We start from the raw sequence: 144179 nt of genomic DNA on the forward strand, positions 1-144179 counted from the left end.
TTTATTGACGGTCTGGATGAAACAATTTAAATACTACAAAACCATGTTTAGTTCCTGTTATTGTTGATGACAAGGACATCTGACAACGAAATCTGAACAAGAACAGGTCAGGCGGAGCAATGTGTGGGTGAAAGCACTTCCTCTACCCAGAGCGGAGTAAGACAGACTGTGTGTAAACAAGTGATGATTCATTGTCTTTTCTTTGAATGAAAGGAGCTAATTTGGCTCTAAATTCTCCGTGCTTCAGTTTTGAGTGAAGAACTGATTCTCCGGCACTGTGAGATGCCTTCCTGGCAGACTGCAGCTGTTTGGACCCTCGGAGGGGACCAGACTGAATAAATCACAGATCCTGCTTTGCTGCTTGTTCTTTGCTTTTATTTAGATTTTATTTTTCTTTCAGGGACGGAAAATAGATCTTTATAAAGGAGTCTCAGGGAGGAAAAAATAAATTAATACATTTAAGGCAATCCATCTGATTTGAGCTGTTCATTTAATAGAGAGGAAAGAGATTAAAAACAAACTCTCCGAAGGCTGGCTCTGGTAGATCAAGGAGGTAAGACTTTATCCGTCTCTGCTTGTCAAGAGCTGATGCTATTAGACTCCATGCTGCTATATAACACATATGTGACATTAGTGGTTAAGGGATGGCTATTATCATTCATTTAGATTACAGATCAGGTAAGAAACTGATGGCTGAGTTTCTTTTCTGGAATACTTCTGAACTGCGAAAATCACTTGTAGCAAAAATAATTTTAATTCTCATCCTATAAATGTAGAATTATTTATCTTCCTGTTAAGACAACGGATGGGAGCAGTGGAATAAGGAGCTTTGCGGTGAATTTCATGTCTAATAATGAACTGCTTTCTGATCAAAGGCAACTCTCCTAACTGCTGTATGCCACAATTTCTTTGTCCTAAATGGAGCTCTTTATAAAGTACACCTGCCTCATGGGAAGCTGCAGGAGAGAGCAGAACTGTATATACTGAAAATACTGCATTAGTGCTATTATAGCTGATATTCAGGTTGATATTTTCTAGCCTAAGCATCTGAAACACTTTCCCCATTATTTTTTTTTGTCCTTATATGCGGCCTGTCCAGGCAGAATCAGTCAAACATTGACACTGAAAGAAACAGAGGTGTTTATGGTACAGTCACCAAAAAGACCAAGGTTTCTATATAAATATATATTTAAAATCATTTGTAGATTTCATTTTTATAAGGCTCTGGTATTTGCAGAATGTCTGGAAGAGTTTTGTGCTTCCCTATATTTTGTCTATCTCAAGGTGTTATATAGGATGTAAATGTACAAGCTATTTTCTGAGATTCCTGGACAGTCACAACATAGGGCAAAGGCCACTGTTAGTTACACTGGAAATGTAAAAACTTGTTGGCCTCTAAGTATTTGTTTAAGTAAGGAAAGTTTATGCACCTTATGGAAGAATAACTCTGCAAGGAAATTCAATTTCTGTAGCTTTTTTATCTCATTTCCTCAGTTACCCTGTCCTCCCCTGAGTTCTACCCTTTCTTTAGGAGCCCAGAGCAAACAGGGAAAAGTGTATTGAATTTAATGGTTGACTTGGGAAATTCTTCCAGAAAGGAATGTTTGTCCATTATAAGCGGCTGTGTGCCGCATTTATTTTATTTTATTTTGTTTTACTGGCTGGAAGGACATGGGTACTTAAATATCCTCTCTTTCTCAAAATATTGTGGTTTGGCTGAGTGTTTCAGACTAAACCGAGGGGTTATATCGGTACTACAGATGAGCATTTGTTTTGGTCCTTTCACCTGGGTGTTTCAGGCTGCATCCCTAACGTGAGCATCAGCTCTGCCAAGCAGCGAGTGCTGGGGCACGAGGATGTGCTCACTGCCTCTTCCTCTGCCCAGACCCAAAATCATCCGCAAAAGCTGCCACGAGGGGAAATTTGGAGATTGGTATTTCTGTGCTGCTTCTGCAGAATGCTTCTGCATTGTGCCTGGTGATCTCCTTTTCCCTCCCAAGTTCTCAATGTGTATGTGTTCATCTTATGCAATAGGTTTAACATTTTATACCTGGTCCATCATCCTAATATCTGAACTAGTGAGCACTTAACCCTGAAGCCAAATTTTCCTATGTATGAATAAGACATGCATAGTTCCAGGATATATATCAAATGTAGAGGTGTCTTCTCTCTCTGCCTGCCTGAGCTGTATGAGATGTATCTGAAGTTTACGGTCATGTTTTATAGCAGATATATTTTATCTCCTCAGATTCAGTAAAAATGAATACAGCAATCAGTAATCATATTTGATTAATCATTTATATCCCAAATGGCAGCACTGCATCATATGGAATAGGAGGCAACATACCTAAAAAAGAAAAGCCAAAGTAAATTGCTTCTTGTATATATACTATTTATTCTAAGTCTGTCCTAGTGCGAACATCCCTCTTGAACGCTTTCTTTTATCAGACATACTGATTACATTGTTCATTCAGCAAGCAGTAAATGAATGGAAGTGTTATTAAACTCATTTGTTATATCAAAGCATTCGGATGGCGATATATCTTCTCTAAAAAATGAATGCTGGGAAGAACATTTTTTGAGTAGCAGCGAACAGATGAACTTTGCAGGAGAAGTTTGACTTTCCAGCTGGACGCAGATGCGATGCTCTGGCACTTTGGGGCTCCCTGAATACCCGGGACAAGGCTGGGATGCCTGCTCAGTGGGGTCAGGGCATTGCAGGGGGCGAAGCAAGCCGCAAGCAAGCAGGCGGGTAGGGTTACCGCCTGCTTCCTCTCATTCCCAGAATTAGGGTCAGCCATGTTCCACTGACTTATTTGTAGGAGAGGAGTTAGGGAAATTCATTTGCTAATCCTGCCCTCAGCCTCCCTCTTCTTTGGCTGCAATCTTCCCATAATTTCCGGATATAGGCTCTACCTCCCTCTCTACAGCTGTTTTTCGTATTTTTTATTTTTGCTAACAAAATGCTGCTCCCGAAGGCTGATGCTCAGACTATTGTTTCTTCATCAAATCCACTTCCACCTAAAGTACGTAAAGGATTTGTTCCTAATACACGAGAATCTGTAAAATAAGACACTTGTGCTGGATTTTTCCCTGTCTAAATATAACTGTCAATTTAATCTGAAGAAATTAGACAGTTGCTCAAATAGCACACCAAATGTTCAAGAAAACTAGGGGGAATAGGAAGGTTGATTCTCCAGTCAGTCGCGAATGACAAGCATGCACCTTACTTTCCAGTAGCTGTGAAACAGTTGGCAGAAGTCATTTTTGGGCAGGATTTCTTACCATGCTCTCGCAGGTAATCAGCAGGGACAAGGTGGGGGCAGTGACTCTACAGGACATTGCTTTGGCTTCCTGATTGCATAAATGGAGCTAAATGACATGCTTAGGGCTGGACCCAATGAAAGGCTTAAGTGACTAACAAAAGACTCGTGTGTTATTAAGGTGCCTACACTCAGCATCCAAATCCACGCCTTGCTGTCTGACTCCAGGACACCGCCAGCTCCGTGCCCAGGATGTCCCTGATGCTTTGTCTCTGAAGGCAAAGGCAAGATTTATGGGGCCAGAGTACGGGTGTGTGGTGTCATCGTTTAATGTACCAGGCCCTCACGTGGAAAAGAGTCAATAAAATGCACGTGAAAACAGAGATGGATCCTAAGATGCCCATCTGCTCATCCGCAAAACAAGTTTGTGCTCCCTTCAGTTTGGCTGGAGGAACAGGGGTGGGATCTTCAGGAGATCCCTGTGCCTCCAGGAGCTCCCTGCAGACAGTGCTGGCTGAGGACATCCTTACTGTCACCCTTTGCCCCAAGGATTTGGTTTCACAAGTCCTGGGGAGCCAAATAACCACTTGGTGACCCCAAAGCCAGAGATCCCACCCATGGCCACCGCACAGTCCCACTCGGCATCTTGCAGTGACGCTGGTGCTCGTGTGTCGGCTCTGCACTTGAACCACTTCAGTTCAACAGCCTGGAAGAAAACAAAGCAAACAGCAGCAAACCCCGTGCAGATTTGCGCCTCACAAATGAGTCAGTGAGGAACAGTTAGGATGATGAACCAGGGGGACAGAGATGCCAGCCCTCTCCCCTTTCTTCTGAGCCGAGCATTTCGGTGGCTGCATCCACAGCCTCGCACCGAGGCTCCGACGTGTGACGAATGTTGGTACAACTTTATTAAAAAAAGATGAACGAGCATTTTCCTGAATGTAGGCAGCTGTCCAAGTAGTGACATACGGCCTAGATGGCGGCTGCTGGGGGATATGTCCGTACTGGATACGTTCCCTCCGAGCTTCAAATAAACTTTTCATCCCAGAGTATAAACATTTACAATTTAATCTAGGAATTAGCCCTAGGGAAACCACAAATGTCTAGAGTAAAGTTTTCATTTGTTTCAGATAATCAATTGTTGTTGGTCAGCAAATAATTAATCTGAATTAAAGAGGACTCGGTGTATTTGGGCTGAACACACGGCTTTGCACTGCTGCAGGAAAAGAATTAGGACCAAAATACAGCTCTGAACAGGGCAGGCTGTTCGGAAAAGGAAAAGGAAAAAAAAGAAAAAAGAAAAAAGAAAAAAGAAAAAAGAAAAAAGAAAAAAGAAAAAAGAAAAAAGAAAAAAGAAAGAAGAAAAAAGAAAAAAGAAAAAAGAAAAAAGAGAAAAGAGAAAAAAAAGAAAAAAGGAAAAGGAAAAGGAAAAGGAAAAGGAAAAGGAAAAAGAAAAAGAAAAAGAAAAAGAAAAAGAAAAAGAAAAAGAAAAAGAAAAAGAAAAAGAAAAAGAAAAAGAAAAAGAAAAAGAAAAAGAAAAAGAAAAAAAAAAGAAAAAGAAAAAGAAAAAGAAAAAGAAAAAGAAAAAGAAAAAGAAAAAGAAAAAGAAAAAGAAAAAGAAAAAGAAAAAGAAAAAGAAAAAGAAAAAGAAAAAGAAAAAGAAAAAGAAAAAGAAAAAGAAAAAGAAAAAGAAAAAGAAAAAGAAAAAGAAAAAGAAAAAGAAAAAGAAAAAGAAAAAGAAAAAGAAAAAGAAAAAGAAAAAGAAAAAGAAAAAGAAAGAAGACTGTTGTGAGTTAATTCTTCAGCCATTTTCCTCTGTTTCTGAGCTGGCACTCCGTGATAGCATTTCCATTATGTGCTGTCCCTGGTGTATTGCTATCAAAGCACACAGAATTTTCCCATTGAGTGGAAAACTGGCAAGGCTTTCTTGTTTACAACTGCAAAGGTAACAACTCTGATAAAGTAATGGCCATAGTTAGGCCACTTTTAGCCAAATTGTGGGAAAAATAACTTACCCTTCTGTTAGCCTGGCCAGTGGAGCTGAATGTGTTGTTCTCAAAACCGGGATGGATTTTGCTTTTCAGAGATATCACCACTCAGAGGGCTGCACTCACTTAGTGACTTCCTGGCTCCAGCACATCAAAAAGCAGAAGGGGTTCCCCTGCAAGCATAGTTCAATTTTTTCACTGTAATCGGTGCTCTCCATAGGCTCGGCTTTGGCAGAAGAGCATGAAGCTGACTTCATTTCTGCACCACATGTTGAGGCAGAAAGTGAAATGTTGGGCTAGAGGGTGGCCAGGTGGTGGTAGAGATCTCAGAAGACTCCCACCACAGTCCCTTCTGGCCCTGCTTTCTGTTCCTTCTTCAGACCTAGGCTATTCAAAAGCACTTGAAGAAACACAGCATTGCCATTCCTTCAATGCTTTCCCTTTGTGGATGTCAAAGTGCTTCACGGACATTTGTTGAGCCTCAAAACCCTGCTGCAAGGGGTTAAAACATCGATGCTCTAATGATGAGCTAATGCAGTTTCTGGGTTTCCACATGGAGATACCTGGAAATTCTGAGCAACCAAACACCCAGACTGTCAACCACCACTATTCGGAGCTCATGACCCCAAATAAGCACTGTTAAAAGTGTGATGGGGGACTTATTTTTACTTATCTCCTAGTAAAAAAAAAAAAAAAAAAAAAAAGTGCCAGTGATGTCCTGCACCTGGCAAAGAACAGCGTGGGGGCCAGCTCTTTAGGTCTCCATAAACAATACCATCGAGACCCAAGGCACAATTCATTCCCTCCAGCCTGGCTACCTCCCAGGAATTCCTCTCCTGTGGGTATTTTGGTGGGGAGGGCCCGGTGACTGGGAGGTTTGGGGCAGGAATGGGGAGAATGCAGCCACTCCCCGTTATCGTTTTGCCTGCCCGCCCTCCCACGGCGTGAAGCCTTCCTCCCACAGGAGCTCCGGCATCGGCAGCTGGCTACGGCTGTGCTGACAGGGATTTTGGGGACTGGGGGGGTGGGAGGGGGTGCTGCAGAGGCAAAGGACCTCCAGCTCTCTGCAGGTTTCCCTGTGGCCTGCAGGGAAGCTCCCGTGGTCAATGAACCTACTGCTTTGTGGGGTGTGGGGAAAGGACACGGGCTGTTGGCTGATTGATCTGAGAAAGAACCATCGAGGCTTATTGGTATTGATATAAAGTAAACGAGCTGCAATTAAAGTTGCTTCACAATGTGCCCTGCCAGCTAGGGACCTCACCAACCACGGCTAAAACCCCAGGAGAGCAGAACGATACTGTGGTGGCGAGCTCTGCAGAAACCCCTCCAGCAGGCCAAGAGGAAAACACCACGTGGATGCTTGTGAGAAACAACTCACGTCACGTACATTTAAATGTTAACGGGTTGGTGACTGAAAACTGAGAATAGACCCAGTCATTAGTATTAGGTCAAACAGATCCTAAATGCATTGGACCATTGCATTTTCTTTCTGGTGTTTTGAGTATTGCAGCACCTGCTCCGTGTCCCTCCTGCCTGATGGCTGAACCCACGGTCTCTGCTGAAGAGGAGTTTGGCACTGAAAGAGTCGTGGTATTTCAAATCGGGAATCTGCAGAACCATGTCGACCATTTGCCCAGAGTTGCCTATTTCTTGCCAGCAGCAGGATTTGTTCTAAGGAGCGCTGTCAGCTTCTCCTCCTCCTTTGGGAGATGGCAATGGCGCAGACGCACGTCCAGAATCTTCTTGTTTCATGCGCCCATCTAAGTTCACACGCTACAGTTCAACACAGCTTGACTTACATTAGTATGACAAAAGTATTTGCCTAATGAGTGTCAAAACTATAAATTCAAAAGATCCACCCCATATTTTTTTTAAAAAGCACCTGATACACATCAGCTGAGTGCAGAAATTTTCAGCTAAATCAGAATTGACTGAGCTGCTGCAAGTCATAACACTAAAATATACTACCTGTATACAACACCCGCCGTGCTTTACATCTACAAATTAGCCCTCCATCATCCCAGTGAACTATAATCATATAAAAGAGCGCTCCTATATATAATCATATAGGAGGGCTAAACTGCCAAAGCTTTACTGACTAAGCTAAAGCTATACAGCAGTTTGGTGACAGTGACAGATAGAAAACAAAGCCCAGGAACACTGATTTCTGAATTATTTCTCTTGTCTCTAGACAATACCTGTGTGTAATAGAGATCAGCTAAAAGAATTGTAGTGGAGCAGATCTGAGGTTAGATATGCTCAACCATTTGCTGTAGCCAGGTTGCTGTCTCTGCAATAGCTGTTGAAAAATGGATTGGTTTAAAGCTAAAAAAAAAACGCCCACAAACAACAACAGCAAAAAAAGAAGAAACCTGTAACCACATTTTGCAACCTGATTATTTTTTCCAGCTCTTTTGTGACAACTAAAAAATAAATTTGTTCCTTAAAATAATTAAGCATACAGAGCATGAGTTCCATTTAAAATACAATCAACATTTAAAATAAATCTTACTTTGTCTTGATTTCAGTTAACAACCTATATTTATCATTTTGTATAGCTTAAAAGTCTCACCATAGTCAATTTAACAATTCAGTGTTTCTAGATTCTTTTACATAATATTTGTATTTGACCAGTGATTTTTACACTGCTGTCTTGTATTCAGTTTTCCTATTATGTATAATCATTCCGCAATTTAAATTATAACTGATGGAGTCACAGGACAATTTCTGCTTCAATCGCGTTAGTTCCTTATACTAGTTTTCTTTCAGCTAATTCTAATTTTAATTAGTTACAGCAGCAATTGATTGTGCTGATGTACTATTCAATTAATTCCGCAGTGGTGACTGAGGTTATTTGCTGAGTGACAGCAAAATACCAGAGTACACAGTATTTGACAATAATTATGTACCAGTTCTACTGGAAACAGCAGTATATCATCTTGTATATCCAAGTGATGCTTTTAAAGTCACACCTAGTTACACTCACTTCGAATGTTTCCCTGTGTAACAAACCTTGCTTAAAAACATCCTTGACAAAAGATGTGACAGACGTTACATTTGTCATACATTGTCTTCCTCCAATCTTTTAAAACAATTTTCTCATTAGAAAACAAGGATGACTTCATTTGTTAAGTGTGGAGATTGTAAGCTCTGTAAGATTAAGAAACAACTTTAAAAACTGGCCAAGCGATTCATCTTGAAGTCAAGTTTTTCATCAGAGGCAGGTGCAGTCTTGGTTTGTTACTACATATCCCTGGTGTTTTAGCTCTTGTTACTATAGATCTTGTAGATGCAGGGAAAATCATACTTTCCACTATCACCTTACAGTTACGGGCTTTTTGTCTTCTCATTCTAGATTGAAATGTAAAATATAGATTGCAGTTTCATATTGCCTGAATCAGACAAAGCAGATATGGCTATGACCTGTGCAGACCCTAGATGATGTTTGACATGTGTAGATCTGTGTGGATCGCAGACTAAAACGCTGTGTGCCATTTGGTAACAGTCCGCGTTACACGTTCAGATACAAAACGTTGCATGAAGCTAAATTTCATAGCCAGCCTGTAACAGCAGAAAAACACTTTCACTCTCTGACCTGATTCAGAATCACCAACCTCAAATACTCAAAAATTCAGTCAGGACACCAACCATGAGACCAACATAAAGTCCTCATTTAAAAGCCCATTGATTTTTCTTCTTTCTACAGGTTTCTAAGTTCATAGGGATATTAGGTTTCCAGACTTACCCTGTCAGTCATGGAGGATAAAAATATTTTTTGAAAGTTGAGCTTCTCGCATACCCTTATGCTTCTTGGAGCTGGGGCTCTAGGAGACACCAAATATTATGTATAACAATGGCAATACTACAATTGGTGATGCAGTTTTCAAAGGCGGGGCCATCATTTTTTATAAAAGACATGGGAAGGCTAAGAAGGAGTATTGTTTTCCGTCTCTGCAGTCTAAAGGTAAAGCTAAGGCCGAGTCACCTCACAGGAGTGCCCAGTTGCCCTCGCTCACAACCTGCAGCTGCTTTTCCAACCTCTCGGCCTGCACCGCTGCCACCATCCCTCTGCTCCGCGTGCCTGGGGCCCTGAGGTGACGGGACCAACCAAGGTATGTATGGACCTGCCATAGCCCTCCTGCCCAGCCCACAGCTGCCACACCAAAGTTAGGGGGGGCAGAGAAGTCCTTCCCATGCCCACGGCTGCTGCAGGGCCGCGGCTGGTGGTCCCCGAGCAATCCGTGGAGGGGGGGAGGCTTGGCAGAGGCCCACCACCAGCTTGCGCTTTGCCCTCCATCAGTAGGGGTACGCATACACACACACGCTGACAAATAAACGCTCCTTGCAAAGAAACGCACCGCTGGGCACATGCAACCTCTAGATCAGTCAGGCAGCCTGCTGGGGCTCCGAGTGAGGTGTGACCTGCTCTGTTTCTCTTCCGTTGCTTCTCCCTGCCTGTTTTTCCCCTCGAGAAGGAACTACCAGCCTCCGGCCCCAAGAAAAGTCCAGCGTCCACCAACATCACCCACCTTGGTGGCAGGGCTCCACGTCCCGCGCAGCTTGCTCTCGACTCTTGCACGGTGCTGCCACGTGTCTGGGTCGTTCTCCTCCCTCGAGAGGAGGCTGGAAGATGCAGCGCCCGGGTCGCTGCAGCCTGCCGAGCAGCCAGCTCCGGACAGGACTTGGTATTTAAATGCAAAGCGGAGATTACGCTGCAGAGTCAAACCGTTTAGCAGCAGTATTTTGAATTTCAGAGCTATATGAAAGATCAGTTTTAACCTTTGAAAGGAGTTCAAAAGGCATCCCTCAGCGCGCTTCCACTTTTAAATAAACAGTGGAATCAAGGGCCCTGACATTTCCAAAGCCCACAACACGGGTTTGTTTTCCTTGCAGAAATACACTGAATCTTAGCAACTGTCTACAAAAGATAACGATAGAATTTGTCATAATAAAATGTGATCTGCTGATAGATTTAGCTTGCAGTTTTACAGCACCTTTGGGTAGCTTTGGTCCATTGAATAGAAGAATTTGGATGTATGTGGAGCTCTGAGGACACGTTTTCCCCCTCAATGTTTTTTGTAAATGTCATTGAAGATGCAGCAGTCATGCAGCAACTGCGAAAAGCAGCCGTGTTACTGTCAGGCTGAATTAGAATCATTGTGCAAATACACTTAAGTGACTCAGCAGTAACTAATTGAGTATTTGGGATCTATTCTCCCTTGGTAGTGGTCTTGTAATTCCTCATCATGTACAGGGGAATCAAGCAGATGCTTCAAGTAGAAACTATGATGTGTAGCAATGTAAACCCTTTAAAGAGATTTTTTTTTTTGAGGGAGAGAAAACACACTGATATTGCTTTCAGTATTTTAAAATTTACTTAATCGTAAGCTGGTATTTTTTCTTAAAGGTGTTATTAAAATGAACCTTATTTTCTTTTCAGATTACAGAGAATTAGAAGCCACCCTGTGGTGTTTTTTTTTTTTTTTTTGACAGAGTACCTTGTGCTCCTTCACCTCTCCATCACAGTATTACAATACTGCATGTATATATGGAGTTTACTAAAATACTGTTGCCTTTAAAAGGCAGTTTTGTAAATCAGGAGTAACAGTTTTTGAAAGAGGTATACTTGGATTTAAGTGTATTTTCTCTGCAGTGAACTAACAGAGGGGCAAAATGCCTTTGCTGTCCATATCTGATCTGGGCTATGCCGTTTTCCAGATTTTAACAGAAAGTTCTTCCTTCTGACATCCTCACACGAATTTCTCACACCGGCCTTCAGGAACATGTATTAACTCAGAGTCTAGACTGGGCAGCTGAGAACCGAAGTATCTGGGTAAAGGGTGAGTGACTTGTGCAGAACGAGGAAGGAGACTTATCTCAGAGACAGCAATCCCATCCATGTCTCTCTGAGTTGTAAATGCATGACATCTGCAGGATTGGAGTTCGTGGCAGAGATTACAGCTGCATCACAGTCCTGGGGAACTTACGGCTCTGCTGGGCAATACAGCACAGGTAGCATTACACAGGGAATGAAAATAGGTGGTCAAAAAGATAAGAAAGGTAAATAAAAAAAATTAAAAAAAAAAAGCAAAAAGAAAAGAATATGGTTTTCCAGTGTCTTGTGCAAATCACTGCCATTAAGTAGTCACCTTTAGATCTGTAGTTTGCACGTAACCCTATTCTGAGTAGTGTGAGGCAGACTGCTTCTTCAACCAAGATGGAGAGACATCCTCCTATTGCTTAACCATTTTTTCTTTTATTTTTACTATACAGTTATAGCCTTAGGCTGGGAGAAATATTCATGCTGTTCTCTCCTGTGTATATAGTTTCTAAGGACTGCGCCACTCTTATGCATATGCAAAAGTATATGTTTTGCATATTTACTTTCTTTATACAAAATAGCATGCCCACCGCATCATGTACTGCTTTCACTTCTGTGCGCATTCCCCCAAATTTATCATCTTCTCATATTTAGAACATAATTCTCATTAGAATCACAAGCAGTCAGATCTGTTTAATAACAGTTATTCCAGAGATAAGAGCTAATTATGATATTTCAAAAAGTGTACATTAATATTTCAGTAGGCTCAACATTTTGAAATACTACTCAAAGCAACATCATGGTCTTTTTTTGTTGGCGAAACAAAAGGATACTTCCAGCAGGCAATCTGAGCACCCTTCAACATACCACTCCTATCCCTTTCTACGGTGTCCTCTGTTTGTCATAAGCCACAGTATGGAAAAACCAGCTTTAATGGATCATTTCTTAACGTAATTAAATATATTTAACAACAGTATGCTTCAGAGTCCTCAAATTAGTCCTTTGCCTGAAGACAATGTCTTCATTCAAATCCTGTCTCAGAACATTTTTCATCCATAAATCCTATTAGCATTAATCTGCCTGAGCTAGGTGTGCTTCATCGTTTTTATTTTATTTTTTGTTTCTTTAGGTACCTGGGAAGCTTTGAGCTCTACTGCCCTACTCTACTGCCACACTCTACTGGTGTGTTATGCTGCTGGACACTTTTGGAGGTCTCTTTTGGACTGGAGACTTGGCACCGTCCTGCCACCCTCCCCTGCACAGCCTCAGCTCGGCGGCATTGTAGAAAAAATGACAAAAAAGGAGATTCTTGCATGATGAAATTAGCAAGTTGTGGTAAGGAGGGACAAAACTAAAAACAAAACAAAACAAACAAAAAAACCTGATTGTGCATTATAAATGTGAACTAGAGCTGGGTTATTCACCTCTCTACTATTGCCTCTACAGTGTATTTTATTCCAGGAACAAAAGACGTGTTTCCAAAAGTACTTCAACAGCCAGCCTCATCTAAATTTGGTGTAATCCTTCGCAGGCTGAAGCCTGGAGGGAGGCTGGAGCGAGGCCTCACCTCATGGTGAGGTGGCGGCTGTGGAGCAGAGTGCAATTCCCCTTCCTGGGACCCCAAATATTTCCCAGCTCTCAAAAAGCAGGGTCAGATTATTGTTCAGAAGGGGAGATTAACAACCCTCTGAATCAGTCAAATGTGTGTACAAAAGGGCTTGAGTCTTTCTGTCCCTCCCTGAGGTGCACACTAAGTCTTGGAAGAAACAAGAGGCCACGCTTTTCTTTCGGTTTTATCTAGCAGGCATGCAAAAGGCAACCAGGGCTGCCAAAACCATCAATTAAACGCTGTAAGAACATGTAAAAGTTAAGAAGGGGAAGAGGGAATTATTCAAAGATTTCTGAAATATTTCAAATAGAAACACAGGTCAGTCTCGGGACATGTATTTCTGTAACTGGTATATGTAGAGTTGAAAATCTGCATGAGGTTATCCCCACTTTTTTTTTTTTTTTTCCTTGGTCGGGGAAAGCAGGACAGCGGTTTCTCGGCACTGATGAGTGTATTTTGGATTTGCATGTGGCTTTCTACCTGCTGGACCCGGTGGCCACCTCCACAAGGCCAAACCTTTCGTAGCTCACCACCTCACAGACCCACCCAGGGGTGGAGGTGCCCCATTTCTGGAGGTGTTCAAGGCCAGGCTGGATGGGGTCTTTGGGCAACCTGGTCTGGTGGGAGGTGTCCTGCCCATGGCAGGGGGTTGGAGTTGGGTGATCTTCGGGGTCCCTTCCAACCCAAATTACTCTGTAGATCTGTGGGGGTGGGATGGGGCTGGCAGCACGACAGAGGCCGTACCTGGCACCGCCATCTCATCCCTCCACATCACCCTTTCGACATCTGTGGGACCTCCCACGTTTGGCCACTGGTGGATGACCCACACCACGGTGTGCGGCGGCTTTTGGGATGACCACAAGCCTGCGGCTGGGGCTTTTTTTTTTGGCCAAGCCCCCCTCAACTTCGAGGGGGTGTCGGGGCGTCAACTTCAACACGGGGGGGGATGGTTGGGGGGTGCGTGTGCCGCGGTGCCCCCCTCAACTCGAGCGCTCCCGGGGGGGCACGGAGCTGCCCTGCCCGGCTCGGCACGGCTCGGCACGGCTCGTCCGGGCCTTCCTGCGGGGGGAGGAAGGGCGGCGCTCCCGCAGCGCCAGGGGGAGCCCGGGGAGCTCCTCCCGCGCCATCCCGGCAGCGGCAGCGGCAGGAAGGGCCGGGCGGGGGCGGGGGCTGGGGCCGGGGCTGTGCCTGTGCCGGGGGGGGGGCGGGCGGGCGGCTGCCGGAGGAGGGGCCGGGGACGGGGCCGCCGCCGGGCGCTGCGGGCAGGGAGCGGAGGAGCCGGAGCCGCCGAGGGCCGGGGCCTTGGACGCGTCCGGAGGAGGAAGAGGGAAGGGGGGAGCCGGCCCCCAGCGGAGCACGCAGCCCGCATCCGCTCCGGGGAAGGGAAGAGGGAAGCGGAGGGGGGGGAGCGAGCGAGCGGGCACCGCCGCCGAGGAGACAAAGAAGCGGAGCCCGCCCGGGCTGGGAGCCTCCTCCCCGCCCCGCTCCGCTCCGCTCCGCTCCGCTCCCCGCCGCCCGGGCCGGGCCGGGCCGAGCCGAGGTAAGCGCGGTGGCGGCGGTGCGGGACGGGCCCCGCGCCGCAAACTTGTGGCGAACGGGGGGGGGGGGGGGGCATGGCGGCGGGGGGAGGGGTGGGTGTCACCCTTGGGGGGGCAGGCGGGCGGTGACCCCCCCCCCCCATCCCAGTCCTAATCCTAATCCTAATCCCAGTCTCCATCCCCCGACAGCCGCCGCTTTGTGTCCGGGGGAGGCGAGTGGAGTTGGCCCGGGGGGGTTGGGGGGTCCTTTGGGTGGGGGGCCGGCCGCCGTCCCCCTAAAAGTTCCCGTGAGGGGGACCCCGATGGGGCCGTGTCCTCGTCCCAGGGGTGAAAGGCGGCAGGCGGTGGGGAATATTCTCGCAATGCCCCCCCCCCCCCCCCCCAGCCCTCTCTCCATCCCCTAGCTTCCACTTCAGAAGCCCGAAAAAGCAATGAGCGGGACAACGTAAGACCCAAAACCGTGGGGTTTCGCCGTGAGCGGGACGACAGAAAGCTTTAAAACCCCAAAAGTTAACAGCCCCCCCCCCCCCCAGGGCAAGGCACAAGCAGGGTGCCCCACCGCCTCGCTGGGTTTTGAGGTGCCTCCGTGGATTAAATGCGGCACCCGCTCACCGCCGTCTTGTTCTTTTGTTAGTTTCAAACTTGATCGCTTCCCAGCGTGCCTCCCCTAGCCGGACTCCGCTCCTTTTGTGTGCCGTGAGGCAATATTTGCTCCCCGGGAACACGCCGCCTTCGTGGCCGGCCGACGGAGGAGAGCTGGGCTCGTCGTCCACGAGTGGCCTTCATAAACACGGACCTCCCCGGCCTAGCCACGCGTGCCTTATGTCATCGAGAGCCGGGGCCGGGAGCTTAACATGGAGGAATCTGAAAGGGCTGGCAGGGCAGGAGCTCGGCAGGAATGTCTCCCTGAGAGCGCTGCTTCTCCTCCTGCTTTTGAGGAATCTTCAGCAGCCAGCACCGCGTAGATGGTGGCAGGGGCACAGCGTGTGCGGGAGGGAGGATTAGAGCTTCTGGAGGAAAATTACTTTGTAGCTTCTCGGAAATACCCGGGTTTACAGCTCTGGATATTGAAGTCTCAGGGCTGGCCCCGGTCGATTTAAGCGGTCTTGTCCTCGTAGCTGACTTTCTTGAAACTTTGACAGAAGATGTCGCTTTTGGGAGCAGCGAGTAAACGTAGAGACAGAAGGCACCTGTACTGCTAAGATCAAGACAGTAATTAGCAAATATTTTAATATAGGCCATGAAACAGATATAGACTCATTGCAACGTTAGCTCTCCTTGCAGCTTTTCTGTCACTGCGCTGTTAGCTGCTGTACTAGCCTTTTACCTCTGCTAGATGATATTTCTGATCTCTGTTGTGGTACAGTGGGACTCAGGATCTCTTTTGCTGTTTTTCTCCAAAACCAACAGCAGAGTTAGTCACTGATTGAATGGATGGTTGATTTTATTATGTCCTTGCTGCTGAATATATGATAAATCCCAAACTTCAGCCTTTGCCTTGCTGCTGCAATGAAAAGGGAACTTATCCCTTTTTTCTCCTTCCTCTCTTTTCTCTATAGTTTCCTGCCTAGCTGCTTGGGAGCGTTAAGGAAAGGTATTTGCTCTCTTATGTGTCACGTCACATCAACTGTGTGCTAAAGAAGAAGGACAAGGTCAGCAGCATCTGCTTTGTTTCCAGCCTTTGTATTTTTTTTTATCTTGGTGTTGCTATTGACATTTGTTATTCCTTTTCTCATGGTGCTCATGGCTTTCCTTAGCAGTTACAGTAGTGACTCAAAAGCGATGTTTGGGCAGTATCGTTTGCTGGTCATAGCCTCGAGCAGCAGCAGAACTACCTGAAGTGTCCTTCTTTTTCATGCCATACAAGCATAAAACCTGCTCCAGACTCACAGAGGCAGGTGCTCTATCAATTTACTTGCTGCAGGATCAAAATCAAAACCAAGATGTCTATGAATCTGATGGTTACGGATGTTCTAGAAAATGATTTCTGTTTGAGAGGACTTGTGGTTTCTCAGCCATGGCTCTTCCCTTCCCTCTCCTGTCCCCTGTGCTCTCCGAAAGGGGGGTTGCTGGCGGGAGTTAGCAGAGATGTTTGAAAGAAGGTACCAACAAAACCAAGATGCTGCCGTATTTTGGTTAGTGTGGTCAGACCTGAGGTAAGGTGCTGGACACACCGCTGAGCTGAAGTAGGTCATTGCGCGTGGTCTGGTCTGCCTGTGCTGTGAGCTGAGGCGCGCTGCAGGCAAGCTGCTGTCTGCTTCTGCTGAAATAATAAACTTACAGACAATACCCTTTATCCTTCTATTTACCAGGCATACAGAAATGTTGCAAAACGATAGCTCCCCCAGAGCCTGAGAGTCAAGGATCCCTAGGAGTTCCTGGATTGGAAGGCCTTCACAGACAACAGGGGTGGCGTTTGTGATGTGGCAGATAGGCAGATAGCATTGTTTCTTCCTCCTAAAGCACACAGATGAGGCCTATACAATTAATTTAACTAGCGTACTCTCATGTGGTCTTTTGAAAAAGATGCTGGATGAGACCTGGTGACTTCTGCCTTTTGAAAAATAGCTTTTCTGTTTATTTTGCTTTGCAAGTACATGAAGGTTGGCCAGCCCAGGTATCCTAAGCTGTTTCCTGTTTTAAGGTGCTCCATTTAATTTTTTTCTTGCCTATTCAATTAGATCCACTAGTTTCCTCATCGTAACGTAGTCATCGGTGTTCTGCCCAGTTAAACTGTTGCTCTGTTTAGTGGTGGGTAAAGCGATTCTTTCAAGTGTTGTTTTTTTTTTTCTAGAGTAATCTTTTTCCCCTGTCATGAGGATTCTTAATTATTTCATAAATGCTAATGAAGTGAGTAAATTGGAAGTGCATTGACATATGAAATATATATTTTTATATCCCATTAAATATATATGACGCAACAAATGAATTTGTCTCTCTCCGTTAACAAACTGAGTTCCTGTTTTAAAACCAGCATAAATAACTTGGTGTGCAGTGAGGTGGCTTGGCGGCGTACATTCTTAAGCCTTGGTAGAGTATTGTAAATTTAGGGAATTCCTACGCAGAGAAATAAATCTTGATTAGAGAACAGCGACCCATTGCATTTTACATTATTACAGGTATTGCACAATAAACCGCTGTCGGTGAAGTTTTAGAAATACTCCTGTTGAGAAAAACGTCTGTTAGAGTGGAAGCTCAGACGTGGCAGCATGTCCAATATCTGTTCAGAGGGGTAGAAACACACTGCGTGGCTTAGAGGATTTTTCCCTCTATAGGTTTGTTGCCCTGCTTTTGGTCCTGATCTCGTTAACAAGTGTTAATATGGTAACATGTAACTAATGGTCATTATTCTCCGAAGCACAATGGAGTGAACGTGCTGGAAATTTTGCTAGATACCTGAATTGTGAAAAATGTTGCATCTCTCTTAGTCATGAGAATACAGATGAAAAATGAATGCAATACAGGTGCATTTTTAATCTAAGCTGACGAAACTTGATCCAGTTTTACTCAACCTTGACTCATTTAAGTTATTGTCTGCAGACAGCTCACAGCTATATAAATAGCTATGGAAATGTGAAAACAGGTGCTGAGAGATACCACAGGTAGAGTGTAGCTGAAACTTTACTATAGAAAACCTACTATATTTAGGACGTTTACAAAATCTGATAGTAACGTGAAGCAAAAGTCAAACAAAATACATTTTTAAAATTAAAAATGGTTTTGGAATGAAAGTGCAGTTAGATGGTAGCTCATTACCTCATAGGGTTTCAGGAGGCTGTGCTGAAACACATTTGATAGGTAGGACATTTTCTTTGTCTGTCACTTAGCAGGGACCTAAAGCATCATCTATGGAAGAGTGTGGATAATGTTTGCTGTGTCAGGGCCGGAGCGTTTAGCCAAAATGGATTAATAACCAAAAATAAATGAGCAGGCCTTCAGATTTTTTTTCCTTTTGTGGAAAGTCAAATTTTAGCCTTAACCCTTTTACGGTTCTTGAGGTCTAGAGTGTTCAGAGTATTTGTGGGGGCTGTAATAAGGAGAAATGTCAGGGATATGAAAGCAGACAGCCCAGTTTGCGAGAGGAGGATGCTGAGGCCCCTTGGTGAAGCAGGAGCGCTGAGGCATGTCCTGTTAGGGTGCGAGGAGCTGCTCTGAGGCTGCTTGGCTGCCTTTTTGTATGGGTTATGCTAGGTCAGCTTGGTGCAAATCTGGGGAAGCAGTCCAACTGCAGGACAGTGGGAGCAGGGTTAGCAAAAAGGTCTGGTCTGCGTGGTGGTTTGGCCTTTTTTGTGTGTTTTTTTTATTTAAAGAAGATAAAAGCTGTTAAAAGCAAGTCTAGTTCTCTTATGATTTAACTTCATTGTCCTTACATTAAAGAGTAGTCGCTGAGCATGGTTTTAGAACTTACCCTTCGGAAAGAGAACAGAACATTGCAGGTTGGGAATGCTTTAGAAAGGAATTGCGTTTATTAAGTAAGCAAAATATAGGTTAAGTCTATGGTTGTAAATATAGGATTTTCTAACTTGTCCAATTTAAGATGACCAAAGTCATGCTTTTTTGTATACTGATTAAGTTACTTCACTATGTAGGAAAAGAGTAGTCCCTTCTCAGGTTTAGGACAGAAAGAGGAAAAGAAGAGAAGGACAGAAGAAGAACGCTAAGTCCAGCTAAAACTTACTGTACACATAGGGAGTTAAATCGTTGTATAACTCTGGATTTCTTTAGGGCATTCTGGACTAATCAAACATTTCAAGGAACAGCAATAAATTAAGCCGCCTGTTTAGCAAAGCCTGGCACTGATAACAGCAGGGAGGGATCCCAGGTATCGATCGGCACGACCTCCTGCCTTTAATGCACGGGGAGCACCCTCGGCACGGCGTGGTGTGGCTGTTTTTCCTTCCTGTCCTTGCAATAGCAGAGCGTTGGTTACCTTCGTTTTCTCCCCCGCCCATTGTGGGTCCTGACGTGGTTCCAGTGCCGCCTCGGGCTGCTGCTGCTGGTGATGAAGTTACTTCTGAGCTGACATCCTAACGCTGTTGTGGATGGAGGCGAGGGAATTATTTTGAACTTTGTAACGTGGAAGGAAAGATACGCGGCTGTATGATAAGATACGTTCTTGTGGTGAGTTGTGATAGCTGTCACGACAACAAATCACATGCTCATTTCTCTGAATGGATGGTGTGCCTCCAAACATACGAGGGGTGTTACCCAATTTGACAGGTCTGGAAGGATGACGTGCCGGGGATCCTGGAGGCTGGGGCTGGATGAATGTTCCGTCTGGCTTCACAAAACTTATTGCAGGTTTTCCTTGGTTTTGAGCTCAGGTAAAAAAAACGAGTGCCCTTTGGGTTTCTTTTGTTTGTTTGTTTTGTTTTTTTGAATAGATTTAGTGTTTGTTGAAAAGTTACTTAGTAATTTAAGTTTGAGAGTTTGCCAGATTAACAGAAGAGAAAACATATTTGTACGTCATCTGGTCACTTTAAAGATCAGTACGCTTCAAAAGCTTTCAGTGTTTTTATTAAGAACTTCAACAAAACCAGAAGGACAAGTGTTGAGTCCAGAGCAAGCACTTTATTTACTGATCTTTATTTTGTTTTTTCACGTAGTGTTCCTGCTGTCTTGCCAGGGAGCGTGCAAACACCCGTGCTAGGAGCGCTGCGGAGTGCAGGGCAGGGAGCTCACACCTGTATAGATGGGCTGGGAGAGCAGGGACGGTGGCACAGACGTTTGGTTTGGTTTATTTTTGGCCTCGGCTCTTGTTTATTCATAACGTTGCACTTTCAGTTAGACAGCTGGTTTTGGTTTAACCAGACTCCAGAAGTCTTGTCAAGCTGAATACAAACCTGTAAATACTGATTGTGTGTATTTAGGTTGGGAATGTTATGCTGGGTTATAATCCTTAAGTATCTAGCACCCTGTGGTAGCCCTGACTCAACTGATATGCAAGCAGCAGTTTTTAATGAGTAGTATTTGACTTTTTTATTATTTTCTATTTTTTTATTTTGAGTAGTGCTTTGTGGTTTTTTTAGCAACACTGTCTGTGCCTGTACCACAAAAGAATTAAAAATAGGTATTTAGCTGCTGAAAAAAGCACCATTTTCGTATCCTTAGTCTTTCCTACCAGAACTGCACAGAACCCTGTTGATGCAGTAACTTTGGTACTGTAAGCTAAGGCACAGCATTTTTCCCAGTGAGTATTGAAATTTTGTGAAAGTCCATGCTATTTTTGGAGCTTTGTGGTTTTAATTAAGAATGTTTTTGTTCCAGTCATAAAAGAAATTGGCTACAGTATATCTTGCTTAAATTTGTTTTCCTTTAATCATTACGTCTTGAATAAAAAAATATGTAGATGATGTTTGTAGGTATAAAGGCTGAAACTTTTTACATCAAAAGAGTGTAAGCCTTTTAGAGCAAAACATATTGAGCTTCACTGTGTCTGTCTTTTAAAAAGAAAAAAAAGGTTGAAAGAAAAACAGTGATCAATATCCTTCCTTTATGTTTTCAGTTTGTAGGCACTCTTTCTGCTAGTGCTGTGGGGATAACAGAAATAATTATATTGTGGACTATTCATAAATTCACACTGTTTTGAATTCCATTTAATTCAAATAGAGAAAGAAGTTAATGCTAATATCCCAAATAATTAATGCTATAATAAAGGATCTGCCTTCCACTTGACACTGAATGACTTATGTTCCATTACATCAAAAGGCTTGAATCATTTTGAGCATTCAATATTAAAAATCTAGTTCATGAATATTAGAAATTTCATCAGATCTCTCTCAGTGAGGACTGTGTGGATTGTATTGGGTTTAAACATGGGTAATAATAAAGCTTGTGTTTAGCACGAGTATCAAAATATGACACATCGTTTTTATGAGCTCTGAGGCTCTTAAGGGATGCGCGGGGAATCGTAATGAACTGTTACAGGCCTCCTATGACAGGAAACTATTGAAGTCTGTGCAATGTTGTTCTTGGGGCTTTGTGAGCCTTCTGCCGCGAGTACTACCTTGTCATACTGACGGCTGTACTCCGCTAGGGCCTTTTCCATTTCTGCTGATCAGAGGTTCTGGCTGTTTATTTTGTTCAGATATTCCTTTTGTCGACCCGGAATGCCAGGAAGACAAGTTGTTAGAGCTTAGTCACAATGTTTTTTGTTTTTTTTTTGGATCCCAACTTTTCCTGTTGTTACTGCGGCCCTGTGAAAATGCAGGCATGTGCTTAGCTACTGCTAGTGGTCCTATTGAAACGCCTGTCTGTATTTACAAAACACGAAGCTAAGCCCATAAGTATGTCTTCTCGAGTCAAGAACCAAAATTGCATTGCCGGTCATCTATTTTTTTTTTTTAAGCTATACATTCTTTAACTTGTCAAGACATGCATGTTAAATTATGTGCTGAACTCCTGTCTGCAGTGTCATACAGCCAGACTCAACACCTATCCGCTAACTAATGACATAACCCTAAGCATTTCCATAAAATTAGTCGGGCTGCTGGTAGTTTAGCCTTATTTAATGAACGACAATACTGAGATATAAAAACAGGGATGAATCAGGCGGTGGTTGATGGAATGCCTGCTGAAGGTGATGGACAAAGGAAAGTCTTTACTGGGAAGAACAAGGAATAGTTTAGTTTGGTGTTTAATTTTTAAAATATGGAAAGCTAGAACTGAAAACAGAAAAGCAGATTGTATGAAAGCAAGAAAAAAAAGTAAAAAGCACAGTGCAAGAAAAGCCCTGAAATGCTTTGAGAATTCTCTCTTTTGGAGGAATTGAGATGTGTGTTAATGCTGATTGGGGAAAGTTTTAAAAACTACTTATTTCAACACATTTTAACTATAATACATTGTTTAATGGTGTAACTAGACATAGTTGATAAGTCTTTTCAGGTTGTCCTTGTGATTTATCTGCTGTGTTCTTTGGTTTTCTTACTTCTGGATGAATAATTTTAGTGGACAAGTAGTTGGGCATCTGGGTTCCTTGGAGGTAACACAAGCTACGTACTCATGTTTAAAAGATGATACCACCTGTAACTGCAAATTATGGTATCTGGACGAATGGATATTGTCTTGCTCTTCTGCAAAAATGGCATTCGTATGTTAGTAAGCATGCGTGTGTAGCATCAGAAGCAGCTTTAGTATTCAGTATGCTGTGCTTGCTAAGTAGCTAGTGTAATTTTAAATGCTGCATTCTTCAAAGATGGGAATCCTGAGGTTGATGCCAGAAAATCATGAATGCAGGTAGTCAAGGTGGAGTTTTACCAGACAAGATTATTTTTCTGATAGTTCAGGCAGAGCACCTGTTGCTATTTTATCAAGTCCCTTCAGCTACCAACAAATCTAGTAGGGGGTTGCTGTGCTGTGGCAAGTGCTTCCATTAAAAGTGGTGCATTCACTCAAAATGGCTTATGGTTTTAGATGTGTAAGTGTCAAAATACTTCAGCATGTTAAAATAAAATAACTTGAATATATAAATATAAGGTCAGAATATGGGTACTACAGGTTAACTTTATTAATACCATTTCTGTAGTCTTTATTAAGCTTTTGTAAAAAATTGAAATCTCGATTTACAAGCAGTCATAAACTGTTTTCATAACTGCCCTATTTAACAGGTAATACCTAAAAATGGAAATACAGTGCATTTTAGATGCAACTCTTCAAGGTCTTGGCTAGAATCGTGCTTACGTATTTAAATAGTCATCTTTCTTTACCTCCACTTTCTGCTTGTGTCTTTAGCTAACTGTAGAAAGAACGCATTTTTGAGATGCCAGTACCAGCCTGGGAAGGCGTGTGCGCTTCAGCAAAATAATTGTCGGCTACCCGGAGGTTGTAAAGTCTCTTTTGCCGTTGACTATGTAAAGAACAGCTTGGCATTTCGAGTTAGTTCCAGGTGCAGCTGGCAGTTTAAAAGTTGTTTTCCAGTGTACAAACTAGATGTGTTTGACAAAGGAGTGGTTGGGAATCAGTAACCGTGGGACTCCTGCGTGTCACCTCTGGTGTTCTCTGCTTATGTGGGAGGTGCCTGTGAAGGTCCAGGGCAGGGTTTGTAAGCTGCCAGCAGTTCAAAAACCAAGATCACGAAACATAGCATCACACAGCTTCAGTCACATCCCCCAGCCAGCTGCCACCCACCAGCTCTCAGCCCAGCTGGCTTGGGCTGGGGGGAAATAAATCCTATTTTGCCTTTCAGCTTGGGGAGTTTGTGAGTCTCTTCCTTCCTGCTTTTCCATTTTGTGGTGTTTTTGTACGTAGCTTTGAGTGGGAATAGACTTGAAAGCGAGTGCATATATTTTGGAGTTGTCTATATTCCATTCATATGGCGGAAATATTTTAGCAATTAAAAAAATCATTAAATGAAACTAAAAACCAACCAACCAAAAAAACCCCTTATATCTAGCGTAGCATATTTCTGCTCATTTAAAAAGTAAATCAGCAAGAGCTGACTCAAACGCCACAGTTAAAATTTGTTAAAAAAAAAATAAAAATGCAGTGGGTGAGGTTTCTGAAATGAGCACAGCTTATCCACACTTTTGAACCCTTGTTTGCAACATTTCTGTAGAATTGTTTTAAGTTGGCTTCTTCTTCCTTTAATGTCTTCTGGCAGTGCAGCAGGATGTTGGGTTGGGCTCAGCTGGAAGGTGAGTTCCCACACGCTTCAGTCAATAAAAGGTTTTCACCAAATAAAAAGAAGCACTTTCACACTGAGGAAAAATCGTAAGGTTTTGCGTCGGTTTTGTATCGTTTTCAGTGCAATTGTTTTAAAACGGCAGTAAATTTGCAGACGGCTGAAACGAGGAGTGCTGTGTTTTTGTAGCAGTCCCGGGGAGAAGGCTGTGTGGCTCTGCAGCTGCGGTGCGAGCGCCGTGGCAGGACATTGTCTTTCCTCCCACCCCCTGCGGAAATCCCGCAGCCCCGTGCCCTAACCCCTCTTTCAGAGCATCCGTGTGTGCCTCCTGCCCCCAGCCTCCCTTCTGTTTCCTCCGCAGTCCCATGTGGGCGCTGGGCATCGCCTTAGAAATGCACGTGTTGGGATTAATTCACTTTCCGAGTGGCTGTCGAGTAGCTGAATGGCATCCTGCTGGTGTGTCAGAAGCCCCTTGTCCAACAGCCCCCTCATAAAGTCTCTGTAGAGGCTGTTACTCGTATATCCTTCACGTCCAGGGAGTCATTCCTTGAAATTAACAGCTGCAAAGAGGATTTGGCTGAAGATATTTTTGTTCTTGCTGTGATGGCTCACTATGCTAAGCATGTAGTGCCACACCAGCCACAAAAGCACGGTCGTCCGCTTGCTTCATCTGTTTGGGATGGGAGTAAGTACGTGGTGCCTTATGGATTTTTCTGTCGGATATTGTACTTTTCTATTTTCTACTATTTCTACCGTATTTTCTATTTTCTACCTACATATGTGCATGCCCACAGCCTGGTATTTGGGAATGATTTGGTAAATATGAACTGAATTTTTTAATATCCCTGTGGCCCATCTGGGGGTAGGATTTAGCAGTGTGAACTGGCTTTGGGCTAAAATGGATCATAAACCCAACTTTCCCTCCCTCGGCAATGTCCTCCTTCTGCTTACCCACTCTCAGCAATTTTGTTGAGGTCCAGCTCTGGGTCTCAGTGCGATAGGGAGTTGCAGGAACAACAGATATGGTCTTGCCTAAGTATTTCTGTTTTCCAATAGCTAGATGTTCATTTCTTAGTAATATTCCTCATAACATTGTTGTTATGAAAAGTCTGTTCTTTGGTACTGAAACGTAGCCTTAGGTTTTCAGCTTGTATATGGGCTTTAATGTGCTTTGTGCCAGTCGCTAAGGATCCTTAGTGCACTCTGAAACTTTATTTCTAAGGGTAGGTACAGGAAAGTGAGTTGGAGACTATAAAACTTGAGCTTAAAGAGACTGAAAAGAGGGATTCATGATTTACACTCATTAGTATTAAATCATTTTGTAGCTTAAAAAAAAAAGTGTGAGCGTACTTCTAAGACTGTTTTCTTCTATATTTATAAAAGATGATTCTTGGTGTGTACCATCTTAAACTGCAAAGTAGGCACAAGGCAGGTGGCTAAGCTGTTGACCCTTGTAATCAACAACTTATATATCTTCAGCTAGTTTAGCTTGGGAAGAAGCAGTAGAAAAGTGATTTTTATATGAAATCACTAGGTGAATAAACTTGTTCGTGAAGGAAGGGCTTTAATTTTTCTCTGGTATGTCTAATTTTTTATCATTATGTGTGGACTTACAGAATGTGCTCAGCTGAGATTGATCACTGGTGTGTGAAATGACCAAATTATAACAATGGAGAGTTTTCTGAGGTGGGTAATATATTTTCATATGTAGCTTCCAGCAATGAGTTTAATACACTGAAGGCCACATTTTCAGTGCTTCTGTTATTGAAATGTAGTGCTCTGATCGTTTTTCTACTGAACTTCAATTTAGAGCTTGATCTGGAAAACATCCAAGGAAAAAAGCATCAAAGGAAAATAGTAAGAATTGTCTCAGAATGCAGGAAGATCTTTAAGTGTAAAATTAAAATATGCAGAAAGCTTAAAAAAAATTGCACAGAACACCTTAAAGGCTAAATCTGTAAGTGAGAAAGGAAAATAGCTTTACTGGCTTGTACCTTGAAGTTGTAACAGTTTGCTAACCTTGGGCCCAGGAAGTGAACTTCTGCGTTCTTACTGTTTATGCCTTCATTTCCCATCTTGAATCTTCTGGCTTTGCTTCAGCTAAGGGGTTGTTACCATTTTAATGATAGATCCCCAAGGAGTATATTATTACTTGCAGAGCTCTGGTTTGGTTCTCTGCTTCAGTTCAAAGCCACCAGTCGAACTCTTCCAAAAATGTAATAAACCGAGTTAGGATACTTAAACCACTTACGCATGAATATATTTAGTTAACTTTTCAGAGACTTAGATTTGGGACTTTGGGAAGAAAAAACATATGTGAAGAAGAAAACAGTGATTGAAAGAAGAGTATGCATAGCTGAGAATCAGTGCCGTCTTCTTAACGTTTTAGTTGTGACATTGTAAGAATTGTTTTTCTAGATATTTCTGTCTAGGATAGGTCCTTAGGACCCAGGCAAGTCCTGTATTGCTGTCCCAAATGTAGCCAGGCTAGTATCCTGCCATTGACAGTGGGTGTTAGCTTTTGCTTCAAAGGAAGGAAATCCTACAGACTAAAACCCCATTGTAATAGGAAGCCAATAATCTGCCTGCTGCAGAGGGGTACGATACTCGTGTATTTGTTAAATCTTAATTCTGCACTCAAAACAGCTGTCTTGTTTTATAAAACTTTGTCTTTCTATCCCGTAGTTACTCCAGAGAGCCTTAGGACAGACGGCTACCGCAGACTTGTAGCCCCTCGTGTGGCCAGGAGCCAGCCTAGGTGACGGCGCGGTTAAAAGTCGGGCCCAGCTGCGTGACCGTGCCTGCACGGGCAGCTGTAGTTGGAGCAATTCCGCCAACGGTGTGGAAATAGCAGTGGGAGGACGGCAGCGTGTGTGCAGCTTCATTAGCTGACTTCTCTTCTGCTTCCCACGCCGAGAGTTACAGAATGTGATAGATGGTGAATTTCAAACCGATGGCCGCTGTGTCTTCCTGCAAGCAGAAGACCAGAAGGAATTTCTTCTGTCTTATCCAGAAACACCTCCGTGTATCATACTGAAGTCTCTCTCATTTCAGCTTCCCCAGTGGGATTTTCCTTTCTTCGCAGCAGGTCTGGACGTGTCAAACTCAGTCTTGGGTTCTTCTTGAGTTGTTCTGGCAGCACCAGCAGGTGGTTTCCGTGCAACCTGCAAAACACATAGAAAGTACTGTAAAGTGCAGGGGTTTTGTTTGTTTTTATTCCACCTTGCAATGAATCTTAAAATCTTCAGGAAATCTAGCATACTTCGCTTGTCTGCTGGGCACAGTAAAACTTTGCTGTAGCATGTGAAAGCTACTTTTCATCCCACCCACAAGCTCAGTATGCCTAAAAAAGCCCAGATACTGGCTGAGGGGGAGAGGTCTGCTCATCAACCTAAATCTCAGCAGGCATGGTGACTCTTTTTTTTTCACTTCTTCTTTTATTACAGAGGACTCGTCTGCCTGCTTTAGTTTCAACATTGTCTTTGCAGCTCAGCCCACACCTTTTTCCTGCTTTTCTAGGAATAGGTTCCCTAGATGGCAACATCAGCAGCTGGCAGCTCTGTGCTCATTACGCCTGGGGGAGAAAAGCACTGGCTTTCTCAAACCCCACTGCCTCCAGCAGCAGTGAGTAGATGCGCTGTCGTCGTTAGCAGATGCAAGTGGCAGCCACGCGGTAACCTCGTCTCTGGGGAGCTGGAGCAGCTGAGTGGATCCTGGTTTGGGACGAACAGGATTCATGAGGGCATTGCAACAGTGGCTATGCAGCGGTAAATATCCCAGTTGCTGCTGCCATAAGGTGCTTTAGGTGCTCACGAGTGGTTTCTTTTCATTAGAATAGAAGTGCTGTTGTTTGGTAGCATCCTTCCCTTCTTTTTTGCTCATAGACGTTCTGGATGACTCTGATTACAGAATCACCTGTACTTGCTTTCAGTCTTTCCAGTACCTCCACGTTTTGGAGAAATTATGTAGATCCTCTGCTTCCAAAACAAATTTTTGCTGTGGAATAAGCACATAGGAAGTTCTTCAAAGACTCTCGGATCCACCTGTCTGCAGTAAGATTTTTCTTAATTTATGTTTGTGTGTTTCAAAAAACTAAGTACCACCCCATAGCACCTCTTGTCAGCAGAGTTATTATTTGTTGTTCGTTTTCATCCTTGGGGTAAAAAGATATTTATTTGCTAAGGTAATTTAGATCCAAGAGACAACATAAGGATAAAAAAACAGGGAAAACTGAGCGTGCCAACAAAACAAAAGAATAATTTTTCATTTATGTCTATTGGAAAATACTATGATCTCTGATTTTGACTTTGCTAAAGAAAGCAAGGAAGAAAGTCATTCCAGCCATGGAATGTGATTTGAATGCAGCTTGCTAATCCATATTTTTTCATATTTTTTGAAAAAGGATCATTTGGTCACAGATTGCCAATAGTGGAAAGCAGACGTCCCTGCAAAGCAGAAGTTGTAGTGGAAGGATGAACTAGTTGCTTCGTACCTACGGCGCAGGACTTGCTCATTTTGGCAACAGCAAGATGTTTAGTTCAGCTCAGCCAATTTTTTGAAACCTCACCCTAAATTGCTTAGTTTGGAGACTATGTGGTTCTTTCAGCCAGCAGGAGATCTTATTTGTTTCCCGGGTTAAAAAAAAAATATTAAAATTATATCTGTTTGCTAATTGTTCTGTAATTTTTGAATGTTGTTTCATAACGTGCACCATTAAACTTTGTATGCAGGAACGGTAAGAAGTAATTATTTCTTCTTCAGTTGGTTCACGCTGAAATAGCCATAAAACTCTTGATCCCAATTCTCCACTCTTCTGCAGCGTGTAAATCATTTACTTGGTGCCACGAGTGCAACGCATTTGTATAATTTGGGTATCAATGTTCATGTATTGTTTCTGCTTCAGTCTCACTTAAGGAAAGTGTAAATAACTTTACATCGTTGTAAAACAGTAGGGAAATGGGCCTCCACGAGGTAATGCATTAGATTTATTTTCCGGGGCGAATGAAGAGGTTCTTTGAAGCCTGATCAGAGCCTGAGCTCTCCGGTTGTGTGCAGTATGAAGTTGGTGGCGTTTGGGTAGAATCTGTTGGCTTCAGGAGTTGTGGGCTTTTTTATTATTATTATTGTATCTTTTTTATTGGGATTTTATATCTCTGGAACCGATACTCAACATATTTCTGGAAATGACAAATGCACTGCCATATGGCACACCAGATTTCAAGCCACTCTGAGGTGCATGTGCGAATTTTAGAGTGCCTGGAAGAAATGAATGAAAACCACATTCTCAATTTTTATCTATTGCGGAGCTCTGTAGGCAGATGACGGGGGAGGCTTTGAAGTAAATTCAGCTTGAGGGATCGCATGCTTATTTCTGAGCTGCAGCCCTAATGCAGCAAGGTGTAGATGTAATTTATGTGCCAAAACGCACGCTAATTTCAGGACTGTCGGCTTATGCGAGGCTGTGTTTATTCTCACAGATGCTGAGGAATAGGGAGCCCGTGCCCTGCGCTTCTTTTTGCTCCTGGCAGCTCCGTTACCATTTTCAGTCATTAATTTTCTACCATTTCTATGAGTTAACCTTTCTTTCAGGCTTTAATGACTGAACTTAATTCTTACGTATGGTTGAACTGTTATTTTTATATCCGCGTCTCCTTCAAAAGTACCCTATTGATTGTTTTTCCTGAGTAGCTTTCTTAAGCTCTCGTTGGTTAGCAAAAGCTGAGGAAGTTTTACCGGAGATCTTTGTCCCAGGGTTGTTTTTAATCCCAGAGAATCTATGAAAACTTGTTAAATGTAGAATAGATGTTTGGGGAATTTGGCTTAGGTTAGAAAAAGCATCTCAGTTGTCTGAAGAGGCAACTAATAAGGTAGTTCATTATTAAGATCAGTTACACACATTTTTGACAGAGTTAAAGATGATGAATTTTAAAATCTCATTTCTATATGAGGAGGGGGAAATCTTCTTGGGGCGTATGTAATTTGAATGATTAGTATTTTGCTTCAGAAGTCACTTAGCTGGTAGAATTTAAATTTAATTCTGTCTTCCTTTAGCAGTACGAGACAGTTCATTGGGGAAAGGGTTACTCTACTAAACCCTCTCCCCCCATTTTTTTTTAAAGCAGTTTTACCTTGCTACAGCGATTGTTCCTAACAGCTTCCAGCCCTGCTTGTAAGCTCACCCTTGTGTGTTCGACCATCTCCGTAGCTCGGTTCAGCGCCGTGTGCCCGGTCACTGCCGTTTCTGACCTTGGGACGGAAATGTGGTTGTGCATTCCCACCGCAGAAGCAGCATCAGCGTGGAGGGGTGCTGTTAAGTGATGTATGGCAGTGATGTGTGTGTGTGTGTGTGTAGGTACTAGCAGTTCTTCCTTCTGCAGTGTCCCAGTGGAAAAATGTTTTTCTTATTCCTGGGAAATAATCGATTCGTTAAGCCTATGTTAATTAATACACCCGTTTGGCAAGGATGAAGCTTCTGCTGAGAAGGACTGAGAAGCAGGAAGGTGCGGTTCCTGCAGGAGCACCAGGAGCCTCTTTGGGGCATACGCTGCAGGCTCCCCTAGTGCATCCCGGGGTGCCTTCCCCACGTACAGGTACAGGTAGGTCACTGTTGTCCCTCCTGCTCCGGGCATCTTATCCAGAACAGGGGCTGACACACAGCGTGCTGTTTGTTCCTGATGCTATAAGCGGGTCCCGTTGTGAGATGCAACTCTCAGATTTCCCTCTGTGCAGAAATGTTGGTTGTAAAATAGCTTAAGAGCAATGTTAATACACCATGGCTTTGTTAGGAAGGCGTTTTTCTTTGTGTCTTCATCTGAAAACTCCTCTCTCGCTTTTTCTAGAAAAGCTGTGCATGTTAACCTTTTAAGAGAAACTCTTAAAATCGCCAAGTGAATGTGGATTCAGACATTGGAAGAATCCCTGTACACTGAACCTTTTCATCTTGTACCTTTGACTTGGATCAAAATTAACAACAAAAATCTCCACAGTTGTCTTCTGAAAGGCTGGCTTGAACACATTAATATTTTAGTTTGTTTTCAGGATTAAATTTTAAGCTGTCAAATACAAAACTTCAGCTGAAACCTGTGATGTTTTGGTGCAATATTCAGTGTAGGTGGTCTACGTTTTCTGAACTGTTTATAAATGTCTCTAAATTTATTAACTCTGAAACTTAGATGTATCAAAAAGGATGTCCTTCCCTAGGCTATTACCTTTATTTTCTGTCCGATTGTTCTGAATAATTTTAAAAATTGGTTATTAATGACATTTATATGTCATCAGCTTAATTGACAAAACAAAACTGCACAGTGCTTCTGTATGTGTTTTCCTTTCCCTTGTCTGTACAAGGAATTACTAATTGCATAAAATCTTTCTGCCTCTTTTTGATGTCTTTTTGTCTTACATTTTGACCGTTTTTGTCCTGTTTCTTCCTCGGTTTTTGCACCACTTGACCTTCTTATTTATTTTCACACCATTATATTTTACACCAGTCTCTTGCTCCGTATCTTATGCAAGGCGTGGGATCTTTACCAGTCGCTTATTAAAAGACGAAATGAGTGCTTAGATAGCAGATTTAAAAGACATCAGCGAGAAGCAATTTGGCAGATCTCTCTGCAATAAAATTAAGAAATGATTGCATGCCCATTCAAGCTTTAATCTAGATATTGCAGGTAATGACAGTAATGAAGATGGGAGAGTATGGTCTAGCAACCAGAATATATCCCCTGTAGATTTGGTACTCTGGTTTACACTTTGGTGCTGTTTGCTTCAGGTCTCCAGGGCTTTTCCAGAACTCAGGCTGCCTTCAGGCAATCGATGTACAAATACTTTTTAGTTCTGTAAGTTTTCCTTGAAGCAAGTTTTTTTTTTTTAATTGTTTTTATCATTTGGTGGTAATTAGCCTGAGTCAGACTCAAATTTTGGGGGAAATCCTACCCAACTGAGACCTACAAAACTTCTATAGTTATTTGGGGACTCTACAGTCTTACTCTGTTTTTCAGTAGTGCTTTTGTATAGGTGTGCGGGATACCTTCAGGGTTTGCAGATGTGTTCCTTAGTCTGGTGGCTCACTCTTTCAGTTGACCTCATAAATTGGAGCAATAGGTGCCAAGAACTTTTTAAAGCTTGTGTTTGTCATCTTGCCTACTCTCTTTCTTGTTAGCATATTTATTTGTTCATCAGAAGGCCAAGCAGTTCTCTGGAAGTCTTGGAAAAGAATTTTTCTGCTTGTGGATATATTAAAAGGATTGATCGGGAAGCAATGCTGCCCTCCTTTGTGGTGGTTCTTCCTTCAAGAATCTGAAGCTTTATTCCGCTGGAAGGAATTTTCTTACTTTTCTTTTAGAGGAAGCCTGCCAGCTTTTAGGTGTTACATCTAAAACTGGCTTCAGAAACATAACTTATGCCAAGTGTTTAAGGCTTTGCTATATGTTTTATAATTGTAACACAGCTTTCTTCAAAACTACAGCACTGATCGGTAATAGCCATACGCATCCATGGTAGGTAATTTTGGTGGATACGCACTCCTGAGGGTTGCTTTTTTTCCTGTTCTCCTATTTCCTTTGTGTTTCACAAAATGAGATGGTAATCTGTCTGTAGTGAAAATCGGTAAGCCCAAACTGCTCTGTTCCAGGTGTATTTCGAAATGCTGAATATTGTCTTTCCCTTCTTGAGGTCATTAATATACGTAATCAGCAGGAAGGCTAAGGTAATTGTAGTTGAACAAATAAGTTTGCGCACGTAAACGTACTACAACAAGTTGGTAAAATGTAAGGTGAGAATTGGTTTTTGGCAAAGGAACAAATTAATGGCATACTTCATAAGGAGGCACAACCAGTATTAGATGATGCATCGTTCATTTTGCCCTCACTATTCCTTAGTGGTGGTGTGTTTGGTTCTGATTGTTGGACCGTCACCAGAATTTTGAATCCTGTTTGCACAGGATGTCTGTTCCTGAACTGATATTATTTATAATTCTTTGATACCATATGCCAAATGTGTTAAGAATTTGAAGCTTGTTTCACTGCTTTCTTGAGGTATCTGATGCTTCCAAAAATGCAGTAACTATAATTTAAGCACTTAGAGCCTAAATACAGACTACAGTGTTACTGTCTTTGAAACTCCTTGAGTTTTACTGGGAACTGTTTCTTTATATTTGTCAAGAGGAAAAACACTTGTGGCATCTGTGATATTACTGATTTAAATGGAAGGCTCCTCTAATTGATTTTTGAGAGCCAAAATTGCGTGTTTGCTTTAGTAATCGATGGGGAGCTTCTGAGGCTGTTACCCTTGGATGTCACGGCAGTAGGCTTTGTGTCCCCAAGGAGAAGTTTGTGTTCTTCCACAGCCGGAGAGGTGCAGCTTCTCAAGAGAGTATTTACCAGCGTAGGCTACTGAAGGAATGGTAAAATAAAATGAAAGCAGACGTGATGAACTTTCTCTAGAAATGAGGGGAAATCATTCCACTTCCTTAGAAGGAAACCAGAATTTTCCCAGTCATTTAAATATGCAAGTACCTTAAACTTAATGTTTTCAGTTCCTTATTAGATTTTCAAACTGGGAGATACCCTTAGCTGTGCTTTCAGGCAAGACATTTGAGTCAGGAAGTTGACACCTTCATATTTTTGTAGGTGAAGCCTACGTTCCTCAAGGTCTGTTACTTGGCTCAAAGCTGCAGGTGGAGTGGGATGGTAATTTGGGGTCTGTGGTCCTCAGCTCTTGTCAGGGAATTCCCTGCTACACCCTGCCCATATTTCTAGGTCTACAATGAAGATAAATGGGAGGGAGTGCTAAAGTTACTACTAAAATTATTTAACATGGTGACTGAAATATTTAAAAGCCAGTTCTGGAAGGGTTGAGCCTTTCTGTTCTGCAAAGTGTCCAGATTTGGGCACTCGTTTTGAAAGCGGATGGAATATGTTTACCTGGCGTTCATGTTTTAACAACAGATTGTGTGTGTAAATGTCAGTGTGACATTTTTATTTCTAGCCCACACGACAAAGACGATTTAGTCAGGTCAGCTGCTAAAGAATGAGCTATTCAACAGGGCTCTTATGCATCCTTTAGAGAGAGCTCCGAGTGTGGCAAGTGCTTACTACTAAATGATGTTGAGATTTTTTGTTTGTTTTTTCCCCACTGAATTCGTGGAAAAAAAAAGGACATACCTCTGAACATGTCTAACTATAGTAGTTGCTGGGTAGTGGGATAAGTTTAGAATACTGTAATGAAAGTAGAGGGCCACATGATTATAATATCCATAAAATAACTCCACTGAAGTGATGAAGTGTTCAGAGCTTCTGAAATGTCTGCAGATTTACTTTGCAATATTCAGCAATGAGAATTTTTTTTCTTTTCTTTTTTACAGCCAGTCAGGGTAAGAGCTTACCTAAAAAAAAAAATAAATAAAAATCATATCACCTTTTCTATAGAGTTTCAGTTTGCTCTCCCCTTTCTACTTCCCAATCTGACGTTTCCCTGGATCAATGTGATTGCTTACCCAAGGGAGTTTAAAAGTAAATGACAACCAAAAAACCAACCAGTCCAAACCAAACCATGATGCCTTTGGAGTAGAAATTGAATTCAGTGGGTTGTGGTTGGTGGGTATTTTTGAATTCTCCCTGGAACACGTGGCAGACAGAGACAATTTGGAGCTGCCTTTGTTATAAATTAAATTTTATTAAGCTGTGATTGCCACCTATATCATACTGTAAAGATGGTTGAAAAGCATGCTGGTGTTCGTTTTGTGCAGTTTATTGTCGCGCCGTATGGGACTTAAATGAGATCTAATAGAGCAGTAATTGGATTTGCAGTGCATGTATGACAGAGCAGGATTCATGATACTGCTGCTCTGTGTGCTATGGAGAGCAAACGCAAAAATGAAATCTCTTGTAATAAAGAAGTGGCAACAAATAGATTCCTCGAGTATATTCTTGCTCCCTTAATAAATAAATTGGAAGCTGAAGAAATTTGTTCTCTAGGCTTTGCCTAAATGTGTCTGACAGGCTACTTGACTGCATGGTTCAGCTGGAAGTTATTTTTTGAGTAAACCGTATGGTGGGGGGTTTTTCATTGTAAAATAATAATTGAAGTCAGTCATATTATTAGGGATTTTAGTTAAAATTAAAGTCTGATATTCCACGTTATGCTGTGGCATCAGAAAACGTGTTAAGTTTCTGATTTGAATTTGGTCTAAACTTGTAATATCCCGAATTGCTGGCTTGGAAAGGGGTCTCTGCACATGCCTGTAGAAGTCGCTTTGAGATTAAACGTACTGAGCAGGTGAAGACTGTAGCTGGTCTTCACAGGCACTGATCTCAATTCAAACTGTCTGGAGTCGTATAGCACAACCCAGTGTTTGTGCATTACCCATTTCTTTGAATTATTTTTTAAAATTAGCTTCCCTTTCTCCTGAACTTGATACCATGTTGATAGCAGAAGCACTTATGGTATATGTGTGGTATATTCGTACCTTTCAAAGTGTTTACTCTGGTGATCCAGGATCAGGGTAAGAAACATGGTTTAAATCAGCCTGGTGCATTTCATCATCATTCACTTTATTTATTTAAAAGTTTAGTTATCTATTTGTAATTAAGATAAAGGTTTCTAGTTAGTTTTTAGTTAGTAACAACTTATATTCCTTCAGTTATTTGTCACCTGCATTTTTGTTAGTTTAGCAGCCAATCTCTTGGATAGCTTCATTTGAAACACTGATAGACTTGTACTTACCTATATTTTCAGAAGCAGTTACTTTAATATGCCTAAAAAAAAAAGAAAAAAATCCTTCCCTTTTCTTCGTTGAATTAAAAGGCTATTTGATAGTTGTGTGTTTTAAAACCGCAAATAAACAGAATTCTGTGGTGAAGTTCAGCAAGCTGCAAATGCCACATAATTAAGCAGTAACAGACACTTCCAAAGGTAAAAGGGAAATCGGTGGCTGGAATAGTTTAAGGAAAACAACAAAAGCAGCAAGAAACCATATGCTTGAATTAAATCAGCCGTGACAAATGGTATTCAGGGTTTCAGTATTTAAAGGGGAAGAATTTTATTATTGTTATTTTGATTATGTAAGCTTTAGATCAATGTAGTTTGTGTTTTTGGGAAGGTAATTCCAGTAGTCAGACATATGCAGCCTTGCTACAGCAGAGCTCTCAGTTACTGCCTACCAGTAGCTTTCTAAAAGCCTATGGAAAATGTCGACAATTACTTGTAATTGTGGTTTATAATAACAGCCTGAAACTGTAGTCTAGAAAAATACATTGGGAGGGGAAAAGAAGTTTTGGAAAAAAATGCAGTGATACTGGAGGATGTAGAAGTAAGCAGAAATCTTTTAATTCCTGGAGTCAGTACACCTTATTTGTAAGAAACAAACCTGGAAGCTATTATCTTGTGGGGGGCAACTTTGGACCACGTAATTGGCTTTGACCTTTTGCCAGATGTCTAGTGGTTCTTTTTCCCTCTCCCTTGTGTCCAGATAAATGTCGTGCGTTCAGGTTTTTGTTCCCTTGTTCTGGTTTCAAGTGTGGAGCTGCTTATGTAGCTAATCTGTGCTTACAATTATTTCCACTTCTAACCCCAGTAGGACTCTCTTTTGGGGTATTCAGACAGAAATGACATAATTGGATTTCTGCCCAGATACTGTATATAGATAGCTTTGGAGATGTCACTAATTTGACAGCTGCCATAGGAAATCTTGGGTTTTTGGCTATTGTTACAAGGCCTGCAAAATTCTCATTGCATTTTCATTTGTTGTCTTTTTTCACTGAAGTGGTGTGAATAAAATGAGTAGAACAAGAGACCATCAGATGTGGGCAAGACAAGAAAGGGAGAAAATCGGTGCTGAAAACATCAGAAGCTAAGCTGTTGCCAAATTTTATTTGGATATTAGGAGATTTGGGAATATCTAGTTATCATTCAAACAGCAGTAATAGCAGTGCCTGTGCTGCAGTAGTACCAAAGCTACGTGAACGTTTCTGTTCTTCCTTTCCACCTAAAGTGAAATTTCTCAGTAATTTCAGAGAAAAAATGGTTCAACGGTTTCCTATCACAAATTTGGAAGAAAAAAGAGGTGGTTTTAGGATCTCTGTTCTTGTGAAATAACTATCTAATAACTCAAGTATTTGTTTCTTTTCTTGGATCTGAGGAACCTCACAGTTCGGTTTTGATCTGCAAATTCGAGGTGCTGACTTTGGTGACTGCTGTTCTGCAACATCCAGAAAAACACGGAATCACAGAATGGTTTGGGTTGGAAGGGACCTTAAAGCCCACCCAGCTCCACCCCCCTGCCATGGGCAGGGACACCTCCCACCACACCAGGCTGCCCAAAGCCCCATCCAGCCTGGCCTCGAGCACCTCCAGGGATGGGGCATCCACAGCTTCTCTGGGCAGCCTGTGCCAGGGCCTCACCACATTCTTAGTGAAGAATTTATTTCTGATGTCTAATCTAAACCTACCCTCTTTCAGATGAGAACAAGGCCTGGTCTCGGCACTTCCCCCTTGCTGTTAAAGCAGTTGATCGCCTCTCTGCTGAGGATGATTGGTTTTTGGCTCGCTCCCTTCCTCCAGGTGCACAGTGACTGGGTATGCAGTGATGCTGGAGGCATTGCCAAAAGAAGAGCATCTTTTTTCTAAAGAGTATGCAAGCTCTGCCGTAGCCTCTTCAGGCAAACTGCACCTGAAATCCTGGTAGCACAAACAGGAGCCGTTTCACTGTGAAGGGATGGCAGCAAGAGGTCCAGGCACCCTGGCCCTCAGGCTAAGAAATCCATAATGACTTCAGCTGAGGGAACAAGTTAAAGAAATCTGTCTCAGAATTGCCACCGGCAGAAAGAGTAGTTTTGGCAATGATGAGGTGTGTACTCGGGCTCTGTATTTCTTCCACAGTAATAAAAAATGCAGGGGTGTAGAACTGGCATCAACAGACAGTAAATGGGAAACTGTTAGTGAAACTGGGGAAGGGGGGGGGGGGAATCCCGTAATTAAATTGGAGCATACTCAAATAGCACCTGGTGGTAAAATCCAGCAATGCACTGATTGAAAGGATCTTTCCTGTGGGAGGTGCAAGATATTTTTGTCCCAACACATCTGTATATCCAAGGCTGGGAAATACTGTCATTCCAGATGTAACGTTTTTCCAAATGTCCTTTGATGGCCCAACTGAAGGAAAAAAAAAAAGCACAGAATCTGCTCTGTGCGCTTCCTCTGACTCCCGTCATCTCCCTGGAGGTTTCAAAGACAACCACTGACCTTGCAGTAGCCCTTCTAACATCACTGTGTCTGTAGCTGTGGCACGGAGAGAGCCGTGGCACTGCTGTTGAAAGGCAGACAAGAGACTTCATTGAAAGCACACATACAGAAATAGGAAAGATTTTCTTTTTGACTAAGAAATAATGAGTAATTTAGCAGAACAGGGGCTCTGATAAGGGTTACAGCTGGACTTTAACATTGAATTGCCACTGAGCTAAGCATGCCTTGCTCCGTTCTACCATAATAGTTGCCTGAAAGCTCTCTGTAGCCCCTCTTACAGTCCATTTTCTGTTACGTCTCACCCCAGAGCAAATTTTTATCTGATTGCCTAGATGTGAGATTTCTTCACTTACTTCAAACACGTGTCCCTAGCCAAGAGTGGTAACCAGGAGTGTCTGCTTTGTGTTGCTCTGATAATCTGCTAGTGACTAAGTGTTGCATCCTCCCGTGGTAGCTAATTCATCAGAATCTGTGGTTTTTCACTTCTCCAGAAGGCATCTGTGAATGCCTTTTTTCAGTGGAGGCAAGCATTTTTACTTAGATGTGCAGATCACTAGATTACCGTAAAGACAATATTGACGTGCTCTTTGTAGACATTTTCCGCAAATCTGAAATCCGCAAGTATTGAATTAAAAGCTCTGACTTGAATAGAGATGGTGAAAAATTGGCTGATTCAGTAGTTATGTATTCTGGTGTCTGAACATTAAATGGCAAAGTTACAATAGAAGGTGTAGATTTGCTGGGGAGCTACTTGAGCTGATTGCTTATTAATCACTGTGCAAGTCCTGAAAGGTTCTGAACTGATCTTCATGGAAAAGACTGTCAAGGTGCAGTTTTTACAAGTAATAAATTAAAACTAAAATATCAACCAGAAAGAGGCTGAAGTTCCCATGGAGTAAATTGTTACGCCCTAAGTACAAATACTGCCTTCTAGATTGAGGTGCTGATCTAACTGTAGAAAGTTATCTAACTATACATTCTAAGATATTTCTTAAAAAACAAATTTATAGCTTGAATAAAAAGATATCCTGTTAAGGAAAGCAAATAGTTACCTCATGTTCAAACCACGGCCTGAGAACCTTGCTAAGCTAAGCACTGTGTAAGGTTTGAAGTCTGATCCTTCCCTTCCTCAAAGATCCTGTGATACAACATTTAAGAACATCCTTGATAGGTGTTGTTGGGTTTCTGCTTATCTATCTGCAACTCTAACTGATGATTCAGGTCTTTCAGTGTACCTTTGTAAGTGTTTATGAGATGCCTAGATCTGCCCTAAGCATTCATGGAGACCTTTGTTGCTTCTGTGGGCTTCAGGGATATGTATATGTGCACAGCCAGACTGCAAACTCTTAAATAAGGAAAATTAGAAAGGGTCTGAGCTCATATTTCCTGTTAGAAAAGAGTAAGTAGCTGAATGGAGATAAATTGGAGTTTGAATTTTTTTCCTTCCACAGATTGCTTTTGAATGGGAATGCTCAGCAGAACGCGGGCTGTTTTGGTGGCACACTGCCTTGCTTGTGTGCTTCCCGTGTGTCCTCTCCAAGCATTTGCACCCGAAGTGGGATGAGGCTTTCTGCCCTTGCTTTCATGATTTCTCCACTTCTGCTTTGTGGGTTTTTCTTTTTTCTCATGCAAGGACTGTACTGGAAGTTTGCAGCTGAGCATAATCAAATTTGAATAAGTTCAATATCAATAAGTATCAAGATGGAAAATCCTGCTTAAGCCAGGATTTTTTTTTTTTTTTTAAGTTTTGCATATTATAACGAATTTAGATAGTAATTTGGTATCAGTATTAGGTTATTTAATAGCTTGAACTTTTGAGGGAAACTTCTGGCTGAGATAATGTAAGAAATGCATGATTCCCTTAATAAAACAATGTGATTCTGTATACTGTATGTAGTAGACTTAGCAGATGCAATCAGTAATAAGTAGATAAAACATTCCTCATCATTTCTAGCAAAATTAGAAAGATGCTATTTATGCATGTACTTTGGATTGCAGCTTCAGAGGAAGCTGATAATGGAAGTTGTTTTTTGAAATATATTTAAAATAAATGTCAATATTATTTAGAAAATGAACTACCTGTGTTTCAGTAGGGGATTAGGAGTTGGTGGTTGTGCAAGTAGATGTAAAATTGTTTGTTTGTTTGTTTTTGTTTTGGTCATCGTTGTTTTTGGAAACATGCCATATCTGTGCCAGAATCTGCAGAGGATATGGATTTGACTGCAGGATTCAAATGAGAATACAGGTCAGTTTGGCCTCTTTGCTTGTGGTGGGGTCAAGTGTGACCCACTGCATGCTTTCACTGTCTGTGTTCCTCCCCACGCACACCAAAAAAGAAGAAAAAGTACAGGTATATTATGGAGAAAAAATAAATGTTTGAGTGACCAGTGCTACCTAAATGCCTAATTGCTGCTTCTTCACCGCAGAGGGCGTGGACGGGAGGTGTACTGCAGCTCTTACGCCCCAGAGAGAGAGGTACAGAGATGATTCACAGATTCACAGATTCACAGATTTCTCTAGGTTGGAAGAGACCTCAAGATCATCGAGTCCAACCTCCGACCTAACACTAAGTACTCCACTAAACCATATCCCTAAGCTCTACATCTAAGCTTAGTTGATGCACAACTTACTGTCTGTGCACTGTTTGGGAGACAAGCACGTTTCTTAAGATTACCATCACAGCCTTTGGTGGTGGCTCCAAACCAGGACCATTAAGAAGACACATTTAAACACTGAAGTTTGCCTTTGCTTCAAGGGCTAGTCTCATTTTTGCAGCTGGCATACAGGCTTAAATCTTTTCCAGCGTTTTAAGTACCTGGCAATCTTGTCTGCGTGCAAAGCATTGAATCTGTTCTTTTGTCTCATTTTACTTGCTTACATGCATTTTAAGGAGCCACAGTCTTAGAGAAGAAAAGCTTAGCCGCAGAGAAGATACTAGATTTTGTTTGTTTGCTTCAGGATGTCGTACACATTGTAATGCAACATAGAAACTTATGACGTGAATCCGGTCTTATTTTCTGCTTTCTCTCTGTTGTATACCTGGTTGTAAATGTAGCATTCACTAATTGCATTGACTTATCTGAGTTAAAGAATAATTGCATATTTTAACTTTACCATTATCTTAGTTTCAGAAGGTAATATTAAGTGTGTTTTGTGAGGATATATAAGTAGGTCGTTAAAATACTAAGGATATACTGGAATGTTGAATACATTTTATGGTTCCTTTTCCCTTCAAATTCAGGCACTGAGCTTTTGAGTGCTTATTGCTGATCTGTCTGCTCCTGCATGGCACTGGGTTGCGCTTGCCCAATTGTCTGTACAGTTAAAATATTTTGAGCATAGCATATTTTGATGTAACTTCATTTGAAATATCTGCCTAATGGAGAAGTCTTAATGGAATACTTTAATAGCCCAAAGTGGTTACCTGCAATTGCTCTAGTGTATTTGAGTCAATTACAAAGGAAGGCAATATTTAATGTTGAAGTGGAGCTAGATGGTGTAATGAACTGGCAGATTGCCAGTATGATCTTCTCTGCAGGAGAATTTGTATTAATGTGGTGCTTTTCATTTGTTCTCCAGAAGGTCACCAGCAATACGTCAATTGTTGAATTTTATCATAGTTATCAGAGTCACTTGAATGACTTATCATTTGAGTTAAAATTCCCAGTCTGTGCAGTACAGGTTTATGGTCAGGTCATTTCTGTGTATTAGCATATTAAGTATCAAAGAGATTATTTTAGCTATTTCATGTCAGAATTTAAATAGAAGGTGGCCGGGTATTGGGAAAAGAGCCTGAGAGAATTGTCATTGAAATAGTTATTGTAAGGCTGAATCTGGATTTTAGCCATGGGGATAAAGAAAATGGGGCACATTACAGCTATTAGTGAAAGGAAAGGTGGTTAATAACTTTGGAGGTTGCTTTTAAAATAATCATTATGAGAGCACTAATTTATTCTTAGAGTTGTAATCTTTGAAGATTACACAGATATAAGGTGCTTATTTCATTAGATGCTACTGATTCTTATCTTTCGATGCTTGTTTGGAAGTACTATCTTCAAACCCATTTTTGACCATTTAGAAGTGCTTTTAACTGTGGGATTTGAATAGTCCTTGGGTTTGGAAGATTTTGGTCTAGCAAACAAATGAGTGACTGAGATTGCAGTTCATATGTAGACAGCTTTGTTTTGCTATCTTGTGTCTGTAACCATGTGTTCACCTGGCTCGCTACTCTGCAGTTTCCGTTCCTTATGTTCATCTTCCGTGCCTCTGTTGTGGACCTCACAGTAAGTGTAGCATGTTGAGACAGTCGTGACTTGTAAGGGACCTTGGCGTACTGCATGTGTGAGCGTTGACACTCTTGTGGTAGTACTGGCATTAGAGAATCAGAGCACCTCAGGATGGCTGAGGCTGTCAGGGCACCTCTGGAGGCCACCAGGCCCAAGCCCTGCCCCAGCAGGGCCACCCAGCGCAGGCTGCCCAGGCCCATCTCCAGGCGGCTTTGGAAGGCCTCCAAGGAGGAGACCCCACAGCCTCTCTGGGCAGCCTGTGCCGGGGCTCCTCACCCGCACAGCACAGAAGTGCTCCTGGGGCTCAGAGGGAGCCTCCTGGGGGCCAGTTTGTGCCCAGGGCCTCTGGTCCTGGCCCTGGGCACCTCTGACAAGAGCCTGGCTCCGTCCTCTCTGCAGCCTCCCCTTGGGTATTTACAGACATGGATGAGATCCCCCTGAGCCTCCTCTTCTCCAGGCTGGGCAGTCCCAGCTCTCAGCCTCTCCTCCCAGGAGAGCTGCTCCAGGCCCTTCATCATCTTGGTGGCCTCTCTTGGACTCTCTCCAGTACATCCAAGTCTCTCTTGTACTGGGGGGGGCTAGAACTGGACCCAGCATTCCAGGCATGGCTTGGAGTTGAACTGAGATATGACAAATGGAGATGGCATATGGATGTGACACCAAAAGGAAGAGAAGAAAGACACTGATGATGTCTATGGAGAAGCCCGCCTAGCTCTGTGCAGCTGTTGGGCAGCTGTGGCTGTCTGCCGTGCATTCATTTCCAAAGTTTCCTCATGATTCACCATTGTGTCATGTGGATGGACAGTGACTTTTCCACATATATTCAAAATCTTTTGGAGGTTCGGGGAGTTTATGTTGTGTTCTCTAAGCTTAAATATTCCCAGTCCACCCTGGCTTTATCAGCAGGTACAGCTTTCTAGAGTTTGGCTGCTAGAACACCACCAACCAAACAAAAAATCCCTGCTCATGGTGCAAAGCCTGTGGCTCGGGGGCAGGCCATCTCAAACCGTAACCACTGTTTCCATTCACTGTGTGTGAGAAGGAAGATCTCAAACATCTCTAACTGAAATGCTGTTTCAAGGAACATATTTGGTGTATAAGTGAGTTCTCCGTGGTGCAGGTTTCCACCCTTAGTTTGAGTCACTTGGCAAGTTGCAGTGTTGCCGATGCAGCTTTCGGCAGGGGAGGTGTGATGGCAGTAGATTCGTGTTTTGCGGGAAATGACTTAACAAGAGTCAGAGTAGAAATTTTCCTCTGGCTATTCTGTAGTAAAATGAAGATTTTTACCAGGAGAAAAACAGAAATAGAGGTCAAAATGTAATGGAATTGAGCCCAGAGAGGACAGACCAGTCTGCATCTCGTGCGTGTATCTGTGCATCCAAATTTTAGTTCAGTCAAAGTGTCAGTAGGAATGATTTTTTTTGGTGTATTTTTCTCCTCTAACTCTTTGTGCTACTGCCATTAATGTCCTCAGGTACTTCTAATGTGTGTTAATTGAGCTGTGAAAATGAGGCCTTTCTTGCTGTAGAAAATAGCGGTTGTATTGAAATACATTCATGACTCTTTTTTTCCTTATGTGTTTAGATAGGATTTGGACTTTTATTTTCACCAACTGTACTGCTTCTCCAGTTAACTAATAAATAAAGATTAATTTTTCATGTATTGGTGATTATCAATCCTGGTCTTTTTGCTCACTTTCAGAGGCAAGCTCTATACACTGATGTGTATTTGTGAAGTTGGAAGCAGTAATTGAGAAGTGTTGAGTTTTTCTTCAGAGAATAGAACCCTAAACCAAGTCAGAAGCTTGGCACAGTATTTTATTTGTAGATGTTGATGGGCAGTGGATGATTTGTGAGGTGGGGGGGAAGAAGAACGCTGTTTAGAAGATGATCTTGTAACAAAATGATGTGATTTTTATTTTCTCTCTTTCCCCGTGTTATTAACAATGTTCTTGCCTTATTGGCAGGAGAGGAAATGTACTACAAAACATTTAGCCAGCAGGAAAACAGATTTACCCTGCCTCAGGGTTTTAATGATGCTTCATTTATTAAAGTACCTTTTCCCTTTACAATACATCTTGAGATCTGTCCTGTAATTTAAAAGATAGAGCAGTTCTTGTGGAGAATATAGTTCATGGAGAATAAAAGTACAGTAAGTGGGGAGGAAAATTGATTTGGTAAAATGCAGTTGTCTGTATCTACTGAGAACCCGGTGAAAGAGCCAGGCTGCAGCATACAAGGCATTTCAGCTCACACTTGTGCGCAAAGGAAGAAGGGAGGGCAGGTGGTAGGTCATTCTCTTCTCCCATCTGCTCTCTGCTGCCACAGGTGTATTTTCATTCATGCAGTGAACAAAACTTCATCGCAAATTGGCCTCCTGTATTTTTTTCCCTTGCATGTCAAGAGGGTGAGCAGCATCCCGCTTGCCTCGCAGCTGCAGTGGAGCTGTGGAGCAGGGACTCTCCTCTTGCTTTTCAGCCCGTAACAATTCTGGCTTCAATGTTTATCAAACTGGGGGTTCAGTGGTTCTCTTGCTCCATTTGTTAAAGGGTGGAGGTCCAAATCTCGCTTTTAAATGTCTGTGGAAGGTATTTATAATACTTCATCAATACTTTTTTTTAGCCCCCTTCCATTACGGTGCGCTCATGAATTAGATGAATTCTACACCCTAGATGAATTGCTATTTTTAATTGAATTTCTTCATAGGATGCTTTTGTAGTGTGGCAACTGATTTGACTGTTCAGGGAAGATTTTGAACACAAACATTTGTGCACGCATAGCCTCCGAATGAGTCAGAGTTGTAACTGTGCGTCGTTACAAGCTAAGGGTTGAAGCACAGGAAGACATTCAGAATTTTTTCCTTCTGTTTGATTTGGATCTTCATGGATTTACACAGCCTGAATTTGTCAGACATTCTATGGAGTGAGGAGTCTCATTAGAAAATAAAAACAAACTGTTTAAATACTTTGAAGTCTCTCATGAAATACTATATTTATGGCTAGGAATAGTTAAAAGAGCAATTGGGGCCGGAGGGGACCTCTGGAGGTCGTGTGGTCCAGCGTGTGGCTCGTTGCAGTTGCCAGAGTTGCGGCTCCATCGAGGTGAACTTTTTGAGCCTCTCCCAGGCAGAAGCTCCCATAACACCTTGGATTACACACGGCTGTGCTCAGTGGGGAAACCCTTCTTCTTCATGTCCAGACAGAACTTCCCTTAAGGGACTTCTCCACCATCTGGCCAGCTTCCTGACCTCCCTCAGAGCTCGCTCGCCCTTGTGTTGAAGGGCCCTGGAGCATGCGGCCTAGCCCAGGCGCCATCTTGCAGGTGCCCTGCGGCAGTCCATCCCTCAGGCCGCTGCCTGTGCTCGAGTTCCCTTACTTCGTAATCTCTTAAGAGATTTGGGTAGTTTGAAAATGAAATTGCCTTGATAATGATCTTCAATTTTAGAGCTAAAACTAAAATGCGTGTTTGTTGTTTCAGATACTTGCGTACGTAACTTTGTTGGAGAGTCCTGCCTTTCACTGCCTGAATCCTTTTAACAGCGTGCCAAAGGTGAGTGATTCGGCTTTTATTTTTGTAACTAAAGATAAGGAGTTAACTAGATGTATTGTTTGGTTGTGCTTTCATGTGGTGTGGTACTTGTAATTTTTTTCGAAACTGCTGGATCATTTATTAAAAAACAGGTCTTTTTCCTTCAGTAACCTGAGATAAGTCTGATTTAGCTCCTGCTTTTTTTTAAAAAAAAAAACAACTTTTTTTTAAAAAATCCTCTAATCTTTTTAAAAAAAATCTTCTAATCATCTTGCCTTTTTCTAAAAAAAAAAAAAAGGCAAGATGATTAGAAGATTTAAAAAAAAAGATGATTAGAATTTTTTTTTAAAAGCAAGACTAGATTATTAATTAAGCACTAGATATTGTTACAGCTGTTTTTTGGCTTCTACATCCTGTTACCTACTTCTTTAACTTAAGGCAGTTTTCCTCTAGAGGAGCTGTAGATGAAATATATTGGTGTGGTCGTTCATAGCCTATTGCATAGCAGGCTCAGTATTCTTTCGTTTCTTAAAAATAAGTAATAACTTAGATGATACTGAAAGAAGGTTTGTATACCTGTGGTAGGTTTTCTGTCCTCTTTTTATGGTAAGAGTAGATGAGAATTGCTTTTAAGATATAGAGTGTACCTTTCTGGGCTGTCGCTGAAGACCTGAAGTAATGTTATGAAGCTGATGTTTTCCATAGGATTCATTTCTGGGGCAGTGTCTGGCTTCCTTTTGTTAATTCATGTACCTTGTTATCTGTTTCTAGTAACTGTAGTTGATCTCTGTGGTTTAGCAGAGATTTCTTAACAGAAACTTTTATTAAAATGAAACATCATTACAGCCGTACCAACAATACAAAAAAGGCAGAACAGTGAATGAACTTTCAGCATTGTACTGGCTGCAGCACAGAACAGGAAACCAGGAATCCTAGTTTTCAGTTTTACCTCATTACTTTAGCAGACAAATTTATTATTTCTTACTCAAGCTCTCTGTTTATAAAATAAAAATAATGTTACCCTCTTCAGAAGGAAGTTATGATGGATAATCATTGACATTTTGGAGCCCTTAGATGGAAAGCAATGTATGAAGTCCTTGTGTGTCTCGATTTTGCTGTGAGTTGTGTTAAATGGTTGTTCAGTGAAGTGTTATCAGACATTAAAATTAGACTTAATTTGTTTTATAAAATGCAGCTGAACCAGTTAGAATTAAGAATTTAATCCAGTCTTAAACTTAACATCTACATATATTTTTTGAAATGTTTGGGTTTCCTTCAAGGTAGAAGAGGAAATTCTGAAATACTTTGAAACAGGTGGGCTTTTACACTACATTTTCAGATCAATTGATTTTTGTCCATTACATTTAAAGATGCATTTACAACCCTAACTTTTGCAGCAGATCAGAGTGTATAGCCTTGAACAATAAATGAATATAACTGAAGACTAATATTGAGAAGTCTTTTGACTTAATTTTTAGATTAGAAGTGCTGGTAAATTTTTTGTTTGGTTGATTTTGGTTTTGTGCATTATGTAGGTAGCAGACCTACATAATAAAATTGAAAAGCTCTTGAAAAGTTTGTTAATGTAAATGGAAAACAAATATAGAATCCCAAAGACAGTGATTTGTCAAACTATGAACTTAGTCCTAGTTAAATGATTCTAACTTTTCCACTAAAATTTCTACTCAAAATTAAGCTTTTTAACTATGGCCCAAATCTTGTATTAATTTCAAATGTTTAATATAAAACCATATATTTCTCTTGTCTTATTTCTGAGACATTTGGCTTATTGAATATTTTTCCTACCCTTCAAAACAACAACTTAAGAAAACAAACAAAAAACAAAACACCACAAATACTCAAACTGAAAATGTTTACAGCATGTGAAGGTTTTATATACTTCCCAAACAGGCTGTAAGTAGATAATAGCTCAGTAAGAGGAGGAGAGGAGGAACTTTGTCTTTGGACATCTCAATTTTTGCTCTGTTCTCACTGTCTATCTGTATAGGTACCCAGGATATGTGCTATGTCCAGTCAGGCAACAGTTTGTTTCTGTAGCAAAATTAAATCTAATTTCTGTATTAATATTTAACATTTTCTCTGTCCTTTGTGTGCACGTGTATACCAAAGTGCGTGTTTCTGGTGGCCTGTATTCAGCTTGGTAAAGGTGATTCTGTAGAACACAGAGCGTTCTGATACCTTTCCAAAACGGAAATTAACGCATGGTTGTAGATTCGGTAAAGCCTGTACCTGAAGTGCTTTGCAGAATCAGAATATGGTAAATTCTGTGCCCTTTGGTCAGCATTCACAAATTACGCTGAAAATGTTCTTTGAACTTCACCAAACTGCAGACAATAGTGTGTCCTTACAGAGTTTTGTTGAGTCTGAGAGCTATGGCATAATTTGTACGTGGTTGTTGAATCCGCCGAGTCATCTTTTATCTAGCTGTGCACACTAGCTATTTTCAGCTATTTGTTTCTGTTTTTGTTTTTTGAAAAAAAGAGAACTGTATGGAAAGGCATCTTTTTTTTTGTTGTTGCTTGTTTGATAAAACGTTCTGTCACTTCTGCAGTTACATTAGTATGAAGTTACCAAGTGTAATGTTTTGGCAATTTATTGCAGTCATTCAGCTGCTGCAAATCTGCAACTATCCTAGAAGCATTTAACAATTTTAGAATGTGATACTGTTTGTAATAGTATTCTGTGCTTTCAAACTTGTTAGACATTCACTTACAGTGTCTTTGAATATAAAACAAACAAAAAAAATGCATCTTGTATTTCACAATAAAATACTTCAAAAAGTGATCGTAGTTTTAATATGTGCCTGTCAGTGGTAGTGTTTAGATAATGTTTTGGGAAATTTTCTTCAATAATACAATTTTTCATGAATAAGCCTGCCTTCATGCACCTTTATGGAATGTACTGTTTGGTTATGCAGGGGTCTGTGTGTACACAGAAGGGAGATAGTTTGATGAGATGAGAGCTAAGCAGGTAAAAGCGAAGTTACCACAGTCTTTCATACTCAGCAGGTTTGCCAAACTGAGATCAGGTGTCAGTGGTTACAGTACCATGATGCTTTGTTGGAGAGCCAGGTCTGTGAGGCTAGACAGCAGCTACATGGGTGCATCCGTGTTGCAAGGCCGGGGACTGGCTTGTAGCATCTGAAAGATCAGCTGTCATCTTCCTGTGAAGAGGTAAAAGCACCACAGAAATTTCAACTTGATGCAACCGTCTGTAATCAAAGTCTTTCTTGGTGTTTTTCTGTGGCTCAGTGTGTTTGTAGTTGTTCATGGATTTTTGAGGAGTTTAAGCCCGAGGAAAATAGTAGCTATTCTTAATGACCCGTATGAGTTGGTTTCATGGGAAGTCTTTATTCTGACGGTAATTAAGTGATTGAAAGCTCCGGACTGATTAGATGTCTAGATTCCTTTTTCTAAGGGAAAAAAAAAAAAAGTCTTGTGTAATTATGTCTATTATCCTAAGTGCCTAAAGTGTTGATTTTAAACCTTCCGATGTAACTTCTAATGTTACTGAAAATTATTTACGGAAGTTTAGTATAGTGATGAAATTCAGAGAACACTGCTGCTTTTCCCGTGCTGGTGGCATAATGCTTTCTGATCTGGAGCTGTGGCTGGTAAAGAACACTTCCGTTCCATTCCCTTGCCCTTGTAACCACTAGTAGACCCCCAGATACTTTGACTGCGTCAGTATATTGCAGAATAGGTTTTCATTGAACTAAGTAATTTTGGGGGCTTTTTTTTTTTTTTTTTCCAGATTTCAATTACCTTTTTTTAAATCAAGTTGTAGGTCTTTGCATGAAAGTATGATAAATACTGAGTAAGTGGGGAAAAATCATGTTTATATTTACTAATAATATCAAAACAGAGTTAGAGGCATTTGTTTATATTTTTTCCCCATTTTTTTCTGATAGCTTCAGGTACAGCTTAAAGTCGCAGATACCAACAGTACCTGTTATGACCCCAAAACAGCCTTTGTGTTATACTCTAACTGTGATCCATATGGATTCCTAGTCACAGAGAACAGTTTCCAGCTTTCATTAATAAGTGTAAATTCAGTTTAGAAACAATGGAAAGGTGACGACATTTTCCTTGGTGGAAGTAGCTTTGTGGTCTGATAGCCAGTATGGACTTTGGCTGTCTTCTCATCCTGCGTGTCAGTTTTTTTCTGAGCCAAAAAAAGCTTTGCCTGCTGAAAAGAATCTGACGTTACTTAAATTATGAACATTGCTGTGAATTAAGCTGTATATTCTTTATAGACGCAAACACACACGCTAAGATGAAGTTTGTGCCTGTTCATGAACTGACAACAAAATACTCGGTGACCAGACCGTGGTGTCTTGACCCGTGCTAACTGGAAAGCCATTGGACCGGTTGAGCCCATGTTTCCTGGATTACTAAACAAACACATCCCCGCATTAAACCAGTTTCAATGCAAAGGCTGGAATACGCACTGCACTTCTGAGGGACAACTGGTGTGGTTTAGAATATGATCTTGAGAAACTCTTGCTGATAGCTTATGCAGTTAAGCTGCATTAGTGGAACAGGATCCCGTGGCGCCGAAAGCATTTATTAGTTAGGTAAGTGTTGTATGTGGGGGCATCTGTCAGGGAAAGTCGACCGGAGGACTCGGGATGTGTGGATTGCTGGTCTGTGTGCCAGCGCTGTGCAGTGTGATAAGGCTGTATCAGCGCCGGGGCGGTTCAGTAATCCGCAGCCCTCCTAAAGGAGGAAACAGATTAGCAAGGCAGCCGAGGCTGGCGTTACCAAGTTTACTCCAAGATCTGGTTACCCAAAGAGCTCTGTCCTGCCCTTGAAGGAGCTGCCGTTATCTGCTGCCTGCAAACTTTTCCTGGAGATGTCCTCCCCTCGGTTTTCTGAGGGATGCCATGTGTGTTTCAGGGCTCTGCGCTTCGGGGGGTTTGGATCTGGGGCTTCACAGAGCTGGGAACACAGGCCAGCATTGGCATTGGTCCTTGTTATCAAATCAGCTGAAGAATTGTTTCTCCATTCGGTAATTGCTGGAAGACGGTTCTTCTGTTTGGGAGGTTTTGAGGGAACTTTAAATGATTCATTGTTTGTATTCAAAAAGAAAAAAGACATAATAAAAATGCAGCTAAAACTACACCTGTGCATGTTTTCAGTAGTGCTCTTAACATGTTCCATATCCAAATACATATCACTTGAATTTTATATTAAATATGTTATTATTAAATGTATTATGATATTAAAAAACAAGTTTACTTTGTACATACTTTTAATGAATGGGAAGAAACTGTACATGCGGTTCATCTTATTTCGTATCTGGTGGATGATCTTTTTGTGTGTTGAAGAATTCTTGGTAACTGCTAAAATTGGTAGACGTCACAAAGCAAAATGTTCAAAAATTGCCGCGATATATTTGCTGTGGAATTCTGTTGCTAATAACTCGGTTAATTAATCTTGGATTACAATTACTGTTTGCACTGCAGTAACAAAGCTGGGATTGTGCTAAGCAGAGGGGACTGAGAAAATGAGCTTGTCCTGTTGTGTATTTTTTAAGCCAGTAGTAGTAAGAAACACAGAATACCATGCATGCGGATATAAACCTTTTAAATTCTATTTTTCTGTCCCTGGTTTTAAGTTTTTGAGCCTCATTTTAAGACATTGTAGGCTCCTTGCAGTCTCTTGGGTTCTACACCCTTCCCTTTGTGCTCTCTCTGCGAGACCTTTTGTTTCAGGGATCCCCTGCAGCTCTCATCCTATCCCTCCTTAATTTGGAGGCTGTTTCCTATGTCAGCTGCTCTTAGTTGTTCCCCACAATAGAGCCTCTGTGCAACATGTCTACCTGTTCTTCCACCTTTTTTTTTGTTTCCCTTCCTTTCTTTTGAATGCTTTTGGAGCATGCAACGTCTGCATGCTCAATCCTTCCAGCAGGCCCCCTGCTACCCTGCAACTGTCTTGGCTGTTTGCACTGTTTTTTCCTTGCTGGTCTGAGTCCTTGCATTTCTTCTTAGCATTTCTTTTTCCATCTGACCTCTTGTTCCCACTAACCTAGAAAACTTACCCATAGCCTGAGACTTTTTTTTGTTGGTTTGTTACTGGGAAATGCTGACATCTTAACCAACACATTCCTATGTGCAAGTTGAGCTTTACCCCTGGTGCAAGTCGGCTGCAGGAGGCAACGTCAGAGAGATCCTTTACCTGAAGCAGCTGGTTGTTGGGGATCTGGATTTTCCTAAGAGGCTGGTGGTGAGTTCTCTGTCTTGCACCAGAATCATCGATTCTTTGTCCATTGGTGTCTAGAACATTCCCTGATAAGTTAGGTTGTCTTGTACTGGTTCTCAAGTTACCATGTACCCTTCCAAAAATGCTGTTGAGATGAGGCTTAGACGTCTTTTTACGTTTGATTAATGAATTTGTCTCTCAAGATTAAACAGTCAGATTAAGTATTGGTTTTCGTTCTTAGTTCTTCCTGAAGATTACTGAACGGCATTTTCTGCCAGCCCTGGATTTGTATAGGATCTGGAAAGGTCTGTTCCGTTGTTTCCGGAGAGAGTACGGCTTTATAATGAAAGATTGGGGTATTTCATGAGGTAAAGCATTTATCTCAAAATCAAAGGGTGTGACATCCTTAGTTTCACTTAAAAGTTTTCACTAGAACAATAGACCTCTTATTTATACGTGTGTGTATGTATATATATATATATATATATAAATGTTTATAAAACTGATTTTGAAAACTACCTTGTAAACGAGATTTTGACAGTTGTGCTCTTTGGAAGTGGAAAGTTTCCATCAGTGGAATGACGGAAACTTGCATTCTCAAATGCTGACTTGCGCATCAGGCACTCTTTGGGAGCACAGCTGCTACAACGTACGTTGTGAAACTTACAGAAATCTTGAGAGCCGTGTACTACCATCATCATGTGGCTAAAAAGGTGGTGGTGGTGGGCTTTGGTCCCCTATGTGTGCTGGGTTTATGTCTTAATTGTGTGAGGAACAGCTGCTGCGATTCTTAGGAAAAAAAGGTGGCAGCAGAGCTATCAGTAGGCTGCTGCAGCCTCCTCCCTGGCTGTGGTTTAGGAGAAGCTGAGGAAAACGATAGCACAAAGCAAGCCCTGGGTCAGATCCTAGCCTGTAAGTGGTGGCTGGGCATCTCTGCTTCCTAAGTCAGTAACCTGACTAGTTCTCTTGAATCCTTAAAAATAAAAGAAGAAACACTGAAGGAAGTGTTTGATGCAATGCACAGGACTGCTTACGTTTGTGGAACTAAAACCTGGTTTCAGGGTTGAGAATTTTTGAACCTAAATGTATTACACACAGGAGGAGTAAGAATGTGGTGTCAATTAACACCTCAGTCCAAGAACTGTTCCTCAGAGCTTAATTTTCAACAAGGACCTCAAAAACAAGAGCAAATAAACTAAAAATGCTTGGTATTAGTCACTTAAACATTCACAGGCTCTGTGATCCAGGAAAGGAGGTGTTTTCGTACATGTCCCTAAGTTCTCCCTGATGTCGAGGGGGGCAAGGGGTGCTTTTATCTTCTCCCCACCCACCTTTCTCTTCATCACCGTAAGAAGATGATTTGTGAATTTTTATATGCTTAGAGGAATATTCTTCATATGCTTAGCATACTGTTTTTTGGTGAGCCAGGGGGTTGTTGCTTTCCACTCCTTTCAGATGCTTCTCCGTAACTCCAGTATTTGTGTATGAATTCTTATGAAAAGTTAGTCATTGAGGCCTGAGACAGATTTGATAACACCACTGGCTTCTTCGCGAAGTCAAAGATACAGATAACAAAGAAACGGTCTACTTCTGTTGTAATATTCTTTACAACAGAGTTGTGGTGTTTTACTCTTGAATTTTTAGTGCAAGCAATACTAAAGTACTACAAGAAGCTGTTGAGCACTCAATTCTTTATGTGGCTCCCAACTAAATTTATATGTGAAACAATGATGGCATAGTCACTTTTATAGAAATGCAGTAGCAATATAAATTTTTATTTGTATTCATCTAGAAGGAGTAAGCCTGTAGTTAAACTTCCAGTTTTCAGAGCTGTGTGATTCTGAACTTGTTTTTCTTCTATTTAACTTTGTTTCTAGCACAGATACTAATCTTCACAGTCTCTCTCGTGTTTGGAAATTTGGCTACTACTGTTTCCCTTTCACATTTGTTGATGCCTTTTTTTGTTATCTGGTGGGAAGAAGGATGAAAATGGGTGGTGAGAGCACAAGTATAGAACATCCCATCCATGTAAGGGTACCTAACATTTCTAAATGAAAGGGAGTGCAATGTAGCAACCAAAGCCAAATGTTTAATTTTGAACTGGTTTCCTTTTTGCAGGCGGATTTTATCCAGAAAAGTGAGCTGAGGAGAAATTTCTGGCAGAAGATGAAAGAGTAGGAGGATATTTAGAGAAGTTTGGGAAGACTCAATTTTGTTCAATCATGGGCGTTGAGAGTAGGAATAAAGGAGAAAAAGTCTAGCACTGCCAGGCAGTGTCGGTCTCTATTGGTTATATATTTCATTGATAGAAATGTAGATTCTTGTAATGACTTATTCTTGGTTAACTGTTTGTATGGAACAAGTCAGATACTCCTAGTCTCTGCCTGGTGAAAGTTTGCTTTCAGAAGCTCACCTTCTGGAGCAGTGGAGAATCACGTTAGGGCTAACAGCAGTGCAATGTCTTTCTAGGTTATCTGTGTAAGCGGTGTTAGAGCAGCTGACCCTTGAACCGAGAGGTAAGAGTTCAGTATCAAGTGCACTCCTTAGCTTGCTCACAGTAATCTGAGTTCTCTGGAGCACGTTCTACAGAAATGCTTGAATAACGTCCCTGTTCTGTGAATGGTGTTGCTTTTTGGTGCTGCCTTGTAGCCCTCCCCTTTGAGGAATTAACAGAGGCTTCCTGCTGTAGTCATGTGGCAGAGCATTCACAAGTGCTGTTTCTTCTGGAAGAGGAACTCATTCGAACTGGAGGAAGATATGTAAGAAATAATTTTCTTAAAATACATGAATGCTGCTAACGTTCCAGACCAAGAGCTCAGTCTTGACTTCAAATTTAAATGAATTTAAGATCTACAGGACAGGTTAGTTTGAAGCCTCTTTTATTGGGAAAAGGGGGATGACTAGAATTTCACCTGCATTTGTCTTTTGGGAGTAGTAAGAGTTTTGACTCTGCAAAGTTATTAGCTCAAAGGGGGGCAGATAGCTTTAGGGGGAGACTCAGGCAAGCGTTTTTCACCACTGCGTATGCTTTTTGGGTTGTGCAGCATTAGCACAGCGGTCATTGATTTGACCGGTAAGTGACTTGTGATGTTGTAGCATGGAGTTACATCTCACACAAGATGCAAGAAGGTCTCTTCATTTAAATCATGCCTTCTCTGTGTACATCTTTTATCAGGAAATTAAAAAGATGGGTTTCTGAGTAACTGTCTTGGGTTGATTTTCTTCAGAACAACGCACAAATTTACACAGGAATAAATTTAATGGCATTAGCTGTCTTTTAATGAAATCTAATACAGCACCTTTCCAGCTGCCTCTTTGGTTACACACATAAGCACAGAATCGAGAATGATGATACCTTATATCTAGCAATTATTTTAACCTGTAGCAGTCAAAGACCTTGCTTCTGGAAAGTAGCTTTCTGCCTAAGAAACTCTGTTCTAGATTTGGGCAATAGGTGTTAGGGTAACCATGAGCTCTGGTGAGATTCTGCACAGAATTCTGCTGTGAGAGTTCACTAAAGAAGCATTTGTCATTTGTCTTCCCCACCACCACACACACCTTTCTGTATCGGATAAAAATTCTGTTCCAGGCAATTTGGTAAAATAAATAAATAAAACCACAAGTGTAAGGATTTGTTCAGTATTTGAAAGAGCAGCAAACTGGAAAGTTCACAGGAACAGAGACTGGACAGGGACTTTAAAGTGCTTAGTTCTCTGTGAAATAGAAAGTTAAAAATTGTTTTAATATACATATTTTTCAAAATATGTCATTAGGTAGATTGAATGAGGGTTTTTGTAAAGTGGTGGATAAATTGCTTAAAACTGTAAAGGGAGCATTGCCTAGAAATTAAAAATGTCCTCTTTTTATGCTTAAACAGCTTTTATTGGTGGGAATAAATGCTCTTTTGAACTGAAAAAAAACATCTCTTCCTCTTCCTAGTTAGAATATATGATTTTTCTATTGGGGAACAGAAGGTCAACAGTTCAATTTTATTTTCAGCATTTTATAGACAGTTTAAAGTGAAATCCCTGGAAAAGTAGGTAGCAGTGTTTCAAGGGATTAGCTGCAAAACGTAGCAATCTACAGTGATTCTGAGCTGTGTCCTTCTGTGTAGGATCAAGGTTAAACTTCTTACATTTGAGGACTGTTCTTTGTTCATACAGTGCGTAAATGTACTAGCCCTTCTAATGAAATATAATTCATACAGATCATTGAATGTTTGAGCTAAGGGAAGAGAAGAAACAGCGGAAGCAAATCATTCAAACACTTCCTTCTGAGTCCTTCAAGAAATTAAAGCGTGCGTCCTTTATAAAATTTCATAACCTTCGCCGTGTCCTAAGTGGCTGACTTGAAATTTCAAGGTGAGAGGGAAGCCTTATTGATGGTTGGTGTGAAAGTGAGACCATCAGTGCATGAGCGGCAGCAAGCTTAATTTGTTATTCCACAGAGCGTGTTTCGTCAGTCTGTCGTGTAGGTAATACTACCTAAATGTTGACTTTAAAACCAGCGTCTGTTTTTCTACGACGTTGTGTGTTTGGCTTCCCACACCCCGCTTTTGTAAGGGACTGGGGAGAAGTTTGTTTGGGAAGTGATTTCTCATGTTGTCTCATCTAGACACTTCGTGAGTGTTGTATTCTTCCAGGATATTCCCCTCTTTTCTATCTTGCTTTTGGTTTTTGGCTATTTTCGAATGTGCAAGTAGACTTCAGTCTTGTCTGCTGGGAGGAACGGGGGAGCTAACGGTCTAAACACCAGCAAACATTAAGGTTGTCCGTATCTCTGACTTTCAGAAATAGCCATAAAGTAATTCTGAGTTCGGGCCATTCATCACTGCTGCTGTTTATAGAGCAGAAGCGAGGTCTTGTTGTCCACCCCCTACCCCCAAAAAAGTTTCCTTTAGCTAATAACCAGCTCAACTGCACCGAGTGGCTTTTCTAGAAGCGCTTTTAAAAGAATTCAGTAAAAGGTAAGCTGCTGCTCTTTTCTGTTGCTGTTGCCGTATTTACCTAAGAGTAAGGCAGAGGTTGGGGTTCTGGTTGGTTTACTCTGCAGCCAAATAAGATCTCTCCTTCACATCTCCCTCGTGCTGCGTGCAGCTGAAGAGCCTGAAGACCTCCTCTCTGCACGGTGTGGGGTTGCACCACCGCTATCCAGAGTGCAGAAAAGCATTGCTCGTGATGGCAGTGCATTCAGAACAAAGCGAGAAGCAGCTCCTCGCCTGGTCGTGGAGGAAGTCACAGCAGAGCAGCTCAGCTGCAGTAGCTGCAGCTGCACAGGGCTCTGGGGGGGCGGAGGAGAAAGCCCCCAGCCCGAGGCACAGGGCCAGGCTTTGAAGGCAGGTGGGGAGAGCACAGGGGGCTGGGGGCAGAGGAAGCGATGGGTAAGAGGTGATGCGAGCTGGCTATCTGCGGTCGGAGGTGCTTTAGTGTCAGACGTTGTTGGTTTTTTTTACTTTAAATTTATTTCTTGCAGCAGACTGAGACCAGAGCTAACTAAACTGATGCTCATTGTGTTCTCTGGTACGTGTATATAATAAGAGGGACAGGAAGAGATGCAATTTTGTGTGGTCTTTAAGGTACGGAGAAATACCTACTTCCAAAAATGCCATCTGGGTTGGCTGAAGCACTTTTAAAGTCATCTAACTCCAAAAATACTCTGTCTTAGCATTTTCTGCCTGGTCTCGAGAAGATTGCTAGTAATGTTGTTAATATTTGTTACGAAAGATTAACTAATAGAATAAAAATGCAAGTAAAGATGAATTTCTAAAGGAAAAAGAGAGACAAAACCACCAAGCTGAAATATGGTGGTTGTTTTTCCTTTTTTTTTTTTTTTTTTTTTTTTTGGTGGTGGTGAATTGGTTGGTTTTAAATTCCTGAAGGTTGTCCTTGGGTGATGGCTTAATAGTAATCCCACCTGTAGGGAAAGACTTGAGATTACTTTTTATTATAAACCCTTTGTCCTATGCATGGGTGACCATCTTCTGTTCTAGCTTAGCCAAGACCTGTGGGAGTGCTTTCTCCGTAACTTCTATTATTCTTATTTTGTTTTAAGCATAGGTAAGTTACAAAGCTCGGAACTAGTATTGCTGAACGTGTGTTAATGTAATACCAGCTTGTTCCTGTAGAATACCAGCTTTTGTCTTTTGAAATTTGAAATTTAAATCATCTGTCAGAAGCTAAAAATGAACACTGCCTACCTCACAATAGGCATGCTGTTCCAGAAGGGCTATAGAAATATCCTTTTCAGGTAAGACATCAGAAGATTTTTAGAACTTAGCCTTCCCAGAACAGCTTGGTGCTTATCACATAAACAGGAAAGGTAGTATTTAGTGTTATGTGTTTTAGAGTGTCATATTTGTTATGTGTTTGTATCTTGAAGTGTCCTGGACCAGGAAATTTTGGGTCATCGTGGTATCACTAATTGGAAAAAAAGATAAATCTGAAATCGGGAAGATGGTATGGAGGTTACAATGTGAAGCAGAGTGAATGCCCCATACAACTAGGGCATCGCTGCGTGAATTAATAGGAGGCTGGACCTCAGGTTTGTGTTCTTGGTTGCGGCCTGTCTGGTAACTGTCCAGGGTTTTCTCTCTCTACTTTCAGGTAGAGAAAGAATGCTTTAACCTGCTGCTTTTTCAAATAAATGGTACGAATTTATTCCCTGCTCCCAGGGGTGAGAGCTGGGGGGCTGGATCCGGCCCCACAGGGCCCAGTCCCCCCGAGGCGGCCGTCCTTAGGGCCGCAGGCCTCACGCAGGGGGCGCGCGCTCTGCGGTTCGTGCTGCTCTTTCCTAAACGGGGAGTTCACGTGTTGAACGAGCATTTTGGTCTGTCCCTGCTCACTTCCTCTGGACGGACTGGTTCATGGGGCAGGCTTCACGAAAACATTGGCTGCGAGGCTTCTCTCAAACTCCCCTTTGCAGCATGTTGTTACATGAACGTGTATGAAGTGAGGCTTCGTGTTGTCGAGTGGTAAAAGGCCGCACTGGCTCCTTGGCAGGAAGGAAGATTTTTCTGGGTGTGTTTCGTTTGTATTCTTCTTTACGCCTTTATGCAGCTTTTTAAAAGGCTTCTAAACCACTCTTAAGGCAGAAAACAAGCTTAACTTTTGTGCTGTATTGGAGCTAGGCAGAAATTCGTTACCACCAAACCAGTCTTGAGGTTTCCTGTTTGCAGTTGTTTTGTAACCCAAGATGCAAGGCACCGTGGTGTAGCTGCAGCGTATTAGAGATGGGGACACCAGATACACGGTAGGGCAGAGAGGAGCAAGCGCTGGTTAAAAGCTGTCAGAGGCATCCGTTTGAAGAAACAAAAAACAAAACCTCACAGCACTGTGCCATTAAACAATAGATGGCAAAAAGAGGAAGAGGGTTCGAGATGTGTGTGGGCAGGGGTTTTGATAGCATCACAATAATGTTACTTAGCTAGCTTAGTTTCAAATTGCTGGTTGATTAAGACTGATCCTTCACTTTTTTGAAGATGCACAGCCCAATTATGTTTTAGTAAGAGCTGGCATATTAAAAAAAAGCACTTCCATAATCTTTAGAGCCGACCAGAAATGGATCATTGCAGTGAATAGGCCAAAAAAATCTCAAACGTAATTAACCAGTCCACCAGGTTGTATCGCCCTCCCTCAAGTATTTATCTGCAGTTATTCTTTTTGTTCTCCAGGTGACTCAAAGCTAAGTACTATTGTACTATTGTACCCGAGAGCAAGTGGCTCAGGGCCTTCTAGAAGCACTCGCGTTTTCTGCTGAGCCTTCCTGGGAAGTTATTCCTTGGATCTGCCAGTCAGCTCGTGGATGTGGACTTAGGTAGATGCATAGACCTAGATCAGCAGCTGAAATGAAATATATATACATACATAATTTTTTAATATATATATATATTAAAAAGTTTATATCGTTATGCCTGTCTTCCTGAAAGCCCTTTTAATAAGTACTAAGTGCACATCCGTAATGTGTTGATACTGTGTTTTTTGGGGGGATCCTTTGTCTCTTCTTTATTTTTCTGGAGTTAGACTTAAGCTGACTACTTGGCAGTGTTACCAAAGACATTCAATTTATGCTTTCAAATTAGCGGCACAGATTTAATTCTCTGGAACTTCTTCATAGCTCCAAATTTTCTTCAGAGTTGATACTGAAACTGTAAAAGCTTTGTGGGCAGTTCTGCTATCTTAGGGTGCGTTTGAGGATTAAGTGTTTAATTATTCTTACTATTTTTACTACCCTATTTAATGACAGAACAGAAAATAGTTGTCACTGTAGGATAATCCCATAGCGTAGAAATACATATTGAACACTTTTTTCCTAAATCATGTTTAATTTTTCTTAAAACATGTTTAAGAAACTTAATATTCTAATTTTATGTGAATTCTATTGCTAATGTTTAATTTATGCCAGACACATTTTAATAATGTTTTACAGTTCTTAGTTAGATGGACTGTACTTGTTTTGATACTTCAGTTTGCATTTCCAGAAACGTTTGTGCTTGTTGCTGTCAGACTTTTATAAAAAAAAGTAGCATGGGGGAGGGGACACAAAATCTTCAGGGCTTTTGAGCTCATGTTTTTAAAAAATAGGCTGTCCTTTTGACCATATAATAGTTCTTTCATAAATGCAAAATTGTGAGAGTAGTTTAGAAAATGTAATAAAACATTCTTCCTTCAGAGTTAATCAACGTATTTACATCTTTGTTCACATTTATTCTTTACAGTTTCCATTCATCATTGTTTTCAGCTCTTGGAAACCGACCTCCTCCTTAAAGTGTCAACTTCAGCTTCTATGGTTTGTGACTGTTTGGCCATCAAATGCACATCAAATTAAATTTAATGATAATCACTTGCACTTACTTAGCTATCATTTTTAGCTCAATAGTCAGTGCATCCTAATAAGACTTAGCATTGAAATATCCCCGAACTAATTGTCACATTTGCTTTAAAAGTCAGCAACTTTAGGCAGTCCAGGTATGTTTTTATACTCAACCATGGGTTCTGTGCTAGTATTTATCACTTTCCTCCATCCCCAGTCTGAAGCCTCCTTAAATTTCTGATTTGTTTTTTGTTTGTCTGCATATTTTATATGTTCAGATAGTATTCTAGGAACTGTTTCACTGGTTTCCAGTGAGATGTGTACATATTGGTATGTGTGTGAGATATGTATGAGGTTATTTATGTGTATATATATATTTGCAACAGGTATTGGTATCTGTAGTTACACTGTGATGCTTTCAGTATGCGTATAGATCTTTAAGCATTCAAATTCTGCTGTTCCTCGGTCACTAAATTAAAAGTATGAAGAGAGGTCTTTGTTCAATTTCAGCTTTTTCTTAACTCTCCCTTTGGTAAAAACAATGCATCCATTGGTTTTAAATTTCCAGTTATGAGCTTGTATTTCGATGGCCAGTCACAGTTCTTGAATTTAAAGCTTGAGATCGAGGGTTGCTGAGCTCAAGTCCAACAAAGCATCGACTGTGAGTCTCCATCGTGCTTTCTCTTCTACCCTGTTGCAGATTTTTCTGCTCAGGTATCTGTTTGACACCTCAAAACTGCATAGCCAGATGGTGAATGTTTGGTTGCTATTTAGTTGAAACCTTCTTTAGAGAAGGAAGTGGGGGAAGTATCCTTGTTATAATTTTTGTTGCAGTGACCTCTTTCCAAAGAAATAATGTCTCCTGAGGTTGGCTGACACACATTATATACAGTATTAAAGTGTTAAGCTGCGGAAGCAGCTAGAAAAGGTGGCATTTATGTGATCCACCTCCACTTCTCTGAGCTCCAGCGAAGAGCTGTCGTGACAAAGCATCCAAAGGGTTTTACCAGTTTCAACAAAGGGCTGCTATTTGCTGTAATTTGGGTCGGCTTGTTTACTCTTTTTAAGCTTCTGCATTTTGAGACTATCTTGTAGCAATCGTTAGATATCTAACATTGTGCTTGTTTTATGTTAACTTTGGCTTTTGCATGAAGGAGATGGTATTTTCCTGGTTTTCCCCAAACATACATACTTTAAACATCAGAAATGCTACACTACTGGAAATAGCTAACAGCATGTCCAAAAAGTGTATTCTTTTTCACAAGTTTTCATTTGAATGTGCTTTTCTGTTCTTTTTAATTCCTTCTGAATTTGGTCTTTGGTGCTTTCCTGATCCTAAAGATCTGAGTGAAACTTAATTCTCAATGTAGAACAGCACTTTATTGAACCCCTTCTGCATGGAATGGCTGGTTTATCCATCCAGGTGCACATATAAAACAAACAAACAAAAAAACACACATGCAACAAATAAAACAACTTTAAGTGAAGATGAAGCTTCAAACCTCCTGAAGCAGTAGGCAGGCTCGAATAGATTGCATCTTCATAAATAGGAAGGCTTCAGTGTAATAAAGTATATTTCAGATGAAGTGATACAATAAAAGTTATTTTATTAATTACTGAATGCAGCAGGCCCATCCACTTACTGTGAAAGAGTCCCTGTTGGAAGAACTGTTTTGAATGTTTATTTTCCACAGCTGTGTTGCCTTGGAGGACCAAGCGTTGCTCATTTGCTGTGGCCTGTGAAAGAGGAAATGAGGGGACAGCGGGTGGCTGGGCCTTCGGCACCACAGGGTGCAGGTTCAAAACCCAGTTTCAAAGTTTCAGGTTGGGAGAAGGGGAGGTTGTTCAGCCCTCAGGTCTTAGGGAAAACTCTGCTGTTTCATTAGTTATCTTTTCATTCTGCAGAGACCCAAGAGAATTGACTTAATATTGTATAGTGATTGTCTTATGTACATCAGCGTCACCTAAGAGCCTCTGTACCAGTTAAGCATAATGCCTCTCTTTTCTTAGGAGCACATCCAATTCCAGAACAGTCTGTTATATGCATTGTCACCACCTATTAATAGAATTTTTGCTTGTTCCCTTGCTGAGGGATTACATTTCAGGCATTACTGTCAGTCATTTTTCAGTCATGTTCCTTTTTGCAAACTGAATCGTGCACAGGGGGAGAGCAACCGCTTCTTTTCTCAGGGTGCCTTCAAAGCTCAGCCGTGCCCCCTGCGCGTGCTGTCCTCGCTAACCCTGTGTGTCCCTGCACGGCCCCCAGCCTTCCTCCTGGAGGCAAGAGAAGGTGATGTTTTGCTGCCCGTTGGGTCCAGGCACTCAGCTGGTGGCACTCTGTGCCTGTGTCAGGCTCAAGCAGAAGGTGCCTGTTCGAATGACATACCGGAGTGGACCCGTCTCTATTTATCTTTGTGGAAGAAACCCATTATCCCTGTCTGGAGAGGAAAACAAAGAATCCTGGCCTGGGGAGCTCTGTAGAGAGTGAGATCTGTGTAACAACTTTAGGAAGTTTTATATTGATGATGCTATCAACTGACCAAGTAATTTATTTCATATGACAAATCACTAGCAGTTTTACAAGTTTGTGGGAGGGAGCAAATTAAGTTCCTCTATGCTGAAGTTCCCACAAATAGTGTTGCTTCCATGGTTCAGTGCTAAGAGCATTGGTTCCAAAGATTGTAAGGGGATGGTTCTTTTTTTTTTCTCCCTCAACACTGTTAAATTCTTGAACCACTGATAGTTATTGGATGTCTCCTCTTTTCCAGGTTTTCCTCTGATAAAGTCCGTGCAGGAGCAGCAGTATCAGATGTTCGCCTTGTTCTGCCATAGGGTTAGCTAACGTCCCTCACCTGTTTGAGCAGACTTAAGTACAGTCTATTTAAAACTGACTTTAACTTGGCTGGGATTTTGTTCACTGCCATCCTAGCCTAGCAGAGTTTCCAGCCTCACTCTCTCCCCCAGGGATGTATTTGTGTTACAACATTTGCATGTGGGCTTCTGGAGTAGTGCAGCTGCCACTGAAGGAGGACTTTGTCTCCTAACCAAGCCATCAGCTGGAGAGAAGAGACAAAGCTGTTTGAAACAGCTGAGCTCGATCCAATGCTTACACGCAGGTATTCCTAGCGTTGTTGCAGTTTTTCTGGAAACCGATTCAGAACCACCCACATTTAGGAACAGAGTGGAAATTCTGGTAGCTGTTGTTTTTATGCATGAATTAGAAATCCATTCTCAATAACTCAGTTTTTTTTCCATCTAACTTTTGCTCGTCTTCCTTCCCCAAGGCGTGTATTTTTCTGTAGCTGCCAAAAGCTGCTCTTTTACTTCTAGCTAAATAATTTTTTTTTAAATAATTTTGTTGTACCCAAAGACATTTTCCGTGACATTTATACTTCAGTAAGTTCTGTCTTCAGTTCAAAGACTGCAGCTCTTTTAGTATCGCACAACATCGTGCCGGAGTTCGCCGTTGAGGTATTTTATCTTTGGTTTTATCTGCTAGTGGCTGCTTGGGTGAAGCACGGTGCAGATGTTACCTCTCGAGTTAGCTGCTACCTTAGGAGCCATAGACACAGAAGCTCGTGGAAAGATAACTTGGGATTTCGATGGTAGCATTGATAGCATTAATGAAATTGCCATTATAGTGGAGTTGCTTGAGGTCCCCTTAAGAAAACCACTTGTCATTTCAATGCAGTACCCACTGGTCAGAGTTTTCTCCTGCAAAGCTTTGCAGTCATTCTTTTCACTTTCTCCTTGCTTCATATTTAACTTCTGGCTATAATCTCCAGAAAGAAACATGGTGTATTTTCTAGAGAAATCGGGTTTAAACAGCCTCGTTTTCTGGGAAAGAGATAGCTTTTATTTTTTGGACTCTCACAGCTGTGTTGGGGATATAACCAAAGCTTGCCTGGTTGCTCTTGTGTTTCAGTGCTTAGGCCTGGCCAGTAAGGGATGTGCTCCCGTCCAGTTGGAAGCCTTGCCGTTTACCACTCGTTTTTGTTGTTAGAGCTGGATGCCATCTCCAAAAGCCCTTGTCTGCTAAACAAGCTTGGCTTTAGCTTTTATAGGCCATGAATATTCAGTGAAAGCACAGAACTGGTGGTTTCCAACTGATCGGTTCCAACATTTTGGCAAATACAGGGGTGGTAAAACAAGTAGCTTACCCAGCCCTGCTAGCAGTGGAGGCAGAAGAGGGGTTGGAAGTGTTACGTCCTGTAGCTAATACAGAGATCGCCTTTTGAAGGTCTGGGTTGTGGATGCAGTAAGCTAAAAACCCAAGGCCACACACACGCTTTTTAAAGCAAAACAATCCTTTGTAGTGAGAAGTGGCCATGTTGCATTTGATGAACTCGGAGTTGCTTGCATAGGTATTTCAAAGCTTTTTATTGGTGCTTTCTGAAGTGCGAGATGCTGTCATATCTGATGTGAGGAGGAGGTTTGGTAATTCAGCGTTAGGACTTGTGAGCTTTTTGCAGAGGAACGTGCCAGAAGCTAGCATGCTCCTAGCAGTAATGGGTTTTCTTGATATGAAAGAGTCATGTTAACATTAGAGTCTGCGGGAACTGGTTTTGATTGTGCAGTCTAAAAGCAATATACTGAAGAATTTTTGCCTTCTGAGTGCATGTCAAATTTATATGGAACACTCAAATGCTTTGGAAGATTGCATTGTTTTTTGTTCCTTACATTTTCCCCCAGATCTAGTTATGTCGTTGCTTCTAATCCTTTGTTTGGCACATTGCTGTGCGGCAGAAACATTTCAAAACCATTAGTTCTGCAGCCCCCCTCCTGGAGAACAAATGTGTCCTTATTCACGTACAAGGAAATCTTAGCTCTGCAAATGTCACAGGAAGAACTGGATTGTCCTCGATGGAGCAAGTCGAATGAAGCAACCCCAAGAAAGTAACTTTAAGAACTTTAATACTGATCCCTCACATTTAAAAGAAAAAAGAAAAAAAACACAAAGTAAACCCCTCCACATGTATGCAGACAGCTTTAAGTGGACAAATGTTTAACTGCAGATGTACGATGCATTTTGACCCTTTATAAAAAAGGAGTAATTCCTGTCTGCTGTTGTGTAGAGATGCTTGTGCCATTAACATGAAGCAAAACCCAGCTTGCTTTACTGAGTTGGGCTGTGTATGAGCATGCCACCTGAGAAACTTGGCTTTCCTACATTTCAACAGGTGCGAGGAGTCTGCTTGTGATGTGATGGCAGTTCTCATTCAGAGTGGCAGTCCTGTGTAACGCCAAGCTGGAGCTGTGGAAATCAGGCAGCTTAGGGCTCCTGTCCTGAGGGAGTTTCCAAGGACCCTATAGTTGACCTCATCAGCCCTGACACATGTTTTTTCTTGCGCTTCTCTTCTGTCCTTGCCCAACACTCTGGGGAAAGCTCAATGACTCTTACAGCAGCGGACAACTCAGGGATTTTTTTTAGCTTTAGAGGAATGGGAGGAGTTTGAGAGTTTTCCATTGCTCATTAGTGCAATGTTATGCCTAATGTGTTATTTTTAATTAACAGATTGTAATACGAATAGATAACTTCAACCTGCCTGTGTTGTGAAAATAACCATTTTAGAAGCAGAACCTGTGTGGGAGCACCATCAGCCAGCTGCACTGTTAGTGCTCGCTTTCTTCACGTTCTCCATATCCCCAGGAATAGTGCGAATTGACCATTTTACAATTGCCGAGATAAAATGAATCGATCTAGTTTGGAGAGAGAGTTTGTATTGACGGCAGCGGCATCCAGCACACGCTTGATTGCAGTCTCCCCATGGCTACATCAGCGCATCAATCCGGAGGCTATCTGCCCACTGCATGCGAGTCAGAAACCAGGGTGCTTTATGGGAGACGGCGTTCCAGAGCTCAGGCTCTCCTATGTCTTTGTCAGTGTCAGACAGCGTTACTGTTTTAGGGGGGGATTTTTTTAAGGGTATAATGATTTTTCTTGTAAATATCACAATTCTGTATGCGTACACCACAGTCATTTTGAACGGAAAGACTTCTGTTTCTTCTTTACTGTTCAGAACATCACAACTTTTTGAATTAATTTTGGGGCTGTCAGCTGCGTAGACCCATACTCAAATTGTGTTTTTAGCTGCTGTATGTTCCTCTGCGTTTTTTGTTTGGAAAGGGAGGAAGTGTATGTGTGTACTTACAAATTGCAGAATAGAATGCAGTATCACTTCTGAACAGAAGTGGTGTAACTTACGTGCTGAACAGAACAATTTCTGAATGAGGTTATGGATTTTGAGTTCTCTGTCAAGTAGACTATTAAAGTGTCCATGTTTACCACTAGGTTAGTGGACTGGTAAGGATTAGGCAACAAAGTCAAATCATGCTGAAAAGATCCTTGGAGATGAATAATTCGAAGTAGTCTGGAATCTGCTTCTACTAAACTGTTATTTATTGCAAATGTACAGCTTTCCCTTTTAAAAAAAGTAGTCTGCTACACTGATTTTCAAATAAATTCTCATCTCCCATCTCTTTCCTGACCTCCTCCTCCACCCCCAAAAGCAAACAAACAAAAACCCAGCAATCAGAAAACTTGAAGCAACTTCTCAGAAGTTTTTCAAAGATTTTCTAAAAAAAAAAAAAAAAAAAAAAGATTTAACAAGGAGTGGTTGAAGGAATTGGGACTGTTTAGTGGAGAAGAGGAGGCTGAGAGGAGACTTCAATGCTCTCTGCAGCTACCTGAAAGGAGGCTGCAGCGAGGATGGTGTCAGTCTCTTTTCTCAGGGGACAAGTGATAGGACGTGGGGAAACAGCCTCAAGTTGCACCGGGAGAGGTTTAAATGGGATATCAGGTAGAATTTCTTCATGGAGAGGGTGGTCAAGCGTGGGAATGGGCTGCCTGAAGAGACGGTGGAGTCCCCATCCCTGGAGGTACTTGAGAGATGTGGGGACGTGGCGTTAGGGTACACGGCTCAGTGATGGGGCTCAGCAGGTCAGGTTGATGGTTGGACTTGGTGGTCCCTAAGGTATTTTCCAATCATGATGATTCTGTGATCCTAATTTATGGGATAAAAGTAACCCTGTTCTGGTTGGCATTACAATATGCTGGAATGTCGGCGGTACTGGCCTGGGACTCCTCTCTTCCTTGCTCGCTGTTGTGCTCGCTGATTGTCACGGAGCTGCTCTGTTCCTGGCAATTACCTGATGCGTAGGAAACTGTGGAGGCTTGCGGATGACAAATAGCTTCTGAAAAGATAGTTCTTGCTACAGATAAGTCAAAAAAGACTATTTGTTCAGTCTTCTCTGGCACTCTGGAGAAGTTTAGGGTAGGGAAGAAATGGCAGCAGGTCCCAGGAAAATGCAGTGGGTGCTCATCTTGGCAGCAAAGCAGAAGCAAAGGCTTCTCCTAAAATGGCACTTGTGTGCTGCCTTTACAAGATGATTTGGACAAAGGCTTACTAAAACAGTACCCTATTGGTGTTAGAGATTTCCCCACTAAAATACATTACCCAATGTATTGAGTACTGAAGTATTTTTAGCTTCCTACTTAAAGACGGATAACTTTAAATGCAGAAAAAATCTAAGTAATATGTCTGTTTGACTGTGGGTATAGGATTTATATATTAAGTATGAAAACTAGGATGGAAGGATATACATTTTTGGAGTACTGCTATATTTTTTTCTCAAATCAGAACTTCGAATGCTGGGTTTGGGATAGTTTTATAATGCATATAGCAAAAACTGAATGGGGATTATAACTTACACTGTGTTAATATGTATCTGAATAATATTTCATATACAGCGAAGATCTTATGACTAGACTTCATTATCAGGGTGTTGTCATATTTCAGTGGCAGAAAAAGCAAGAAAGGTCATCGGGACTTTCCTTATTTTTAAAGCTTCTGAGATTTTTTTCTCTGTATGGCTTTCTTGTTTTCCCTTCCCTTTTCTTGCCTATTTCAGAAGAGCTTGAAAAATTTGAGCAAGAGTTGCATGATGTAATTTATTGATGAACATGTTCCATTATTTTGTTGCAGAAGGACTCCATGAAAGATGACAGAAGAAGTTATTGTTATTGCAAAGTGGGATTACACTGCACAGCAGGACCAAGAACTTGACATCAAGAAAAATGAACGTCTTTGGCTATTAGATGATTCGAAGACATGGTGGAGGGTAAGAAACGCGGCCAACAAAACGGGATATGTGCCATCAAATTATGTGGAGCGAAAAAACAGCTTGAAGAAAGGTTCTCTGGTTAAAAATCTAAAAGACACATTGGGTAAGTTCTTTTATTTTTTTGGAATTTTAGTTGGCTTGCTGAGCTTCAGATTGGCAATGTGCATATAAATATTTTTAACGTCCTTCTTTCCTTAGGTGAAATGTTGGATGACTGAGGGGGGAAAGGAAGGAGAGAGTGGGGGTGGGGAGAATGGTGTGGTCTCTAACTGGTTTTCTCACATCACATCCAGGAGAATGGTATTTTACTTCTGTTCCAGTTTGTCAAAGGTTATATATTTTCAGTGGCTGAAGATCAGTGTTTTCATTGAGATACAAACTGTGGAGTCCTCTCCTCTCATGCCAAGTCTTCTCAGAAATAAAAGGGTGTAGATGGGCTGTTCAGCATAGCTGTCATAGCAAAGCCAAGTCACTTCACGAATGGGGTTATGTAGTGTGGCCGTGCACAGTGTCAAGGGGTTCTGCTTCTGTGGTCTGAGATGACAATCATTCTGCTTACAAGTTGTTAATATGTACTGCGTTTTGTATTTGCATTTATTTTTTTCATGACAGTGTATCATCTTATATTATAACATACCTTTCAAAAACATTGAGTGTATTTAGAAGAAATGTATTTGAAAGTCAGCTGAAATGAGTTTGATCTTTGATTTTGCAATGATTTTGTGACTGAAAAATAAAGGGCTTTGCATAGGGCTGGTGACAGTTAAACGTAGTGATAAGTGGTTGTTTTACATATAGAGGCTAAAAATCCTGCTGGTGGTGTTTAAGGATGTAATAAATAAAACAGTGTACCTGGAGGTGTTTTGGAAATGTTTTTGCATGTGTTTGGATTTCTGCCTGTGTTTTGCAAACTCTTATGTAGGGAAAACTCATTCTGCTGCATTTTTCTGTAGAAAATATCAGCTCATTAATAGAAAAATAGTGGTTGGATTAGACTTCTTAGGAAATGAAAAGGTTCACTTAAAAGTAACATGGCAATAGCTCATGCAGGTTTACTTTGGGTGTCAAGTGCTAGTGTTGTTGTCCAACAGCTTAGATTTCTTGGTCACTTTGTCATTATCATGTCCTCCATTGCTGAGCTGCCGTGAAGCATATGGAAATCGAGGACAGCAGAATGGGTGGCAGGCAAATGAGGCTATCACCAAATGTACAGTGGTAATATTTAAAACAATAGACCTTTCTGCAGTTTTTTCTTGTGATGTGTTCATTAAAATGCCAGAAAATGTGATTATGACTCTCCGAAGATTTGTGTGAAGAATAAGCTCCAACATAAGTTAACTAGTTGAAATGCAAATCCCAGTTTTGATTTTAAGCTCCTTTACATGGACTTAACTTATTTAAAATGTGTGTGTGTGCGTATGTGTATATATATTGTCTGAAGTTATTTTATGTACCAGTTGCATTTCTGTTGTGATAACGCATCAAGTGTTAGAGTAAAATGTGGAGAGCATTTACCTGATGAAAATGAACACATTTTTTATTTATATCCAAGAGCAATGTGTTCCTCGGTTCCTTCTCTTTTCTGTGAAGGAGCGCAGAAGTGTCCTAGCACGTGGTCACGTTTACCCCTTTGACCCTAAGAGAGGTGCATGCTGCAGGGTGCTTTGTTGCGTTACGGCGGTGACCAGCAAAATGGTGCGAGAAGAGCCTTGGTGGTTTCGTGTCCGAACCTTCCCTCGTGTCACGTCTTTAACCCTCAGCCCTCTGAGTGTAGCTGCACAGCCTTCTAAGTTCTGAAGGACCGCAGCTGCAATCTACCGATTCTCCTGTGCTTGTAATTTTATCTGTGTGTTAAGTTTATTCAGTAGAGGCCGAAAAAAAATAACAGCAGAGGCCAGGGTTTTTCTTTTGGAGTGACCACGTGTACCTGTTAAGCGTAGGGAGTGCAAAGCAGCTCTCATGCTACATCCTGTGAGGGTGAGAAACTGCCTTAGCCATACGTAGCCCACAAGTTGGCTCAAGTTAAACGTGACATCCCCTCACACACAGAAATGCAGATGCTTGAGTTTTCTTTCTTTATGGTTTTAGTAAAGTGAACTGCTTAGCATAACGAAACTTAAATCTGTGCTGTGTGCCAGACACATCTGTACAATTTTTTTTACCTTTCCTGAGCTGAAGTCCACCAGTAGATCTTACTGTACAGCAAGACAGGCAAGGCTTAAGGACTAATTTCCCATTCAGAACGAGGAGAGTGCATGTCCTTCCTTAGAGGATCCTTTGTTCAGAGTGAGCAGCAAGAATGTGCTTTTTTGTGCTTTTCTTTTCTTTTTTTTTTTAATTGAAGGCTAATGTTTGATCTAGTGAAGCAGTTTTGGGAAGTTTTGCTGAATCCAAGGAAACAAATTCTCAGGTTCTCCTTAGAGGAATATGTCTAGCGCCTCTCCTAAGATCACAAGAAAATTCACGTTTAAAAACCCACTGACCCAGCACGGATGGGCATGGTGGTCATGGGTGTCAGTCCTTGCGCTCCAGCAAGTGGTTGTGCCCTGGAGATCTGCTTCTCCCTGCCTCATCCTTAATTTATAGCATTTCTTTGTGTTTAAACACAGTTTGTGTGAAAGCACTGTTACCACACAAGTGATGTAGTGCATTGTCCAGTATAGCACAGACCCATAGAATGGTTTGTGTTGGAAGGGACCTTGCAGACCACCCAGTTCCAGCCCCCTGCCATGGGCAGGGACACCTCCCACCAGACCAGGCTGCCCAAAGCCCCATCCAGCCTGGCCTTGAACACCTCCAGGGATGGGGCATCCACCTCATACATTTGCCTGTAACTATTTGCCAGTTGTACGGTTATCCACAGCAATTACCAGTGGCTGATTTATACTTCCCAGTTTTCAGTAAATATGAAAAGCGCCAGTCATAGTTCAAATTGTGAGAGACCCCATAAGATCTATGGCTGTTTAATTAATAGTCTCCGTAGTTGGCTGTTGAAGATGCATCAGCTAAGCAGTTCTTAATCCGTGTAATGTGTGTTCTGATGAAAGTTTATGGCACCAGTTAATACATCGGTGTCTCATATAGAAAAAGCCAAGTGCACTACGAAAGTTTTATTACCTCTGTGCACTTGCCTTTATCAGGAAAAAATTTAATCTCATCAGAGAATTAACTCATGCATGTTTGATGATAAGAACTGATTTTCCTAAAACTGTTGACTGTTATTAATTGAATTTCAGACCCTTAACACTTATTAATGGAATCCCATCAGCTTTACTGTTGTTTGGCTTGGGTTTCAGGGGAGTGAATGTACCTGGGTCATGCAGCTTGCTGTTTTAAAATACCTCCCTTTTTTCAGCACTGTGGTAGTCTTCTGGAATTTCCCTTGTACTTCAGCATCTTGCAAAAAGACTATCAGCAAATAAAACGCCTTCAGAACCAGCTCTTTTAAATGTATTGGATGCAAATTAGAAGGCTGATTAACACTTGTTGGCATACATTCGTTAAATCGGTTACTTCTGGACAGAAAACCAGCTCACTTCATATCCCAAATGACCCCCAGTAATTTCTGAAAAGATATCCTACTCTTTTTGCAAAACAAGAGCCTTTTATGCACCAGTAACCTTTTTTCCTCCTTCTAAGGGCTTACCCTGTTATTTTCTATCTTCTTTTAGTCCCGCCATCAGGGAAATTTTCCAAAGATTCTCTCTTTCATTAAATGACTAAGAGATTTCAAGACTTGTGATTTTTATGTTGACGGTTGTCTGTTTTCATCATTTTTCTGTTTGATATTACTTCTGTATTCTTAAATCTCTTTCTCAAGTGAACTCTCCTAGACACATAGCTACAACTGACCATTTTAATTAAGGAAATGTAGAGTATAGGCCACCTACTAAGTATTTTAAATGATTTAACTTCTCATTCCCTTTTCTGTCTTAATTGAGTAATGCTGAGAGTAGAAAGTTAATGGCAATTTAGCCATGTCAAATTACTGTCTTCTGTTTGCTCATATTGAATGAAATCTGGTAATTATTACTATTCTTTAGGCAAAAGCCAGCTTCCAGGCCTGTGATTAAAATTTCATTTTCATTCATTGTAATGAAGTTTAAAATAGTTTCCTCGCACAGTATTTATTCTGCGGGGAGGGTATTTCTTATACGTTTCAGTTAAGTCATACTAAGCAAGAGACCTTCAGCACACATCTTCCAAACTGAGATCTTCTGTAATAATTATTCCCACGCGTTGGAAGGTTAGAAGGGATCCTGGTTCTGGTTGGATCCGAATGGGTGTTTGCCAGTGCCACCCCAGAGCTGCCTCCAAGTTCTCTGAATCCACAGCCACAAGATCCCTTTTCTGTGGCATCAGTGATCTGCATCTTCTGGTTCATCTCTGTCATTCTGAATAGAACCATTACCTGAAGAAAGCAAAAATATTTAAGAACTTACTTGCTTGTGTAAGCAAAAAAAAACACTTCAGCATTTTTTTCACACATTTACAGATCATTTTCCTAGCAGCAGTACAGCTCCTCAGACAGCAGCCTGCCAAAAGTGAGTGATGAAGGGGGTCAAGAAGCATTGTGCCAGTGTTTCGTGTGAATCCATGATTTTCTGTCCAATACTTTTGCTTCACAACCAGTGCTGTAGGCTTGTAGTTTCTTAAAGGTGTCTCACCTTGCTCCCTTTAATAAACAGTCAAATAAAAAAACCCTTAAAGGATTTTTTTTTTTGGTAGTTTTAATGTATTGTTTTAACAGATGCCCAGCAAAAGAAAACAAAGGTTTATTAAAAGGCAGTGAGATTGGACATCACCATTACAGGACAAGTGTATGGGTATGTGTAGGAACAATAGAGACATGCTAGGGATGAGTGTTGATAATGAAGGCAAATAAGTCATCTTGTGAAGATGTCATGGAAGTGTCCAAGTTGTCTGAGAGACTCCTCAGATTTCTTCTTTACTCAGCTTACATATTTCAGCAAAATGTTTCAGTAACTTTTTTTGATTCAGTTCACTCAGGATGCCGGATGTTTCACATGGAAAGTAAGAATTGCCAGACGAGTTATAAAGCACAGAAAACCTTGCATCACGGTTCCGTATGCGTTATTTCAGCGTGTTGGGAGTGTACAGGACAATTTCCTGTGTTTGTCAACCTCCGGGTTGTGTACCCGTGTCAGTTTGGAGATCTGTGCATCAGTTCCCGAGTGCTTATATATCATCATTTCTAGAAATCGTTGGTTTTACACCTCTCCCCTCCCCAAATTGTTTTCCTTTATATATATGTATTTATTTAAAAAGCTTTTTTTCCACGTGTATTCTTAACATTTTCCCTTATGAGGGCAAATTAATACAGCCTTTACTGTGTCTTTCTGGAAACTGCCAGGGGAAGTTTTTTGTTTTTTTTTTTTCTTAAAACAACCTCATTTTAGTAAAATGTAGAAATACAGAATAGGTCATTTCTAATGCATTGCTTTCTTTAACACTGGAAAACACTGCTGATTAAGAGGCTTGGCGTACTTCCTTTTTTAGTACAAATATTTCAACTCAAAGCTAAACCATTGCCATGAAATCTAATTCCGCAAATATGTCATCAGCCTTTAACTTGTGTGGGGGGTCAGTCTTTATTTCTTGTTTTGGCTTTGAGGATATAAAAAACAAACAAACAGGAAAAAAATGAACTCTTAGTGTCCAAACTTGGGTAGTTCTGGCATGTTATGTCCTACTTTCTCTTTTCTACCCAGATTCTGACAGATGCCGGCAGCAGCCGAAGGTTTTTTCAACTAGTACATGCCCAAGATTATTTTTTTTCCTGTTTGATTATTTCCAGTTAGGCTGCTGTGTTTTAGCCACAATACCTCACAGAAGTTTGACCCTTCTTGACTAAAAGGTTTCAGAAAATATCCTCCACCTGTAGTTAAACCTCATGTAAAAATTTGTTGTCTTACCTGATTTGCTCTAGCTTCCATTTGGCTGTCACTCTCCATAACTCCTTCCCCTAGATTTAAGAGCTATCTACTAACAGAAAGCTCTTCTTTGTTCAAGGTTGTATTCCGACATTCATCAAATCACTCCTAAATCTTTTATTGAGTCCTGAAATTAGATTACTACTTAAGTATTTCATTGGTGAAATTTGCTTGCTTGACTTTTCCCTGTTGTGTTTCTTACCTGAACGTTTTCCAGTTTTTCAACACTATTTTAAAAAGTGTAATCATGAGAAATGCACGCAGTATTTCTGTCACAGGCCTGGCTATAAATTGTCTTCCATAAACTCAGCTTGATAAATTTGTGGTCATTTATCTACAAACTGCCATAGCCCTATTAGCTGGAGTATCACAGAAAACACATTAAATTAGCAATATGACAGGATGGTCAAGTACTGCTTTGAAAATATTTTTATTAGTTCTTAATAAGCTGTCTTCAATTCCAATATTTTCTGGACACCTTCTGGTAAAATTTACTACAGAATAAAAAATGGTGACTATAAGAATAAACACATTCTTATTGTATAATAAATTCATTTGCGTATATCACAGTCTCTTAAACCTTGCAGAGCTCGTTTTAATAAAAACAGCCCTGCCTTATAAGACAAACATGAGTTATTTTATTCTCTTCAGAACTGAGCTCCCAGTGTTGTTGGACTTCCTTGTTGCAGACGTGTAAGAAGTGATAGTCTTTCCACTCAAGAGCAGGCATTTAATAAATCTGATCTTTTAAATCAAAACAGCATTCTGATTTTTCTCTACAGAACGTAGCTTGTCAAGTTATTAGTCATCTATGAAGATTTCAAAGAAAGAATGATAGGAAGTCTTTTGTTTAGCCAAGCATGCGATGCTGTTTCCCACAGCCTTCTCCTGGAGAAGCTGGCTGCTCGTGGCTCGCACGGATGTACGGCGTGCTGGGGAAGAAACTGGCTGGATGGCGGGGCTCAAAGGTCGTTGTGAATGAAGTGCAGTCCAGTTGGCAGCCAGTCACAAGTGGTGTTCCCCAGGGCTCGGTACCGAGGCCAGCTTGCTTAACGTCTTTTATCAGTGATCTGGTTGAGGGGATTGAGTGCTCCCCCAGGACGTTTGCAGATCTGCTTGAGGTCAGGAAGGCCCTGCAGAGCCACCTGGATAGGCAGGGTCAGTGGGCCAAGTCCAGTCGCGTGGCTTTAGCAAGGCTAAATGGCACGTGCTGCACCTGGGTCACAACAGCCCCAAGCAGCGGTATAGGCCTGGGGAAGAGTGGCTGGAAAGTTGTCCCACAGAAAAGAACTTGGGGGTGCTGGCCAACAGCCGGCTCAGCTTGAGCCAGCAGCGTGCTCAGGTGGCCAAGAAGGCCAGTGGCATACGGGCCTGCATCAGAAATGGTGTGGCCAGCAGGGTGAGGGGCATGACCGTCCCTCTGTACTTGGCACTCGTGAGACCACGCCTCAAGTGCTGTGTTCAGTTTTGGGACCGTCGCTACAAGAAGGACATCGAGTTGCTCAAGCATGCGCAGAGAAGAGCAATGAAGCTGGTGAAGGGATTAAAAACAAATACAAGGAGTGGCTGAGGAAACTGGGGCTGTTCAGTCTGGAGAAAAGTATGAGAGGGAACCTCTATAGGTACCTCAAAAGAGGTCGCAGCAAGGAGGCTGTCGGTCTCTTTTCTCAGGTGACAAGTGATAGGACATGAAGAAATAGTCTCAAGTTACGCCAGGGGAGGTTTAGATTGGGTATTGGGAAGAATTTTTTCATGGAGAGAGCGGTCAAGCACTGGAACGGGCTGCCCAGGGAGGTGGTGGAGCTGCCATCTGTGGAGGTCTTTAAGAGACGTCTCGATGTGGCGCTTAAGGATGTTGTTTAGAGGTGGACTTGGTAGTTAGGTGAATGGTTGGACCTGATGATCCTAAGGGTCTTTCCAACCTGAATGATTCAAGGATTTCTCTGAAATATCTCTAGCTGAAATTAGCAGTAAAATCCTCCCGTAGGAAAACAACAGGAAGTATTTTTCTTATATCACTCGATATTGCTTCTAAGTTTTCTAGCTTGTCAGAAAGTGTAAGCGTGACAACAGTGGTGTCTTGTCGTGTCTCTTGGAGGACTGGCTAAATCAGTGTGTATCGGCACTTCTAAGCAGCGGCTATGCAGGAATTTAAGCTCAGATGTAGAGAAAAGCAGCAGTGGAGGTTTTCATATGCAGTACAAGTTCTTGCTAAGCTTCCTTGAATGTGGTTAAAGTCGCTTATTCCATAGTTGTATTTCCTTCACAGAAGCACTTCTGCTGCTGCACCACATCCTGCTTTTTAGTTGCATTGCTCAAAATAAGCGTGCTGGTTTGTGAGGCAGGGTGGCAAAACTACTGACTCCACTGATGATGAAATTGAGGAACATGATGTGGTGGTGGTGGTGGCAAAAGCAGATGGAAACTGGCTAGGTGTGGTGTCTTTAGCGCTTTTAAAAAGGAAGCTGGAACAATTGCATTTTTTTCTATCTTCACAATAAAAATAAGTCATTAGATGCCAAGAAGGGAGAAATGGGAGTAGCTTGCAATGACTTCACAACGCTGGGAATACAGCTCTTCCATTCCCATCTGTAGCATGCAGGGTTAGGAGTTAGCGGTGCTGCTACCACTAGAGTGGTAGCAGATGATGTGCTGGAAATATGTCTGCCTCATGATCATCATCAAAACATGAGTTTGCCTTAAACAGCTATTTTTAGTCCATTGATGACCTTCGAAGGCCTGGAGACAACGAACAGCAGTAGCTCTGTCCATGGGCCATGATACAAGAGGATACTGCTGACATGGTAGGTCTGCTATCTCAGTGCTTGATACATATGTAATGGCAGAAGAATTTGTTCATTGAATGCTAGAATAGTAACCCACAATGCAACAGAAACTTAGAAATTCCTTGGTTTGGGCATACAGTATGCCTGTAAAAAATCATATAACTTTTATGCCAAGTAAACTATGTCCAGTAAATTCTGTGGAACTAAACCCAGACTTTCTCAAAAACATCAGGTTATAATTTCGAAAAGAACATGTGCTAAGGAGGAAAAACCCCTGAAACTCCAGAGCAGACTACTGGGGAAAAAAACATGAAACGTGGCTCTTTTTTGTTACCTGCAGCCAAAAGACTTGAAAGTAAAGCCAGCAGGTAACTGTTCGGCAGAACTCAAGGCGCAGAGCACTGCTGCTCCTCACGCCGGATGCGCACAAGAGGCCCTTTATCTGATGCGAGGTGTGAAGTCAGGGGCGGTGGCAGCAGAAGCAGAGCCTGCTGCTTGTTGCAGTGCCCCTGAGCTCCGGCGTTAGCTGGCACCTGGAGCACAGCTCGGCTGTTGTTGCAGTTGACACTTGCATACATTATGTTCTGTGCAGATCGTTTATTGGGATGGATTATTAAAGGATTTGCTGCTTTAAGAACTTGAAAAAAAAGGCATATAATGGAAACCAGGATGTGCCCTACCTTTCAGCAGATCTTTCTAATAAGCCAGGTGTCATGAAATGTCAAAAAGCTGAAGGCGTAAAGAAATCTTGCTGATTTTAAAAAATTTGTTCTTTGCTTTGTATTAGAAGCTTTGTGTAGTGGGTACTTCTCTCCCTGCTCCCTATGCACTGTGCACGCGTGCTTGGAGGTGCAATTTGACACATACAAACTGCAGAGCGAGCCTTCGTTTTAGTCTTTTAACACGTTTTGCAAAGATAAAATGATCACCTTAACGCAATGTGGTGGTTTCTTTGGTGCTATCGCTGCCCTAAACTGACACAGTCTGAGGGCCTTGTTTGTGCCTCTTTGAGCCTTACGTTTCAACACCTGTTTGCGTTTGGCCTTGGAGCAAAGCCCCGAAGTGAGATCCCAACTCATCGCTCCCTGTGGAGCAGAGGCATCCCAGGCAGTCCCTGGTTTGCCGTGCGGAGCTGTGACCCCTGTGCAACCTGGGGGGCCGTGGCTGACACAAGCCCTGTGCGTGCGAGGTGCACGAGGAGCGCTCCCAGGGACACTGCTTCCCAGCGCACGCCAGTGACTCAAAGGGTGAGCTATTTTTCTCTATTGCTGGGGCAGTGGCTGCTCTTTATGCTCTCGTAGCATCACGGGAGGATTTCCTCCGATTCAGATACAAGTATTTCCTCCAGCGTGCATCCCCAAATAATTCTTTCAATATTACTGGATCTCTTCGGTGATTTTTTCTTTTCATTTTCTTGAGGCCTCAGGCTGTGTTACACTGCATCTTCCAGGGACTCTCAGAGCATCGGTTCTTCTTTTTCTCTGCATGGGTCCACTTGGGTTCCACAGTTCTCTGTCCCTTGGGTTTTTTTGGAAGACTTGGACAATAGGTGCCCATCCAGTGATGTACTTTCATACTGCACAAAGTTTCTAAGCTAGCACTCATGCCAAAAAGCAATTGGGTTTTGTCTTAGCATGTACAAAAGAAGATTTCCTTCCTTTTCCGGAGTCTCAGAGATGTTTCATGTTGTGGAGCGTGCCATCAAGCAGCAATCGAAAAGCAGGCTGTGTATGCAAGCATACAGCAGATGAAAAACCTGGTATGCAAGAGACAGTGTCCACCTCTTGTTTTGAGAAGTAGGATTTCTAGTGACAAAGATGGCTTTCTCTCAGAGTCACTTCAACATTAAATATGACTGCTTGTAAGTATTTTTAGTTGGTGTCCAAATCACAAACAGATTTAGGCAGACACAGTTCTTAATGTGAAGGAGTGTTGGCTTTGACCAGGTGGGTATTCAGGGTGCTGTTTCTGCTAGGTGGGGACTTGTTGCAGAAGCTTGAACCAGAAAATTTACTTAGGACTTTGGCTATAGGCCATATAAACTATATGCAGTTTATATATATGTGTGTGTGTGTGTATAAATTTTTTTATATATATATATAAATGTGTATATATATAGTTTATATATATATATATAATATATATTGCTGTCGATCCTGTTTAGCAGTCTTTGGAACCTTTTAAATGAATGGGGGGAAAAAAAAGAAAATGTATTTTCATGTAGGGAAAAGTGCCATTCAGAGGAAAATACGGAGGAGGAGACAGGCTGTTTTGGTAACTGAGCCATTTTCCCCTGTGAGTTCTCCCTCTGTAGCAGGAAGGTCTGGTTTTGCATATGTAGTAGCAAGTAATCTGAGAGCCCTTGATTAACGAAGCTGCGGACATTGACGTTCAGAGAGGAAGTTAGTAAAGAAAAGGTGGGATTTACTTTGCTTTCCTTTCATAAAAGGGGCTTTGAATGAAATTGCACTGTCTCTGAGATGCTCCTAAATGGTTTCCAAGGAGAAAGAGGGAAAAAAAAACAACTTGGATTTTCTTGTACCATGGTACTTAGTGCTTGCAAATCCTAGTTTATTATAGCATTGTCAGCCTGACCTTCTCGTAAAATGCTGCGGATTTACATCACGCTTGGTTTTGATTCTTGCACCTTCAGGTGTTGGTATGGGCCAGATGGACTAAAACATTCTTAACAGGAAGGCGTGCCGACCATGTCAGCTTCAGGACAGGCTACCTTATGAGCTTGATGCTGCGAGTTTCCTCTTATTCAGTCCATGTTTGCATCATTCTCTCCTAAAGATTTTTTTTTTTGAGTTGAGGAGCTGTATGATGAGTGTCTTGTAATTTATCTTACTAGATTTGGGCTTGATGATCTGAACTTCAATCTGTATTTGTAACAGCTATTAAGCCTTCCATTTTCACATATAGAATTAAGAAGAAATTTGAGCTAACAATAGTGAAAATACCGTGTTAATACTATATTCACCTATACCCAAAAAATAATTATTCCCTCTCAGTTATCTTCAAGAGCCTTTAAGCTGGAGGGTCATCATCTCCCATTAAGGGTATTTGTATACCTTTTGCAAATACCTTTCTATTTACAGTACTATTTTAAAAAATAAATAAAGATTGTGTGTGTTCATGGTAGCAAGTTGGATTTGTATCCAAAGCTGTCCTGTGCACTTCTACTTCATCTAATAAATGTGAGATACCTGAATGCAAATCATCGTTACATTAAATGCTGGAGGCAGATGGGAAATGCAATCTACTTTATATGTACTGAGGGATAGGCACATGTATTGGGGTAGACGCGTTGGAGCACCTCTTGCATACTTGTTTTTGTGGGTTTTGGAGGCGGGTCTGTCAATATTCTGATAGTGTTTGTGAAGGTGAGGCAAAACTGTGCAGCTTTCGTTCTCTACATAAGGGCAGAGAAGGTGTTTGGAAGTCCTGTGGGGCTACTGTGCCTTCTCGCCATACCTTATAAATCCTTTTTTTCTTAACCTATTCTTAGAATTATAGGGCTACCTTAGGTTAAGGTAGTCCCGGTTATTTTTTCTTATCAGGGCATCCTACAAAACCCAGTGGGGCATCCTTAATAAGATTACAAAGTAGGTGGAAACATTTTAAAACTGTTCCTGTTTGAAAGCAAAGACTGTATTTTAAAGTAGGCTGTCTTCAAGTTTGTAGACAGAAATGGGAACCACAGACCTTGATAACTTTGAGAAAGCCCGTTCATTTTATATGACTCTTTTGGGTTCCACAGGGAATTTTAAATCCCAAGGCTCTTTTGATTTTCCCCAGTACGACTTAATCCACTCCACTTTTGCACTGGAGTAAGAACAGACATGAGGCCATTGATGGAAGCCTTTTAATCTAAATGAAAAGAATTAAAGTAGTCTTTGTTTTTAGTGCAGTTGTCGGGTTGATTTCTCGTGGAAACCTCCGTACCACAGTGTTTGATATGTGGGAAACTTTGACAATGCCTCTTCCTGTATGTGGAGGGGAGGGTGGGGGTGGGCAGCCGGCAATAAAGCAGCCGGGCTGTAGAAATGTCAGAACTTCGTTTTGACATTTAAAGAAGAGTTTCCATTTTCTGATTTGTCCTAGTGAGACTTCTCTTGATATTGAGCTTCTTAAAGAGCACAGAAAAAAAATCGTTACTAGAGCTGTGAGACTTCGTTTCTGTATCACGAATTCAGTTGGAGATTTTTTGGGGGAATTTACAGCAGCAAATTCCTTTAAAAAGTGTGCTGTTGATGGAGATCATCTGAAATACTGCCTGTCCCATATGGACACTTGGCCTTTGAGCATTGTTTCAGGAGCTGGAGGGGGAGAAGAAGGTGGGAGGTTGTATATTGAAAATGTGCAGAAACTTTTTTCTTTCCATTCAATGTAAGAAACTTCACTCTACTGAATGCCTTTTTAATAATGAAGCAAAGTTAATTTACAATTTTAAAAATAATAACCACTAGCATAAAGCTCCAGGGATGTGTGATCTGCACATTCCAGCTGTCAAGAAGTTATATATTTACCTCTGTAGTGGCTGAATTAATTTAAGCAGTTACATTAAATTGTTTTATATATTTCTTAAGAATTTTCTTGAAAAGTTAATTACTTCTTTCTTAAAATAATTCGGTTTTTGTTTAAGAAAGGCAGTGTGCATTTTGCATAATTATTAGCTGTATGCATTCATATGCACTTATTCAGAGCCGTAGTCAAAGGAAATGAATAACTTATTTGGTAAACAGAAGGGGGGAATTGTTTTAACTCCATGTGTGTGAAGCCACGCAGAATTGCAATTCTGTTAAAATGCACAAAAAGTCATGATTTTAAGTACCTTTAAAATTAGGTAAAATGTTGATTAAATAATGTGATTAATGTGTTTTTAACAAACTTCCTCTGGTTACCCTGTTTTTAAGGATTTTAGAACAAGATCTGTTCTGTATAAATGGTTTTATATTTGAGGGAAAGAAAACTTATTTCCATTTCAGCTGAAATTAATTTCTTAACTTTTTATATAAGTCACTGAAATCGATTGAAATGTTTTCCCAAACAATATTTTACTAACTCGTTCAGAGATTACTGTTACTATTAAAGATTTAAATGAGCTTTTACTCTAGGTATTTATACCAGGAGTTCTGCTAGCTTATTTGGCTTCCTTACATTTTTCAGCCTCAAACATATTTTGCTTGAACATAAATATACGTCGTCTTAATAGATTGTGTAATACTACATTTTTCAGCTCTGGAGTGCCTAATTTCAATTTGAATTATAATGGGTTTACTTTCAAGAAGAAAAACATTAAAAAAAAATCAGATTAAAATGAAAATATTTTCATGAAAAAGTAGTACTCTGCTCATGTTTTCTGTGCCGGTTTCTGTGCTGAACTTTGAACCATAAAGCAAGTAGTACTGTTTAAAGCCTTTTATTCTAAAAGAGTACACAAATTGAAATGTATTAAAAGATGTATGAAAAAATTTACAAGTAAGCTTAGGATTTTTTTTTAATTCAGAGAATTATGAACAATATAAAGAAATTTCAGTTATTGAATTATTTGCAACACCAATGGGAGATCCTTTTTAAATTATAATTTTTCCTCATAAATGTATTTTAAATTGTCATTCATGCTTAAATCTGAGTTTTGCATGAGAGCTGTGGTAGAGTGGGTAAGATTTCAGGCAGTAGTTGAAGACATCATCATTTTTCCTCCTCTTTTCGTACTTTCCTTTTCATGCGTTAGTCGATTTGCTATTGAATAGTAATGTTGAAATGAAGCATCTTTCTGAAAGGCGTTGTCACCGAGCCTAAATTGGGAAGTTGGGCAATAGCTCTAATCACATGAAATCACTGAGTCACCCGGCCCTGCAAACCACAAGGCTCAAGTCCCAAGACCAGGACTGGTGACAGCGGGGAACCAAAGAAGATTTCGGTGTTTGGCCGATGCATCAACGTCGGGGGGGTTGCGTTGATCTCACTACAGTCAGGCCAGTTAATGAGCAGATTTTGACAGAGCCTTGCGTAATGCATTGATTTGGGGTACTAACCTGATTACAAAAGTCTATTTGGGTGACGGAGCCTGGCACAGGCTGCCCAGAGAGGCTGTGGGGTCTCCTCCTTGGAGGCCTTCAAAAGCCGCCTGGAGATGGGCCTGGGCAGCCTGCGCTGGGTGGCCCTGCTGGGGCAGGGCTTGGGCCTGGTGGCCTCCAGAGGGCCCTGACAGCCTCAGCCATCCTGTGACTGGTACAGGGTATCTGAAGGACACTGTCCATTTAGTAGAAATCTAGTGACTTAAAGAGGAAGTAATTTCCAAGAACTCTGTTGTTTTGAGGCACTTCTGTTGTTGCAGCGTTTTTAAGAGTTTAAAGTTTACTTGCTTGGGGGACTGGGGAGGCAACTGGAAAAAAATAAATCCATCTTTAATTGTTCTTGATATTTTAATAATAAATTTTTGGCGGTTTCTTAAGTAATCATACGTAGCATATTTAGTAACATGATCTCTTTCAATGACTTCTCGATCGAGAAATTCTGGTTGGGAAACTGTTTAGCATTGCCTTGATGATTTCTCAAAGCAATACAGTTTTTTTCTATTACAGCTTTTTTTATTAAAGGTCCTTTTTTTTCCTTTTTTTCTGTATTGCAAAATTGATAAGTTGATTTGATATATAGTAAGCTACAGAATATATTTTTATCTGTGTTTTATGTATTAAAATCAGAGAACGTTTTAGAAAGAATAGGTTGTAAGAATTTAGATGACACTAGTTTCACTTGCCAAATATTTTTCAGAAATGGGCTTTGGGAATTGTTTGACTTGATACACATAAGATGGGAGGAATGGACAAGTCAGTATCTGCAGTATCAAACAGCCTTCAAATTCCTTTGGAAAAGAAATGCAACTGTATTTGGTCTATTTAAAATTAAGCTAGATGAAAGCCGTAGTAAAACTTAGGGAGCAGTCTCGGGGTGGAGGGATGCTGGGCAATTTGACTACAAATACCTTCAGTGTGTAGTGGATGTTGTTCTTCAAGAGAACTCAATAAAATAAATGGAAGTATTGATAAGCCAGTGGAGATGCATTACGCAGCCACATCAGTGAATCTGTTCTTTTCACCTCTGGGGATGAGGAAAAGCAGTTAAAATGCAGAACGTAGCAACTCATCAGTTTCAGGCAAAGACGCCAGCTTGCAGGAGCACGAAAAGCCTTAGCAAATAAGTCTTACTGAAATGGAGCAAATATATCTGCGTTGTAAATGGGCGTTTGTCTGGCAAAGACGGTGAGTAATGTAAACCACAATTAGCAAATGGAATATAAGTTTTCAGAAAGGGTTTTGTTTTTTTTTTGCCACTGGTATACAAGCGTTGTATGTACATTTGGTAAAGTAGGATACAATTTTAAGCCAGTTGAACTTTTCTATCCTAAGCAGCAGTTCTCAGAACAACGTGTAGCTAAGCAGCCTTGCTTTAGTGCCTTCACTGGAGGCAGGAGGAGGAAAGAGAAACCCTCTTTTTGGTTTCAAAGCTGGACTGCTCAGGTAAGGAGCATCTCTGCTTACTGTCTTTCAGTCAGCAAAGCTTTGGGCAGGTTGTGTGGCCAGGGGCAGCAGATTAGGGCTGGGGAATTGACAGTGCCACAGCGTTGGGTCTGAGGGGTGATCAGGAGGAAATTCCCCTTTTGTGAAGTTCAGGATAGGGCCGCAGGACCCCCGGGTGCTGCGGCAGGGACAAGCCAGTAGTGAAAGGGTGCAAAGCTGGGCTTTCCCAGTGGGGCCAGGGAGACAGGAAGCAAATGCATAGGAAGGAGGTCTTCCTCCGTGCTGCCACTCAGAAAACAGTCTGCTCTGTAAAGCTGTGACTGAGAGAGGAAAGGAAAGAGGGTAGGTGAGGTGGGAGGCACGCGTCTGGGTCTCCCTAGTAGTGTTGGGGCCAGATGGCTTGGTTCTCTGTTGAGAGAAGAAAGATTTGCAGTGGATCCCTTCTATGGATGGGAACATTATCTAGAAACGGTGCTAGCTGCTTTTGTTTTTGTTTTTTTATCTCGGCAATATGTCCACCTAAACATTAAACCTACTCACAGTACTTGGCAACTTGTTTGTAAGAAACAAAAGTGAACTAGTTTAGCATGGGGCAACTGTAAATTACGAACAGTGTTATTTCCTATTAGGCACCGTACCATGAAAGAGGCTCTCTGCTGTGCTCCCGCTCGTTTTCCCCTCATGTGAAAGCTAATCCATCGGTCTGGATTTCTCTTCACAATTATTAGTTGTGTTACAGAGGATTATCATTTCAGGTGAACTGCAAGCAGTGAGTTGGACTGTGAAAATACCGTTGTGTTTTTAATGCGAACACATCTGCTAGGGCAACAAAGACAGTAAGAAGGCCAAAATGATGGCTGCAGCCACAAGATTACTTGGCTCTTCGAGGTGTGACTCCTGAAGTGCCCAAATGTTCAATTTTCCATGAAATTTCTTACATGGGCTTCGTTCAGTTTGGAGACAGGAATAGGGGTACCCTTATAAATAGCAGTAAATGAAGATTTGCTGTTGATTCTTCCAGAGATTACTCACATAGAGCATAGTTTTTTAACGGAGTTGTGATTTTTGTTACGGATATATGTGAAATTTATAATGGCCCTAACTTCGTTCTTGCTTGGCCATCCTACTGACTCGTATTTTTAGTCTTGCTTCCCAAGGAAGCGAGGCTTGCACTAAGTCATGCTGTCACAGTCAGCTGTCATTGTCCATCCATCTGCCTACCCTCGATAACTCAGCCAATTTCAAGCAAACCTGACAGACTGGTGGAGGCAAAGGAACAACTTCTGTGCAGCTCAGCGGCTGGGAGGGTCGCTGGACACCAGCAAGCCCAGCTCGTGGCTCCACCAGGGGAGCCCGAGCGAGCCGGGCACGGCGCGTGGCCAGCCGGTAAAACCCCAAGTGGGGAGATGGAGCCGGCTTTCGAGGCAGTTTGGAGGCTGCAGCAGGGGGCTGCAGGTGTGAGCAGGACGCGGGGAAGCAAAGGCAGCTGTCTGGTAAGGGGGCTGTGGCTGAGAGACGGGGCAGGCGGCGGGGAATGGTGCGGCAGGCGGCGCGAGGAGAAAAACAGCAACAGATTTCCTTTGCTCTGCTCACAGAACAACCTGTTTCCTCTTCTGCCATGGACGCGGCTACGGATGTTACAACCTCGCATTAAAAATAGCAGCAGATAACGCCGCGTGCGCCCTCCTCTGTGCTTGGCTGCGGATGGGGCTCGGGATGGTTCCTTACCTTAACCAGCCTGGTTGGAAACCAAGGCTTTGGTGCACCTCACTGCTATTGCAGAAGGCGTGTTGTTAGCCTTAAAAAGCTTGGCTACGTTAAACGTTACAGCTCAAACTGAAAAACTCCAACTCTTTGCCCTAACTGATAATGAAAACCAGCAAAATTTCTGTTTTTTTTTTTTTTTTCTTTCCTATGTGGTCACGGTTTGTTTTGAATGGGGAGGATGGAAAAGCATGCTTAAAATGTCAGGCACGGCACTGGAAAGTTTGTGGAAAAAGTTGCAGCTTATGAAACTCCAAGAAAGTGCATGGATGATAACCTTTTCCTAAAAGTTTAGTCATCTTTATCAGACTTCAGGTTGTTGATTTATAACTTTTGTCATTTTTTTTTTCCAACTGTTTGTTGACTTTTTGTTTGTTTGTTTTCTGTAGATACTTCTGCTCGTGGCATTCTCTTATCACACCGCATCCCTGTATTTCATAGTTATCTCTGTGCTTTGATTTTGAAGTAGTCATATTCTGGCCAGCTACTCCATCATCTGCTCTTTTTTTTTCACTTTATTAGTTCTCCTGCTATAACCCAAGGCGTGGTGCTGCACATCTCCCTTACAAACTTCATCAAAGCCTAAGCTTTTAATTGGAAAGGTTCAATGTTAGCACAGGGCTTTATGCGGATTGGATCTGTTGAGATGCAGTTTCTTGTTTTGCATGAAGTTGTAACGAGGATTTCCTAACTAAGCGCCCCTCAAGTTGTGTTTGTTTATATTACCCCAACTTAATGCCCCGTAGTTCTGCTATTATACCTCCTTGCCTTTTGGTTGAAAATGCTCTCTAAACTGATGAAAATTTTCACTCTTGGCAGAAATCTGCCCCTGGCCAATTTCCGATTAGAGCTCGCTTGGAATAAAAGCTCTGTTTTCCTGCGATTGTCTCCCCCAGTACAATAAGTGGGTCGCTGTCATTTTGCCCGAAAGGGCAGCCATCGGCTCTCAGCTCCAATTATCTGCTCAGAATTACATTAGGATGTAAGCAGGCTCCAACAGGAAGCAAGGAACTGCTTGGGAAGGTCAGGAAACACTTCAGGATCATCGTAATTTTCTGCCGTCTTCTGAGATGTTAAGGCTGTGAGTTAACGTGGTTAGCACTTGTAGTAAGCATTAAGTTTGTGGTCACGTCTCCACTGTTTGTGTGTGTTGTTTGGCTAAACCTGTGAAATATGCCAGATAGTTTCAATTGCACTAAACAAGACAATAAAAATAGTTTTGCAGAATTTATTTATTATATGCCAGCCCCAAAGTGGTCTGGCAGCTGGACTTGGATCTCCCTAGGTCCCTTCCAAATGAGCTATTCTGTTCTGTAAATGTGTACATGTATATATAGAAATATAAAATGCACACGCTTTTCAGCAGTGGCACGGCCCGATTTAACTAGTCCTGAATTGCTAAAATGAAATTGCATGCATCTCTTTCTAATAAGACTATTTAAAGAAACAAAAAGTTCTGTCCTTTTCATTCAGTCTTCCATAATCAGTTTGTATTCATCGTGTCTCAAGTGACTGTGTCTTCTCCCGGCAAGGATCTAGAAGCACGAAGAAAAGTACAAAAGCCCTGATTTCTATGTTGATTTTTTGCATTCTGTCCAAGGCATGACATTTTGGGTGTTGCTTGGTTTGTGATATAGTGAGATTTCATCTTTTGTATTTATCTTCTCAACTTTTAGAGCTGGATTTCAGAATAGAAGGCTACTTACTCACTTTATCTTTCTGTTTATATATAAGCTGTTAAGCAGTCCTTGCTGCAAAAGTTTGATAGTGAATTGTGTAGCACTCCTTCCATATGTAAACTTACATTAGCATGGCCCCTAAAGAAAAGTTATGCATTTAATGATACTGGTGTTTATTCTATATGTTGTATTTCATGCTGTAATTGAAGCCGTGACAGTTACAGGAGAACTTACACATTGTAGGGGGAGCGTACTCAAATAGTCACCTTGTGAGATTTGCACTTCTACCATACGTGGCTAGGCTTTGGAGAAAGAGGTGCAGAATTCATAAGTGGGCTTGCTGTTGGAAATGGTTGCGGCTGTAGCTGCCTGGGGACTGAACCAAAGAATGAAGAAAGCAGAATGTAATCTGTAGAGAAACAAAAGTTTTATCACTCTAGTCGTTTATTTTTGCAGAGGGTTTTTATTTTCCTGTTTTGCTTGAGCCAATTAAAGTTATCACTAAAATGAAAAGGCATGATCAGTTGACTGGGTTTTTAGATATAACACCAAGCTATGCGAAGCTTCCAGTGATTCATAATGAAGAAAGTATGTGTTTTTAAGTGTGTGTTAAGACTCTGGTACTGTTGGGAAGGGAAGAGAGCGATTTTAATGCCAATTGCACCATACCTAATGGTGTGTAAGCTAGATGTTAAAGATTATCTCTCAAACGTGTTGACGTTTCCTGACTGTCTGCAGAGTTAGAAATGAGCTCTCCGATAACGAGATGAAATTTGGAGTGACGCAGGAGCCGTCTGCAGCATGGGGAGGACGTTCAGTGACCGCTTTACGCTTCTGTCTTTATTTAACAGGCTTGGGAAAAACAAAAAGGAAGACGAGCGCGCGAGACGCCTCGCCTACTCCCAGCACAGATGCGGAGTACCCGTCCAACGGCAGCAGCGGGGACCGCATCTACGACCTCAACATTCCTGCCTATGTCAAGTTCGCCTACGTGGCAGAGAGAGAGGATGAACTGTCCCTTGTCAAGGGGTCCCGGGTCATCGTCATGGAGAAGTGCAGCGATGGCTGGTGGAGAGGGAGCTACAACGGACAGATCGGCTGGTTTCCTTCGAACTATGTGGTAGAGGAAGTTGAGGAGGCCACTGCAGATTCACCGAGCTTCCTGAGCTTGAGGAAAGGCGCTTCCATGAGTAACGGCCAGGGCACCAAAGTACTCCACGTTGTTCAGACACTGTATCCATTCAGCTCCGTCACAGAAGAAGAGCTCAATTTTGAAAAAGGGGAAACAATGGAAGTCATTGAAAAGCCAGAAAACGACCCAGAATGGTGGAAATGTAAAAATTCCAGAGGGCAAATTGGTCTTGTTCCTAAAAACTATGTAGTAATCGTTAGCGATGGTCCTACCATTAACACTTCCCATCCACCTCAGATAAGCTACACGGGACCATCTTCCACCGGACGATTTGCTGGAAGAGAGTGGTATTATGGGAATGTTACCCGACATCAAGCAGAATGTGCCCTAAACGAGAGGGGAGTGGAAGGAGACTTCCTTGTTAGAGATAGTGAATCCTCGGTAAGTGCTATTCAGCGCCGTGGTCTTTGTAAGACGTGATATTTGGTTTAACAAGTGTGGAAGCTCATAATGACCATATCCTTAAAAAAAAAAATAAGAATAAAAATAAGGGCTTTTCATCAGTAAAGAAACAAGCAATGCTTCAGTGGTACAAACTGATACATGTACAGAGTGTGAGAATCAGTCTCTCAGAAATTCAGTGACATTTACACTGAAATTCAACAACTACGGACTGCATTATCCAGGGCTTCTTAATTAGCAGACAAGTAACTAGATATTTAAAGCTTCCATCTGACTTTTCCTGTATTCCTCATATGCAGTCCTCAAATTTACGGCACTCCCAAGGAAAAAAAAAATCTTGCAAATTGCAAATTTAGTCATTAATTTGAATTTAAAGCCAGTTTAAAATGGGATGTTTGCATTGATCAGTTTTGTTTTGCCTTTAATTAACATAGGTTAATACTGTAGGTTATATAAACTATTGATTAAAAACTTATTTTCATGTGTTTCTGCTCTACTTAGATGATTTAGGTTGTAATAGGATAAAATTATTATTACATCTAACTGTTAAGATTATGATGCATAACAAAAAAGGCCAAGTGAGTAGCTCGTATTACTTGGAAATTGAGCCTTGATGACATCAGAGGGATGTTAATTAACGCTGATTAGGGATTATTATAATTCCGAAAGTTCAAATTTAAAGTTACCCTGAAAGGCCTTTCATGTATGCTGAAGCCAGGGAAAGCATAGTTAAAGCACTCAAAAAATAATTATCCCTTTGCTGTGATTTTTAAAAGATGACAGATTTTGATAATTCCCAAACACCTTTCTAACACTACAAAAATATATATATTTTGAAGATAAATGGAATCTTAATTTGGGATCAGGGCTTTTCAGCATTCGTTGCTTCAACTGTGGGACCATTATTCCATGAGGACAAATCGTTTCATACGTGCTTCCACCTAAGTATTTAGCTGCTTCAGGTATAAAAATTCAAAATCAATACAGTTATATCCGCTCAGCCTTTTAATTTGAGGGTACACAACTGCCAAAATACAGTAAGCTACAGACATCTATCTCTATGCTACAGTTGTTTCAGGTTTTCCCCATATTGTAGGTTGCGCTGGTTGGCAGCGTGGATTACAAATAAAAATTAAAGCAGTGTCAACTGCCTTAAACTTAATTTAAAGCGGAGCCATCTTCTTGACTCCGCTTTGTCTTCAGGAGACTGTATTGATCGCATAAATCACTTGTGGTTAGAACTGGTGGTAGTCTTTATCATAATTGCCTGTGAATGGAGGAGAAGCTGCTCCCGTGTGCTGTTCCTAACGTAAGTGATTTCATTAACCAGTCGATAGGACGTGTTGGCATGCCTGTGGTGTGAAATGAAGAACGGGCTCTAAGTAATGGGGAGAATGAAGCTTGAGTTCAAATCTGGAAGTAAAGATCCTTTTAGTTCTCGATATTTTCTGAAGTGTGTTTCACATTTTTCACTTGCTGATTTTGTTCTTAAATTATAATCTCTACTACTCAGAAGAGGTCCCAGGATGAAGTCAAAATCTCAGGTAGTACTAAGGCAGAGACAGGTAGCACACGCTTTATCCCCTCGGAATACGACTTCTTTCTCTACTTTAATAATCTAAAAGGCCGCTTTTTAGTTCAGCGGAATATCTTCTGAATTAACAGAGCCTGTATTTCTAATGTAACGACTGAAATTTGGAATTGGCTGGCTTGTTGGCTCTTGGCGAGAGAGATGAACAGAGGCTTCTAGTGACAGTAGAAAAAAAGCATAAAGACAATGAAGTTGTTAATTTTGTAGAATTTTTTAAATCCAAATTAAACATTGCTTTCTGATTTCTGAAAAACATTGGTAGTTCACTATTACTGTTTCCTTATTCCCTGAAATTTTGACATCATATTGATGAAAATAGAAATCTGTAATATTCCAGAAGTTTTTCTGGATAGAGAAAATGGTCTGAGTAACTTTCAGGCATCATTTCTCAATTGATTTTCTCTGCAGCAGACACGTAGCTGTCAGACTACTTTCTTTGAAGCTCTCTTGTTGAGTTCCTATTTCTGCTGTTAGTTAACTGTAAGCACAAAATGAAGACAAATGCAAGTAAATCAGGGAAGACTGGAGAGAAAAACAGGTTAAATGAAAATAAATCAGAGGAGACCCAGAAGGGGAAAAAAAAAAAGTTAGAAAACATGACTTATGAACAGAGGCTGACAGAACTGAGTTTGTTTAGCCAACAAAAGACAAGACTGAGGTAAGGGCATAGAGTTTTCCAAATGTGGCAAGCCACTAGAGGATGATGGTGACCATTAAATTGCTCTGCAGCAGTCCTGACGTCCCTTCAGCCCAGCACCCTGGCTGCCAGGTCCGTCTGTCCAGCAGATGGAGGCCGACTTTCAGATCCGGATGCTGTATTTTGGGTTATCCTGGCTGGTAGTGACCAATGGTCTTGGACAGTTTGAAGATGGATGTGTTACTTAAAATACAGAAATGCACACCCATTTCTTGGTGTGTGTGCTGTGTCACACTGACCATTGCGTTACACCTCGTTTCCTTGCGTTTAGCAGCCTACATCTTGAGTAAACTAATTTCCTTGAAAGGACAAGGCAACCTTTTAATTTAATATGACATCGTAACACTAAACACATTTGTGTTCAAAGCATTTCCAGACTCGTTCTCTTCATTGTTACTGGGGAAATCGTTGCTTTTTGAGGCAAAAGATTCATTCAGACTGCGGTCTTTAAGTTGTTCCCAGCATCTAACACCTCTGGGAATCCCAGAGAGTTTACTCAGTTCATGTTACAGCAAGGTTTTTTTACACAAAATAAAAAATAATCTGATCTGAAGAACTCATCGTTTTTCTTTTTCCAGTCTTGATCTGGACTTGCAGATCCTGTACGTGGCTTTTTTAAGCAATGAGAGTCTTTGTAGTTAGGCATGAAAATGCCTACTTCCTTGTGATATCACTTGGGAATTTCATTTTTTTTTTTTTAGATTTAAAGAAATATTTTACTATATCCCAAGCTTTTTTCTGCCCTAATCTTTTATGTATATTGTATTATCGTATAATTTCTTAATGTATGTTATTCATAAAAGTATTGGGGACTGCTAGATTGTTTTCATTTTTCTATAAGTACCAGGAATCGTCTAATAAGCTAATGGATGCACTCGATAGCATGAGGGAAAATCTCGCTGAGAAGGACGGGGCTGAGCAGAGGGAGATTGCTGGCTCTCCCTTTGCTCAATCTTCTGCCAGACCAGCACTTCCCCTTGCATTGTAGTATGAACCCACCTATTAAAGCCAAAGGTACAGGGGATTTTTTCCTTTCTAAAGAGGCCTATAGATAAACCAGAGTCATCCTGGTGTTCTTGTGCCTGATCTTTGATGTGTTTTTTTTTCTGTAGCCTTCCATCAACATAATTACAGAAAGTCTTAGATTTTTTTTGAGTTCTGTGCTCCCTACTAGCTATGACGAGCTCTGTTTGGATAGGTGAGGGTTTATGTTGTTCTGCATTCCCTTGAATGAGCGGGAGACTGTCATTTTTTCCTTTTAAAACTTCACTATATGCAATATTTTACAATATTTCTCTAGATTTGACTTACCAGTTGTTTGTCTCCCAGCCAGATTCCTTTAGCCAAAACTGCTGTCCTCAGTTATGCTCAGATCTAAGGGGTGCTGCTGCACTGGAGAATACCCTGAGATGAACTCCTGGGTAGCTAGCAGTCTGATTATCTTCATTAATTACGAAATACTATTATTAGAATCATAAACCTGTTTGAACCATTTAAGCCCGCAGTTTATGTAACAGGCACAGTTACCTGCTGCTAAGTTTTTTGCCAACTCTGTTACACGGAGGTAATGTCACCTTAGCTTTTGGTGTTGAGAGTGAAGCAGAGCACAGAAAATGGCTTTATTTCTTCTTCCTGTTGCAGGCTGCTCGGCTGATTTAAGGAAAAAAAAAAAAAAAGTTTGTCTCTTTTAAGTAGCACTCTTTAACAAATAAGGCAGATTTAATCTCCGCAGAGTCTCTGTAGAGCCACTTTTTACCCGTTCTGAGTTGCAGGCGGTCAGATTTGTGCTTTCACTGCAGCACCTGGCACAAGACGACGTCTGGGCTCACCCTTTTGGGCGGGTGATGGTCGTGCTTTGAAGATCCAGGACTTGGTTTCTGCTGGGGAGAGGAGCAAATCTGGAAGGAAGATCCTGCTGCTGCTGGTGCCCTGAGGCCCAACGGGAGCTGCTGCCAGCACCTGCGGGCCCGTTGCGCTCTGCTGCGGCTGGGCCTGAAATTGTGCTGGGCCCCCGGTGAGGCAAGGCTGCTTCAGAGTGACAGCAGAGTAAAGAGGCGTAGGCCGAGAGCTTGTATGCTTTTTGAGGTGCTAATTTGGTAGCATTCAGGGTGTCCCATGTTATTATCCTGGAGTTTCAATCCTGCAAGTGTCAGGTAGAAGCGATGAAACGTGGCAACTGTTCAAAAACTGCAGCACTTGTTGTGCTCTGTGACGTGCTGTGACTGACAGCTATGGCAGAGAGAAGGAGGAAGCTTAGCTTTAAAACGGGCTCGAGGAAATATCCCAGTGGTTTATTTCAATGGAAAAATGGGAATTTTATTAGAACTGCATTTGAAACCGATGGAGCTGATTCACGTTTCTTACCTGTGTACCATTTACGTGAGACCGTGGTGGATGTTACATAAAGAAGAAAGGTATTTGTGTATATCTGAATAGGGTGGGAGGGGTAGATAAGCGAAGTCTAAACCTTCCCACATTGTTTTTTCCAGCTTGGCCACAGACCTTTGAGCTATAACTTGCTTTTTTTTTTTAATGTGTATGTGACTGAATTAGGAGGAGGAGCGAGGAAAACCTGGGCTTGTAACTTGAAGGAGTTGGGGAGCGGGCTCACGGATTAACCTGCAAAATGAGAAAATCTTCCATGGAGGGAAAGGTGGTGCTAGGTGAAACTGGACCAAACAGGAAAGTTAAGGGATGGGAGCAGTAAAAGGCTTTCAGAGGGGGGTATTTTCCCAGCATCGCCACTTAGGAGAAAAGTGTCTTGTTTCATTCTCAAATGGAGATTGTAAAGAGGGTACTTTCTACCACGGTTTGCTTTGTTTTCCCTTGTAAGACCAAAGAAGTAAAATTAAAGGAACATTTTCCTGCCTGATGTCTCCCACGTGCACCAGCAGCCTATTGTTGTCTTAGTCACTAAGCAAGAGTTGAAGTAAAGGATTCTGAAAGAATATCAGAAATTTCACACCTGGACTGAGGAGCTGCAAACACATAACGGCTAATCTTCAACGGTCTGTGGTAGGAATCGATTTAACTTCAGATTTAGGTCTTCCCAATTATGACAGTTCAACAGTATTCCCAGGTTCCCTGCCATGAGGCTGTGCTCTGTAATTCAGTTGCAGAGTCATCAAGAGCCCCATAGATAGCAGGGATTAAAGCTTAACTTCTGATGTGCCTTTATTCAGTGTACGTGAGGCTTTTATTCCTGGAAAAGTTCGTGTGCAAACATCCAAATGGAGCAATTAATTTAAGAGGGAGAAGGGAGAAAAAAATTGGCCAGCAGTTGAAACAAAATAGCTTAAACAGTAAATAAAATAAACAGGCTTGGAGCAAGTCCAAGGAGGACAGCAGGGAACCGATTCAAGCTGCATCGAACCAGCATACTTTGGAACAGCAGCGTTAAAAGCACTGCTTTATCTACAGATTTTTTTATTTTTTATTTTTTGAGGTAATCTTTTTAATCATTTTGCATATTTGTTACAGTGGGAAAGTACCAAAATAAAAGGAAACGCAAGGCCCGGGTGCTTTTGCTGTTTGTTCTCATATCCTGGCGAATTTACTAATTGGAGGCCAAGAAGGGGTTTCGGGGCTTTTGCAACAGCTGTTCAGGCTCTTCCATCTCCTTGCACCGGATGATGACTCTCAAAAGAGTTAGATCAGCCTTTCCGCTATTTTAAAAATTAAATTAGAGGATGAAAAGAGCAACTTTGTAACATATATTCTGGGAAAAAAATCAGCAATAATGATATCTTCTCTTTATGCACGAATCTAATTAGCAGCTCAGAGGCTGGGAAGAATGGACAGCAGTTCAGGAGGACATTCATTCATTAAAGTGTGTAACCAAAATGGCAGGAAATGTGTTTAACATATTGTGCAGGCCACCTCACAAAGATCTAAGCATGGCCAGCGCCTGGGAGAGGGGTCTAGGAGCTGCTCCAGCACCTCTCTGTTCGTCAGCGCTGCGACCTTGCTGGACTAAAGGCTATGATTCTTAGCGAATACAAGGAAGTTGGACAACCCATACTGCTGGCATACTGGAAACAACTGCTTGGTTAGAAAAATTACAACTTTGTGAAGCACAAAGTGGTTATTTCAGTTTTTAACCTTTGTCGTAAAGACTCTTCCTATTTCTAAAAGCAAACAAAACAAGGTTTTGGTTCAGGTTATGAACTTTCCATTTGTAAGCTCTTCCATTTAAAATGAGGGCCTTCCAACCCTCATCACCCAGTTTTCATCTGACATACGATCACCGTCAGAAGCACCAGCATCCCAGGGCTTGCTCAGAGCTTTGCTTGTGCACACCTCTGCTTCAGCCCCGGGCAGCAGTGCTGACAGCCGGCTGGTCCCTCGTGGGTCTTGTTCTGCCTGGGTGGGGGTGGGAGCTGGGGAGCTGGCACCTTCCTTCTTTTCTGCCTCTGCATATGGTGCAGAAAGGGGAAGGGTCTCATCCCTTCTCTTCGTTAAAGTAATCAGTTGTGAAGACTTAAGAAATTTACCGTGCGAAATTACTCTGTTCTGGATAATTTAATTAGTGCTGAAACTTTGTCTTTTGTGGTTGGGGACTTGACGGTGTGGTTTGTGTTTTAATTCTGTAGCTTTATCTTATTAAGAAAAAGGTGTACTCAGTAGGAGAAATTATTTCTCATACATGTGGTGATGAAGATAAAAGGTGTTTGTTTTCTTTTGCAATACAAAGCGAGAACGGCCCTCTAGTGGTCACAGATTTAAAAAAAAAAAAAAAAAAGTGATAGGGGGATTTTCTTCACCTCACCCAAGCAATATTGCAATAATTGGTCTCTCCAGGGCACTCTAACTAGCAAAGAAACCAAAATGATGAAAGTTTTTTCTCTTCTCCTTGACATTCTCATGCTTCTAGATTGAGGAACTAAGATAATTTTTGCAATTTAGTCGTGTAATTGGCAACTTCAGACTGTGCATCTGGGGAGCTTTCACTTAACTGACTTAACTGTGCATGTTAATAACAATGGCAATTATTTATTGAATAATAGACTATTGGGTTTCTTAAGTAGCTAGAGCACTGAGCTGTGGAGCACAAAGACTAGCATAAATTACACCGTCAGCTCTGTTACACAGTTTGTTCCTGAAACAGCAAAATCCAGCCTTCTTTTTGTTGACTTTCTTGTAATTCTCTGTTTCTTTTCTTTTTGAATTCTTCTCAACAGCCCAGTGACTTCTCGGTATCTCTAAAGGCATCGGGGAAGAACAAACATTTCAAGGTGCAGCTCGTGGACAATGTCTATTGTATTGGGCAGCGTCGCTTTAATACTATGGATGAGTTGGTGGAACACTACAAAAAGGCTCCCATCTTCACCAGTGAACACGGGGAAAAGCTATATCTTGTGAAAGCACTTCAGTGACGTTGAAGATGGACTCGGCCGCCCAGGCCTCTTATAACTTCCAAGCCTTAGGTCCTAAATTCTCTTTTATAGAGCAGAGCAATATCTGAAGCAGGCTTAAAGAGTAGGCTCTTTCCAACGTGTTTGCTCTGTTGGTTGTTATTTGTCCTTTTTCGTTTGCCTACTTTTGTGTTTCAGTTCTGTTAATCTCAGATCACCTCCTTTCAGGTCGAGCCGTTCACTAGGTGGCCGTTGCGAGCGCTCACTTCCATGACCGAGTTCTAAACCCCCCTCCTCTGCGTACGTTTACGGAGGTAGCTCGGATGAGAAGGAGGGGGGTTTGCAATTCAAAGCAGTGTTAACCTCTTCCAGCGGCTCACGCAGACAGAACTCTTCGTTAAGAGACATCGGGCACAGCTTGAATGCACTGAGGCTGCAGCTGAGTGAGTGAGATACAGTAGACATGACGGTTGTGGCTGTGAGTTCTGTAGCTATTTTGCTTCCCGTATTACAGAAACTCCTAGCTCCTAGAAGCACTCTTTACACTGTACTCTGCTATTACATTGCCTCTCTGACTCTTCGCAAAGAGTACACTAATTAAAGCATTTTGTAATAGTACTTCCTAAACTACTATGGTAAGATTGTAGTAAAAGAAAACTATCTAGTGTATTTTGGTCTGTAATTGCAACAAAGAGAAATTTTATTTGAAAGTTGATTACTAGAGAAAGAATCATTGAAATGTAAAGACTGAATGTTTTGGTAATCTACAACCAAATGTGCCATCCACATAATGCTTTTTCCTCTTGCCCTTCTGCTTGTTTGAATTAAACAGTTATGTATTTAATTCTCAAAGTAATATGTATCTGTAGCTGATTGTTGACACTAATACAGAAGATTAATAAAAAATGATCTTGGGATGGGTGGGGCAGGCTACCAACACTATATATATATTTGCTTTACAGAAAGAAATCTTCAGGTTTTACAGAGGATGGTGTGATTGGTAGGAAGAGACACACAGAATGTTTATGAAGAAAATGCATTTCTCTCTTTTCTTTACATTTAAACTCCTTTATGGTTTAAATATACAGTCTTTAGATGGCACACTCCTGAGATTGAAGAAGGGGATCTTAGGATCTCCAAATCTTGCATACTCAGTTTTTTGGATATTGTAATAAAAAAGGTATTATGTCACGATGGAGTACTGCATTTATCCTTGGGTGGTAGTCCCGGTGTTCCTTTAGCAAGGTGAAATAGAGTAAATTCTGAGTTTGTTTCTCTTGGAATTTATGTGACATAAAACAAAAAAAAAATTTGCCACCGTAGAGTACAGTTTGATATGAGGCAGCGTCTAACGACCTCCATGGTGATTCTTTCTGTGATAAGTCTGTTCATAGCTTTAATGAAAACTGCAAGAGGGAGCTGTTTTCTGGTACCTTTTCTCAATTAAAACACGTTCCTTACAGATTTTATGTTTCAGCCAGTAGTATTATGTGCGTAGCTGCAGCATAGGCAGAGCAGACACCGGTCTGCTGTGGTGCAAACCATACCATTGCCAGGAGACTGCACTGGTACCTCTGGGAGTGAAATCACCCTCTTGCTCAGCCCTGGCAGGCAAGTACGATTTTTCAAGTTCTACATGCATATTATTTTCCCACCGCTCTTGAAATCTTGTTTCTTTAGCAACTGTAGTTTTCTGTATGTGTTAACTAAAAATTGGGCACTGAAACTCCTGCTTGGTCCAGCCTCATGAAGGAAAGCAGAGATTCAGGACAGCCCAGAGCAGTTGTGTGTTGTTCTGGCGAGCACTACCTATGGCTGTGTTCCGGGAACAGAGCAGCTTTCCTTAGGGAGCTGGTGAGAAGTGCCAGTTGTTTACAGTCTGCTTGCGGAAGGACAGCACAGTGGCTTCCTTCTTAATCTTCACAAGAGAATTCTGCAGAGAATGTAGGTTTTTTTGCCGTCTAACATCTAGTTCTTTATTTAGGTAAATCTAAGCGTGTACCTTGAGTATGGCAGTGATGTTAAGAAAGTCAATTATACACTTGCTATATTTTGTTGTTTTTTTTTTTTAAGCAAACAAAAAATCCACTTTTTTCTAGTTTCTTTTTACAAGCTCTGATAGTTCCTAACCCCTTTCTAGGCTTGATAACTTAGAACTAAATCAAGTAGACTTCCAAGTGAAGTTTTTACCATATGCCTTATGCTTTGAGGGATTTTTAATCTTGTTGGTTTTTGTTTGTTTTTTCACCTGGTGCCTTGTAAAGAGCTTCTGTGTATAGAGGTGCAAATTGTTGAAGTATTTTGTTTTGGAAGCAGTTAGTTAATTTATGACCCAGCACTATGAAACGACTAGCTCGAATTATTTTTTCTTGAAACAAGCTTCATCTTGTTTTTGCCCACGCTGTATTTAATCAACATGCTGTCTATTCAGAGGGCTCATTAATAGGTCTTCAGTCGTTCCCAGTCTTTGCTAATTAAGATAGGTTTCTGCAAGTTTTGCTGCCTTTTTGACCTCGTTTTCTGGATTGGGCCTTAAGCATTAAAAATCTTCAGTGGTAACAGCTTAATAAAGGTGTAGTATGACATGGATTTTTTTTTTCCCCTCATTTTCTACCTCCCTTTTCCTATCATTTGACAAAACTGCATTCCTGTTTTTTGACTACTTAAAGCCTCTTTACCAAAACTTAGGACTGGGATGTGAGTTTTGTTGTAAGATTATAGGAATTGCGGTTACCTGAGTTTCTTCAACTGCAGTTTTCATTAAAGGCTCATATAATTTCTGATGGCAAAAAGACGGTCAAATCCTGTCACCTCTGAACTTGCACATCCTTGCTCTTCAATTCTGTAGCACTCCTTTCCTAAGGGTGTTATATTTAAAGGATGCTGTGGTTACTGTTCTTCCTAAATATCTTAGTCCTTGGTGTAAGCTTTTAGGCTGTCGAGTCTTACAAAAGTATGTGTATGTGCAAAGTTTCCAGATGGGTGGGGAGTAGGGCCTGGCTATCACCAGTGCTTTGTTTTATTTTTGGAGGGGAGACAAAGAGATGTTTTGCTTCTGTTTTCTGGCCGCTTCAGAGCGGTGCGTAGCTGGGAGCTGGTGCTGTTTGTCATTGAGCCTCCGCTGCCATGCTGCTGTTACTGATGGTGGTATTTGGCCAAAGTGCTGGGAGAGCTTCAGGGTTTACTCTGTTTTGCAGATGAATGCACACAAGCTTCTCCTTAGGCCCCAAGCCAGGCAGTTTCTAGCCAGCTCCAAACTGGAAGAAGCATGAACCTGGAGCATGACGCTGAGTCTCAGCCCGGAAGGCTTGCAGAGAAGTACAGCAGAAACTGTTTAAGACCGCTGTGTAGCTTTCAGCTGATTTAGGGTGTCTGTCAGCAAAATACGACACAGTTTGGTTCCAGATAGCCACAGCCGACCTGATTTAGTTCTGAAGGTAGTCACACAGCAGTTGCAGGCAGATTATTGAAGGATTAAGCGAAAAGTGAACCAAGAGCATGCCAGGTGAACTCACTTTGGTCCTACTGTACTGTAATAGCAAAGGGTTTGCTTAGCCTTCCCTTTTGGGAGAGAAGAGGTGGTTGGTTAATTAACATGAATATGGACAGTGTGAATGGACTATAAGTCACGGTCTTGAATAATTCTATTTAGTGTTTTCTTCAGATTTGTTTATCTTACAAATTTATCTGGAATTTTAAGTGTACAGCGATTCTTCCAAGCCTTTATTGTAGCTTTCCTATATTGTAAAACTGACCGCCTGGTTTAATGCTTTCACTGAGGGCAAATTGAGATCTACACTTAAATGATGAGTTTTGTTATAACAAAGCTGAAATACTATAAAACCACTGTACAGTTTTTCTTAGAAAAAATGACCAGGTTTTGCCTAAATTCTAAATAAATAAAACCAGAAAAGGGACCACACTTCTTTTGGATTAAGTCTGGCATTTTGCTTGGCAAAACCTACTAAGTAATTGGAAGGACATTTGTTTCTTCTTGGTCTTAAACCAGTTCAGTAATTTGGAAGTAAGGGAAACCTGCGCAATCTCTCCGGAATCTGAATCTGATGAGTTCTGTGTCCCTACTCCAGTAGGGTAGGATGACTCATTTTTAAATGGAAACTTGTTAACATATTCATACTGATAAGCTATGAAAGATAAATTGCTGAAGTAACACTCAGCTCTTGAAAATTGCACTAGGAACCGTGAGCCTTCCTACTCCTTTCTCTTCAGTCCTAACAAAATGTGGTGCTGGTTTTTAAGTGGAAAAGTATAAAGCAGCAAGAGTGCAGAGTGCGCGGTCCTTCGTAGCGCTATAGATCACCTGGACCACGTGAATAAAGGGTTTCAGAGTGAAAGGAAGATGCTGGTAGATGCTGCTATTCCTTTCACTCGTTGCTCCTAGGCGGATTAGGCTGTTAAGTAACAAGTAGATCAGCTGTGTAGTACTATCCTAGAAGGCATACTGCAATTCTAACCCAGCGTGCACCAAGTTTAGTATACAATAATGCCTTGCCTTTGTACCTTCTTGTGCTAGTGTCTTGCAGAAGCAGTGGGTTATTGTCTGGTTTAGTTGGGTATTCATATCCATAACTGTTGGACATAATATATATATATATATATGTATGTATATAGACTCACACACATACAGAGAATGTTTATGGACCTCAAATTACCTAATGTGAAATATTCCAGTTTAAGCTGTATTATATAGAGGTCCTTTGCTCTGGAGCCCTTTGCTGCTTTGATATTTTAAAACACCAGTTTCTCTTGTATGTTTTCTTGATGCTTCTTTTCTTGTTATAAAACAGATTTTTGTCTCCTCTGTTGTTTGAGGTACCTACCCAAGCTCCTATACAGAAGCTGACTAAGAGAAGTGGCATTTAGCCTTTCACATATTAGACAAGTTTTTCTTTGCTTTTTCTTTCCTATGTGGTAATATTAAGTGCTTTAGGAGTGGGAGGTTTAAAAAAAAAAGTCTTTAAATTGACAGATTATCTTCAGTAGTGGGAGTCCACAGTTATGAGGAAAAAGTTACAGGTAAGAAATGTTCTCTTCTATTTCCTTGTGTGAATTCAGTTTGGAATTCAGCTTGACATCGTATGGCACTGATGCATGAAGCATTAGAAAGGTTAACAAATTAATGTGTCACGTGTTAAATCTTGCTACTGTATCTCTTATTGATGAAACAAAGCACTGTGTGGTTCTTGAACCACTTGAAAGGTGGTTTTGCCCTGATAGTGACCACTAGTCGTATTTCACAGATAAAATCATAATAGATTAAAAAAAAATACGTTAATCTCAATGTCATACTCAGAAAACAATGCTGATCTTCAAAAGGGGACAATTTTAATTTTGAATTTTTTGGGGGAGTGGGGGGAAACACTTTTGGAAGGAAGGCCTATGAAGAGGTGTTTTGCTTCAATTTTCAAGCCAAATTTTGCATCTGAACCAATTTTCTGTTGCCTTCTGAGAAGCATCTCTTTGGGTGTGAGCCAGTCCACAGGTAACAACTGAACTGAATTAGCCTCCCAGCTGTAATTGAAACTGTGGTAGTGAATAATGGGTTACATTATTATTATTTTTTTATTTTGATTTCCATCAGATAGGATACATATATCTATATGGTAATTGATCAGTGGATACTGTGGGTTACTGACTTAGCTTTTCACCTGAGTTCAACTCCATAAAGTTGAAATAAGCTTGGTAATGATTATTTTTTTGTTGTTCCTTTTTATGTTGCAGAACCAGTAGTGCATTCAGAGCAATTACAATTTGTAATGCAAAGAAGTCCTTCAGTTGTGGTGGCTGGTATATTTAGAATACTAAGTCTGTAGATGATGATAATACAGCAAAGAAGGAGTCAAGGGTAAGGGCGCCAGCAGACAGGCAGTGCGAACAGGCTCCTGGGATCATGAAGCAAGTATCTGAAGGTTTCTGTAGAACGTTTATTTCCATCTGAATATGCACAGCTAATGTATGAAAGTGAATACGAGTACCGATTTTTTTTGTGCCAGCTTTCCTACTGAAAATCCTTTTAGGTTTATATCCCAGTAAAAAGTGGGATACTCAGTGTTTACCTGACTTTGCACCAGTGTCAGCCGGACCTCGTGCTGGCATAACGTGTCTCCATTAAGACAAAGTGATTGTCTTAGAGCAAATTGCCATAATGCAGTCGAAGCACTTGTACAACTGACTAGGCACAGAGTTAAGGTGAAGAGCAAGCTGGTGAATGAATGTTCACCAGTAATAGATGAGTACCGTGGAGGAGTCTTTCAATCCGGTTACTTTTCAGTCCTTTACCCTGGCTAACTGAGCAGGTTAGCCAACGCTGTCAGTGTTTGACTGTTCTGTGTTAATAAGGCGCAGAGTAGTTTCTTATGCTAATAGGTAGCTTTGATCAGGGGTGCCACTTTTCTGGCTTCTCTCTGAGAAATTATAATGCCCTGAAGTTCAGGACAGATTTTAAAAAATTATCATTACTTTTTTAACTTGTCATTACTTTTTTAACTTGTTTCTGATACAGTATATCACGCACTTACTTCTGATGTACAGCACGCTTCTGATCTACAGTATATCAGGCACCAGCCTTCTGATGCTGGTTGGTGTTACCTCTTCTGCAAAAGGGAGAGGTCTGAACGTGTTTCAGAACTTAACCATCTCAGCTCAGTCATTTGCCACGTGGTGAATATTTGTCAGAATGCCAGTCATGGTCCCTTTGATGGTAATAATATCTCCTGTTTTTAACTGTGATCTTGGAGACTTGTATCTCTAAATTAACATCAAATTTGTTTTTTTCTCCCTAGTCTCTTTTCTTTCCTCTCTTTTCTTTTCCTCCACTCCAACACTTTTTCCATGAAAACGCACATGCATTTGTCTTTGGCATTCCTCTTGCTTCCTGGAAAGTCGTCTTGTCAGTTCTGAAACTTTGCAGACCACCTGCAGTGACAGAGTTTTCATTGAATGTTGGCTTAATGAGAAGTAATGCCATTCTTGCTGAATGGCACGATCCTCTGGTGAGGTAAGTAAGAACTGGCAGTGCTTTCCTACTTTATGCTCGTCCTTTGAAGCACTTCATGCTAATGGAATGAACTCTGGCCATTTTTCAAAAAAAAAAAACCAAGGGAATGAGTTCAGTTCTGGTTTAAATCAAATCACTTTTAAATGCATGTGAATCGTTTTAAAACTGTAAAAATGAAGAAGCTTGTTGAATATCTCAGAGCAGGGTGTAGCAAGGTGAGGGTCAGTCCCTTCTCCCAAGCAACGCGACGAGAGGAAGTGGCATCAAGTTGCTCCAGGGGAGGCTGAGGTTGGACTTGATGATCTCAGAGGTCTTTTCCAACCTAAATGATTCTATGACCCTGCAATGTCTGGAACTACTTTACCAAGGGAAGGAGGAGACTGCTTTCTTCAGCATTAACAGGATGTTAATTCTTCAATACCAGTAGGACTTTTGAAAAATAAAACCAACCACATACAGAAACACGTCTAAAACCAAGCTGTGCGTAATAAATACAATTCTGAACCTTTGAGGACAGGATAGCACGCAGTCATTTAGCTTAATATTTTACTTATTTTTCAGTTAGTGCAGTGATTTTATTTTTATGCTTAGTTGGATGAATGATTTTGTTTGTGTGTTTTCTAACGCGGTTCCATGTGGTCTGGCATTGCTTCCATTCGAGTGGTTGAGTTTCCAGGTATCCTGCTGCTCCTGTGCTTGGCTCTTCTGTACTGACTTCCTGCCCCATTTGCACGTGGTCTCCCAGGCCACCTTTTCTCCTTGCCCCTATTTAATCTCCTTTGCCCTAAGGTTTCTCAGATTTTTCAGCTCCTCCTTCCTTTTTTAGTGTGGACTATCCCTCCATTTTCAACCGTAATAGTTAGAGCCTACTGAACAGACAGGAAAGATTGCTCTGCTCTCCACGCTTGTTCTTTTTACATGCAGGTTGTAGAGAAGCAGGCCCACATCCCTGGGTAGAGGTGTGTTTGTGTTGTGGGCACAGCAAGCAGTAGGTCACCAAGCAACTGTATTGTTTGAGCAAACCTGTTCTCATCGTTCACAGGGGTGGTTCGTTGGACATGGTAATCCCAGCCTAAATCAGCGACCTGGCTTGAGGGCTTCAGCGCATGTGTTGGCAGCATGGATCACTTGGTGCTGAAATGGGCCAAGTGGCTGCAACTCTGCAACAGGGAGGGGAAAAAGACATGGTCGGTATTTGTGTGGATTTACCCCAAACGTCTCACATCATGCTCATCAAAATGAGCTGTGAAATTCTGGAGTTATGCTGGTATTTTAGGGGAGGAGGAGTACAGCTGCATTTGTTTTGTTGTAAAGAAAGGAATTTAGTGCCCATCCCTCCTTTCCTGCGTGCCTAAGCTTCTTCTCCCTAACCTACTGGATGGTGTTTGCTGGCACTGAAGAGAGGAAACGCAAAGGAGTCCTCCAAGAGAGCTGTAATTCAGCAGTAGCTGGTTTTGTGAGATCCGATTTGCTTGAAGTGCATTGATGCATGGTTAGTCTGACATAGTGGAGATGTTCTACTGGCATATAAATAACTTTTAACACTGTGTTGTAGCTGTAAATGATAGTTTGTGCAGTTTATTGGGACTATTATAATTATGGGGCCTGCTACAAATCCTCATTCAAGAACCATATACGGAAAACAAAACCCTTTAATTAACAAAAAAAAATGCCCTCAGCCCACGTACAAAAGGAAGGAACAATTCAAACTGAAGAGAGCAGCCAAAATAATTGCAGCCTACTGTATAATAATGATGGAAAGCAGACAAAGAGCATACACCGAGGAGCCATGGAGATGAAGTATCATAAAGGACTGGTGACAGATAACGCTATTAGGAGCGCGCTGGCCCACACGAACGCGATGATACATGTGTTGGCACCGGAGAGCAGGAGGGAAGTTGAGAGCGATTGCACAAGGCGTTTGCTAAGAGCACAGACGCCGCGGGCCCATGCGGGAGGAAATGCAGTTTTGTTCTGAAGCGGTTCTTGCTCTCTCTCTTGAGATGCAGAGACTGGCTATAAACAACAGCAGGCTTGAATAAGCAATCAGTCTCTGCTTCTGCAGCAGGAAATGAAGACATCTAAGAAATCCCCTTTGTCCCAGATAGATGTGTGCACGCAGGCTTACTTTTCGTCCATTTAAAAGCCTTCTTCAAATTTGAATCGTTCCAGAATTAGCTTGCTTATCCTTTCAGAGTCCGTACACACCTTTCTGCGGCAGTGCGATCGCTGGGGAAAGGTTTGATTGCATTTGAACATGTGTGCAGACTTGCCCTGGGCTGCAGAGGGGTGACTAATTGTGGATGAGCTCAGTGCTCTCTGAAGGGAGGGCCGGCATTGGAACAATTGCAGTTGTGCCCACAATTGCCTTCAAAGTCCTCTGTTCCTCCACCTTCCCCACCACCCTGGTTGCTTTGGGAAGCATATCCCTTCGCCTTCTCTGATCTGTTTGGCAGCCCTGCTGCTCGTCCAAATTTATTCCAACTTCTAAGTCTGATGCTTGGAAGTAAACCTGGATCCTGCTTCTCTTCACACCAGCCTTTCCCTTTGGATATGGAAAATTACCGGCTTTGTACTCATACAAATGCCAGCCACAGAACCTGGTTTTCCACTGCTGTAACCAGGTGGACGTGTGATGTGATGCCTAAAAAGCACCAAAATTCACTGCGGTGCTTTTTGTAAAGCTGGAGAAAATAATAGTGAATCTTCTCCTTACCTTCAGTAGGTTGGACTTTTTTTTTTTTTTCCTTTTGTTTATCATCTCCTTCACTTCTGGACCTAAATACACCTTTCTTGTTACTCGTATTGACCGAGCCTGTCTTTTTGGTGGTTCCCCATCAGTTCTTGTGGGGTCTTCTGACTTCTCGAAGTAACCCACCTCCTCCCAGGCCGGTCACATAGAGGTGAGTTGTGAGCTTCCAGCATGCTGCTCCAAACGGAGCCATTCCCAGGCCCTGCGCTGCTAGCCTTTCCAATTCATAGGAGGGCAGTTTCTGTGCTCCTCTCCTTACTTCGTGCCCCAGAGCTCAGGAAACAGGCTGGTCCTGCTACAGTCTTAAGGTAAATGCTTCCAATTTACACTCACCACATATATCGGATATGCAAACTTGTTAACAAGGGCAAGACTCTTGTACAGCCATTCAAGCACAGACACAAAACTGCTAACCCTCAGTGATGCTGTCTATGCTGGTACACACACAGATGCCTCCGCATATATTTTCTGAACACTTTTCTTTCAGATGTTAGAACATGATAGTGTTTACTATAAAAACACACCAAAAATTAAGACTTCTACCTGAACCTTTGCATATGTGGCTGTCTTCCATACCTAGATACTATCCTTTGTCTGGTACCAAAACATTGGTAATGTTTTAGTTTTAATAGACAGTGGACATGAACTGAGATGCAAAAACAGAAAACAATTTATAAAGAGAATCACAACATTCATGCAGTAACCACAGAGAGCATAGCACCAACGTTCACTTTGCGTGTTTTGCAAGGACTTACACCAAGGCAGGTTGAAATTTAATGGAAAGATCAAAGGGACTACAGTTGGCTTGGGATCAAACTCCAGTACAATTTGTTTCTTACTGACTTATGTTTGATATCAGAAAGTACGAAGGCATTTACCTTTATAATTTTAGGAGGCCTAATTTTAGGGGATAGAGGGTATCAGAAATGTAAACTTCTGGAGAATCTGACCGAATCATGTTTGTGTTTTCTAAACTATTATGCAGGAAGTATACTTTATCAATGGGGCAAAAAGGATAAAAAAAAAAGTGGAGACGGTGCCAAATTGGCAAAGAAAATGTCCTGTGAAAGAGGATTTCGTGCTTGCTTTGCTATAAACTGTTGCAGTGTTCTTTAACTGAACCTGACTTTCTGTGTTTTCTGCTGTAGAATCACTACGGCTTTTTCCAGGATTAAAATTCAGCCCTCCAGCTCCAGAGCTCCCTTTCCTAATGCTATTTTACCCTTGCCAGAGGAGAGTGTTCTAAATGATGGATATATTTTTATCAGACAAAACCTTCCTAGTAAGAATTTAAAGGGTATCATGCTTCTGGACATACAGACCTCAGATTGGAGGAAAAATGGATGCTATTGCTTTCGTGTTTTATTTATTTCAACTTGCAAATGAAGGAATGCCTGTGTGTTATCATGCCTGCACTCTTGGACCTTACATTCACATCCCATAGGGAATTTGCACATTTCGTTCACCTATAAAAAGGAAGCATTAAAAAAAAAGGGGGGGGGGGGGGGCATGGAAAGCTATTTCCATCAGTCTTCTGGAATTATACAGCAGACAGTCGCAGTTTCAGGACCCGTGTTCAAGGTAGTCTCTTGTTACATTACTGTATTGAAAACTTCATGGATATGTGAATCAACTACAAAAGCGGATTATGAGTGATGGGTTTCAATTTGTTTATCTCCTGGGTTTTGATTTTTATCTTTGTTACGAGCTAGTGATAGAGCATAAAGTTTAGACGAAGTTTGGCAGTTTCAGCGTTGTCCCTCTGGGTTTCTCTTTGTTTCACCTTCACAGTTCTTGCTGCTTAGCAATGCTCTTTTCTTCTCTGCTGTTGGGTCTGACTGGATTCACACCTTAATATTGCAGTAATTATTCCAGAATTCATTATAGGATTTTTAGTATCAGAGCTTGGCTACCTAAAGGGAACAACGGTGAGTTTTTTGTGCAGGAATCAGGTTCTGGCGACTGCTTGCAGAAAGATCTAGCTAGTTTACACCTGTTTATCTGTTGCAAACCAGTCTTCTTTTTCCTTCCTTTCGCTGCTACTTTCCCACGTCTTCAGTGACTCACAGCCTCCTACGCCGAGGTCTACTGGGACTGCCAGAGATGGCTTTGTTATTAGATGATGTTTCTTGATGACCCAAGTTTTCCTCGTAGTCCAATTCCAGTGAAGTGCTGGTGTCAGCCCTCTGGGTCTCTGGGGAACGGCTGGAGTTGCACACACTTAAGAGAAGCTTGTTCAAAGTGACCTAAAAGCTTAGAAGTCTCAAAGCAATCATCGGTTGTCAGTTCTGGGCCCCAAAACACAAGTTACTGGAGCACTGCTGTTACATGCCCAGGCTCTTCTGGACGTGTCGCCTAGCCCCGTGCTCGGCAACTCTGCTTGCCTGTGCACGAGCTTGATAACCTCAAATGTCCACACCACCCCTGATGCTTCCGATATCATGGCCTTCTCTAGTGTCTGTGGGCTTAAAATGGGAGATTTCTAGACAGCATGTTGGACAAAAAGCACAATTTGGGGGGTCTGTGTGTGAGATACCGTTAAAACCCTCCACGGACTTTTGCTTGCATCAGATAGATGAACACTCATTTTCTTGACAGAGTGGTGTGTTTCCTTTAGTTATGATAATGAATAAAAATATCCAAGATTACTTCTGTACACTGTATAACCTTCTTATAGACCACACCCCCCAAAAAAGCGAAAATTAAAAATGGAATTAGAAAAATAAGTGGTCCTCTGTATCTTCTGCTGCCTGCTGTCAGAGCTTGCATTTCATCCACATGCTTTGCAGCATGAAGTATGGGTATTGCTGGTCTCTGTTTTTCACCACTGCATAGCTGGTGTATTCCTCCATTGCAAGAGTGGCCTTCAAAGTGATGAATTGCAACAGCGAATGGACTTGAAATTGCACCGATGCGGAATTGTTTCATAGAGGTTGCTGATTTGCTGTCATTCAGTTAATTAGCAGAGCTATTAATCACTTGGTTTTGCTGCTGATCTGAGCCACACTTTAGAAGGAGAAGAAGGATGCAGAGGCTATTCAAGATGAATCTGAACTGTGCAATTCTCTCTTTAGGTGCATACTGTCAAGATGCAAGGGAATTAATTCCCTTGTTGCTTCTGGCACAAACTGGATTTAGTGCAAATTGAGAAACTTCAGCTGATGTTCAGTGTTTTATTGTGTGTCAGACAAACCCAGAAATTTTCTCCATGACAACTGTGTGTGCTGTTGACTGATGAAATATTTTACCCACTTCTACAGTGGGAGGTTTTTTAATTAAAGAGAATAGGTAGCATGTACTATATCAAACGCTTTAATTCTGAAAACTTGGAAATGAGAATTAATAGATCTTTGCAGAAGTGTGCTTACAGGGGATTAATGACTTTTGTTAAGCTGGTGATTATTCATTTCTATTTGAATACATTGCTCAGAGATCACACTCGGAATCCCAAAATAATAATGGGAATGTGGGGGCTTGAAGGCAGGAAAGTCAGGACTGAATTGCTTTTCTTTCCAATGGCATGGAATTAAAAACCCTTGGCTGATGCTTCGGGTGATGGTTACTGCCATTTCAGCCCTGTGCTTGGAGCAGATCGAACCCACCTAGTACCTTATAACCCATTTTCAAGTATACCATAATGCAGAGATAGGGCTTAAAGAGAGAGTGGTAAAAATAAGAGGTGACAAACAGAAAAGCCCTATTTCATTTGGACAGTTGAAGGAAATGCACAATGAAGATCTGTCTGAAGATCCCATGGGCTTTGGTGTCACCCAGCTCTGCACCCAGAGTTGTCCCACAGGTTCAGAGAGCTGGGTCAGACCTCATTTTACCCGGATGATCAGCACAACCCCTCTTCTTGTGTCTTGCATCATTCAGAATGAAAGAAATTGCCCTCCCAGTTCTAGGATTGGGATTGGAAATAAATCAGCAGTAGTAAACAATACAAGTAAGCCCTTTGAAGGAGGTGCCCTCTAGAATAGTATCTGAAGAAAAGCATACCGTGGGGTAAGAATAAGGGAAAACCAAAGCTTTTGATGCAGCTGAGACATTAATGCTGAGAGGTTCAATGCAGCGTACGTAACTGAGGCTGTGCCATATTCTCAACTACAGTAAGGCAGATTTTGTTTTTTTCTAGTGCATTTTTTGCTCTGTCAAATAAAACATTCCCATCCACTAACCATCCGTCTCAGCCCTCGTTAAAGTTGGTGGGAGCCTTTCCACTGACTGAAATGGCTGTTGGCTCAGCCCTGATCCTCCATGCTGGGCGTAGCGGGCGCATCCTTTCTGCTCAGAGGTGAGCAGAAGTAATTTGATGGCTGCAGAGTCTGAGTGAAATCCCAACCCCGCAGCATCCAAGGGTGAGACTCCCATTAACTTCATTAGTGCCGGGATTTTGCCACGAGACTCAGCATGGAACAAAATCACTGCGGTGAGAGGCAGCGGGCTGGTTGACAACAGAGAAGCTAGGTGTGCTTTATCTGGGGCTGGGATGCCGAAGCCTAAACCATTTTCGCTGATGAAATTTCATGCTGCCGTTTCCTCTGATGCGTGGGAACAATGGAAATACGAGTGAATTACATGCTGCTGGAGCTGCGTGTTTTATACAGAGAGAATCTCAGGAATGGTACGTGGTATGGGTTTTATTTCCAAAACACGCTCCCTCTGCAGTTTTCCCCTTTATCCAGAGGTGGCTGTATATATAATGCACAGCGGATAGCTGGAATATACTACTTGTCTATTTAGCTTCCAGCAGTAGAGACGGTGTCCCAGATCCATGCACAGATGGAAGAAAGAACAAAGCAGGAGTTAAAAAAAAAAAATAAGAAATTTGGAAGAAAATAAACTTCTGAGAAAGTAATGAGCTGTACCTCTCCAGCTGTGCTATCTGCAGGGAAATGATGTATTTTTGAATTGGAAAGAGATGTGTGTGTAAGAAGGAGAAAAAAAAATAATGATTGGAAACACATGCGAGTGGAAAGGGTTTTCACCAAATTCTCCCCCAGCCTGAACAGAAAGCTGTCCATTATAATAATTGCAATGTAAGCCCCAGAAATGTGCTGTGCTGGAAGGTCAGATCCCTCCCCGGAGAGCGTGCCGGCAGAGACGAATGTAAAAAGGAGGCGCAGGAGTTCAGGGGCAGGTCAGCGCAGAGCTCCCAGCTTTTAAACAACTAATGTAGGATTTTCTAGATAGGGCTGAAAATCTATCTCCCTTAAGCACTTGGAGTTGAACTCCAAAACCCAAGGGGTCTGGAGATCTGGGTTGCTTTCGAAACTGCTTTGTGGTCCTCGATATCTCGTCCCGGCCTGCTTGCCAGCCTAGGCCTCGCTGCTGAGAGGGGCTCCTCTGCCCCGGTCCCCTCCCAAAGCAGGCTCCGAAGCAGGAGGGGCTGTGACCACGTCGATTCCCCTCTTATTTCGATGTAGTCTCAAGATGGCATCCCCCATAGGCACCAAGATCGCTGTCCCTCAGGAGGAGCATGTAGGCCCGGCTACCCCGTTGCAGGGCCTGTGTTTGGCCTGCAGGTCTGGGCCTTCCTGTGTTAAATGGCTCATCCCTTCAAATACTTTTCTGTCAGCAATGCCAGCTGTGGTGTTCGTGTGTAGGATTGTTAAAAGGGGAAGGTTTTTCCCCCTCCTTTTCCATGTGGTAATGCTGAACGCCTTCCTCCCCCCTCCCTGCTGGAGCCATCCATTTTCCCTCCTGAAGCACCCGGACAGCATGACTTCATCCGCTTGATTATCTCGAGTCCCGGGAATGCTGGCTTCATCCCAGAAACCACGGGAATGTGCTGAGCAAACACCCCTCCTCGGCAGCCGGCATCGGGGCTCGCGGCTGCAGCCTCCTCTGCAGGAAAACTTCCCCGGAGCTGCTTTTCCCTGAGATCATCCGTACTGACACGGGCTCGTCTCATCTGCTTAGCTGGATCGAACACCACGAGGGCAGCGTCACGGCCAAACAAAAGAGCTGTTGTTTGGGAGCGTGTTTGTGTAGCTTTCTAGGACAGCCTGCTCGCACAAAAGCGGGCACTCGTCGTGCGTTAAATTGCAGTTCCCTCTTCTACACCGGCGGCGTGCTTTCTGTCCCTGCCAGCGGTTCCAGTGAAGTCTGCAGCCGATTTTAAAATGTTATGGGGGAAGAGGGGGGGTGCCTATTCTCCGAGAGCTTTGGCAGTGTGAGCTTCTCCTTCAGCAGAACCACGCCTTTCCCTCAGCTCCTTTTCTGTAGGGCAACAGGGAAGGGAAGGGAAGGGAAGGGAAGGGAAGGGAAGGGAAGGGAAGGGAAGGGAAGGGAAGGGAAGGGAAGGGGGAAGGGAAGGGAAGGGAAGGGAAGGGAAGGGAAGGGATTTTTTTACAGCTTGCCCTGACCCTCAACCTGTGAAGAGCATCTTGAATTTCCTCCCCTAATATTCCAGAAACATGGGCCTGCCGCTCTTCTTACCACAGCGGAGGTGAATAATGCAGATGGCAATTGCAAATGCTTTCCAAATCTCAGTCGAGCATGTGCTTATTAGTTTGAGCAGTGTCAAGGTCCTGTCAGGCAGCGAAACCCCTGCAGGGTTAGGAGCTGCCAGTGCATGTGAGGACACTTGCTGCTTTCTGCCATGGTTCTCAGGGTGTGTGTGAAGCTGAGCATTGCCCCGGTGTCATGGTGATCGCTGCCAGCAAAGCTTTTTGGGGGGTGAATAAATCAGCCTGCTCAAATTAGGAAGTGATCTAAGCTCTTGCTCGTAACCCAAATCAAGTAAAACAAAGCTTTTATTTTGGTCTAATTTAGGAGAGGTTTAACTCTCTTTGGCATGAAGCCCTCTAAGCTCCCTCCTAGTCCGTCATGCAGGCGTCAAAGAAATTTCTATAGCTCAGCCAGAAAAGCTTTCAGCTGTTCTAAACCAGCAGTTATTCCTGTGGAGCCGAGAGGATGAGTTTGGGCAGCACCGAAACCCACCTCCCAGGAACCTTTCAGGTGGAAATGTTGAACAAACCCTTAGGGATTGCTCTTGAGACTCACATTCAAGCCAATGCTAATGTACAGGGCTTTGTATGCTCTAGAAAATAGGAGGTGGAGCTGTAACACAGAAGAAGAAAGTCAAGTATTTTTCCATCAAGGCAGCAACTAGAGAAGGTTACACAGGACAGCTGCTGCCTAATATTTTAGAGTCATCAGATGCAAGGAATTCATATTAAGGAGCTGGAGAGAGGAGCTCTTTGGAGCTCTGAACCCTGCTTTTTAGTTACCGAGTGGAAAAAAAAGCTTTTTGTTAACATTTTAAGATGGAGTGATGGCGGTTGATACAGGTCTTGATGTTGATCCAAAGCAAAATAATGGAACAACTGAAATAAGACTCTTTAACAAAGAGCTAAAGGAGGACCACTTGGTTAATGTCGATCTACCTGACCTTAAGGAAAACAGATTTTGTCAAAACAGCTTGGTGCGTTTTACTGAGATTGCAAGCTTTTCCTGATAAAAGGCGCAGTAGAGTTGGAGCATGACTCCTTTGCATCTTGATCAAGAGAAAAAAATGAACAATATCCAACAGAAAGTGGTTTCAACACCGACAGGTCTCCACGCGGAGAAATATGGAGGGAATCATCTCTGAGCTGGTGTGTGTTTAGCAGGGGTCCCTGGGGGTCATTTGTTGGCGTTTCACTATTTAACACTTGCGTCGATAGCTCACTCGAAAACAAAGCCATTACCGATAATGCTTGCAGATGTGCACACAGGCTGGAGACTGCTGAGGTAACAAATAACTCGGCTCGCTGAGGAGCCATCTGGATTATTCGATAAGCTGGGAGAATGCAGGAAGGGCTCGTTGACGGTTTGCCCAGTAAAGGGGCTCGTATTTAGCGATCGGGGCAGCAGTTCTTTTGGGGCCTGGGGCTTTGGTTCTGGAAAGGAGTGACTGGGGGATCCTGACACAGAAAAGGAAATATAAATCCTGATGCTTCACCAACATGTAGCGTTTGATAAGGCACAGTTGCAGATGTGGAGGGAACCGTTAGAAGGCTCAGCACAGTCCTGGTAAAAGGAAGTAGATTGTTTACAGAGCCACTGCACATTGGATAAAATCCACTTTTGTGCAGAGGACTAGCGCAGATAACATCTAGGTTTTGAATGAGATTTTCATCTTAGGCTGCCTCTCAGTGCAGGGGTGGAGTTTATCCTTTGAGCCCGTGTGTGTAATGGCGCTACAGCAGGATTTCAACTCTGTATTTGCTGTTTTCCTGGCAAACATTTAGGTAAATGTTGCATTAAGCAGGCATTTATTTTTAATAACATCGACATTTATCTTGCTTCTCTCCTGACATTTTTAGCATCTTCCCAGATATCTGCATAGCTATTTCTGTTCTAAAATTTGCACTAATTAATTGCTTTTCTGTGTATCTAAGGGAACAGCTATCAGCAAAGAGAAAGGAAGGCACTACAGTTACGCATTTTGATTAAAGATAAATTGAAATACTTAAAGACGTGGTATTTAACTTAGATGCTTTAGGGCTGAAAGCCTACATCCTGATACCTGTTAAAAAATACCTCGCTCCCTAAATGATCTCTATTCCAGGCATTTCTGACATGACTAAGGACAGTCGTGGAATGTGGCCCGCGGTAATTACTGTTTTGAGACAAGGGGGACGCTTTCTCCTCACCCAGAAATAAATCATTTTGATCGCTCTTCTCCTGTCGCAGAGCTCTGTTTGTATAATTTAAGATGCGTAGCAGAGCAGGGAAGCCTTTTAGAGTTGGACCATGCCAGCAGTCAGCAGCAAGGCAGCTAAGGCAAGCGATGGGCGAGTGGAGCAGCGGCAAAAGCTTCTGGAGCTGGCTAGCCTCGGGGATGCTGCGCGGTGCCACACGCCCTGCATCTTTCAGGCATCAGCACTGATCCTTCTGGAGGTGAGAGCCAGTTTGCCCTGATGTGGGTGAGCTTCCAAAGCAGTTCAGGATCGTGGCCCTTGGAGTGGTCTAGGAGAGATGAGAGGAGCTGCAGTCACGTCAAGAGAAACCCCCTGTTGAGTCAAGTGCCAATAACGGGAATTAAGTCATCCTGCGAGCAGAGTTTTGGAGTATGAACATGTGTAATCGGTTTGGTGTCTCTTAACAGGCCTGTGTGCCATGGCTGAGTGCTGCTGGAGAGGCTTTTGGAGAGGAAGGAGAGAGTGCCCCCTTTGAGAGCACATTTGCTGAAAGCTGTGGATGGATCCGCTCCATACACCCATGGGGTAGGCTCACGAGCAGAGAGCTTCTTGCTGAGGTATTAACCACCCCCTTGGGAAGGGTTTCTAAAAACAGCTTTTTTTTTTATTACATGGAGAGCATTTGAAACAAACCGTTTAAGGCAAAAATTGCTGATGTGCTTGTATCGATTCCCTTTCTGGGGCTGTTTCTTCTTTCATTAGTCTTGAAACTGAAATACTCTGGGAAATCTGAGAGCTTTTTCCTTCCTGCCTCAATACAAAGTGGGCACCCAGCATCTGCCACAGGCAGGATTACTTCATCGCCTTCTCTGTGTCCATTTGAAAAAGCAAATGTGTTTTGCAGGTAGTTTGCATGTCTAATGCAACTAAAGTAGGCAGAAAGAAAAGACCAAAAAAGGTGTCTTCATTTCTGTTTCATTTCTGGAGCTAGTCTGCTATTGTGTAAAATTGTGTGATTGAGGCATTCTTATTATAATTTTGCAGATACGTATCTGTAATGCAAGGCATTCTACACCTTTTTGTTTCTTTTATAAATTTTTTTGCTTTCAGTTCTGAAGTAAATTAAAGGTTTCAGATTGACAGTTCCCGATTTAGATGCTGTCTGTTTGTAACACAGGCGCTGTACAGTAGCAGAATTGAACTGCCAGTTTAATTTCACTTGAGCATCTCTCCCCTGATCCAAAGAAACCTTCATGTCAGCAGAGGATGTTAGCAATTGTGCTTTCAGTGTGAGCATGAACTTTTATGAAGCAGAAGTTGTGCAGCTGACTGAAGCGAACTAACTGGTAGCATTGCTCTCCTTCCATCTCAGCCCTCACTTGCTGGTCATAAAAACCTGCTTCTCTACCCCTCTTCATAGCAGTTTTCCAACTTTCTGGATCTGGCTTCAGTAATACATGAAAATGTGAACATTTTTTGTTGTCTAATTCTTAAGGCTCATGCATTTTATGCATTTTCTTGTCATTTTGAAGAGGAGAGGAGAGGAGAGGAGAGGAGAGGAGAGGAGAGGAGAGGAGAGGAGAGGAGAGGAGAGGAGAGGAGAGGAGAGGAGAGGAGAGAGAGGAGAGGAGAGGAGAGGAGAGGAGAGGAGAGGAGAGGAGAGGAGAGGAGAGGAGAGGAGAGGAGAGAAGAGAAGAGAAGAGAAGAGAAGAGAAGAGAAGAGAAGAGAAGAGAAGAGAAGAGAAGAGAAGAGAAGAGAAGAGAAGAGAAGAGAAGAGAAGAGAAGAGAAGAGAGAAGAGAAGAGAAGAGAAGAGAAGAGAAGAAGAGAAGAGAAGAGAAGAGAAGAGAAGAGAAGAGAAGAGAAGAGAAGAGAAGAGAAGAGAAGAGAAGAGAAGAGAAGAGAAGAGAAGAGAAGAGAAGAGAAATCTTGGATCCTAGCAGAGAGGCTATTTAAGCTGTGAGTGTAAGTTGGGGGCTAAACCAAACCTTGTCCTTTAGAACCATTCTGTGGGTGGTGCTGCTTCTGTTCATGCACATTCTGCTTTAAGTACATTTATAATGCAAAATTGTTTCCAGCAATAAGAGTGCAAATAGGGCCAATAATCAGTACTTATTTCTAGGCTCTTTCTGTCTTCCCATGGGGGAAAAGAAAATCTTTCCAGAGTTCATCTGAAGCTGAGCATGATGGAAAGATCAGGCAGACCTTTCGTCTTCTTTCTGTCCTGACACTGGCCATCTTCTGTGCTGGAACATGGGGACAGTGGCACATGTCCAGCATGTGGACCAAGGTTTCTACGTGCAGGGCCTCAAGTCCTGCCACCCCTGGGTACCTGCTTGCACCGGGTCATGTGCAGAAATCTTGGTCTAGACAAGAGGAGGGAAAAAAATGCCTGCTTTAAGGAAACCTGGAGCTAGGAGAGACCAGGAATGTCTCTCTACCCCCCATCCAGAGGGTGGCTAGCCATGGGGCAGGCACGCTGCATGGGATCCCCCTGCCCACCGCCTCCTTGCTGGGTCACTGGCAGCCCCCCTGTGCCACCCACTGGAAGTGTGCTGGGTCACGAGCAGAAATGACAACAGCTTTTTATTTTTACCCAAAGCATGTGTTCGATCAGATTAGGCAGGAACCATGCACTGTCTTCAGAGTCATTTAAAACCGAATTAATGGAGTGCGCTTGTAAGCTGAGGCGCAGGGGGGCAAGTAAATCCTTTTTCCCCAGTCTCAGAGGAGCTGCTGTTTCCCTGAAGCATGTAGTGCCTCGTGCGTGCCTAAAGTGTCCCGTATCGGTCACAGAGCTGCTGTTCAGGTGACACCACGGTAAGCGTGCAGGTTTCATCCTTCTTAACCTAGTGATGTGTGCGCCCTGTCGTCGTCACCTCCCTTTTGTTTTAATAGGGACTAGGTTACGCCAGCAGCATGATGATTTGTTTCACAGAGGTTTCCATTCATCTGATGATGACATTTAGAGAAAAGCTGGGGTTGGATTGACAGAGGGGAAACTACTAGACTAGGGTCTGGCCTAGCCCATCTAGCCATCAAAGCTGGTGCTCCTGTTGCTTTCTAGGATCAATATCTGGCAGATGCTGCAGGCTGGGTGCAACAACACTATTGATGCAGCTGGAGGTGCAGGGAGGTGTTTGCTGCTCCCTCGTGCACTTGTGCCACCTGGATGGGAAGCTCTGGAGTGACGGCTTCTGGGATTGCCCTCAACAAGAGCCTGTTTAAGTCAGCGGCAGTCAGCTGAGGGGTAATTTCTGTTCGTTGGTGTGAAGTCTAACATGACTGGGCACAGAAAGCTATCAGCCTCCAGTTGTCCTCAAGTAGGTATTTCTGGCTAGAGCAACTCCCCTCTGGGAGAGAGGACGAATGGAAACTAGGTATAGGGGGTTCCAAGGGAAGGCAAAAATAAAAGCAATTTCATTGTGGAGTAAACATTTGTGTTGCAGAAGTAACTAAAGTATTTTGAGCGACCGTGTTTGTAGGATATAAACTAGAAGAATGAGCTATTTTATGCAATGAAAAGATTTTTGATAGATTCTGAGTGCGAGACTTTATGCTGAAATAAATGTATACCATCTGTTTTGTTCAGAAAATGAGATTTTTGTAAAGGAATCAATAGCAATACATTGTCTCTTAGAGACAGTGATGAAGGAGGGGCTTTCTCTCACCCTGGATTTACACCCTGATTTTTTTTTTTTTCCCAGCAAATATCTTGACCGAAAACCCAAACATTTTTAATGCATGCTCTGAACACTGCTCTGCAGTATACTGCACAGAGGAAAGGTAGCTGACTGAAGTAGACCGATGGGGAAAACATAAAAATTATTGTACAAAGAGAGACTGTTTAGATATCTTTATTTAGCAAGTGGAGTACGTTGCCAATAGGAAGGAGAAAAGTGGAGACTCAGCTGTGTTTACAAAGGCGAAAGAAATTTTCCTGAAGTGAGGCCAACTCTGATATGAGCTATTAAGTTTGCTTGATTCTGTGGGGCTAATTCTGAATAGGATCCCAACGTTGTGTTTTTGAGCTAGGGCATAACCGACGGACCTCTGGCTCACGTTGGCTTTGCACCCAAGCCTCTAAGGAACTCCTCTTGGTTTGGTACCTGCGGGACAGCCCCGATGATTGCAGCACACCCCGAGACAGGTCGCTCCCTGCGTGGGATGCACCCATTCTGCGTGCTTTGGGGAAAAGCTGGGGTTGTGTGGCTGCAGAACAGCTGCTTAATGCTAACCCTGCAAGTGCCAAATGCCTCGCTTTGATCACCTGCTTCTCCTCCTCCTCCTCTCCCATCCCAGTGAATGTTTTCCTTGTGGCCTCGATCCAGCAAACTGTTTAAGTGCACGCAGGTGCAAGTACATGACGGGATTACTAGCACATCTTACTGTGTAATAAACTGTATTTCCAATGAAAAACAACCTACAAAACAACCCCTGTGCCCACCTGCCCCTGCCAGCCCTGGCCTTTTTTTAGTGCTGAGCTGTGAACATCTTCCCAAAGCACCACGCTCAAAGAGGCAAACAAGGAAATACTAATTTAAGGTACAAGTCCCTACAGTGCTACGTCTGATATCTGAAGGTGGTTATGGCTGTTGGAATCAACCGCGGCACTTTGGCTTTCTCCATGAGAATGGTTTGACCGGGTGCTAGAGGAGGCAGACCTGTTCCTGGGCCTCATCGTGCCATGAGCACGGCTCTCCAAGCACAGTTGGGCTGGTCATGCAAGGCCACCTGCGATGTTTGCACCATCGGTGATCCGCATTGTGGAGGTTGTCAGCAGCAGGCACAGGTGGTGGTGACTTGGAGATTGCCATCCATGAAAAGCTAGATGAGGGTGGTATTTTTTTTTCACAGGGTTTCCTATTAATCACATTTTTTTCCTGTTACCTAGGATTATGTAGGCAGTTGCTGACCTTATGTAGGTGTGTGCGAGAGATACTGCAGTGGTATGGTGAAGATAAAGGATGCTACGTGTTTCTGAATGAATTTTAACATTGGTTGTGCTCAGCCTTCTAAATGCTTGGAGCGTGAGGTTTCTGATAAAGATGTCATAGACCTGTTATCTGCCATGAAAACCTGGCAAGTTGTTACCCAACAGCTTAGGTATCTTTAAACGCATAGGAGATACCAAATCTGTTTTTGCCTCCAGCCTGCCTCAGGTAAGAGCCGGACATGAGCATCCTTTCTTGTCCCACTAGACCACTCAAGCACCTGACCCATTTGCTATTAGCTTGGGAACTTCGTTCTTTGGCCCCTTTCCTACTTCAGATGCAGGTGAGAAGCAGCAGCGGTTCTGAGGGGTCTCCTCTGTCTCATACCCACTCTAATCATAGCATCATAGAAAGGTTTGGGTTGGAAGGAACCTTAAAGATAGCTAATTACTATCCCTTTCCTTAAATAAGAGCCCTCGGCCTTCTTGTTTCCCCTTACTGATTCCTTTCCTAATAATTTCACCCTTCCTATTATTCCCTCATTTCTCCTTATTCCAAAATTTTCTGCCAGGGAGAATTTATTTAGCTTCAAGAGCTTTTTGGATTTCTTGCAGTACTCAAATTACAGGTCCTTGAAGTAAGCCCTTCCTCTCCTCACCACCTTCGTAGCAGAGCCAGACTCCAAGAGCATGCTATTAACTATTTTACTTCCTTCCACTCCCTGCTTGAACACGCAGTAAATATTATTTAGGTTTCAGGGCTGTTGAACCCTCCCAGTGAAAGAAAAAAGTGGAAGGCTTTTCATGACCTGCTCAAGTACATGTACTGTGGCCTGTTTGGTTGAATGTCTTGCCCGTATGACTGCCCCTGGAGTGCTGTGAGCTATAACCCAAATCAAGAAGCTATCAGGGAGAAAATATTTTTGCAGCCTCCCTCTTCAGCCCTGACTCAGCTGGAGTTCCAAGATTTGTCCTTCTCCTAACCCTAACCCTAAATGCTGACCTTGCCTTGAATGTCATTGAGGAAGACAAGCCACAGCAGAGATGAAGGAGTTGCCAGTGGCAAAATCCTAATGAACCCCGTCCCTCCCCCTGAGGGAGTCCCTTGGCAGCCCCACACACCATGGAGCTTCAAGGTTTGATCTTCTCCCAGAATTAACCCAAAATCTGAGCATTTGCTGAGGAGACCAAGCCATTGCCAGGATAAAGAAGTTGTCAGGGGAGAAAGCTCTTTGCAGTCCGACCCCCCCGCCCTTCCTTCTGAAGTGCACTGACAATCCCATGCCAACTGGAGCTGTAGATCTTGTAGGTGTCCCCACACTAGCCTTAAGCTGAGGTGCGGGCTGCTCTGTCGATGTGAATACTCAGCCATAACAGACAAAAATTTACCAGGTGAGTAAGTTGCTTGCTGTTCAATCCAGCCTTTTCCAAACCATTTGACATGCCAGCTGCAGCTCTAGACTTTGTCCCTCTTCCATCCCTAGCCCCATTCTAGCCCTAAAGCCAGAGCATGGCTGATCCATAGCCGGGCACCCCAGGGCAAAGTTCCAGATGAAAAAGCAATCAGAAGATGTCTTTTTGTGCTTGCCTTCAAAAACCCTTTTGCGTTGCTGAGCTAAATGGAGCTTTAAACTTTGTCCCTTTCCCTACCTTTAACCCAACTCTAATGCTGTGGGGATGAGCCCTTCGCCAAGGGCCCAAACCAAGCTGTCAAAGGAATGGAAGAACCTTTTGGAAGAACACTTCTTCTTTTGGCAGCCTGTGAAAAACCCAACATCGACTGAAGTTTTAGGGTTTCTCTCTCCTAAAGCAAAGGCCTGACTGTGACTTGTACTGTAGCCAGGGACAACCAGCCACGGTCATGATGAAGATGTCAGATGCACAGTCTTTTAGAAGTCTAACTCATACCTTAACCCTAACACTAGACATGGACTGAGCCCTGGGCCGAGACCCTCAGCCATCATTTAAAGGAAAAGAAATGTCAGGAGAGAAATATTTTTGTTGACTGCTCCTTACTTTAGAAACCCCATGGCAGCCCCATGACAACTGGAGCTCCTCTCCCAAACCTACCCCTACCCCATGCTCTTACCTGAGCTTATCTACAGCCAAAGGCCTGCATCCGTGGCCCAGGTGAAAAAGTTGCCAGCGGATACATTTTTTTCAGCCTACACATTGCTTTGACAGTCATATGCCAACAGGATCTGTAGGTTTTGTCCCTCTCCAAATCATTAGTGTTACAGTAACCCAAATTTTGACTTTTACCCTATCCCTAAATTGGGGTATTTAGGGGATAACCAGGCTATTCTAGTGCTGAGATATTGACAATTTCTAGCCTTCATCCTAGTTATGAGGTGACACCCTTTTACGTTTTAAGGCCCGTCTTCCTTTTGACTCTGTTTTAGTACCACAGCTATGCTATAAAAGTTATAGGTTATTAACAGAGCCATGTGTTGGAAGTGCTTTTGTGACTGCTGTTTATGGTTCATTCTCTCTAATTTAAAAAAAAAAAAAAAAGTCATCTGCCAGGTAGCACTGTTGTGTCTGTGATTAATTATACGGAGGATGGAAGACCAGGTATCAAGTATCATCCTGTCCATTCGGGTGCAGGGCAAGCACCATTCTCTTCTGGCGTTCAGCTGGGCAGAACAGAAGGATCCAACCAGCTCTGTGTCCTTTTTTATCCGTCTCTCGTTGTTCCTACTGTTAGAGCCGAGAGGAACAGCCTGTTTATTTACACGTGGTGTCTCCCACCCATCAGCTGGAGCAAGCCACGGATCCCTGCCATCTGAATCCTGAGAGCACTTTCCCTCTTCGACTCTGTGTGCCCATGTTGGAACGTAACTTAAAAGTAATAATAATAATGAAAGGGAAAGCTTCCCATATTTGGAGAGAATATTCTCTGTAACTCTTGGTACAACGTGTTCCAAGACACTCAAGACACAGGAGTTCAACAGGGGGCCTCTAGATCGAGCTCGCTATTTTCTCTGTAGTGTTTTAATGCTGGGAAAGCTGGGGCATCCATCCCAATGCGATGTACTGAAGCCTCAGCACCCATCTGCCCCGGGATGGTCGCCACATGGAAGGGCTGCTAGGAGGTGACACTAGTAAGTCATACATGAACAAACACCCAAATCTCCCCTCTGCCCATCAGGAACAAGGCTGTGAAGATATTTGGGCCTTTTTGAGGTCTACTTATGAGCTGTGTGATCCCTGTCACCAGATGAGATGGCTGCTTTCCTCCACGCTGCCCGTCCACAACCACAGAGGTCTTCTCTTCTGTGCAAGCAAATCACCAAATCCTACGTACTTCTGCAAGCGAAGTCATCCGTTCCCAGGATGAAACTGTAGGGCCGTGAGTTACCTGTTATTCTGAAAAAAGGGAACCCAGGAGATGGTGTTGGGCAGCCAGAAGGCAAAAGCAAGTGTTAAGAGAACTAGTTTCCACCAGGAAAGTGAATGCAACACGTGTAGAAAGTGGAACAGCAAATGTTAACAAACCCTTGCCCTGTTGGTGTGCCCGGTGGAGGTTATTGTTTCATGTTTCTCCAAGTAAGGGTTATCTCCTGTGGCTTCTCAGATCCTTATCAAAACAAGGAAACCTGGTTCTCCAGATCCACCCAGCTGTATTTAAGGCTCTGAGTCCCTAATCTGAGCCATGACGCAAGGCTTGAGGACTGAACCTAGACCAATGCAATGGAAATTAGTGTAAGCCTGCAGCAAATGCAACTGCTTTTTCAGAAGGCTTGAGGGTGTGAGGCTAAGAAGGGAAAATGAGCCTGGAAGTTGGAGGAAAAATGGAAAAATTCACTGACATGGAAGAAAACTGCTGCGTTAAGGGTTCCTGTAGGCAAATACCAGGTCAAGGGCTGATGAACGGTAAGTGCCCACACCTCACCCGTGGGCTATAGTGGGGTGGAAATTAACAGACTACACGGAGCACCCTCATTCAGCAGGGAGAGCCCTGCTGCACTTTCACTTGACACACAAGGGCTTGCCTAAGTGGTTTTGGTAGTGCCTTACATACATCTGTTATAACTGAAGCAGGACAGCCCTCTGGCACGGGTGTGGTCACACTGGCAGCACCCAATTCCCACGTGCCTAGCAGAGAAAGCTACGTGGACACGAACTGCTCCCAGCTGATCCAGCTACAACCCGCGTGAAGGCTCGTACCGCGGCGATGACACCGGCAGTAAATCACGACTCCCTGCCCAAAGGTAGTAAAGCTGTTAAAACAAAAAAAGCAAACACAAACAATCCATGTATCACAGTTAGAAAAAAAAAATCCTTGTTTTGCTGCATTTTTTATCTTTTCAGCTCCTCGGAGCCAAGAACCAGACTGATGTGGGGAAAGGTGGGGTGAGCTCGTAGTGAAATCGCCAAAACCGTGCCCATTGCTGAGCTGTCGTGCAGTCCCACGTGCCGTGGGAGAGGAATAGGGTGCAAGGCAGGGTTGGAAGAGGCCGGAGGTGCCGTGGGGCTGGCTGTGAGAGGCAGCAGTGGGAAAGGCAGGGAGGGGAGTAATGTGCGATGGAGCAGGCGTGCAGGTAGAACAGCCGGCAGGGCATTGGAAAGCAGTAAATCTTCAGCCCCGGCACGTGTCTGTTTCGTTTGCTCGCTAGGCCGATGATGAAAGGCTTATTTGTCAGGTGGTTGCATCCTGAAATGTGCTGTGTTATAACAGAAACAACACTTTGGAGCAAGACACGTTATTTACTCCCAATACTTTCACCACAGCCAAAACACTTTTGTGTGTGAGGTAAGTGAATTAACAAGCAGGCTGTGATCTGGTGAAGCGGTGATTTCATCCAGGGACGAGGTTCTCCTGTCCCAGGGCGGCTCGACACCACCTCTGCTGTGCTGATCCCACTGCTGGGGACGGGGCTGTGCTTCGAGGATCAGAGCGGGAAGGGAAGGGAAGGGAAGGGAAGGGAAGGGAAGGGAAGGGAAGGGAAGGGAAGGGAAGGGAAGGGAAGGGAAGGGAAGGGAAGGGAAGGGAAGGGAAGGGAAGGGAAGGGAAGGGAAGGGAAGGGAAGGGAAGGGAAGGGAAGGGAAGGGAAGGGAAGGGAAGGGAAGGGAAGGGAAGGGAAGGGAAGGGAAGGGAAGGGAAGGGAAGGGATAAAATGAGTGGTTTTTGTTTTTTTTATGGGTGTTGAGATGCTGTGAACTAGGCTAGGGTGGGCGCTTTAGCTGGTATTGTTGGTAAGCCCATGGCATTGTCAAACCTGAGTAAGCGGTCACACAGAGGAGAGAGAAATAGATGAGGCCGCAGCAGGAATAACAATTTGCTAATAGTTGGCACGACACATTTCAGTTATCAGCATTTGCAAATACTCACAGAAGATCACAGCCTACTCATCGGACCAAATCAGCTGAGGAACATTTTGTCTAGAACAGGAAAAAGGCTGGGGATAGTGGCTCATATACCCACAGCAAGCAACATGCCCGTTGTCAGTGCAGAAGTCTGGTGTATGTCCAGAGGTCCCGCTGTATTACTTTTAATTGTTAGGAAGCTTATAAACTGCACTTCCAGCAGGCGGCACAAGGGACTGATGACCACCACTCATACTACAAGTTGAAAATGTGGTAGCCACTGCATGCCCTGTTCCCCAGTGGGCCAGGAGTGGGGCATTCAGGGTCCCCCCTGCAGCACAGGGAGCAGGGAGCCCCCAAAATGCAACATGCTGGAGGACGGGGCGCATCTTACATCCTGCTGCCTTCACCCAGGCTACAAGAAAGTGTCACGCTCTGCTTCACAGCCTTGGCTCTGGATCGTAAGCATTTACCCAGCCGCCCTCCTGGGAAGGTGGGCTCGCTTCCTCCTCCCTCCCTGGAGCTCCCCAGGTGCATCTCTCTCACCTCCCTGTCAAAGCTGCTCCACTTTTGGTTTCACAGCAGCAACTTTGCAACCGCCGTCAGCTGCAGGGGTCACGCTGACCTCCGACTGCTTTTCTGATCGCTTTTTTTTTTTTTCCTGAGGGAGCAGGGGATTTGATAGCCTGACAGCAAAGGGTCCCCCAACACCCTTCTTCTTCCTCTCCATCGGAAACAGAAATGAATGGGGAGAGCCTGTCCAGCCCTGCCTGGGGGAGAGCAAAGCTGGTGCTCACAGAATCACAGCATCATCGAGGTTGGAAAAGACCTTTGGGATCACCCAATCCAACCATCAACCTGACCAACCAAGTCCCACCGACGTCCCTTGGTGCCACACCCCCGTGTCTCTCAAATACCTCCAGCGATGGGGACCCCAGCACAAATTTCAGGTGTAAGGAAATGACCAGACGGGAATAATATGGAAAGGTGCTGGAAATGGTCAGTGTTTTCAGGCACAGAAGTTGCCTGGTCAGGAAGGTGAATGGTTGGGCTGAGATGGACACTGAGCTGAGACAGCACGGGGAGTGAATGTTTTCCTAGCTTCGCACGCCACCACCCTGGGTTTGAGGAGGGAGCAGATGGGGAACATTGGCAGCAGTGGCTCTTACAGCCAAAAGCAAAACCAAAAGAAACCTCTTACAGAAGCTGAATCCTGGTCCTGCTCTCCCCTTGCCCTCGCTCCAAGATCGCTAACCATCGGTCTCGGCCACTCGAGGTTGAAAGGGGAAAACGTTGAACTCAGGCGACTCTTGCCCCTGGAGATTTATTAAAATAACATCGCTATTATTCAAAATATTTGAACAAGTGGCAGGGTGGTTACCTCCCTCTCTCGGAGGCCTGCTGGTGCCAGCCATAACACATGAGAACAAAGCAGAGGCTTTCGCCCAGCACAACATTTCTTCCCTCTGGTGTTTCCTCCTCTGAGAAACGACCTCCAATCAAGGGCAGGTGAAGGCCGGAGCTTTAAAATAGATTATTTTGTTCGCCGCTGGAATTGAAAGCAAACACTCCTGATTCCCCTTTGATGCCAGCTGACCTGAATCAAAGCCCGGAGACCTCTAGCTGATAATGTTTACCAGATGCCGCAGCGAAGGAGGATTTCCAATTTGGCTTCTGGCTCGCTGGACACCCCTGCTGAAAAGACAAGCGCCCAAGGACATGGGTGGGAGTTTGGCGTTTGGCTGCTGCGGCACGAAATTCGCACGGGAGAAAGAGCAAGTGCTAAACGAAGCGGTGATCCTCCTGCACAGCCCAGCACTGCTGGGTACCTGGTTAATCCCTGCAGTAGTGGGGGTGAGTACAAAAGGCCTTGTGACGGATTTTGCAGCACTCGGGTTTGCACTAAAATGTAGTTTGCCGTTTCGGGGAGGGGGAGAGCTCTGTGCAGCAAACAGGAATCGGCAAGAAAGGCAGAGCTGAGTGAGGGAAAGGAACAGCAAGAGCAGCACTAATGTTTCTGCTGACAGCAGCACGAGGAAATGGGAAGCGTCACCCGCGGGATGCTCAGGCACGGGCAGGGCAGGCCCTGGAGGAGCTGGGGTATCGATATCTTCATCTTCTGCTGCAGGGAGCAGGTGGTGACAGCGCCACGACCGCCTCCGCCTGCTGAACAAAGCCACCTGGGGCAGAGGTGGCTTTGTGGCCAGCAGCTGCCTTCCCTGCTGCTGGGAGTAACAGCAAGATGGGGCTTTTGGGGCAGCAGGAGAAAGCTGAGCACTGTACGAGGGGATGTGGCTGCTGCCAGGAGGGCTTCTTGTGGAGAAAGGCTTGACACAAGCAAAGCACCCATGCCCCTCTCCTCCCACGTGTCCGTGTCCCCTGAGGCTGTGCCTGCGCCCCAGGACACAATGACTTGCCATCCCCCCAGCCACCTCTGTCCCCAGGCTCTTGGGGCAGAAATGCTTGGCCCCAAAACTGTCCCCCAAAAAAAAGCAGCCATGGGAGGGCTGCTTGTCGTCCGGTGCAGCTGGATGTCACACAGCTGGGGACAGGGAGCGTGACTCAGGGCTGTGCCCTCCCATCCTCCTCCTCCCCGGGGCTTTTTATTTCTTTTTTTTTTTTTTTTTTAGTGTGTGTGCACCAATTACAGATTAATTGTCATTCCCCAGAGATCGTGTCAGGCTACTTTGACCCGGGATACGACCTCTCATCTATCTTTGCTTTTTAAAGATTCGGGGCCTAACCAGCTCGTGCAGCCGGAGGGCTTTATGCTGCCCTCCTTCCCCCTGTGCTTTGCTATTTGGAAAATCATTAACTTGCTACAGCTGCTGGGGCACCCCGTGTCCCCTCCCGCACCACTGAAATGCAGGGGCTGTGTCCTCTTCCCCCACGCCGGTCCCAGGTGGGTCCTGGCGCCACCTCCCCACAGAGGTGCTTTTCCCTCGCTGTGCTGTGGTCCCTTTGCCTGAGCAAGATCCCGACACTTCAGGATCGAAGCAAAAATGACACACTGATTAGAAAGCACACATCACCTTGTCCATTTCAGGCTGTTGTTCCATTCCTTGCAAGTGCCAGGTGGCCAGACCCACTTCTCCTCTCACCCTCTGCAGTGAGTGCACTTCATGATCCCTAGCGTGCCAGTGGAAGGCAGAGGCTCTCCCTGATCCTGGAGACCTAAACCAAATCACGGATGAAAGGAAGAGCCAGGTGTCCTCGCCACCAGTGAGCAGTGGCACATCTGCTTTGACAGGGACTCTTAAAGGCCCCCAGTGAGCACACCCTTGCTCAAATTCCGATCAAAAGGAAATTCGGTCTCAGGAGGGTTTTTTTTTTTCCTAAGAATTTTTCCAGCCATATGTTTAAAGTCTCAAAAATTCATGTCTGAATCATTTATTTTTAATAGGCAAATATCTTCCTTCTGCCTCTCCCTTATTCACGCTTCCTCAGAGGGAGCAAAACAAACCGATAATATAATTTTCTTTCTGAAGCAGGAAAGACAGCGAGCCTCCCTCCCTGGCCCCCTCGGATGTGTGGACGGTTTCCATGAATGTCTCCCCAGAGGGGGAAGGGGACCGTGCTCTTCCCATCCCCGGGTGCTGCTGGAGGAAGCTGCTCCTGGCCGCCCTGGTGTGGTGGAAATCAGAAGTGGTGAGGGGTCAAGGGAGCGCAGGAGAAGCGAGCTGGGGCTGCCAACCGCAGTGCCCCACTCCGTCGGCATAAGCAAGGAGAACAGTGGGCCTGCGTGCCATTTTTTCCCCTCTTCCCTCAGCTCACTTTTGTCCTACATCATTCCTGAGTGTGGGGTAAGTAAGTCCCTCAGAAATTGCATACAAGAAATAATGTACTTATGCCACAATATATACCATTGTGCTGTGTCCAGCTCATGCAAAGTTCAGCGTGGTTTCTGTTGGCTGTGTTGCAGCACCTTTGGCAAACATACTTCATCACTTTGGGAAGCGTGCTTCATCACTTCAGTGAGCCTATTTGTTCTCAAAGTTCCCTGAAATCATCCCTCACTACCTGGAAGTGAAACTGTGCTTTCTATCTCTCCATTTATCTCGTGGAAGCCGATAATGCAGATGTGTGTGTGCTGGCTGGGCGTGGTGGTGTAAAATGCATTGCTCCTGAAGAAGCTGAGCAAGACAACCAGCACCGTGGCTGTCCTGCCCCTGCCCTTCTAAGCAGGCTCTGACATTTGGCCCTACAACACCCTCCTGTTGGGGGATCGAAGGGAAGGCGCTCTGCGCTCAGCCTCGTGCGCTTCATCTGAGGCTGACAAGCTCAGCGGAGTTTCGTACAGTGCCCGTTTTTGAGAATACATCACCTAAACTGCACATGTGTCTGAATGACGTGCTGGAATCGGGTCGTCCTCTGCAGCAATTAGGTGTGCACCAGCATGTGTAAGCAAGCGGATGCATCCAACCTCGGAAAAGATTTTTTAACAGGCAGTGGAGGCAAAGTCCTCTGGCTTTCTCTTGACATTAGGATTTTCTGCTTTACTGGTTTATTTTTAGAAATGCACACTGCAGAAAAGGGAATTTTGCTAATAGTGGCTTGCAGTCTCATTTGTGAAAGTAACGTTTCAGAAGTACGAGAGAAGATTGTGCTGTTATATTTAAATCTATGCATGTTTTGCTGACTTGGAAGTTGGTACCATTTTTTCAAAGACTCGCTCACTAAGCCTGATTTGTGCCCTTTATCTTTTGATGTTTAAGAAGCTTTTCTTCCCAAAGTCTCCTTTTCTTTCAAGGCACTTCAATGAAAGTCTTCTTTTGCCCACCTTCAGAACCCCACATAGGATCTTTCTATCCTCACTGATTTATCTTATGTATTCTCTTGACTAGAGGCAAATCATGAATTTGTCCTCATTTCATAGCTTGTGTTCTTTTTTTACCTTTTTTTTCTTTTTTTTTCCAGTTCTTCCATTTTCTGAGACGTATGTTTCATACTAATGAAATACTTGTGTGTAATCATCACACTAAAAGCAAACTACAGTGGTCTTACTGCTACAGTAAGGACATTAAGTGCATCAACATGAATCAGAATCAATGGATTCCTTGCTGCTTTTTTTTTTCTTTTTTTTTTTTCTTTAAACTATTACTACTTACATGTTCAAATGCAAAAAAGGGTGTTTAAAAATAAAGTGAAGGGTCAGACTCTGACCTTGTCTTCTGTGGGAACTGTACTGATGTGGTGGTTAAGTCCATGTGCTGGTCAGAATTCCACAGTAGAGAGAGGAATATTAATTGTTTTGGTTTGTTTTTGTTGTTGCTGGTGGTGTTTTTTTTGTTGTTGTTGTTTTTGGAAGGGGTTGGGGCAGTGATAGCTGCAGGGTAAAAGACCCACTTATGTCTTCTTTGGAGGCTTTAAAACAAACCAAGTGTTCAGTGACAGTTCTGGGACTTGTATATCATTTCATTTCTCTATTTCTCTTCCAGCTTTTTTTACCAGAGGTGTTTTCAGGAAAGGAGATTTTATCATTATTATTATGAATTATTAATTATTATTTTAAAGAGAGAATCTGATTCTGCTTCGTCTCTCTCTCTCTGTCTCCTGGAATCATTATTTTCTGTTTGTGACATCAAAATCATTGCTTTGGAAATGTTTACCGTCTCAAAAATAGAGGAACATGACATCATTCACGAAAATAACAACAGGAACTGAGAAACTTTTAAAGGTGCCCTGATTTTAAAATCTGATGTAAACTGTTTTCCTCTCAATAAATTAATCTGATGGGCAATAGGCTTCCTACCTACCACGTCTCTTGCTAACCATGTATGACTTCTTAAAGCTTTCATGGTTAAAACTTTAGATGATCATAAATGGCTTAAGACTTATACTTCCAAATCAGGGTTAATTACAAAAATGCAACTAGATCCTCAGTGACAGATTCCCTGGCAAAATGTTTTTTTGATTATGACTCCTGCCAAGTTGGAATAAAGATGAATTTATTTCCTGCTCCTTATGGTCCTTTGTAGGACCCAGGGCACATCATGGCTTCCCTTGATGCTTGGTTTATCTGGGGGGAATAAGAAAGGTTTGGACAAAAGGCCATGTTCAATGTTTCTCCTCATTCTGGAGGTCAGAGACTGGCTACAGCAGGAGAGGGTGAGGGGGATGGAAGGAAAACTTCTCCATGTAGGACCAAGCCATCTCTTGAGTGGCTGGGTCACCTCTCTGGTCCTCAGACTCAGAACTGAGATGATCACAAGGTAAGAAATGGGAATCAAATGGAAAAACAGTGGGGCTTTTGCTTCCAAAGGTAATATAAAATACAGTCCACCTTGGAAGATCATCTTTTTTTTTGTTTTTCTTTTTTTTTTTTTTTTCCCCCGACTGACTTCATCTGGTATGGTCCTAGGGCAATAAAATTCCTTTTTTTCTCTTCTCCTCCCTCTTGGTGGTAGTGTAAATTGCCGGTCATAGGTTTTATTTTTGCACCAAGGATCCTAAGTTTGTCATGGATTCATGAAATGTTTTGTGGCAAAGCACAAAAGGGGTGTGGATCCTTTCATTATATGGCTGCCTGTGACTGCCAAAGACTTGATTTTTTGGCTTCTTCCAGTTGCGTTACTGATACTGGTTGTTCAGGCCGAGCCTGTAGGGTAATCTGGACTATTGCCCTGAAAATGCTTTACTTGCATTTAAGTCTGGGTTAAGTTGGGCTCTTGTAATGAGCTCTCAAAGTTGAGAGTTGGCCCAGGGAAAATAGCTGAGGAAAATATTCTACTGTCTGAAGTCCACAGCTTTAATTTATTTGAAGACTGTTGACTTTGAATCTGGTGTTCTTCTTCTGAATTTGCTTTTTTTTGGAGAAAGGCTTTATCATTCTCCATGCAGCAATGGAGTCCCTTTGCATATCACAGTCCTAAGCTTGCCTGAGGCCTTTGGATGCTTTAACGATCAAGCGATAGTTCAAGATCCAACAGGAAAGGCTCTTGGCAGCCACCACAACTCTGCAGACCAGGTCCTCTCCTCATTCGGTGTACGTTTGCTGCAGAGTTTGGCTGAAATTGTTGCAGGACAACTCTGTCATGCCTGTTTTTCTTCTGGGGTTTTGGAGGCCTCCACAGAGTTCGTGTCTCAACTCCACCTCGAGCTTGTCTCATCTGTTCCACCGCGTGGGACCTTGCGGCCTCTCAGGCAGTGGAAGTGCAGGAGCCGTGTGAGAAGCAAGATGGTTACATCCCCACCCAACAGGCTTTTAATGAACCTTCATGGCTGCATCACCCTCCTGACCAAGCTATCAGAAAATTCACTGCTTTCTCCTCTTGCGTCTGGCCTCTTTCTGTCTTTACTCTGGAAGGGGAACCAGAACGAAAACAACCAGGGTGGCTCCACAAGGTTTTGCCACTGACCCACAGGGTGAAATGGGCTGAATGCAGCACTGACCACGACTGACCACCAGGGCTCAGTGGCTTTTCTGACACTGAAAGCACAGGGTACCATGGTGCAGACTTCTCACAGCAGAGAGTTCCCATAGAGGGCCTACGGGAGACGGAAAGACCCACTCTGGTACCACAGGGAACAGCCTTACTTGGCTTCTTGCATGATTTATAAGCAAGGAAGCCAGCCCTGCCTACCAAACAAGAGAATACGAGGTAAAATGTAGTCACAGCAGTTTTAGGGGGCTGCCTTACAGAAATCTTGATAGAAAAAGCAGTAACTAAATACACACAGGATAAGGGGAAATAGAAGATTTAGAAAATAACCACTGTTATGAAGAGATAAGAAGATGCCAGCAGACATGATTTAACAATGGGAACTTTATCCTCATCTTTTCATTTAATAGAAAGCTGATTGCCTTTTCCTACATATGAGAAATAAAACAAACAGCTGAATAGGAGGGAATGGTAAATTGTTAGCTGCCTATTTAAAAACACGAGAGCTGCAAAGAGATTTTCCAAACACATTTTCTTCGTGTGGCTCACTAACCCAGCTCAAGAGGAATAGCTAATGAATTTGAGGCATTCTGAAACGTGCAAGCACGCTTCACAGCGTCTCTTATAATTGACCACTCTATAGGGAGACGATTAATTTATCAAAATTAGAAGTTCTTGTTAGGGCTGTTTCACATTTCCTCTACCTGTAGAGAGAAAAATAAAACAATGAATTTAACAAAAAAGAGATTTTTTTTAAAGATGTCTTCCCAGCCAAGTAAGATTGAACCTATAATGATAATGAATTTATCTTGGCATTGGTAAGGAAGCTGGTGAGCTCAGAAGTAAAGAACCATACATAAACACCAGTGCCTAGAAAGTCTTAGTCTGCACTGGCATTAAATTACTGGTGCCAACTCTCAGCATTTCATCCCAAGCCATTCAGCAGCACTTTGAAACACCTGCTCACTTCTAAACTTGTTGACTCCCTGATTAACCACCAAGGTGCATCTGCACAGAACTTGTGGCCACAGATACTGGCAATGTGACCATCCGACCACTTTGAAGGTCGGCATTCCTCTCAGGAGGCCCTGGCGGTCCCAGTCCCTGCAGCAGCCCCTGTGGCTTTCCTCCTTGCCCCAGTGGAGTGGGAGCCACCAGGTCCAAGGCCACCCACATGTGGCTGGAGCATCACACCCGACATTTTGCAGGCTCCTGCAACCAGTAGGTGAGTGTTTGCTGACAAAACCTGATGTCTTCATGCACACTTGTACCGAGTTCAGCGCGGTGGGATCCTGAGCTGGAGGCTTCCGAGTATTACTACAGCTCAAATACAGGATAATAACTCCTAAAAGTAAGAATAGAAAATAAGCTAAATAAAAGGTTGGTTAAAACTTTTGAAATCAGTAGGGCCTTTCTTTTGAGCCCATTGGATCTTCAGTCTGGCTCTTTAGAAAAATATTACTTTCGCATGAAAGAAAAACTGTAAGTATGTTTGTTGATGTTTTTGTGGTCAGACTATGGGACTATCCCATGTTTTCTCTGCATGATGAAGAATTACATACTTATTCCTAATGAGTTAACAGCAAAGAGTAAAGCACAGATTCTATACACTAGATGTTATCAGAGAGATAATGAAACCCAGGTGACATTTCAGGAAGAACTTTGAAATCCCATTTCCTTAGATAAGCTATCTGCTCTGTAAGCAAAACTGTTGTGATTATTTTTTTCCCCTTGGTTTTCATCAACAGAGCTATTTGCATAAAAAACAAGACTCTTGTTTCTGAAAAGTTCATATTCTCTTGCTGTTGTTTCCCCCTCCCCAAAGTTTTCATTCTCTGTTAGCAACCTGATAAATCACTCCCACTAAACTCAATTACGGTATCGCCAACAAGCCTTTATCAGTTTGGGTGATAGGGAATAAGCAGCAAGCACGGCCACAAAACCTGCAAGAATACAGATTATGTTTCCATGTCATTTGTTCCATTAACAGCTTGTATGGCACGTTTAAAAAATAGGAACAAAAAAGAAGACATGATAGAAAGAGATTATATTCTTTACATATCTCAGATGCTTACAGCCGAGGTAATGCATAGATTATGAGCCTCGAGTTAGGCCTTCTGAGACCAGTGGAAGGCCTTTCATCAGCTTCAGTGAGTTTCAAATACGGCTCTGCATTTAAAGTGAGGCAGAGTGCCACTGTGTAATCAACACTGACAAAAATTGAAAAGAGAAAAAAAAAAAGGCAAGCAAGAATAGAAAAGAAAAAAAAGGCTGCAGGCAGTTTTGCTGACTTGGATATGAAAGATATGAAAGTTCACAGTGGAATCCATTGAAGCCTAAATAGATCTATATCTAAATGGAAATAAGGAAACCACTACTTCTGAATGAGATTTTGCTGATCCTGTCTAATTAACCTGGTAAATGTTCAGGTACTTCGGTAATTAATCTTTAACTTTAGAAATTAAATTGCTTCTAAATAAGCTTCTGGGATTTACCTTTGGCAGGGAGATCAACAGTCTTCTTGTCTTCTACACTACAAGAGCCTGGAGCATCATTATGACAGCCAGCATTATAAACCGAGCCACCACCAAAAACAGATTTTAAGAAGACAAGGCTCATATTTAACTACAGTCAAGAAGGCCTGTGAAATAAAAATCAAGAAGCTTAATCAGCAAGATTTTGTCTAAGATTCAAATCATAGAGTGTTACAATCAACCATGCTGCAAAATAAAACGTGCTGTGGGAAAGTTAGTGGACGAAACTGTGATGATAATGACAGGTTACCGAGAAAGAATAATGTCTGGTTAAATAATCGCCATCCAAAACATGTTTAAATATTTCTAAAATAGAGGCAAATTGCAGACTGAGAAAATATAAGGAGTACCTGTAAGACAGCAGAAAGGCTGCCAGAGTTGTTATGAATAACCTTATTGACACGACCTCCCCAGGTGAGGCTATGGAAAGCCCCCGTTGCACGGAACGGGTGCGTCACACAGACACAGGCACATCACCCTGCCTCCGTGCAGCATTGGCAAAACCCTTCCGGAGTCAGACACCCGGCCTGGGGAACCACACTGCACGGAGGATGAGGAAACACCAAGCAGGGTCTGCAGGAAGGTGGCCGGAGTGAGACAGCAAGCCTTTACAGGTGTGACTTCAGGTACACGGACTGGCTTTTCTACCAAGGAGGCAGCTGAGAGGTGACTTATGTTCCTAAACATACATATAAAGTATATCCTTACATATTCTTTCATACACTCTATATAAAGTATAAGTCTAAACTTGCAGACAAGGGCATAACAGGAGCTGGGGAGTAGAAACTGAAGTTAGAATAATTCAACCTTGACACAAGATGTAATTTCCTACTGCTAAAGATAATGGGATGTCAGAGGGCCTGGAGAGGGGAGGGGGGAGTTTAGTAAGTTTAGGATAACAACTGTCCCCTCCAAAACGTTGCCCTTCTGAAATCATCACCACTTAATCTGCACAAAGTCACCGAGGGGCAAAAGAGGCGAGAGGGAGCAAGCTGCAGGCAATTAGGTACAGGGAAGCAGTCGTGGCAGAGGAGGTCCTGGCACTGACATGTGCGTGTGATTTGCACTGCCGTGGGTGGCTGCAGCCACAGAACTGTGACATTTCCCCTCTTGGCTCTCTCCCTCCTGCTCCACAGAGGGGCTGGGGTGAGCCCCCACCCTCCTCAAGCCATCGGCACCAGGAACTCCCCTGCCTCCTGGCTTCACACAGTTGCCTGAGTGGCCCTGGAGGGATATTATTTTTCCTGTCAACAGGTGACTAGGAGATATATAGTTCACATGAAGGCAGAAGGAAGAAATATAGCTGCAAGTGGGCACGAGGAAGGACCACGGCACACCAAAGCAGGGAGGTGGTAGGGAGAACAGCTTTTGCACCCGTGGTAGTTCATCTGTCCCATCTCCCGAACTAAACCAGGAGAAACCTTTGGGCAGCTTCTGCACCCCACCTGCCTCCTGCTGCCCACCCCAGGGGGCCTGGGCTTTGTTCACGGCTCAAAACAGGGGATGGCAGAGGCGATTCAGTGCCCTGAAGGGTCGCACCGGGCCTGGGGCCTTCAGCTGCCTGAAAGCTGAACCGAAATGAAAAGCTGCTGGTTAAGGACAGAGCTCCTCGGGCTTCCTGCTGAGCCTGGCTGCAGCCCTTTAATTAGAGTAAGCTAATTACGCTTGACGAAGGAAAAGAGGCTGTCAAGTAGCATGGGAGGAATGCTTTTTGATTCGGCAGAAAACATTTTAACCGGAGGTGTCCTGCAGGCCGATGGGAAGCCGGCACGTCTGGGATGCGTCGTCTTCTCAGGAACGTTTCCTCCCCGCTGGGGACACGTTGTGCAGTGGCCGAAGGACGGATGAAAGGCCGGTCAGGCCGAGGGCTTGGACCAGTAATTTCCCAGATCCTCAGTTCCCCGGGCATCCTTGGCAATCCCAAACCTCCTCACCCCTCCTGCAGCTGGGGAGCGGGGGCTGTCTCTGGTTGTACCTGCTCGTGAATTATTTCCTAACGCGGTTAAATAGTTGCGGCATCGCAGAAAACCCCTTAAAGCCCAACAACGCGGGATCTGAAGGGCTGGCGATCATAAATGGTTAACTAACGAGTGTTTACAGTTCCTGATGATAGTTGCTGGCACTAGGACAAGGGCAGTAAAAAGTGGATTAGATGAAGATAAATGTGAGACACAGGCAGAAACAAGTACTCCAGCAGATGTGTGTGGAAATTAATGGGGTGGTGATAATAACAAATTCTGATTCGCCACACAGTAAATGTGTCTCTTGATAATCAGTTTCCAGTACAATACCAAGTGGGTATGCATGGAACAGGAATCCAAACAGGATGACATCTCAGCATTGCAAATGCATGGGGTAGACGCTGAAGAGCTTAACAAAGACAGCTGGGAAAGTGGTGCTTATTTCGTCCCCTGCAGTCTTTCTCCCCCTCGGCATTTTATCTTTGATGAGAGCAGATCCACGATCCGGCCTCCTCACAAACAGATCAGCCGGGCCATAAGGAAAGACGCCTTCCCACTCCAGCAGAAGGCTGGTGGTCAGGAGATCTTGGTCGTGGTCCAAGTTCTGCCAAAGAGAGCCCATCTGAAGTGGGATGGGGAGTCCCTACCGTCCCCATGCGCTTGCTCATCCACCAAACTGGGACGTGAAAGCTCCCGCACGGCACAACGCTTTGCCAGATGTGTTGTTGAACTTAATGTGTTTATGTTTGCAAAGAGAAAATAGGATGAAAGGCATGACAGAAATGCAAGAGATGATTTGTTATGATTTAAAAGCCATTCCATTTTAACAGTGCTACTTTAAAATATTTGCACCCTGGAGGCATTTCCAGATAAGGACTAGAGCCCATCTTTTCCTTTCCAGACCCATTTTTTAAAGAAACAGAGAGGTTTGCAACCCTTTGAAAATGGCTCTTTGCCTGCTGCAGCCCATGAGACAGCACAGTGCAGGCTGCGGCCCCACGCCGTGATGTGCACCCCAGTGAGGTCAACGCCAGAGGACATTTCCCATCGGTCAGGGAAAATGACCCTGGGCTGAAAAAGATTGCTGGCCTTTCTGCTTGTTTTTAATCCAGACCCTTTTACTTGTCCCGTACTAAGAGCATAAGCTGCACTCCTGCAGTGCAGTGTGAGGAAGTAGGTCTGCGATGCAATTTTCTTGGCAAAGAAACCATTCAAAACAGACCCATTGGTCCATCTTTCATGCCTTGCTTGCTGTTATCATGTCCTGAATCACAGCTGCTGCCACCTGCACTGTGAGGATAAAAGTGGGTGGCAGCTCTGTGCACCAAGGTTTTGAGAAGCAACATATTTGCAATAGAAAATGGAAGTTTCCTTTGCTCGCTTTGTTTGAGGAAGGTTTTTTTTCTTTTCTTCCTTTTTTTTTTCTTCTTTTTTTTTTTTTTTTTTTAATGTTGGGGTCATATGGGTGAAGCTGTTCACAGAACAGTGCTCAAAACACCTTTCCCAGTGGTGCAGTGGAGGTTGGGGAGATGAAATTCAGCTTGCAAAGGCCACCAGGGCTTCCCATATGCCCATTTTACCAATTTGTCTGGAGCTCAGGCCATAGTTGGACAAGGAGAGGAAGGACAGGAAGATCTAAGACCAACGTTACCACTGGGGCAGCTGTGAGAAGGACCCACCTCATCACCTGTGTTTGGTATTTCTGCCCTCGTCCCCAGAGGGAGATTGGGTGGGTTGAGAATAAACCCCACAGACATCACCAAGTGCCTACTAGAAGCCGGTTATTTGGAAATGCAGGGGGCACTAAAGACATTTGTGAATTAAGAATTAATTAATTTAAGAATTTATGGACTTCTGTGTTCCGTCCTGAAAGAAATGCGACGCTTTCAGCCCCCAGAGGCATCCAGCAGATGCCCCACTCTTCCCCGCTAGTCCTCGGGCCGGGTGGGACGGTGCTGCTCAGATGCTCTGTGCCCTGGCCCCTCTCCATCTCTCCACGCTCATCTCTCCAGCCCAGTTCCCTTGCCTCCTCCCCGTTTCAGAGGCAGTTAGCTGCCCAGGGCCAGGTATCGAGGATGATTTTTCCTCCAGGACGTGGCTCTAAAAGAGGGCAGTGGGTATCTCCCACGGAGCCCCCAAAAGCAGCAAGCAGGGACCTGCCAGCACCGGGTGAGGGACGACTGAGCCCAGCTGAACACGTCTCATTTCCCAGTCTCCGCTTCGTGTGCACATGACCTGTTAAAAGGATTAAATTAAAGGAATTCCCAGAGCTAATCTAGTGGTGATATTATGAGAGACAGGAGCTCAAGTGCATCCCGGGGATGGCTGATCGGGTTGCCTAGGATGTATTATTTATGGGGCCATCTGTTTTAGACAAAGATTGAAGTCTGAAGGGGAGGAAGGTTTTGATGGAATTCAGGCATTTAACTGAGACAGGGGGGTAGTAGCTCCCCCCCAAATAAATAAATAAATAAATAAATAAATAAATCTGATGTAGTTATTTAGGGAATTAAGCTGGCACCAGTGTACCTGTGTGCTGATCTCTTCCAAAAAAATACTGCTCGGCTCTGGGAGCCCTCAAGTGTCTCCACTGAAGGGGCATTCACAGTGTGGTGTGTCAGGGCAGGGGAGAGAGGTGTGTAAATGGGCTCCAGCCTGAGTTCCTGGTACTCAGGCCGTGAAAGGCAGTGGTATAAACAGGTCTGCAACTGGAATGTGAGGAGAAGGGGGGGGGGCAGCCAAAAGAGGCAGTGGCTGCAGTCAAACAGGAAGAATTTCCCCAAAATAGCCAGTTCAGTTACTGGATAGCTCTGTAAAAGCAGGATCTCTGCACAGCTATTAGGGGCAGCACAAAGCCAAATCACAACTGTGAGAAATAAACCGTCTCTCTTTCTGATTTAGCGTGACATGTTATTTAAATAATATGGGCCAGGAAATATGAAATAAAATATCTCCATGAACAGGATTCATGTCCTTTCCCTTCTTGCCTGTCTCCCACGGTGCCAGAAGCAGACACGTTCGTCTGAGTTTTCCCCATTGCAGTTGCCTTGTCAGATTTCTAAATATCAGCACTTCCTTGGGCTAATGTCTAAGCCCTTCCCAGTGATCAGGAATGAAACTCATCTCAAAGCTTTGTTTGGAAAGGATCTGCTAAACCTTTACGTGGAAATTTGCTGGAAGCTACCTGTCAGTTTTCTGCCTGTTTTCCAGTAATTCAGACTAATGACTCGTCAGCCCCTTTTTTCCTTCCTTCTGAATCTGTCTAGAAGGAGGTTTCTGCTCCAGTTACTGGTTTAATAACACAGTGCTATATACCGAGGCGAAATTCTCACCCAGTCTTACTCGATTTGTCTCATGACTGTGTTCATAATCCTTATTTTATTAGTTGTTAACAAAAAAAAAAATATCTGAGCAACTGGTTTTAGTGCTCAAAAATGTGTACCTCTGAGCTGGAACAATGCTTAAGAACTGTTGTTCTGCACAGGAAACTTTGCTTATGAAAACACAGAGCCTGGTCACAGACTATAAGAAAGACGGAGGCGTACAAAATCATAAATTCTTTCACACAGAATTTTTGCTTAGCTGAGATTTCAGTTTCTGTAATGTGGAAGGTATTGTCTGTGTTTTATCGTTCAGGGTAGGGATTAGGTTTCTGTCTGAGGTGCGACTTGTCCTATGAGCCACACACCAAAAGTTCAGGCACCAGGCAGGGAGACCTGTCCCACAGGAGGAGACCAACTGGGAGAATGTGCTGGGAGGACTTGCACTCACCAGCTGCACAGTGCAGTGCAGCACGCTGTGTGTAAGCTGTGTGCAGTGCAGACTAGATGCAAACCTGCACGAGGATTAGCGCTTGGGGACACAAAGGGACGTGCACCATCTTCTTATCTGAGTTAGCAAGACGATAAAAAGCAACCGAGCCGCCAGAGTGCCTTTTTGTCCCCTTTGCTGAAAGGTTGACAGCAGCAGCAGGTTTGCCTCTCCTCCTGTCAACCCCAAAGCCCCCTGACAACTGGATCAACTCTCCTGGGACAGCTCTGGTTGACAGCTCTTGTCTTGCTGCAGGGAAATGACTGGCTTGCCAAGGACAAGACCTTTGGGCAAGAAAAGGGCCAGAGATTTCCAAGTCCTTGCAGGACAAAATGCTGAAGGGGATGAAATCAAGTGGCTTTTGAGTAGGCGTCTCTGCAGAGGCTTCTTCATTTTCCTGCTAGCAAAGCAGAAGAGTCATGAGAGCCTCTTAAAGAATACCTACGAGCCAGAGGCGTCACGTCTCCTTGTGTGATGTACAGCCCTTATCACAAAGTATCTGGCTGCTGCCACCCTGCAATTAACTCAAGGATGGGAGCAGCCTGCTGACTTCACTGTCATTAGCTGCTGCTGCTGTGGCTGCACGGCCACACGGGGCGGCAACACTTCTCAAGTTGCCTCTCCTGCTCAGGACAATGTCCTACCAGGTAGCTGGCACAATCTAGAAAATAACCCCATTGCTCAAGTTCAGCTGCTCTTTTCCATGTCCTCCCTTGTCCCGTGTTTTTTGCATGTTGGGTGCACCACTGAGTTCGCCTCACGAAGCTGGTGTGCAGTAAGAGCAACTCTCAGGAGGGCTGAGGGAGGGAGGGAGGTGTCTGTGGTGGTGGTGAACCATCAGGGGACTCAGTTTCTTCTAACAGCACCCCCATTCCTGCTTGGTGCCCTCTGGTCCCCTCTGCTGGTGGGTCACTCGGTCAGTGATGAAGCGGATCCGGAGGTGGATCCAGGTGAAGTGCTGGTGGGGTTGTTTGCCTTTTATCCCTTGGGGCACTTTCAGCTAAAGCCTCTTTCTTGGTACAGGTCACTGTGTGGCTCCACGGAGAGCTGTGTGGGCAGACGCAACAAGAGGGGAAAAAGCTGGGCAGGGACTGCTTAGCTCATCATGCTGTTAAACGGTATTCACTGAACTGGAGCCTCACTTGAACCCCAACTTTAGTTATCTGAGAGAGTAGATCTCTTAAAGTAAGTGCTGATGTTTCTTGTGGAGTCAGCAAAGAACCACTACCACCACCACCACCAAATCCTTTAGAGGCTTCCAGGTCCCGTTCCTTTAGTTTTAGAAGCCTACCCCAGGTGGACTGGGCTTTGCACAGTACACAAGCTGCAGCAGTGGCATTGCTGAGGTCTGCACGATCGTGTTACTTTCTAGTGGCTGCAGTAAGTACAGCCTCGCATCTCAGCACTCCTGCATGCACGTGGATGCCACTGACTGCCTTCAGGTGAGCCACGTGCAGGGTACCCAGACTCTTATGGGCTGCATACAGTCACTGTATGTCCAGATACGGGCCATGGCTGCAAACACACACCCTCGTGTGGCCAGGCATCCGGGGGTGTGATCCAAGGGCTACATCCATTTCCGTCGAACCCCAGAGTACAATTCTTGCCTTAGCTGCTCTGCATCACAAGCCTCCAAAGTACAGCTGTAACTGAATCAAAAGCTTCTTTAAACTGACTGTGATTTCCTTGGGCTATTTGCAATGCTACTGGGATGTCCCATTATAAGCCAGAATTTTTTAACACGTAGATGTTATGAGCCATGCTCATTGCCTGTCTCTAATTTGTTATGGATTCAGAGAAATTGTATTGAAACTACTATTTCAATCCTGTTTATTCCTCCTGGATTTCCATAGCAAG

General features: G+C 42.8%; 1 protein-coding gene across 3 annotated transcripts; it reads left to right on the forward strand.

Annotated features, from left to right (window-relative positions):
- The first annotated feature begins 13898 nt into the window (after window positions 1-13898).
- On the forward strand, window positions 13899-99184 carry NCK2 (NCK adaptor protein 2). 3 transcript variants are annotated; one of them, XM_066984773.1, is made up of 6 exons: window positions 13899-14221; window positions 15779-15871; window positions 45839-45910; window positions 68907-69148; window positions 89609-90330; window positions 97820-99184. In XM_066984773.1, exons 4-6 carry the CDS (start codon window positions 68923-68925, stop codon window positions 98012-98014), a joined length of 1143 nt encoding a protein of 380 aa, XP_066840874.1. In that variant the 5' UTR covers window positions 13899-14221; window positions 15779-15871; window positions 45839-45910; window positions 68907-68922; the 3' UTR covers window positions 98015-99184. The 3 variants fall into 3 exon arrangements, with proteins under 3 accessions (XP_066840874.1, XP_066840865.1, XP_013045666.1); XM_066984764.1 differs by lacking the exon at window positions 15779-15871; XM_013190212.3 differs by lacking the exons at window positions 13899-14221; window positions 15779-15871; window positions 45839-45910 and adding an exon at window positions 54953-54974.
- Window positions 99185-144179: the final 44995 nt, after the last annotated feature.

Source organism: Anser cygnoides, chromosome 1, assembly GCF_040182565.1.
Source record: "Anser cygnoides isolate HZ-2024a breed goose chromosome 1, Taihu_goose_T2T_genome, whole genome shotgun sequence".
Taxonomy (NCBI): Eukaryota; Metazoa; Chordata; class Aves; order Anseriformes; family Anatidae; genus Anser; species Anser cygnoides.

Coding starts and splice junctions, on each gene's coding strand:
- NCK2 (XM_066984773.1), top strand. CDS start 68,923: ATGACAGAAGAAGTTATTGTTATTGCAAAGTGGGATTACACTGCACAG. Junction 69,149..89,608: donor AAATCTAAAAGACACATTGG/GTAAGTTCTTTT, acceptor TTTATTTAACAG/GCTTGGGAAAAACAAAAAGG. Junction 90,331..97,819: donor TTAGAGATAGTGAATCCTCG/GTAAGTGCTATT, acceptor TCTTCTCAACAG/CCCAGTGACTTCTCGGTATC.